This window comes from Acomys minous (genome assembly GCF_964271855.1).
Source record: "Acomys minous genome assembly, chromosome: 13".
Lineage (NCBI taxonomy): Eukaryota > Metazoa > Chordata > Mammalia > Rodentia > Muridae > Acomys > Acomys minous.
In genome coordinates this window covers 79,298,292-79,442,470 of record NC_140495.1, presented here as the reverse complement: position 1 = coordinate 79,442,470, position 144,179 = coordinate 79,298,292, and the positions used below count along the sequence as shown (strand labels likewise).

The 144,179-nt window shown below is 39.9% G+C and overlaps 1 protein-coding gene across 3 annotated transcripts; it reads left to right on the top strand.

Annotated features, from left to right (window-relative positions):
- The first annotated feature begins 47,897 nt into the window (after positions 1-47,897).
- LOC311581157 (uncharacterized protein) lies at positions 47,898-134,347 on the top strand. 3 transcript variants are annotated; one of them, XM_084753183.1, is made up of 6 exons: positions 47,898-48,053; positions 94,102-94,322; positions 98,953-99,283; positions 101,682-101,807; positions 127,903-128,013; positions 133,817-134,347. In XM_084753183.1, exons 1-3 carry the CDS (start codon positions 48,010-48,012, stop codon positions 99,027-99,029), a joined length of 342 nt encoding a protein of 113 aa, XP_084609309.1. In that variant the 5' UTR covers positions 47,898-48,009; the 3' UTR covers positions 99,030-99,283; positions 101,682-101,807; positions 127,903-128,013; positions 133,817-134,347. The 3 variants fall into 3 exon arrangements, 1 of the variants encoding a protein (XP_084609309.1); XR_014773672.1 differs by lacking the exons at positions 94,102-94,322; positions 98,953-99,283; positions 101,682-101,807; positions 127,903-128,013; positions 133,817-134,347 and adding exons at positions 78,275-78,464; positions 79,776-80,149; XR_014773671.1 differs by lacking the exons at positions 47,898-48,053; positions 101,682-101,807; positions 127,903-128,013; positions 133,817-134,347 and having other exon boundaries at positions 94,310-94,692; positions 98,953-99,341.
- The last annotated feature ends 9,832 nt before the right edge of the window (positions 134,348-144,179 follow it).

Here is a 144,179-nt window from a genome sequence, read left to right as displayed (position 1 = left end):
CCGTGCTTGCCAGTCATTTTAGTTTACTGTGTAATGCGACAGGAGGCAGACACAGGCTTTAGGAGTAAACAAATCAAGATTTGTGGTTTCTTGACACTTTCATGTACATTTTACTTCTGGCTTAGTCTCAGCTCTCTGGCCTCATGTACCTACTGGCTGTGCTGTAGTGCTTAGTTCCAAATGAGCACATCCTTTTGTTCACAGTCAATGGCAAGTGCCTTAAAGTAAGGACGTCTATTACAGTACATGAAATCTTCAATAGACTGAAACCTCCCCTTTTTTTTCTTTAACTTTTCTATACATTATGGCAATGAATGTCTTTTTTAAATTAAAAATGCATTTTATTATCCTTGTCACATTTAGACATAGACACCACTGAACTTCGAGTTCTCATTCTCTCTCTTAGCCCGTCCACTCCAATTGTGCTGCCCGCATATTCCTGTATATGTGGCCATCCACTGGGATGTGGCTGACCTTATCAGGGGCCACACCCTTAAAGAAAACTGACGGTCCTTTTCCCAGAGGCCATCAATTGCCAACAGCCCCTCACTACCCCCTTGAGCTTCTGAAGTCTTATGAGTGTTGTTGCAGTCACTGTGGGTTCATATATGTGACTTCTTCTGTTGTGTACAGAAAACATGGTTTCCTTGTAGTCATCCCCACCTCTGCTTCTTACAATCTTTCTGCCCTTTCTTCTGAAATGGCCTCGCAACATTGGGGAAAGAGTATGAAATGTTTGTCCTACTTAAGGCTGAGTACACCACAGTTTCTTATTCTCTTCATATTGATCAGTTGTGCATCTTTGTGTTCATTTTCATCTACTACAAGGTGAAGGTTATCCAGTGAGGGTTGAGAGATGCACTAAGATATGGGCATTAAAAACAGCTCACTAAAAAATGTTTAATATTGTGTCTGTTCAGCAGAATAGCAATACCATATTCTCCCCTAAGGCCCATGGTCTATCTACCCACAGATTCTTGGTCCCAGTAATTACACCAGGTTGAATCCCATCTCACAGGAGCCTTAAGCCCATTCATGATACTGAGGTTTTAAAAGAGTTTCTGAGAATCCAACCTTTTGACATTGTGACATGATTTACCATTTAAAAATATATTAGACCACATTCATAGTTATAATGGAATTTATGCAGCTCATGGGCCTCAGGTCAGGCCCATGTATTATAGAAAATACATTTTTTATGGTATAAATAGAGATGAACTTATTGGCAACTTACTGTCGGCTCAGAAGTAACACTTTACCATTGAACTTTTTTGTGTACTGTCCTGAATTTTGAAAGTTTAACAATGTATATGGGATATAATTTTTCATATTTTCCTTTCACTGAAAATAGATTCTTTTCTTGTATAATCTATCCTGATTATAGTTTCTCTTCCTTCTCAGTTCATACTCCCACCCCCTTCAGATCCACTCCTTTTCTGTTCCTCATTAGAAAAGACAGACTTTTTAATGAGATGACAACTAAACATGATAAAGTAAAATATAATAAGATGAAGCAAAAACTATGAATCAAAGCTGGGCACAGCAACCAAACAGGAGGAAAAGAGTCGCAAGAACAGGCACAAGAGTCAGAGGCCCACTAGTTCACATAGTCAGGAGTGCCATAAAAATACTAAGCAAATAGCTCTAATACATATGCAGAGGAGCTGACACAGACCCATGTATGGATGCCCTGTGCTTGCTGCTTCATTCCTTGTAAGCTCATATGTGTCTTGCTTAGTTGATTCAGAGGGTCTGGTTCTCCTGGTGCCCTTGATCTCCTCTGATCCTTATAATTTTTCTGTCTCCTCTTCCTTGGTCTATGCATCTGTTCCCATATGCTGCTGGAGGAAGGTTCTCTGATGATGACTAGATAAGGCACTGTTCTAGGAATATAGCAGAATATTATTACGAATCATTCTATTGGCTTTTTAAAGGCCAGTAGTGCTTGGCTTTACCCTACGCCTCTGGGCGATCTAGTCTTTGTTTCTTAGTTACCCAAGAAATGTTGATTATAGGATCCTTCTTGTGGAGTGGGCATAGTCAAATAAGATGTTGGTTGGTTACTCCCACAACTTCTGTGCCACCATAGCCTTAGCATATTTTTCAGGTGGGATAGATGGTAGTTCAAAGGTTTTATGAATTAGTTGATGTCCATGTTTCTCTTTCTGTAGACTGCAGAGTGCCCTCCCACCCCAAAGAGACTACTACATGGAAGGGCTCCATGTAAGCACCAGCTTGACTCCTCAGTGTTTAATGAGTTGTTTGGGGGTTGCCTTTGGTAATGAGGCTTGGTTGTAAGTTTGCAGATAGCAACCTTTTTTTTTTCTGTCTAAACAACAACCTGGGTTGTTTTGAGGATTCTCATGGGGTCCCCTTGGCTAACAACTCCCTTGAATGCAACCCAGACCTGCCACTGGAAGTCTTGCCTGGCTACAAGAGATGGCCAGGTAAGAGTTCATATTCCCCATTACTAGGAGTCCTCATTAGGATCGTCTTTATAGATTCCACGCAGTTTCTACTCTACTGGATTTCGATATTTTCCCCAAATGCCACCCATTTTCAACTTTCCTGCATTCTCCCCTCCCAAATTTCCTCCCAACTGTCTTGCACGCTCCTCTCCCCACCTGCCCCAAATCCACCCATAAAATCTACTTCCCCTCCCATGAGGGAGTCATGTGTCCCCACACCCCTCCTTTTTATGTAACCTCTCAGGGTCTACAGATTGTAGCTTGGTTATCATTTACTTATTGTCTAATACCCTCTTATAAGTATACACACACACACACACACACACACACACACACACACACACATACACGCATCTACATATATATGTAGATAAGTAGATCTTTCCTTTTGGTTTCACTCAGGATAATTTTTTTCCAGTTCCATCCATTTGTCTGCAAATTTCCTGATGTCATTTTTTTTAAACTGCTAAGCAATACTCCATTGCATAAATGTACCACACTTTCTTTATCTATTCTTCTGTTGAGGGACAGCTAGATTGTTTCCAGTTTCTGGATATTATGAACAATGCCACAATGAACATGGTTGATGAGTGTCCTTGTGATAAGATAGCATATCCCTTGGATATATGACCAAGAGTAGCACAGTTGGGTTTTGAGGTAGATCACTTTTGCACTTCCCGAGGAACTGCTATACTGATTTCCATAGTGTCTGTACAAGTTTGCAGTCCTATCAGCAATGGAGGCGTGTTCTCCTTGCTCCACGTCATTGCTAGCATGAGTATAGCAATTCTGACAGGTGGAAGATGGGATCTCAAAGTAGTTTTTTGATTTGTATTTTCCTAGTGGCTAAGGATGCTGAATATTTCCTTAAGTTTTTCTTAGCAATTTGCAATTCCTTTATTGATAATTCTCTGTTTATATCTGAATCTCATTTTTATTAAATTATTTGGTTTTTAAATATTTATTCTTGAGTTCTTTATATATTTTGGCTATCTATCGGATGTGGAGTTAGTAAAAATCTTTTCTCATTTTGTAGGTTAACAATTTGTCTGATTGGTCATGTCCTTTGCCTTAAGGAAGCTATTCAGTTTCATGAGGTCCCATTTATTAATTTTTGATTGTAGTGCCTATTAAGAAAGTTATCTCCTGTGCCAATGTATTCAAGGCTAATAAATTGAATCAAGACTATTCTCCACATTCTATTTTATCAGGTTTAGTGTATCTGGCTTTATGTTGAGGTATTTGATTCACTTGGACTTAAGTTTCTTGCAGGGTGATAAGTTTGAATCTATTTGCATTTGACTACATGCAGACATCCAGTTCGAACAGGACCATTTATTGAATATGATTTTTTTCCCCAGCCTGTGTTTCTGCCTTGGCTCTAGGCTTGCTATAAATTGTCTTTATTGTGTTTAGAAATGTCCCTTCTATCCATTATCTCCCCAAGACGTTTATCATAAATGGAGGTTGGATTTTGTCAAAGGCTTTATCTTCAGCTAATGAAATTATTGTGTACTTTTTTCTTTCAGTTTTTTATATGGTGAATTATATTTGCTGATTATAATATATTGAACCATCTCTGCATCTCTGGGATAAAGCCTACTTGATCATGGTGGATGATCTTTTTGATGTGTTCTTAGATTCAGTTTGCAAGTGCTTTATTGAGAATTTTTTGCATCAGTGTTTATAAGGGATCATAGTCTGCAATTTTCATTCATTTGATTCTTTATGTAGTTTAGGTAACAAGCTTTGAGGCGCACTGTTAAGTTGATTGTATAGATCTCTTCAATTTCTTTATGTAGGCCCTTAATGCTATGGACTTTCCTCTTAGCATAGCTTTCATTGTGTCCCATAATTTTGGGTATGTGATGTATTCATTTTCATTGCATTCTAGAAAGTCTTTAATTTCTGTCTTGACCTATTTTTATCCAGTAGAGAGTTGTTCTGTTTCCATGAGTTGTAAGCTTTCTGTTGTTTTTGTTGATATCCAGCTTTAATCCATGGTAGTGTAAGAAGTTGCAGGAAATTGTTTCAATTTTCTTATATCTGTTAAGATTTGTTTTCTGTCTGAGTATGTGGCCAATTTTGGAGAAAGTTCTATGAGGTGCAGACAAGAAGGCTTGTTCTTTTGTGTTTAGGTGAAATGTTTTCTACATATCTATTAGGTTCATTTGGTTTATGTCTATTAGGTCCAGTATTTCTCTGTTTAGTTTTTGTTTGGGTGATATGTCCAATGGTGATATGAGTTATTGAAGTGTCCCACTATCAGTGTGTGAAGATCAATATGTGATTTAAACTGTGGTAGTGTTTATATTATGAACTTGGAAACCCTGTGTTTGGGGCATAGATGTTAAAAATTGAAACATCATCTTAGTATGATGATGAGTATGTAGTATTATTCTCTAACTCTTGTGATTAGTTTTGGTTCAAAGTCTATTTTGTTAGATATTAAATGGCTATACCAGCTTGTTTCTTAAGTCTATTTGCTTAGAATATCTTTTCCCAACATTTTACCCTAAGGTAATGTCTATCCTTGATGTTGAGTTCTGTTTTATGGATGTATCAGAAGGATGGGTCCTGTTTTCATATCAGCTCTGTTGGGCTGTGTTTTTGTTTTTTTCTTAATTGAGAAATTGAGACCATTGGTATTAAAAGATATCAGTGACCAACAATTGTTGATTCCTGTGTTGTTGTTGTTGTTGTTGTTGTTGTTGTTGTTGTGTATGAGAGAGAGTGAGGGGAAAGGGAGAGAGAGAGAGAGAGAGAGAGAGAGAGAGAGAGAGAGAGAGAGAGAGAGAGAGAGAGAATATAAAGTTGGGTGGGCAGGGAAGTGTGCAGGATCTTGTAGGAGCTGAGAAATAAAAACTATGATAGATTTGAAGATAAACAAAAATTAGCTTTGTAATCTCTTTCATCACTATACTTCATCTTTTTCATCACCTGATATTACCTTCTTTTGGTATCCCCTTTCTAAATTTTAGACTATGATCCAAATATGTAGGTTAATGTACAGGATTTTGGGTTTTATTTTTGTCACTTAATAAAATACTTTTCAAGTATATATGTTTTCCTTAAAAATCATTTCATGATTTTTTTTCTTTTCTTTTTTTAATATTTTTTTTTACTTTATTAATTTATTCTTGTTACATCTCAATGGTTATCCCATCCCTTGTATCCTCCCATTCTTCCCTCCATCCCATTTTCCCCTTATTCCCCTCCCCTATGACTGTTCTTGAGGGGGATTACCTCCCCCTGTATACGTTCATAGGGTATCAAGTCTCTTCTTGGTAACCTGCTGTCCTTCCTCTGAGTGCCACCAGGTCTCCCCCTCCAGGGGACATGGTCAAAGGTGAGGCACCAGAGTATGTGAGAAAGTAATATCCCACTCTCCACTTTACTGTGGAGAGTGTTCTGTCCATTGTCTAGATCTGGGTAGGGGTTTAAGGTTTACCGCCTGTATTGTCCTTGGCTGGTGCCTTAGTTTGAGAGGGACCCCTATGCCCAAATCTGCCTATATTAATGTTCTACTTGTAGGCTTCTAGGACCCTCTGGATCCTTCTACTTTGCCATTCTCCCATGCTTCTCTCATCTAGAGTCCCACTAGAATGTCCTCCCCTCTGTCTCAGTTTCCTGGTAAGTGAAGGCTTTCGTGGGACATGCCCCTTGGGCTAATGTGCAGATATAAGTGAGTATATACCATTTGAGTCTTTCTGCTTCTGGGTTAACTCACTCATTATGATCATTTCTAGCTCAATCCATTTGTCCACAAATTTCGGGAATTCCTTGTTTTTAATAGCTGAGTAGTATTCCATAGTGTATATGTATCACAGTTTCTTTATCCATTCTTCTACTGATGGACACTTAGGCTGTTTCCATGTTCTGGCTATTATGAATAAGGCTGCTATGAACATGGTTGAGCAAATTTTCTTGTTGTGTGCTGGAGCATCTTCTGGGTATATTCCAAGGAGTGGAATAGCTGGGTCTTGAGGAAGCCCTATTCCCATTTTTCTGAGATAGCACCAGATAGATTTCCAAAGTGGTTGTACTAGTTTGCATTCCCACCAGCAATGAAGGAGTGTTCCTCTCTCCCCACATCCTCGCCAGCATGTGGTGTCGCTTGAATTTTTGATCTTAGCCATTCTGATGGGTGTAAGATGGAATCTCAGAGTTGTTTTGATTTGCATTTCACTGATGATTAAGGAGGTTGAGCATTTCTTTAAGTGTTTCTCAGCCATTTGATATTCCTCTGTTGAGAATTCTCTGTTTAGTTCCAAGCCCCATTTCTCAATTGGGTTATTTGGTTTGGTGGTGTTTAATTTCTTGAGCTCTTTATATATTTTGGATATTAGACCTTTGTCAGATGTAGGGTTGGTGAAGATCTTTTCCCAGTTTGTAGGCTGTCGCTTTGTTCTCTTGACAGTGTCTCCTGCCTTACAGAAGCTTCTCAGCCTCATGAGGTCCCATTTATTAATTGTTGACATTAATGTCTGGGCTGTTGGTGTTCTGTTCAGGAAGTTGTCTCCTGTGCCAATATGTTCCAGGCTCTTCCCCACTTTTTCTTCTAAGTGACTTAGTGTCTCTGGTTTTATGTTGAGGTCTTTAATCCACTTGGATTTGAGTTTTGTACAAGGTGACAAATATGGGTCCAGTTGCATTTTTTTACACATAGACATCCAGTTAGACCAGCACCATTTGTTGAAGATGCTATCCCTTTTCCATCGAATGGAATTGGCTTCTTTGTCGAAAATCAAGTGACCATATGTGTGTGGATTCATATCTGGGTCTTCGATTCGATTCCACTGATCAACCAGCCTGTTGCTGTGCCAGTACCATGCTGTTTTAATTACTATTGCTTTATAGTACAGTTTGAGATCAGGTATGGAGACTCCTCCAGAGCACCTTTTATTGTACAAGATTGTTTTAGCTATTCTGGGTTTTTTGTTTTTCCATATGAAGTTCAGAATTGAACTTTCAATGTCTTTAAAAAATTGTGTAGGTATTTTGATAGGGATTGCATTGAATCTGTAGATTGCTTTTGGTAGGATGGCCATTTTTATTATGTTAATTCTCCCAATCCATGAGCAAGGAAGATCATTCCATCTTCTCATGTCATCTTCAATCTCTTTCTTTAGAGTTTTGAAATTTTTTTCAAACAAGTCCTTCACTTGCTTAGTTAGAGTAACTCCTAAGTACTTTATATTGCTTGTGGCTAATGTGAAGGGTGTAGTTTTCCTAATTTCTTCCTCTGCAAGCTTGTCATTTGTGTATAGGAAGGCTACAGACTTTTTTGAGTTAATTTTGTATCCAGCCAATTTGCTGAAGGTGTTTATCAGCTGTAGGAGTTCTCTGGTGGAATTTTGAGGGTCACTTATGTAGACTATCATGTCATCTGCAAATAGGGATACTTTGACTTCCTCCTTTCCCATTTGAATACCCTTGATCTCCTTTTGTTGTCTTATTGCTCTGGCTAGAACTTCGAGTACTATATTGAAGAGATATGGAGAGAGTGGGCAGCCTTGCCTTGTTCCTGATTTTAAAGGAATTTCCTTGAGTATCTCACCATTTACTTTGATTTTGGCTATTGGTTTCCTATATATAGCCTTTATTATGTCGAGGAAAGTGCCTTGTATTCCCGATCTCTCTAAAACTTTAAACATGAATGGGTGTTGGATTTTATCAAATGCTTTCTCTGCATCCAAAGAGATGATCATGTGGTTTTTTATTTTCAGTTTGTTAATGTGGTGGATTACATTGATGGATTTCCGTATATTAAACCATCCCTGCATGCCTGGAATGAAGCCTACTTGGTCATGATGAATGATATCTTTGATGTGCTCTTGTATTTGTTTTGCAAGTATTTTATTTAGTATTTTTGCATCGATGTTCATCAGAGAAATTGGTCTGAAATTCTCTTTCTTTGTTGAGTCTTTGTTAGGTTTAGGTATCAATGAGACTATGGCCTCATAGAATGAGTTTGGTAATGTTCCATCCCTTTCTATCTTTTGGAGTAGCTTGAAGAGTATCGGTATTAGCTCACCCTTGAAGGTCTGGTAGAATTCTGCACTGAAGCCATCTGGCCCTGGGCCTTTTTTGGTTGGGAGACTATCAATGATTACTTCAATTTCTGTAGGGGAAATAGGGCTATTTAGCTTGTTTATCTGTTCTTCACTCAACTTTGGCAAGTGAAATTGATCAAGAAAATCGTCCATTTCCCTTAGATTTTCAAATTTTGTGGCATATATGCCTTCAAAGTAGGCTCTTATGATTCTTTGTATTTCTTCAGTGTCTGTTGTTATGTCTCCCTTTTCATTTCTGATTTTGTTGATTTCAATACTGTCTCTCTGCCTTTTAGTTAGTTTGGCTAATGGTCTGTCTATCTTGTTGACTTTCTCAAAGAACCAGCTCTTGGTTTTGTTGATTTTTTGGACTGTTTTCTTAGTTTCTAATTTGTTAATTTCACCCCTGAGTTTGTTTATTTCCAGACGTCTACTCCTTTTGGGTGTTTCTGCTTCTTTTTTTTCTAGGGCTTCTAGTTGTGTCGTTAAGGTGTTTATGTGCGATGCTTCCAATTTCTTTTTAAAGGCAATTAGTGCTATGAATTTTCCTCTTAGCACTGCTTTCAATGTATCCCACAAATTTGGGTATGTTGTTCCTTCATTTTCATTGAATTTCAGAAACTCCTTTATTTCTTTCTTTATTTCTTTCCTGACCCAGGTGTCATTTAGTAGAGAGTTGTTTAGTTTCCACATACGTGTAGGCTTTTTGTTATTTCTGTTGTTGTTGAATTGCAGCCTAAGCCCATGATGATCTGATAGGATACAAGGTATTATTTCAATCCTCTTGTATCTGTTGAGGCTTTCTTTGTGAACTACGATGTGATCAATTTTGGAGAAGGTTCCATGGGGTGCAGAGAAGAAGGTATATTCTTTCTTGTTTGGGTGAAAGATTCTATAGATATCTGTTAGATCCATTTGACCCATGGCATTGGTTAAAGATGTTATTTCTTGGCTTAGTTTCTGTTTCAATGACTTGTCCTTCAGAGAGAGTGGGGTGTTGAAGTCTCCCACTATTATTGTGTGGGGATCGATGTGTGGTCTAAGTCTTTTTAGCAGATCTTTTACAAATGTGGGTGCCCTTGTATTGGGGGCATAGATGTTCAGGATTGTGATGTCATCTTGATTGACTTTACCTTTGATGAGTATGAAGTGTCCATCCTCATCCCTTTTGATTAATCTTGGTTGAAAGTCTATTTTGTTCGATATTAAAATGGCTACGCCTGCTTGCTTCTTGTGACCATTTGCTTGGAATATTTTTTCCAACCTTTTATCCTGAGGTAATGCCTATCATTATGGGTGAGATGTGTTTCTTGAATGCAGAAGAATGTTGGATCCTGTTTATGCACCCATTCAGTTAGTCTGTGTCTTTTTATTGGAGAATTGAGACCATTGATGTTGAGAGATATTAATGACCAGTTACTATTAAGAGTCTTAATTTTGATGTTGGTTCCAGTCGACTGTTTGTGTAGTTGTGTTTTTGCCATGGTATAGTTATCTATTTCCTGAGTAGTTTTGGTTGTAGCTTGACCCTTTGGGATGGAGTTTTCCTTCTAGTACCTTCTGTAAAGCTGGATTTGTGGATAGGTACTGTTTGAATTTGGTTTTGTCATGAAATATTTTGTTTTCTCCATCAATGTTTATTGATAGTTTTGCTGGGTAAAGTAGTCTGGCCTGGCATCTGTGGTCTCTTAGGGTTTGCAGGATCTCTGTCCAGGCCCTTCTGGCTTTGATGGTCTCTGCTGACAAGTCGGGTGTGATTCTGATAGGTTTGCCATTAAATTGGCCCTTTTCCCTTGCAGCTTTTAATATTTTTTCTTTGTTCTGTATGTTTTGTGTTTTGATTATTATATGACGGGCAGTTTTTCTTTTCTGGTCAATTCAATTTGGTGTTCTGTATGCCTCTTGTATGTTTATAGGCATCTCTTTCTTTAGATTGGGGAAATTTTCTTCTATGATTTTGTTGAGAATAGTTTCTGGGCCTTGGAGTCTGATATCTTCTCTTTCTTCAATGCCTATTATCCTCAGATTTCTTCTTTTCATGGTGTCCTTAATTTCTTGGATGTTTTGTGTCAGGAGTTTTCCAGATTTGGCATTTTCTTTAATGGTTGCTTCAAGATCTGTGATTGTATCTTCTCGACTTGAGATTCTTTCTTCCATCTCTTGGATTCTGTTAGAAAAGCTCAGCACTGTGTCATTCGCCTTCTTCTCTGAGGCCTCACGTTCTCGTTTTTCTTCTGTCTGTGTGTTTATCATTGAATCCATTTTCATCTTCATATCTTGAACAGATTTTTTTATTTCTTTCATCTGGTTGTTTACATTTTCCTGAAAAATTTCCAGTTCCACTCTATGTGCTTCTTTTATGTCTCGCACTTGCTTCGCTGCATCTTCCTGCATCTGATTTCGAATTTTAATTGTTTCCTCCATTAACATCCTCATTACCAAGGATTTGTGGTCATGTTCTTGTGTTTACATTGTATTTGAGTTCTCCGGGTTGTTTTCTTTGGGATAGCTTGGAACTGGAGACGCCATGTTGTTTTGGGTTTTTTTTGCGTATGCTTTTATGCTGTCCCTTAGACATCTTGCCATCTCTGTTTTTGTTGGGTAACTTCCAGAGTTGAGTGGAGGGAGTCTGATGATAGATTCACTTGTTTTCTCACAATTTCCGTAGGCTGTAAGCCCTGCTACTTCACTGGTGTGGATGTTAGGAGGTTAGCCCTGTCGTTTTGGGCTCTCACAGCCAGAGTTCCTCAGCTCCTCTTTGCTGTGGGTCCTGCAATTGTTCTGGGTCTCTTAATGAGCATTGGATCAGGCCAAGGTATCCACAGCCTTTTGGGTCCCCTGCCAAGTCCAGCCAGGGATACTGGGCCCGAACCACGCGTCGAGCTCAGCTAGTTTCTCATGGCCTGAACCATCTGCCACAGCAGGCAAACTGCGACTGAGCTGAGCAAGCACCTAGGGTGGAACTGAGCTCTCCGCCCAGCCTGCACCACAGCAGGCAAACTGCGACTGAGCTGAGCAAGCACCTAGGGTGGAACTGAGCTCTCCGCCCAGCCTGCACCACAGCAGGAAAACTGTGACTGCGCTGAGCAAGCACCCAGGGTGGAAGTGAGCGCCCGCCCAGTCTGTGTCACAGCAGGAAAACTGCGGGGCCCACGCTGAGCTGGAGCCTAGCCTGTGTCACAGCAGGGGAGCTGTGCCTCGGGCAAAATTGCTTGCTGAGCTGAGCCTGCTTCTCCACGGCACCGCCCACTGAGCAAACCCAGGACTCTGGGGCCCAACCGTTCCCTGAGTTCAGCCTGGGTCTCACGGCACCACGCAACCCAAATCCCGTCCAGAGTCCCCTCTCCCGCAGCAACTCCCACCGTCCACCACACCAATCACCTCCACTGGAAGGCTCTGAGCTGCATACCTCAGCCACCGCCACTGGAGCCGCTGGAGCCGCTGGAGCCGCTGGTGGCACCGCCGTCTCTGCCGCTGCTGCTCTGATACGAGAAAGTCCACGCTCCTCCTGTGTGCAGGGGCAAGCAGGTCCTCCGCACCCTGGTCCCTCCGAACCGCGGAGCACCTCTGCTGCCGTGGTGTGGGGACCCTGGTGTTCCTGGCTCAGAAATCTGCGCAATTTCCTGAATTGTTCACTGGAGCTTTCAAACACGGTCCACACTGCTCGCCGCCATCTTGGATCGTCTCCGATTTCTTTTTTTCTTAACAGCTAAATAATATTCCATCTTGTATGTGTGCCACATTGTCATTATCTGCTCATCTCTTGATGAGCATTCAGTTTTTTTCCCATTCCATTGCTATCAAAAGTAGAACAATGATTAATACATAGGCATATGAGTATCTTTGTGGTAGGACAAGTAGCTCTTTGGATATATGCTCAAGAGTGGTAGAGAGGGTCACATGATAGTTCTATTTTAATCTTTAAAGGAAACTCTAAACTGATTGACATAATGGCTGTATTAATTTGCACTCCCAGTATCAATGGATAAAAGTCTTTCTCTCTCCACACCTTCTGCAACGTTTATTGCCAGATATACTGATGATAGCCATTTTGACTGTGGTGGTGTGGTATCTTAAAGTAGTTTTAATCTGCATTCCTTTTAAAATATGCATTTCATTAATTCTTTGGCAATTTCATAATGCAGACAATACATTTTGATTATATTCCCTTCTCACTCCTCCTTCTAATTTCTCACCGATCCACCCCATCCCCACCTCCTCCCAAGTTCATTTCCTCCATTTTTAAAACTAACTCACAAAGTCCAATTTGTGCTTCATTTGTACACATGGGTGTGGGTCATCCTCTAGGGAATGTGCCGCCATAACCTTGCATGGCTTGGGTCGCGGAGCCCTGACTAGAGGTAATGAGAGAATGAAGAAAGGAAAGACAAGCAGACAAGGGTTCAGACAAATTGGGATTGGATTGTCTCAGTTCTCAGATGAAGGAGCACCCAACAAGCTTAGTGTGTTATTATATACAGCTGAACAAGGAGGCTGGGCTTATAGCAGACAGCTGGACAAGGAAACAGGTTTAGCTAATCTCTGTAGGAGTGGACTATAGGAGAATAGTCTTCAAGCCATAAACCTCTGGTGGAGGGAGAAAGCTGACGTACATTTCCTGCGCTCACTATCAACACTTGCACTCATACCAGAGGAAGGCTTTGCCATCCTTCTGAGCCTCACTTGGAAAAGTCTTTGCTAGTCCCATGGATGTAAATCACTGGGGTCCTTGTCATGGCCATGCCCGTGTCAAAGAATACACGTTCACTCAGGACTTCATTTGTTCCCTACAGTGGGCAACCTGTAAGGGGAGACACCCTTAAAAATAACTCCCCTCTACCAAAAGCCATGAACTGTTGATAACTCCTCGGCTAGAAGTGAAAACTCATGAGCCCCTGTCTCCGTCACACTGGAACGTTGACTGATTTAACCTTGTGCAGGTCTTGTGCAGGCAACCACAGCTGGTGTGAGTCCAAGAGACAGTGCTTTGATCTGGTCCTCCCTGACCTATGGATCATATTCTGCCCTAGTCCCTGAGCTTTGTGGGGATGGAGTGGGTATAATATAAATGTCTCACTTGTAGCTGAGCACTCCACAGACACTTGGACTGGGCAGAGACTTCATGAAGGAATATAGGATTAAGATGCCATATCTTCCTAGGATACAAGATTATGAAATTAAATATTAAAGTATGTATGATAACCTGAAGGTACACAATTTATCATTTAAAAATATAAGTCAGAGGCCTGGAGAGATGGCTCAGAGGTTAAGAGCACTGACTAGTCTTCCAGAGGTCCTGAGTTTAATTCCTAGCAACCACATGGTGGCTCACAACCATCTATAATGTGATCTGATGCCCTCTTCTGGCCTTCAGGTGTATATTTGGGCAGAGCAATGTATCCATAATAAATAAGTAAGTAAGTAAGTAAGTAAATAAATAAATAAATAAATAAATAAATAAATCTTTAAAAAGTACAAGTCAGGTATGTTAAAAGAAATACAGTTCTTGCTGTTGGTTGTTTTAACTTGAAAATAATCAAGATGCACAGTCTGTTTTGGTAGCAATTTTCAAAGTTTATTATGCTGTGCCTTATTACTTATGATCCAGAGAAACAATGAGGTGTTCTGTGTCATGATTTGCAAGTCACTGATGTGTGCAATATTGAGAATCAATAGTGGTCTTTTAGTTTTTTATATACACCAAACCCAGTGCTTAGTACTATCCATGCTTACACCTCAAATTTATGTGACTCCAGCAAAGTGGTCAGGATTACATTGCATTCTCCATGGGTCACCTGCACCTTAAATGGATTACATAATTGGCTACATCGTCACAGGCAGAGAAGGCATCAACAACAGACCTGTTTGTCTCTATTCACTTGTGTTTAATCCCTAACATTGCGCCTACACAGTATTTCTTCAAACCCTGCAACTCACAGAGTTGGGGGGCATTGGTTGCAGGCGCAGACAAGACCTGATTTAGCTGAAGGATGGTTGAATTCTTCATTCCCAAGTAGTTTAAAATAGAAAGTTTCTCTCCATGTTGGATTTTTGATCTCCCTGGAGATAACCCATAATTGCTTCAGCGTGCATTTCTTAGCTCCTCCCTGATTGGTCAAGTTGTCTGCAGTGAGCTCTCATACCTATGTGTGCATCTGCTCAGCCATCTGCAGTGCAGAATCCTGTCAATCATTCTCACCTCAGGGAAACTATGAGACTTTAGCTTTGGAAAACTTCTACCCTATAGAAGGATTAAGTAGCATGCAACTGGTAAAAAGAACTTTAACACTGTGTCTTTTTTCAGATGAGTTTCTGGATGTATGCATTGCAGATTTTGGATTTTAAATTACATAAATAATCTCCCAAGTAGTTCATGTTATGACCTACTGGATTACATGCCTATGAACTTTTCTTCCTATTACAATTAGTGTGACCAGCTAGCTCTGATCATGAAGTTATCTCAGAGCAAATGAGCGCATAGCGTCAAGGGTTTGTGTTTAAGTCCGAAGTTTGGTTGCTCTGATTTTGTATTTGGTGGGAATTGGTGGTGGTAGAAAGGGGCCTGATGAACCATAATCTTGGCAGAAATTTGGCAGTTTCTTAAAAGCCACTGGATTAATAAGATAACAAGTCTATTATGTAGTTATCAATTCTTTTAGCAATCTTGAAAATTATACACACCTTTAGCTCCTATTACGTCTTCTGTTACCAAGGCAACACACTCTGAGTAGCTTCACCTGCCTTGTGCATGTAAGTAACAGATGGAGTGCAAAACCCTGTCAATCATTCTTACTTTAGAAAAACATTTTAGCTTTGGAAAAATTACTGTCCTTTATAAGATTAAATAAGATGTAGCTGCTAAAACTGCTTTAACGTTGTGTCCTACTTCCGAGGAGTTCCTGAAAATACAGGTCTTTTCAGATCTACCTAAGTCCAAACATTGTTTTCCTAAATGTTAAAGGATAGCATCCATAGTGCTATTTAATTCATTGTAAGTCTTGATGGTAACTCTCAAAGCTCCTGGGAGTGGATGGGGTCTACTTTTCATTACAGATTTGCAGTTTTGACTTATTTGGGTCTATTTTTATTATTTCATGCTAGCATTGTTGACAGATTGTCGTGATATAAATAGAAACCACTTTCATTGACATGATCTGACCTTCCTTCTCAAGCCTGGCTCTTTTCCCAGCGTCAATGGATGGGGCTGTCATCTGCTTCATGGCTTATGCCAGAAGCCTCAAAGCTGTTTCAGTACCTCCCATTCTCCCTGGCTATATGCAGTCCATCACTTAATCCTATTTAGTTCTGAAGTAGTCACTCACATGGCCTTGCTTGTATCCCCTTCCCGCCTCTTCCAATCAATACTGTCCATATTGCAGTGAGGGTGATATTCTTAAGAGTTGTGCAAGTATGGTGGGAGCACTCGGGGCTCCAACGTCAAACAGACCTATATCCAAAGCTCTTTCATGATAAAAAATTGCCCATAGATGAATTTCATGCCTTGGGCCACCTTATTGAACCTCTCTGAAACTATTTCCTCATCTTTGGAATGACCACAAGAATCACCACAATATTTATAGAACAGAAATTTATAACATAATTTCAGCACCCCCTGGGGTTTGGTGATGACTAGAGGCAGTTTTGGCATCACAACCGGGGGATTAATGCAATATTACTGGCATCTGGTGGACAGAGGTCAGGAATGTTGCTAAACACTCTGTCTTGCACAGGGCAGTCCCCACAAAATAAGTATCTGGCACAAACTGTCAGTGGTGGCAAGGTTCAGAAAACTGCATTAAGTGTTCTGTCATAGATGATGTAGAACCCAGGGAGAGAAACTAGCAAAGAAGAAAACTGTGTGGTTGAATTTCTTTGGGATGGCTAAAGACTGGATGGCTAAATGGAGCTGCAAAATGGATGTTTGGGGTGAGAGGGAAGGGAAGGAATATGGAAAGAGAGAGAGAAAAAGGGTGAAAGTGGCTGAGGGCTAAGGGAGACAAGAGTGGGGTTCCTGTAGACGAGAAGACATTGGGTTAGGAATTTCAGTGGTGAGCAGTTCTTGTCGCTGACCTCTGTTGCACATGGCATTGGCAGGCAGACTCTGAATGGGAGGCTAAGGTGGCTGTAGTTGAGGGCTTATCAGTATCAACTTTTCCCAGATAGGTGGGCCAGGGGTCCAGAAGGATAGGAATCCTTCTGTGTCCCACTCTTCTTTACACCTTGGGATTGCCTCATTGTGCAGTCTACTGTCCAAATACCTTAAAGAGAAGCATAATTGCTAATCTATCTAGATGTTAAGACTTCCAGTGAGCCGTGCTTGGATCAAATGTAGCCATTTCCCATGTCCTGTTTCAGGGGGACCATGGCGAAAGTGGCCTCTGATTCTTCTGTTTTGTGCCTGGCTAGTGAAGTCACAGGTGCTCTGGAATCAGGCCTAGTATAAGGTGCCTTTATTCTGATTGGTTTCTTTTCTTATATTTTATCCTCTAATTGCTCTATCAAATTTGATTCTCAGAAGAGCTTCATCCACATGGTCAACATCTGAGGACTTCAAATTCCATTCTCACTTTTCATCTTGATGCTCAGAAGAAGACATTTCTCCTTTTACTACCTCAAACTCATGCAAAAGCATGACAGGCAAGAATTCTTAAACTAATTAATCTTAACTATACACCATGCCCCTAGCCATTGATTCCTGTCATAGTTGCTCTCTTCTTTTCCTGGCTGACTTGCTGTGTGTATGTGTCTAGCACCTGTAGAGAGACTTTTATAGACTTTAGACAATTTCTGTCACCTGCGGAATAATTTATTGGCCACACACTTGCTGTGTTCTTAGGAACTAGTCTGACTTTAAATCAAAGAAGAAAGAGATGAAAGAATAAGCACGGAAGGCATATTAGGCTTCTGTAAGTACTAGTCAAATGCCTTCTTCTACTCCTGTAAGTTGCCATGCAAACAATTTCATTCCTCCTCTTCCCTCCCACTTAAAAAATGTCAAGAATAAGAAATATGTTTTAAGGATTTCATTCATGGAAAAGTACTGTTATATTTTAAAGATGTATTAGTTGTTTTCCATTTATTGAAGTCATAGCAGTGAACATTATTAGATAGTGAAATGAGTTGTTGCGATTTCAGTGAGTTGCAAATATGGGGGAAATCCTTAATATCTCTTTTACCTAATAAAAACAACTATGTCTGTATTTCTTTGAGGAGTTAAAGGAAAGAAAAAGGCCTTTGGAGAAAGCTTACTGAGCTTTTGCTTACTCATATTAGAAAAGATGTGTATAGATGTGAGGGATGAGTTGTTTGGCCATTGTGAAAGGACACAATCTCCACATAATGTTAATCATACAGAGATGATTGTCACTTCATAAATGCAGATTTAAATCAAAGCTCCCAGAAAACTGAATGACTCTCTGACAATTTCTCTAGGCACAGTGTACATACACACAAAAGCAGCATTTCACTTAGCTTTGGGAGCGTTTGTTTTAAGTGAACTTCTGGCCCTACTATAGGGACTTACTTTTAACCCAATATTCCAACTGGATTATTTGCTTTTCTAAAACTAAAAAAAAAATGTGAAGACATCTATCTACTCAATCATAATGATGACTGAAGCAAGCATAGCCACCTTTCTGGAGCTCAGTACCAAAGCCAAGATGCTCACTGTGGTCCTAAGCCCCTGGAAGTCTCCTTTAGGCAGAGTCAGGGAGCGGTAACGATGGCCAGCCATTGATGCTGGTACTACCAGACTGACAGTGCTTATGTGTAGTGGCAGAGCATGAGGCGTGGGAATCCATCCGAGAGATAGTTCAGAAGCAGATTGGAAGGTTGGGAGGACCTCTTCATTGTTTTCAAGCTGTGGCCCACATTTTAAAAGAGGAAGTTGATGGAGGCAGGCACGTGGATCTGACGGTGTCTGAATGTCTTTCCTATCTGCTGCTATAGGAAGGTATTCTTCCTCAAGGATGATGAAAGCAGTGTTCTCACCAGCAAGATAACATTTGTGGATTCCTGAGAGTCATGGAAGAACTGGTGTGTGGGGAATAGGGAAAGCCCTGGGTGTCTCCTACTTCAACCCCTTGTATGTTGAAAGTCTCTTAAGTAAGTCTGGACTGAACATGAATGATCCATCAGGTCGAGTCCAGGACAAACTGACCTAGTACTCAAACCCAAGGGCATCATCTTCAGGGCCTGCAGTCTCCTGGGCTTTTCAGATAGATCCTGGTCCAAGCCAGGGAGGACCCTTCACAACTGCAAAAAACTCAAGATTATATAGATCATTGCAAAGCACTGGAAAACCTCAGGCTAGGCTCTGATTCAGTTCTACATACAGGGGAATTTGTGACACCAGCACTCACATGTGAGATTTCAGGTCATTAACTTCAACTTGAACGCTGAGGAGACAGCAGCCATTCCCGGATTCAGCTGAAACTGGAGAGTCTGTGTCCAGCCTGAGATGCTGAATATGGAGCAATGTCCCTACAACATGGACTACTCAAACCCAGTGTCCTGATGAAATGGCCTGGTGGATCCCTCATTTCCAGTGTGGAACTCATTCCTCCTGAGTTTTGTTTTATCCAAACTTGTCAGACATCATGTGGTCATGGGCCAGAATCCAGACGCTGTTGTGTTTAAATCTTCTTATTCAACCAGAGGCAGAAATGAGACTCGGAGAAGCAATGGCCTATTTATTTCACCAATTTGATCTGATTAAATGTTTGTTAAACACCAGATATTCTGGTAACACTGGGAATACAAATTAAAACAACAAAGATACTAATTATTAACTAGAAAAAAGACTGAAATGCTGTCTGATTTGAGAATCAGTCTGATGTAGGTAGTTTTAGCAGCCTTTTGAGGTCATGGTTTCATTCTGAAAAGTCTTTAGTGTGATTGCCAAAGACTTTGTCACTGTCTTTCTACAAAATGGGGGTTTTTAATGAATGTCCATGAAATCTGAAGCGAAGTAATGATGTAGTGTGAAGAGAGGAACGGAATGAAGGTGCCCACTCACGTGCGCTCATGGTGAACGGATTCAGAAATACAGACCCACACACAAGTACAATCTGCTCAGCCTGTATAATGTTACGTGTGTATATTTTTTTTAGGGCTGACTGTTTGGTATTGGCTAGCCAATCAGTGTATTCTACTCAGAAAATTAATATGGAAGCATACTATTAAATATCTACCCCAAGTAACTATAGTATATGCAATTCTGTATCTAAACGTACATATAGTTTAAATGAAAATTTCTATCATCTATCTATCTATCTATCTATCTATCTATCTATCTATCTATCATCTGTCTATCTACTATCTATCTATTATCTGTCTGTCCATCTTTATCATCTATCTATATATCTACAAAAAGATTTATTTTCATTAATTTTAATTGTGTGGAGGTGTGTCCACATGTGGAAATATACATGTGAATGCAGTTGTCAGAGAATGTCAGAGGCTAGAGGCATTGGATTCCTTGGAGCTAGAGTTACAGATGGCTGTGAGCCACGTAATACAGGTTCAGGGAACTGAACCCAGGTCCTCCGGAAAAGCAGGAAGTGCTCCTAATAGCTGAGCCATCTCTCCTGCCCCTAAACTATATTTTAAATTAATTCTTTCAGCAAAAGAACTGCTTCAGATTTTTCTCAGTTTTAAAATTTGTGCTTCCTACTGAATGTTTGTTTTGAATAAAATACTTGACGGACAGTTATTGTTCCTGATATTTTGGTGTTGCTTCTCCATTGCCTTCCACTGTTCTCCGTTGCTTTTGTGAAATCGCCTGTCAAGCCAGCTTTATCACATTCAGTTAATAATCCACTATTTTGCCTTTAAGTGTGCAGTCTCAGCTTGCTTAACAGGCTCAAGGATATAATGAAGGATATAATTGTACTTGGGAAAAAAACTCACTATTTTTTTAATTGCCTCTCCATATCCTTTCATTTCTCTTACAGAAGCTCTCATTTAAAGAACACTGAATTTCTTAGTTGGTTTTCCAAGATTCTAGCTTTTTCTTTTCTTTTCTTTTCTTTTCTTTTCTTTTCTCTTCTCTTCTCTTCTTTTCTTTTTTGATGATTTCTGTCTTTGAGATCCAGCAACTTTCCTCCAGTTTTATCTTTTTCTTTTAAACTGTTAACTTCATTTCTCCAAGCATCTTAGGTCTCCAAGTTGCTGATCACTTATTTTTTATATTTTATTAATTTATTTATATTACATCTCAATGGTTATCCCATCCCTTGTATCCTCCCATTCCTCCCTCCCTCCCATTTTCCCCTTACTCCCCTATGGCTGTGACTGAGGGGGACTTCCTCTCCTTGTATATGCTTATAGGGTATCAAGTCTCTTCTTGGTGACCTGTTATCCTTCCTCTGAGTGCCACCAGGTCTCCCCATCCAGGGGATGTGGTCAAATATGGGGCACCAGAGTTCAGATCACTTTTTTTTTAATAGTGTTTTAATTCTTGGGTATGGTGGCTAAGTCTCCCAGCACTGTAGTAAGCAGGATGCTTCTGCCTTCTCCTTACATTATCCCAAAATGGCTTTTTGGCTGACACTCTAGATCACCTGAATGCCCGTGGCCTCTCCATGGTGGGCCTATTCCCAAGTGATTGACACACTTTTACAGTATATAACTTTTTAAAATTTATAACCTTTCTTTTGTTTATTTGATGGGAAGAAACTTGTGTTTTGGAGCCTGAGATGTGGAAGGATTCTCTAGATGAATTATTTATTTCCTTTGACTATGCCATGCAAAGGCACCACAGCTCCAAGAAGGAGTTTATTGTAGTACCTTTTCAGCTCAGAGGTCTTCAGACCACAGAGGAACATGCAATTAAGATTAATGATCTGCTAAATAAAATTACACTGTGTATATGCACTACATAGTCTCATTTGGTGATGGACAGCTTGCCGGGTAATAGGATCCATGCACTCTGAAACCAGGAGAACAGTTAGGCAGAGGAGGAAGGGGCCTGTCAGAAGGGAGAGTTGGGGGGGGGGTGAGGACTAACATGAACACAGCAATGAAAATGCTGTAATGAAACACATTACTTTGTATACTAATTTAACTGACTTTAAAAAGGATTGCCAGTTAGTAATCTAAATTTGTCATTAAAAATTTCCCCTTTGAACTTATCCAGAGTCAGACCCAATAGTCTCCCTTTTTCTTAGTGTAGATTTTAAAGTAAACAGATTTCTGGAATTTTAAAACTGTTACAATATACCACAAAAGAAACATTTGTTAACAAATATGGAAAGACTAGAATATACTGTAATGAAGGCAAATATGATCTATATCTTACCCCAGGCTGACAAACACTGTGACACCTTGATATTTTTAAAGTTGTATTGTTTTGTGTAAATAAGCACAGAAAAAACAAAATTAGACCATACAATACATTTTAATGTATAACCATTTTACTTAAGATAATATAAAATACTGTTAATAAAAACAGACTTTTAATTAAAATATTAACTTATTTATTTTAAAGAGTTAGTTAATATTTATTTCACTTTAGTATGTTTAATATTCAAATCATGGTTTAGAGTGTGGTAAGTGGTAGAGTACTAGCATTGCTTGTGCAAGGTCCCAGAAACACACACACACACACACACACACACACACACACACACACACACGCACACACATACATGCACATACACACTATACAATGTCTTCTGTCTTTCCTTTATTATTTCTTTCCTTCATCTCAGTTTTTTAATGAGGGAATTTCTGAGGTTTTGTTTGTTCACACATACACACACCCAGACACACACACACCCAGACACACACACACCCAGACACATAGACACACACACACCCAGACACACACACACACACACACACACACACACACACACACACACAGAGAGAGAGAGAAAGAGAGAGAGAGAGAGAGAGAGAGAGAGAGAGAGAGAGAGAGAGAGGGAGAACTTGATATTGTAATACTCCTGCTTTAGCCTCCCTAGTGCTTATGTTACTTATTTTCTCATTTTTAAAATTTAATTAATTTATTCAGATTACAACTCAATTGTTATCCCATCATTTGTATCCTCCCATTCCTCCCTCCCTCCCGTTTTCACCCTGTTCTCCTCCCCTAGGTCTATGACCGAGGAGGCAGTGCTTACAGTTTAAGTGTGGGCCACCATGCCTGTCTTCTAACATATCTTGAACAAGAGTTATTTTTGCACTGGGCAATATGTGGGAACATTTTTATTGCTGTTAGTAGAAAATAGTACAGATGTCTAATAAGCAGAGGCCAGGCAGGACACCAAGCATCCTACAGTCTAAAGGATGGTCTGGCAACAAACAATGAATCAACTCAAAATGTCAGTGGGGTCAAAGTTTGAACACTGTTCTATAATACCATTTTAGTGGGTATTAATAAAATTATTTCATTTTCCTCTATCATAATCCTTAGTGATCAAAACCCTTTAGTAACTTTACTTTAAAGTCTAGTAAGTTTATGTTACTTGTTTTACAAGGGTACGTGTGACCTTTAGTGGTGCTCATCTAGTCTATCTTTTCTCTAAAGATTGATTTCTCTGCTTTGTTGGCAAATGTAGAGCCTCGAGTCTCTGTGGTGGCACTGAATAATGAGAACAGTGAAAACTCTCGTGGAGCTGCATTGTAGTTTATTGGATATTCTTGAGTTCATGATTGAATTTAAGCTTTGTTCCTTAGGGATTTTGATAATTGAACTTTTGTTTTTTTTTAACCTTAATTTAGTATAGTGGCATAACAGTATTTTACTATTAGAGTTTTTGGTGGCATTTGAAAGCATGTGGGAAAAACGCTGAGTACTATTAGGTAATTTGCAGCTAGTGAAGCGTTGGAACATGTGTCTTGTTGGACAACCATATGTAGAATATTTTGACTAATATTAGGTCTCAGTGGATCAGAAAAAGGCAGGTGCTACTGAGAGTCTACCAGTGCTAAAAACAATTCCATAAGAATAAGTCAGGCTCTTTAGGGAATTGCAGTTTCTTTTTTAAACAAACATGGCACTGTTGAGGGTATTAAGACACTGATGACTAGTAGCCTAACTACACTAGTAAATGCGCATGCACTGAAATTTGAAAGGGTCCTAGACCCAGAAAGACAAAAGTCACATACTTTCTGTATATGTTAATTTTAAACTTTCAGAGATGTATACTTAAGTTGAAATAAACACAAAGGTCAGGGAATTAATAAGATGTTATTGGGAGAGGCTTTCAAGAAAGGGGAGACAATGCATTGATATAAAAGCTTACCCCATCCAAGTACTAAGCAGATTTGACCCTGCTTAGCTTCCGAGATTAGATGAGATCAGGTGCGTTCAGGGTAGTATGGGCAGCTTGACTTGAGACATGTCAGCTCGTGGCAACACCACAGCCTACCTCAATGAAGATGATGAACATCAGAAAATCTCCTTTTAGAGATGAATTCATTAGTATCAAGCTAGCTACTGAGCAAAAATGCCCCAGCTCTCTCTACAGACAATATGATGTTTAAAATGGACAAGACTTGGTCATAGGCTAAGTTGACTGTCAAGTTCTGTCATGACAGGGTAAGCAAGTCCTTCATGTTTCCTGCCTCACAATTATGTCTCCCAGATATACTGGGCCAGAAGGCTGACGATGATGCTCCAATGTAATAGAGAGAGAATGGGTGACTGACTAGGCAGCAAACTGTCTCTGTCATCTTAGTATTGGAAGCTGCTTCCGTCCTCTTCCTAGTTAAGTAATAATTTTATTCATTCTCAAGTCTCTGATGGGGTAGAAGACTAGAGATAGTTATAGTTTCACAGCTACGCTTAAGTTTTTAGGGTTTATTACAGGTTTTAAGGTCTAGAAAGATGGATAGTAAAGATAGGATAGATAGTATTTTCTTCAAGGTTGCCAAATGCAAGTGAGCTAAACATTTTGAGTGTAACTTTTACATATGGCTTTCATGATTGTTTCATAGATGTTCTTACTTTAAGTAGTTTATTATAAATAAATAAAGTCCATAGGCATAAGAGGTTCAAAGGAATACTGGAACAGGAAGAGTTAAACTGGGGTTGAGGAGTGGAGAAATAAGGTAAAGAAGGGAGTATGGGGGAATAAGTAATGAGAAGATCTTTTGAAAAATACATATAGATATTTACTACTGTAGAAGCAACCATATATGCAATCATACCCCCGACTAGATATCAGAAACTAACAGATAAAAACTCTGGTTTCAGGAATGGGTTTCTTGTTTTGGAATTGTTGGCCAGTGAATTCCTATCAAGCCCTAATCATTCCAAATTCTTTCCATTGCTCTTGGTTACCATCCAGAACTTGAATATAAGACCCTATTGCTAAACACACCATTTACTTAAGTCATAGAACATAACTAAATCAGACTGATACTCACACGGATGCTTCATACCTGCTGGCTAAGTTTCACAGTGCTGGAAGGTACTATGCAAGTGACTAGAGATGAAAAATAAGCATCAATAATATCTTCTTATGAATGCTGTGAGCTACAGTAATGCCCGGCCTGACAAGGCGTGCCTACTGGTGCAATAGTGGCATGAACGTCATGGGAATTACCAACAACTTTCTGATTGGATGTTAAGTCCTGCTCTACAAGATAAAACTCATACCTCAACCCATTATTGGGCAAAGAAACTCTTGCTAGGTAGGTCATAGGCCCCAGAGGAGAAGCTACTACTATTATTTTACTACACGTATGTAGTTGTAAGGTGACATCTAATGCATTATTATAATATTCATACATTGATGCATTCCTCAACCCTCAATTGAAAAGGGTTCTATGTTTAGTCGTGATGACTAACAGTGACCCACAACTATCCACGATACAGAGGAAAAAAATGACTGTAGAATGCTCAGCTGTAAGTCGAACATATACACTGCATGTACCCCACCCAAGGCTCAGGGATCATTGGAGAAGAGTAATGGGAAAGAGTGAAAGAGCAAGAAATAGTGGATGACTACATGGAAACATCATCTTCTGGACATAGTAGGTCAGGTTCATATATTAATTTACAGCAGATGTGACATCATGTATAAGCTTGCTTAGGCTTAAGACAGATGAATATCAAGGAGGGAGAAAAAAGATAGACATACAACCCCACTCTCTAGCTTTAGAGATTTATCAATTATTAGCTACTGGGGGAGAGAGAGAGATAGCTTTTAAAAAGAGTTTAGCCCCTACTAAATTGGCCATTCTCCAGTGGAAGACTGCACATCCAAGAATATTTGAGCAGCACAAATTTGTCTTTAATGACTTTTTAAAAGGATACAATTAGATGGGTAGAAAAGAGAGTATACATAAGAAGAATTGGGGGAGGCAGTATGAATATGATCCAAATGTTTCTAGAAACTCTCAGAGAAATCATTTTAGAAAGAAAGAAATTTGAAATCTGGGTTCGCAATCCCACCAGCATTGATATTTTTACTCAGGATTGCTTAGCTGAGGTTTTTTGTGGTTCAATATAAACTTTTTAGTTTTTTTTCTATTTCTATGAAGAATTTTAAAGATATTTTATTGGACTTGTGTTGAGTCTATAAATTGATTTTGGTAGAATGATTAGTTTCACAATACTAATTCCGCCATCCATTACCATAGGAAGTCTTCAAATTTTCCAAAAATCTTTCTCAATTTCTTTCTTCAGAGATTTACAATTTTCATTTTAGAGATCTTTAATCTACTTAGTTAATTTTATTCCTAGACATTTTCTTGAAGCTATTGTCAATAGGAGCATGGCCTTGATCTGTTTCTCAGCATGTTTCTTGTTGGAATATAGAAAGCTACTGAATTTTATAAGTAGATTTTGTATCTTTCCCTTTTGAGACGTCTAGAAGTTTTCTGGTAGAATTTTTGGGATCTCTAACATATAAAGTCATATTCTTGGAAAATATGAATAATTTGGCATTTTCTTTTTCTGTTTGTATCCCTTTAAACTCCTTTTTTCCCTCTTATTGTTTCAATTGTGCTTCAAACACAGTAATGAAGAGGGAGAGTTGGAAAGCCCTGTTTCATTCCTGATTTTAATTGGATTGCTTCTTGTTTTTCTCCATTTAGAATGACGTTGCTGTGGGTTCATCATAGATAGCTTTCATTATGCTGAGGTATGCTCCCTTCAGTCCTCATCTCTTAAAGACATTTATCATGAAGCCATGTTAGATTTTATCAAAGACTTTTTCTTCGTCTATTGTGTCTTTAAACCTATTTATATGATTTGTGACTTTTTTTGACTTATATGTGTTGAACCATGCTCGTCTCTCCTGGACAAGGCCAACTTGATCATCAAGGATGATATATTTTATATATGCTTATATTTGGTTTGTAAGTATTTTATTGAGGAGTTTTCAATATATGTTCATCAGGGATATTGGTACATAGTTTTGGTGTGTGTGTGTGTGTGTGTGTGTGTGTGTGTGTGTGTGTCTTTTGCTATTAGAGTTATGATGGATTCATAGAAGAGGTTTAAAAGTCCTTCAGTTTCTTCTTCTTCTTCTTCTTCTTCTTCTTCTTCTTCTTCTTCTTCTTCTTCTTCTTCTTCTTCTTTTTCTTCTATTTTACATCTTAATGAAGACACATTGCAGATCTATAATAATAAAAACAGTGTACTGGAGCAAAAACAGACCTGTAGAACAATGGAACAAAACAGAAGACCTAAAGATGAGTATATGAGAAATTGTAAGTACAGTCATCTGATATTTTCAAAGATGCCAACAATACATATATTGAAGAAAAGACAGGATCTTCAAGATATGGTCCAGGGGAATGACTAGTTATCCACATGTAGAAGAATGAAAAAAGGCTCCTATCTATCACCACCACCCCCACACAAAAACTCCAAAATGGATTCCTGACTTTAATGTGAACCCTGGAATAAATTGTTACTCTGTGGAGTCTAAAATATTTCCAAACTATATAGCCTATTGCTGTTGCCCTAGGCTGCCTCTCAGAAGCGGAAGCAAAGTTCTCACTGCTGAAGACACCATGCATTTTGAACATTGGTTTCAGAGGATTGAAGCTGGATCTGACCTGAAAGCTTCCTCACTTAGGACTAGCTGTCATAGCACTGGGTACTGTTATGTTAGCTGTCAGTGGAGGAAAGCAATTAATATTCCTACCCAGCTGTGATGGGGTGAGAGGGAAGAGCAGGTGGTATGAATGTACAGAGACGATAAGACATGAGTGGGATGTACAATGGGAAAAATGGCAGCCCTTTCACCAAATGGTGCTGGGAAAACAGGCTATTCACATGAAGAAAGGTGAAACTGGAGTCACATCTCTCACCCTGCACACATCTTCCTACCACCCATATGGTATGATTTACCAAGTATATTTTTCTGTTGGCTCTAAAAATGTCATTTTTGTGGTAGTTTGTTGTGAGTGATGTATTTAGAACTCTATTACTCTATTTATTATCTATCTATCTATCTATCTATCTATCTATCTATCTATTTTTATCTATCTATAAATCAATCATCTATCTATCGATCCATCTATCATCTATCATCTTTCTTCTTTTTCTTCCCATCCTTCCTTTCTTTCCTTTCTTTCACTTTTGGGAGACATGTTTCCTCTGTGAAGGACTGCCATTGAGTCCTTCTTGTTATTTATCTTCTTTAAGTCTCATGCTGTTACGTTGAAAGAGAGGCCACGTTTTGTAGACGTAGGACCACGTTCTATTCTTGCAACACACCAGCAATGTGACCTTTCATATCCTCCTTTGTAACCCAAGGCCTATGATGTCCCCAGCTCTGAAGTTATGGGAGTTGGAGACAATGTGCAGAAAGCACTTAAAATCACCCCTGGTAGATACTGAGGCTTTAAAAAGAAAAGCCATCGACTATTTATGTTGCCACCTGATAGTGAAATATTGTCTATAGAAGGCATCGGGCTGTGTCTTTGTTGCATTACTGCTCCACAATTACTTTTTGTGGTTAGATAAAAAAATTATTTGTCATTTATTTGCTATATATACCCACTGATGTCATCCAACAGACAGCTGTGGATGCGGGCCTTTAAACACAGGAAAGTCACAATGCTGCATCAAATAAGGCCACTGCTTCTAGAGCCCGTTGATGGCTCAATGCCACGAAAGTTTCTCCCTGAAAAAGTGTATGCGGTGTAACGTAGGAGAAAGCTGCGTTAGATATTCCAAGAGTCCTCACTGTTTTAAGAGGAACAGGATCCTGAGCACAGAGCCTAACTGGAATGTGAGGGGAATGACTTGCATTCTGCTTTTCACAGGGTCACTTTTGTAGCTCAGGGCCTATAAGATTGAATACAAAATATGGCTACAACACCCTAGAACTGCTGTCCTTAAACTATAAGTCTAAGGGCCGGAGAAGCAGGTCAGTGATCCCCAACATCTACATGATGGTTCATAGACATCTGTAACTCCAGGTCCAAAGGCTCTGATGCCCTCTTCGGGCTTTTGTGGGCACCAGACGTTCAAATGGTGCACATACATACAATGCAATCAAAACGATTCTACACATCATATAAAATTAAAACCTTAAATATATGGTTATACACAGAAATAGCAATGCTTAAGAATAATGGTATCCAAACAGGACTACCTGAAACTGTTTTCATGTGGTTTGTGGAGAGCAGGGAGGCCCAGATGGATAAGGGAACTTGGGAAACACATTATGCTGTCCTTTAGGGTGAAAGCATGCATATCTTTGACCTTTGTAGCAATCCCAAGCTGTTCTCTGCGCATTTAACAATGACAAACTACTGGGTGAGAGGAGGAACCCAGCACTGCTGGCCACATTGATGAAGGGCAGATTCAGGCCACATTAATTAGGGCTCTGCCATATGTCATTGTGAGTTCAGGGCAGACCAAACTTGCTCAGCTCTTTACTCCCTAAGAGGGCAGAGCTAATTGTGGCTAAGAAGTATGCCACTCTGGATTTAATTCAGTTCCTAAGAGGAAGGTATGTACATAATTTTTTCTTCTTTTCTTTTCTTTCACAAAACTGAGAGTACTATGTGTCTTGGAGTTTCTATTGCTGTGAAGATGCCATGGTCACAACACTTCTTTTTTTTCTGACTTTTAAAGTTTTTATTTATTATTTATTATTATTTAATTAATTTATTCAGATTACATCTCAATTGTTTTCCCCTCATTTGTATCCGCCCATTCCTCCTTCCCTCTTACTTTCACCCTATTCCCCTTCCCTAGGTCTATGACCGAGGGGGACCTCCTCCTTCACAATATGGCCATAGGCTATCTATCAAGTCTCATCTTGGTAGCCTGCTTAACCTTTCTCTGAGTGCCACCAGGCCTCCCCACCAAGGGGAAGTGGTCAAATATGGGGCACCAGAGTTTATGTCAGAGTTAGTTCCCACTCTCCACATAACTGTGGAGAATGGCCTGTCCATTGGCTAGATCTGACTAGGGATTCAATGTTTATTGCATGCATTTTCCTTGGTGGGTGCAGTAGTTTGAGCAGACCCCCCCCCCCGGGTCCAGATCCACCCATCATGATGTTCTTTTTATAGGTTTGTAGGACCATCTGGGTCCTTCTATTTTCCCATTCTCCCATACTTCTATCACCTAGGGTCCCAATAGGATGTCCTCACATCTATCCCAAACTCCTGGTAAGTGAAGACTTTCATGGGACATCTCTTTCGGGCTAGTGTCCAATTTTAAGTGCGTATATACCATGTGGGTCTTTCTGCTTCTGGGTTAACTCACTCAGTATGATCATTTCTAGTTCCATCCATTTGTCCACAGTCTCTTTATGCATTCTTTGACTGAGGGACATTTAGGTTGTTTCCAGGTTCAGTCACAGCAATGCTTACAAAGGAAAATATTTAATTGGAGCTGGCTTATAGGTTCAGAGTTTTAGTTCACTATCGGCACTCTGTGAAGCGTAGTGACATGCAGGCAGATTTAGTGTCATCGTTGTTATGGAAAGAAATGGTTTGTCTTTGATATTTTCATACAGATATGTCAAACTTTATCCCTATTCATTTTTCTACGCACACTGCCATATGCCATCCATTGATGTTTGTTTTTTAAACTCTATTTTATTTGGGGGTATTGCAGCCTCTACCTCCCTTCCACCAACCCTTTAACCCTGGGTAAGAGAGAAAGGCTGGTGGAGAGAGGGGGAGAAGACCCTTTACTGTTTAGGGTTGATTGGATTATTTGGGGGCAATGCCAATCTCCAACAACAACAAACACAGCACTCCTCCAAGCCACTGCACTGAAACATTTTTCTACATCCGTCTCTGGTTTCTCTAAACTGCTACATGCTGCACTTTCTCTCTCCAGGCTCTTCTAATTATCTTCCTCAGAGTTCTAGACCACTCCCCTCTCCGTGCTGCATGAGGCAGGCTGTTACCAGCTGGCAAAGACCATGCCCTGCAGGAGGCAATTATCAGCTGTGGACATACTAAAGCCCAAACTAAAATCCCACACTTTGGATTAAAACAAAAACATATTTACATAACATGTATGTGTGTGTATGTATATATACATACATGTGGGTATTATATATATATATATGTATATATATATATATATATATAAACACACACATATATGTGTGTGTGTTTTTAATCTCCTCCTCTCTCCTCATTTTAGTGATCTTTCTCCCCTGAAACTTTCATGTCACATGTACACACACACACACACACACACACACACACACACACACACACTCTTACATGCACATACACACAGAGAGACTTTGTCTTTCTGAGTCAGCCTTATTTTACTTAACATAATGATTTCTAACTCCTCCATTACTCCGAAACTGTCAATCTCATTTCGTTATGGATGAATAAAGTCTATGGTGTATTATGCACCATTTTTGGACACCTAGATTTGTTACTACACATGACAGTGGAGAAGATGAGGGATAAAGATGTTGAACACTTTTCAAGTATTTTTGGCCTTTTTTTCTTTGTTTGAGAAGGAAGAAATTCTTCAGTTCATTAGGCTACATTTGCTTAGATAATTGTTTTGAAGTTCTCTATAAATTCTGCACATTAATTTCCCATAAGATATGCAGTTGGCAAAGATTATCTACTATCTCTCAACTCTAGTGATCATTTCATTTTTTGGTGAAAACACTTTTATTTATTTTTTTAATGTACCAACAACATTTACTGATTTAATCTCAATCTCAATCACTTTAATAGAGGCATGAGATTTTGGGGGGTGATTAGATTTCAGGGGGACTCATAGAGCTTTAACAACAACAACAACAACAACAACAACAACAACCTTTTGTGATGGGAATACACAGTGAAAAGACATCCTACTGTGTAACTAAAAGCCAACCCTCACCAGACATGGAATATTCTAGCACCCTGACTCTATACTTCCCATTCTAGAACCTTGGGAAACTCATTTCTACTGTCCTTTCACAGCAGCCCGATTGGACTAAGATGTACATGGTTTCTCTCTCCAAATTCCTGTCAACAGCACACAAAGTAGGCATAATTGCAAAGAAAACTGTCAGACAAAATGTCAATCACAGAAAGTATGGAAATGTAACAAAAAAAGAAATAACCACTTCATCTGATGTATGATTGCAATTGTTCTCTTTCTTTCTCTCTTCTCTTCTCTTCTCTCTCTCTCTCTCTCTCTCTCTCTCTCTCTCTATCTCTCTCTCTCTCTCTCTCTGTGTGTGTGTGTGTGTAAAATCTTTTTATTTTCATGCAATACTATTTGTCAATTTTTGTGTGTGACTCCTTATGCTAATAGACTCCTTTTCAGAAAGTCTTTGCTTGAAGTGTTTTACCCATGTTTTCCTCTAGCAGTTTCAGAATGTCAATTACTTTAAGGTGTTTGATCCATTTTGAATTGGTCCCTGTGTGGAATGAATGATGAGAATCCATTTCATTCTTCTGCATGTGGATACCCATGTTTCCCAGCACCATTTCCTGAAAAAACTATCTTTTCCATAATGTATTTTTGACATGTTTGTCAAAGACTAGGTGGTAGTAGTTTTGTGGGTTCATTTCTCACTCCTTTATCATACTGTATTGGTCTTTTCCCCAAGGATTCTTCATAGAACAAAACCTAAGATTGTATAGTGAGCCTTATTATATTTTTAAAAGCCACCCTCCAATGGGTATAAAGTTTTCTAAACAATGGTATATATCAAATCTAATATTAGTAACATTAAATTAACCATTCATTTTCATTTTTACCTTTATTTTTAAACTGATTTATTTTTTCCAATATCATTTAAACATCAATTTTATTAATCCTGGCAATATACCATATGTTATTTCCAAAAAACCTTTGATGTTGATGTGGCTGACATTATCTTTATATTACAAATGATAGAAAGTGATATTTAGAATAGTTAAGTGCCATGCATAAGACTCAAACTTAGAGTGCAGCCATGATATTAGCTGAGGCCTTTTGACCTTGTGTTCTTTTCATTGTAACCACTGATGTCTTAGAAAGAGCCTCTGGCATAAAAAGTATTTTAAAAATCTTTTAAAGAATCTCAAGAATATTTTCCCCATGGGCTTTGTTTTTGTTTTTTTGAGACAGGGTTTCTCTGTGTAACCTTGGCTGTCCTGGACTCACTTTGTAGACCAGGTTGGCATTTTACTCACAGTGATCCTCCTGCCTCTGTCTCCTGAGTGCTGAGATTAAAGGCGTGCACCACCATGCTCAGCTTTCCCCATGGGCTTTAGTCTTTAAAAATATTTTAATGACACCCCAACTGCTGGGATTACAGCTATGCACCACCGCACCAATTCCATGTGATACTGGGGAATCATACTCAAGGCATTGGACAGGCGAGGCAAATGCTTGCCAACTGAGCTGCATCTTTGTCTCAAATTGGACTTAAAGATTGTCATATGAAGACAGACAAATTTAATGGAATTTTTGAGAAAAGTACATCTTGAGGTTCAAACTATGTATCATTAGGTGACGGAAATAGAATTTTCTCTAGCTTTTATGCAGACAGTAGATTAGAAGAGGATGACCAAATGAAACAAAACAGGAAAATAATTATTCTAGATGTTCTGTAAGTATTCCTGACTGTGTAATGACTAATATGTGAATTGATATCCTTAATGTCTTTCTGAAGACCAAAGGAGAACTAAAATAGCACCTGGATTCTTTGCCGAGACGTTCTTTAAAAGTATAGATATCCAATAGGTATTATAAATATTTCTTCAAATAAAGAAGCCTCTATGCCAATTGAACATGTCCTCTAGGATTGTCGTAACATGATAGCCCATGGCAAATGTGCTTCTAAGATGGCTGATGCATATTATTCATAGATATAAGACGTTACATGTATAGATTTTATAGTTCTTATTACAAAGCATAAAGACATATGCAAAAATCCCCCTACTATTTTTACCTCCAATTTATTATTGTGCTTATTGTAGCTAGTCATCTACCTATCTTATTTATTTTGAATAACTTATGTATAGAAGTCAGTATGTATCTGAGAATACTTTCCCAGAACCTAATTGACCTGTACCAGCTGTGATAGAAAACCCCAACATTTCATAAAATGACTGAAGATAGATATTAGGAGGAAGGGTTCAGTATGTTATCATTATCCTAAAATAGTGACTTCAGCAGTTTTGTAATATACAAAGTATCTCAAACTTTGGGAGCTCATAGTAACAGCTGATTGGATGAGAGTGGTGTGAAATGTGGGAGCTGATGTGTTTATATGTCTCTCGTCCCCCAGATTTGGATAGTAATGGTGGAGCCCAGTAAGACCATTCCTGTTGCAGTTAAGTTAGAAGTAGGAGCTAAGAAATGTTTATTATTAGCTCTGTAAGTACTACATTGGTATTTTCTAGCCCTCTTGCAATCAATGAAGACACAGACACCTCTTATATTTTAAAATAGCCTTGACTCACCTGGGGCAGGGAAGATATTAATGCCCTAAACTACCTCCCATATTGGGACAGGTATCCCATACCCTGCCTCAATCCCATGCCATCTAATAATGTCTACCCAGCTACCTCCCATCCATAATCCCAAATACTTGCTAATGCGCTTTCTCTGGGCTTAACCCTCCATCCATGCCAGTCATGTGCTTCTCTTCCACCTTACTCATGGCTCTGCCTTCTTCCTCCTGCTCTTCCTCCTCCAGACTCTGATCTCCTTTCCCAAGAATCTCTCTGTCAGACCAGCCTAGGAGCCTTAGCGCACCAATCCCATTTGCCCTGCCCAGGTGTGCTGGCTTTTTATTGGTCAAACAGGAATAAGTTCTTAGGCAAGGTTACAAACATTTTAGGGTACAGAAGTCTGCTCAATTGGGCAGGACCAGACCAAACCCCAACACAGTGCAATCTGGCAGCACATTCAAATCTCCATTTGTGTCAAATCTGGAATTAGAATGGCAGCTATTAACTAACGTGAGTCACATGACCCATCCTAATATAAATGAAGTAAAGATGAGTGGAACTATGGAAGTGAAGGGGAGGAAACTATTTCTAAAAAATAACTCAAGAAATACAGGAATTTAGGTTTGTCTCACTCGTAACAGCACAGAGAAGAGCGACAGCAGCAGTGACACGACATGGCGCACGGTACCATTTCTCACAGTACTTTGGCTTCAAGAGGGAGCCAAGGATGAAATAGAGAACAGCTGTCACATCCCAGAATCCTTTGCCCTCTCTGATGTCACTGGGGAAGAGCACTGTTGGTACAACGTGTTGCAAAGCGATTCACAGACTTGCAGGGAAAGAGCTTTGTCAAAGCCATTGGAGACGTATGGGCTGAGTTCCAGGTGACAGTTGCCACCTCTGAGATGACTTATGAACGTGAACGGAAAACATGCTTCTCAGAGGTCCATTCTTCAGAAGAAGCAGAACAAATGTCCTGAAGCACCTCAGATTCTACTTAGTGTGCACATTACATTCAACATGGCTCGGTTTCTATAATTTCGCTGATATATTTTAGGCACCAGGTCCTGGATGTTGGCATCTCACTTAGCATCAGGCAGTCTTGGTCTTCTGAGGCAATGGCATGAGGGTGAGACATCTGCCTTTGAAATGAAGATGTCTCTGTTCTCTGTGCCAGCCTCGAACCTGCTGCCTCAGGCCAATAATTTCTCCTCTGGGTCTTTTCTCCACCCTCTGGAACTGTACCTGACATAATCAATGCTTAATGAGAATGTTTTGGGCGAATGAATAAATTCGTATTTAAAATTTCATCTGTCCCTAAAATTCTCTAATAGAGCTGACTTGAGGAAGGGAACTAAATGACTAATTTTTAAAAAGTAAAATGAATTAAACATTAATATAACAGTGCATTATCGGATTTTATATTCCTCCTTCTAAGAAAAATATGAATTTGAAGCAAATGAAATCCCGAGGAAAACACTTGCTGAGCAAAAAGATAAATGCACATGTGTAACTCTTTAGGTAACTTGTAGTTCCTATATAACAGCAAAAAAGACTATACAGAGAACCCTCATTTACATTCATCACATTGACAAAGCCCTTGAATATCTTTCAGAACTTTTTAGGTGTTAGACTCTCCTGGTGAGTCACAGCATCACATGACCTCTCAATGGATCTGTTGAATGTGAATAGCTTCCATGGGTTCCTTATTTACTCTCAGGTCTGGTTATGAGCTGAGCCTTTAATAGCTGAGCCATCTCTCTAGCCCAGTTTATTTATTCTTAATGAAAAAAAAAACCATATCAATAAAGATATTTTTACTGCCAAAATATAAGCATTTTCATTTTCATAATTTCACCACGGACAAATGGTCTGGAAGTCAAGTTTTGCTATAGAAACTGGAAATACATCTTTGTATCTTAATTTGAGTGGGGAGAGGAACGGAGGAAACCAGACAATCATGGCACTTTCTTTGGGAATCCCTATTAGATAAACAGGGAGTGGTAAGCAGTGCTACTGTCTTTATCACTCCCTAGGCAATATGGTTCTTCACTGGGAGGATATGGGGGTGACTCTAGCTGAGACTCCTCGTCCTGGAACTGACAGGAGCTCCACAAGAAGACCAACAGAGCCATCCAACCAGGGCCCAGAGGGGCTCACAGAGACTGAGGCACCAACCAAAGATCATGCATAGACTGGACCTAGGCCCCCTGCACAGATGTAGCCAATGGGCAGCCCAGGCTTCATGTGGGTCCCCTAGTAAGGGGAACAGGGGCTGTCTCTGACATGGACTCTTTGCCTGCTTTTTGATCAGGTTCCCCTGACAGGGCTGCCTTGCCAGGCCACAGGAGAAGAGGATGAGCTCAGTTCTGATGCCTCTTGATGAGCTGGGGTGGGTTGGTGGGGGGGGAGGGGGCTCTCCTTCACTTGAGGAATAGCAGAGGGGGGTGGGGGAAGAGGGAGGGGGGGGACTGGGAAGAGAGGAGGAGGGGGCTAGGAACTGGATGTAAAATGAATTAGCACATACATAAATAAACACATAAATAAAATTTAAAAGGAACTTAAACTATAAGGACTTTTGAGGAGGGAAAGAAAGATGGAGGCTCACTCTCTCTTCCTCCCCCTCTCCCCCTCCCTCCCTCTTTTCCTCCCTCTTTCCCTTCCTTGTCCTCAAGAACATGAAAAACATAATTCTGTGATGTCCTTCAGCCCTATAGGACATTTAAGTTATCATAAGCTGTATTGTGACAGATGTATATGGTGGTAGGTCCTTGAAGTTTGGAGTTAGAGATGCCTGTGCTAGATCTCATCACCCCCTTTGGCCATTTGCTTAAGCTTTCCCTTGCTCAATTTTCTCATGGGTAAAATGGAATTTAGGATTACAACTGTTGTGGAGATTGGGTTATGTTAAAACTTTACATTAACACTTGGCATGGAGTATCATTATAATATGGCAAAAGGGTAGGGTGTGGAGAATGAAAGGCATGAAGGTTAACATATGTAAGAAGGTAGTTGGCAGAGAGACTACTGGAAACCCTTCCGGACCTGGTCTACAGTTGCAGAGCATGCATAAAAAGGGCCTGTATATGCAATCTGGAAGAAGGCTGGATCTATGTAAATTACTTATAAAGAATCAGTGGTACCATGGTATTTGAGCATGTCTTTTCCCATATCACTAGCCCACTTCCATCCTCTAGGTGACTTTTTTCCTTAATAAATTGTCTCTATTTTGACCACTATCCATATGATCCTGGTTAAAATTATTGTGTTGGGACACAGGAAATCTCACTAGCTATCCTTGGCCTCAAATCTGCAACTGCAATAATCATGCCAATAACATTTCTCTTGGCTTATTATTCTATGTCTGTTGTTTGAATCTACACAATGTTGTGGTCACAAGCTCATCAGCCTCTTTCTTTTTTTCTTTGCACCTGACTCATTTTAGTTTTAGAAACATCCATTTGGATTTGGGGTGAAAACAGTAAACTCTTTAATAAAAGCTATTCATCAGACAGGGAGAAATTTCTAAGCTATTTAAAGATGTTCTTGTCTTCTGGCTTTGGTTTGTTTTATGTTTTCCTCTGGGCAGCAAACTCAGTTTGAAATTGCAAAAAGACCTATGAAACTCTGGTCTTGCATTAGGAGGATTTTTGGATGCATCCAATTTGCATGTTAAAAGTCACTTTTCTGAAAACAAGGCCATCAGTTGGAAAAAAAAATCATTTCTACAATTCAGTGTCAATGAAGAATGTCCTGCAGCAGGCATGAAAGGCACGTTGAGAGGATGCATCCAATAAGAAACTAAACATGATCAGATTTCACTTAGAATTGAATTCACCATGGGGCGATGCTCCTTTAGGGCATCTTCATGTTGTTTTCATTAGTTTCTCCTGTGTTTGGGCATCCTTCATTAAGATGGCACATCTCTCTTTGGAGAATCAAAGCAGAAGTGTAAACTTTTGGGGCATCAATAATCTACTTGCTGTAAAATGTCTTCACTTTGCTTCAATAACTGCAGGTGAAGAGGGTGAAAAAGGGAAGAGTTGAGGGAGAAAAATGTTAACATAAAATTTTTTGAGGTGTTACAGGTTGGGTTGGGTATTTATCCTTAAAAATTTGCAATCACTTGTTTGAAGAGCATCCTTCGTGCTTGAAATGATTTACTAGCGGACAGTCAGTAGGATATGGATTTTGTTTGCCTGGATGTTTTGCTGAAGGGGTACATCTTGCTTCTGTTATCAGAAATGTTGGGGATCCTTGCAGAGTAACCACAAGTTAACAGAGAAATGGGGGTGTTCCTTTTTAATATTTTTTCAGTCTCATTTATAAAAGAAGTAAGAATGAATTTAAAGGGGAGTTTGAGGATAATTTTATTATAGTTTTTAAAAAAAACCTCACGTAGGCAAGCTGTAAGTCTCCACGACTGCCAGAGGAGGAGACTGGAGAAGAAAGTCTTCTGTGCTTAGGCATAACTGAAGTCAGCCACATGGTGGAGAGAGAAGAATTAGGAAGCCAAAAGCATATACTTAGATACCGGACAGCATTTGGGAGAAAAATACATAAGAGAAGAAAAAGGAAAAGTTACCTGGGGCACCAGAGTTCATGTGAAAGTCAGACCCCACTCTCCACTCAACTGTGAAGAATGTCCTGTCCGTTGGGTAGATCTGGGTAGAGGTTCAAAGTTTACTGCATGTATTGTCCTTGTCTGGTGCCATAGTTTGAGCAGGACCCCTGGGCCCAGATCAGCCCGTCATAATGATCTACTTGTAGGTTTCTAGGACCCTCTGGATCCTTCTATTTCCCCATTCTCCCTTGATTCTCTCACCTAGAATCCTAATATGAAGTCTTCCCCTCTGTCCCACTTTCCAGGTAAACGAAGACTTTCTTGGGGCATGCCCCTTGGGCTAGTGTCCAGATATAAGTGAGTATATACCTTTTGACTCTTTCTGCTTCTGGGTTAACTCACTCATGATCATTTCTAGTTTAATCCATTTGTCCACAAAATTTGGGAATTCCTTGTTTTTAATAGCTGAGTAGTATTTCATAGTGTAAATGTACCACAGTTTCTTTATCCATTCTTCTACTGAGGGACACTTAGGCTGTTTCCATGATCTGGCTATTATGAATAAGGCTGCTATGAACATGGTTGAGCAAATTTTCTTGTTGTGTGCTGGAGCATCTTCTGGGTATATTCCAAGGAGTGGGATAGCTAGGTCTTGAGGAAGCCCTATTCCCAGTTTTTTGATATAGCACCAGATAGATTTCCAAAGTGGCTGTACTAGTTTGCATTCCCACCAGCAATGAAGAAATGTTCCTCTCTCTCCACTTCCTCGCCAGCATGTGGTGTCACTTGAATTTTGATCTTAGCCATTCTGATAGGTGTAAGATGGAATCTCAGAGTTGTTTTGATTTGCATTTCCCTGATGACTAAGGAGGTTGAGCATTTCTTTAAGTGTTTCTCAGCCATTTGATATTCCTCTGTTGAGAATTGTCTGTTCAGTTCTGAGCCCCATTTCTCAATTGCGTCATTTGGTTTGGTGGTGTTTAATTTCTTGAGTTCTTTATATATTTTGGATATTAGACCTTTGTCAGATGTAGGGAAAATGTTAAATTAAATAAAAATACACATACATATATGAATAAATATTTAAATATGGATTTCAGAGTTACTGGGACAAAGTTTACTAGGAAACCAGCTGAGAAGGCCCCAGCTCATTACTAAAGTCACATAGCCTTGTTTCTGTAAATACCAGAGTGTGCCAATTGCCGCTTTTCCATAGCAACAGCCAATCAGCACTGGACAGGACATTCCAACCAAAACCTGAGACCCGATGTTTCCCCCAACCAGAGAGAACAAAGAAAACTGGAATTATTTGTGGTTTTGGCATCCTCTCACAAGCAATCATTTTGAAGCACAATATCCCTTTTTGTGTCTTAACCAATAGATGCTTGCCAGGCTGGAATTCCCCTGCTTTGGGCATGCTGGGAGAGTAAGGGACTTATAAATTACCCTTAACCCAGAGCTCCTGGCTTTCCTCCTGATACCACTGTGTTGGTGACAGTTGGGAACTTGGCTCGAGCCGAGAATAAAGATCCTCTTGTGCTTGCATTGGTTTCATCTTCTGGTGGTCTTTTGGGGGTCTTGAGAAGTGAGCACAACAGTAGGGGTTGTTTTATATAAGAAGGGAAGTGTGGTATCCATTACAGGGGCAATTATTCTTCCTATCTCCACTGGCTGGTATGGTGTGTCAACTTGACACAAGTTACAGTCATCAGAGAGGAAGGAACCTCAGTTGAGGAAATGTCTCCATGAGATCCAGCTATAGGACATTTTCTGAATTAGTCATCAATGGGGGAGGGTCCAGACCATTGTAGGTGGTGCCATCCCTGAGCTGTTAGTCCTGGGTTCTATAAGAAAGCAGGCTGAGCATGCCATGGTGATCAAGCCAGTAAGCAGCACCCCTCCATGACTTCTGCATTAGCTCCTGTTTCCAGATTCCAGCCCTGTTTGAGTTTCTGTCCTGACTATCTCCAATGATGGACTATGATCTGGAAGTATAAGCCAAATAAACCCTTTCCTCTCCAACTTGCTTTTTGGTCATGGTGTTCTGTTTCAGTAGTAGACGCCGTGACTAAGACACTACCTCTCTACCATGGCCTTAGGTACACCTGCTGTCCCAAGGGATAGCCTTGCCTTTCTGAGGGGTGGTTTTCCCTTTGTGAGAGGTGGTTCCTCAAGCATGGCCATTGACACTGGGCTGGTTGGTTCCAGTTGGTGGTGCTGAGGGAGGTCATGGAATTTTAGGGTGTGAAGCTTTGTTTGAGGAAGCATGTCAGTGCGTGTGTGTGTGTGTGTGTGTGTGTGTGTGTGTATGTGTGTGTATTGCAAAGGGGTCAAGAGTTTATGGTCTCATTCCATTTCCACTTTGCCCATTCTGCTTCCTGTGAATGGGGATGTGATCTCTCAGCATTCCTGCTCTGCTGCACGCCTTGCCCCCCCAGCCCCCAAGGCCATCCATGTCTCTCCTGCCATTATGGACTCCTTTAGGACTCCAAGCTAACACAAATGCTTTTGTCTACACGCTGCTTTTGGTCACTGTATCACAGCAACAACATTAACTAATACAACAAAACAAAACCATATACCCTGAGGAGGCAGAAGTCTAATAGAATGCAAAACTGTTTGTGTTCCTATATTCTTATATCCTCACTTACTCTGTTAATTTCTGATAGAAACTACAGAAGGAAATACTGTACATCTGTGTTGCTGTGGGGCATTACTCTTATGGCATTTTCACATCTGTGAACAAAATACAGGAGATGAAAGAAGTATTCCATCTAGTCTTGGCAACATCTAGACATAACCTGTCTTTCCAGGCTAGCCTGGGCTACATAGTGAGACTCTGTCTCAAAAAACAAATAAAATTAAAACTACACAAAAATTAAATAAAAATAAAAGTAATTCTTCTATTTTCCCCCAATTTCACAGTCAGAGCCCCAGCAGCTCTCCTCTGGGCTGGAAAAAGCTCCTGTGGGAGACTCCTTGCACGTCCCTTCTTTTGGAACAGCAAGAGTAACAGTTGATTCATAAGGGTTGTCTTCAGTATGCTGTTCCCTTTCATTTCAACATGAAGCTTTTCCAATTCACACAAAAATGTCCATTTTTTATTTTTAAATAAAGTTTAAGTATATTTAAATAAAAATAAATCCATCTATTTCTAAAAACAAAGCAATTATGAAATCAGTTATGAATTGCAAAGCAAGCAAAAGCTCCTATTTTAAATGATCTCCGACCTCTAACGTCTTCCGTGTGTGTGTGTGTGTGTGTGTGTGTGTGTGTGTGTTGTGTATATGAGTGGGTGTAAGCATGTGTGATTGTGGGAGTGCTTGTGTGTGAATGTGTGTATGTTAGTGTGTGTGTTTGGTGCAAACCTTCCAAACTTAGTGGTGTTAAGTGAATAACTACCTTATATGATGTTATGACTTTGTGAGTCAGTAATTCAGGCTGACTGGTGAGATGATTCCTTTGCTGTATTTGGTATCCGCTGAGATTACTTGGTAACCTCTCACAAATGGCCAGCCTGGGTTTAATGCAGTCCAAGACTGGCTCTTTTTTTTCCTTCTGTGTAGACTGTACTGCCTCGATTGAGCCTTTCCATCACTGGATCCTCTAAGAGTCTAGTCTCCAGCAGGCAGCTGGCAGGCATGATGCAGCACTCAGCCACTGTAAACACTTTGCTGGTCTTTCACTGGCTGGTTTCTGCTCCCTAGAGAGACTGACTATTCTGTGGCTCTTGCCCCTGTTTCCCAGGTGTCTTTCAGTGCGACCTGTCTGCCTTCTAATCAATGGAGGACTCAGGTGCAATGGCCTTACCTTTGGGATGATCTCCATCAGTCCAAGGTAATAAAATTCCTTTATAAGCTACTTGGGTCTCCTAAGTATCAGTTTGTAATGGTCTCCTCCACACAAAAGCCTCTGCAATATTTTTTCTTACTCCTTCTGGCTTTGACACATACGAAGCTGTCATTGGCTGATGAGTGTAGGATTCTGATAGTCTCTGTTGCCTGGTGAGAACTCCTGAGGAGGACAATTCTCCATCACACTTTGATGTGCTCCCGAATGACCTTGCAGCCACCATGTCTTCAGATCATGACCTTGACCTTCTAATTATATTATTCTAAATGTGATTCCCACCCCCGCTTCAAGCCATTTCTTTGAGACTACATTGCTGGAAAGAGCAGAGATGAGGAAGCTCCTTGCCATGGTCTGAATAAAAAATGTCCCTCATAGGCTCCTGTATTTGAACACCTGATCCTTGGTGGGTTTTGGGGGGCAGGTTATGGACCTTTAAGGATGCACAGCCTTGGTGGAGGAAGTTTGTGGCTAGGGGTGGGTTTTGAGGTGTTCTCTCTCACCTCCTGTGTGCAAATGGAATGGAATAACTTTGCTTCTGGTTCCTGCTGCCCTGCCAAATCTCCTCACTGTGCTGGACTCTGTCTGTCTAGAACCACAGCCAAAAAAACCCTTTTCCCCTTCAAGTTGCTTTTAATCATGGTATTTTATCACAGGGATGGAAAACTAACTAATCTATAGTTTTTATTTTCAAACCAAGCTGAGTCCTGACTTCATATTTTCTCTAAATTCTACTGGAAAATTGAACAATATTTTAGGTTGATCAATCTTTTCGAATGTGTTGCCACAGGCTTCCAGAAGCAAGCTGGCACCTTCTACACTCTGCCTGGTAAATTTCGCAGCTGGATCCATGAGTTCATTACTTGTCCTTTCCACATGACAGTCAATCAGTGTGGCTAGATGCTCTACTATGCATACTAAGAACCCTCGCCAACACTCTCCAAAGGCTACTGAACTTTTTTCACTGTTCAAACCCAGAGCCAATGGATCCCATTTTTTATTTGTTTCTCCTAGGACAGGATCCTATTTACAGAATTCTTACATATGTCACATATTTAATGCATAATTACCAACATCACTCCTGTCTTTTCCCATACCTTGACACATTCTCTCATATATATATTGCAGTTTATGGCTACTCTATGGATTTGTAATCACAAGAACTTTCTATTAAAGAGCTTTGTGCAAGTAGCTTCTGTCTCCTTGGCACCATTTTTAAGAATCTCTTCAGAGCCCCGAGAGTAATTCTGAGCCCCTAAAAGGCTTTCCTCATGAGGCTGAGAAGCTTCTGTAAGGCAGGAAACACTGTCAAGAGAACAAAGCGACAGCCTACAGACTGGGAAAAGATCTTCACCAACCCTACATCTGAAAAAAGTCTAATATCCAAAATATATAAAGAACTCAAGAAATTAAACACCACCAAACCAAATAACCCAATTGAGAAATGGGGCTTGGAACTAAACAGACAATTCTCAACAGAGGAATATCAAATGGCTGAGAAACACTTAAAGAAATGCTCAACCTCCTTAATCATCAGTGAAATGCAAATCAAAACAACGCTGAGATTCTATCTTACACCCATCAGAATGGCTAAGATCAAAATTCAAGTGACACCACATGCTGGCGAGGAAGTGGAGAGAGAGGAACATTTCTTCATTGCTGGTGGGAATGCAAACTAGTACAGCCACTTTGGAAATCTATCTGGTGCTATATCAAAAAACTGGGAATAGGGCTTCCTCAAGACCTAGCTATCACACTCCTTGGAATATACCCAGAAGATGCTCCAGCACACAACAAGAACATTTGCTCAACCATGTTCATAGCAGCCTTATTCATAATAGCCAGAACATGGAAACAGCCTAAGTGTCCCTCAGTAGAAGAATGGATAAAGAAACTGTGGTACATATACACTATGGAATACTACTCAGCTATAAAAAACAAGGAATTCCTGAAATTTGTGAATAAATGGATTGAGCTAGAAATGATCATAATGAGTGAGTTAACCCAGAAGCAGAAAGACTCAAATGGTATATACTCACTTATATCCTCATACTAGCCCAAGGGGCATGTCCCACGAAAGCCTTCACTTACCAGGAAGCTGGGACAAATGGGACTCTAGATGAGAGAAGCATGGGAGAATAGCAAAGTAGAAGGATCCAGAGGGTCCTAGAAACCTACAAGTAGAACATTATGATAGGCAGATTTGGGCCCAGGGGTCCCGCTCAAACTAAGGCCCCAGCCAAGGACAATACAGGTGGTAAACTTTAAACCCCTACCCAGATCTAGCCAATGGTCAGAACATTCTCCACAGTTGAGTGGAGAGTGGGATATGACTTTCTCTCGTACTCTGGGCCTCACATTTGACCATGTCCCCTGGGGGGAGGGGAGACCTGGTGGCACTCAGAGGAAGGACAGCAGGTTACCAAGAAGAGACTTGATACCCTATGAGCATATACAGGGGGAGGTAATCCCCCTCAGGAACAGTCATAGGGGTGGGGAATAAGGGGAAAATGGGAGGGAGGAAAGAATGGGAGGATACAAGGGATGGGATAACCATTGAGATGTAACAAGAATAAATTAATAATAATTTTTAAAAATGACTTTCCTATGGAAGAAGCATTATGCATTGCCTGTATGCCTGAACCTGTGTGCTACACCCCAAGTGTGGATGGCCTGCTAGATATTTTGTATTTAGTGAGGGCTATGCATTGTGAAAGGTTGCAAAAGAGACATTCAAAATTCAGATGGAAACTGTTCTCTCCTTTTCTGAATCAAAGATATGGAGAAGATGAGTTGGAGTTTTGAATATCACTATTTCCAAAGACCTGTCTGTGAGCGCTGAGTGTCCTTATCTTGCGGAGCATGTGTAATGTGGATGATTGTTTTTTTGAATTAGGAAAATGGCCCCTACAGGGAGCCACACTTCTTCTAAAGCTTTTGTGTGCCTTATTCCCGAAAAATATCTACATAGCTGAAGACAGTGGCCATCTGGCTGCGACTGTGGATAGAAGACAGCAGCAGAAACTGCTCTGTTTGAAGTTGAGATTTTTTGATGCTCTTTGATGAGGTATTGCAATTTGCTTATGCAGTTTCCAGCTAAGCACGCATGGGCACTTTCTCTGGGCTGGTGGGGGTTCCACAAGACTTATGTCCAGTTTAGAAGTTTCACAATACAGCTGGGTGTGGTGGCACACACCATTCTTTCTTTTTGTTTCTTTTTTAAAAATATATTTTATTAATTTATTCATATTACATCTCAATTGTTATCCCATCTCTTGTATCCTCCCATTCCTTCCTCTCTCCCATTTTCCCCTTACTCCCCTGCCCTATGACTGTGAATGAGGGAGACCTCCTCCCCCTTTATATGCTCATAGGGTATCAAGTCTCTTCTTGGTAGCCTGTTATCCTTCCTCTGAGTGCCACCAGGCCTCCCCATCCAGGGGACGTGGTCAAATATGGGACACCAGAGTTCGTGTGAAAGTCAGTCTCCACTTTCCATTCAACTGTGGAGTATGTCCTGTCCATTGGCTAGATCTGGGTAGGGGTTCCAAGTTTTCTGTATGTACTGTCCTTGGCTGGTGCCATAGTTTGAGCAGGACCCCTGGGCCCAGATCCACCTGTCATAATGTTCTTCTTGTAGGTTTCTAGGACCCTCTGGATCCTTCTATTTCCTCATTCTCTCTTGCTTCTCTCACTTAGTTAATCCCAGCACTCGAAGGGCAGAGGTAGGTGGATCGCTGTGAGTTCTAGGCCAGCCTGCTCTACAAAGGGACTCCAGGACAGCAAAGGCTACGTGGAGAAACCCTGTCTTGGAAAACCAAATCAAACCAAACCCAACCAAAGCAAAAAGTTTCACAATAGAAGCAGATGTGCTATCACAGGAACTCTTCATAATAAAGTCAAGCATGGGATTTAATAATGAGTTTCCAAGAGCCTACAAGTATGTTAAGAGAGGAAAGCCCAGCTTTGAACATGTGTCAAATTCAGGCAGCACAGAAAGTATATTAACATGGTAGTGCTTATAGGACTGAGGTCCCTCCTCCTTGCCTTCTGCATCTCTCCATTATCAAAAGGGGGTGGAAGGAACCTGGAGAATGGCCAGATGGGAAAAGACAATGGCCACACATTCCCCTTCCCCACATCTGCTCACTCAAAGCAGAGCAAATGTGGGTGAAGAGAAATGGGCAGAGAAGAAAAATTTTCAATTTTAAACTACATGTATGTATGCATGTATGTATGTGTGTGGGAATGTGTGCAGATGTGTTCAAGGGCATGTGCTCCACTGCTGCACTCAGATGACAGAACGGGCATCAGATCCTCTGGAAGTGGAGTTACAGGCAGTTGTGAGGTGCCTGCCGTGGATGCTGGGAATTCAGGTCCTTTGCCAGAGCAGCACACGCTCTTAACCACCAAGCCATGCTCCAGCCCCTAACATTTTTATACTTTTAATTAAGACGTGCTTTCAAAAGCTAATGTTATTTGGGAAAATTTGTCTATGTTTATGAAAATAAAGAGAAAGATCACAAGGACTTTCCAATGTTTTCTAGGGAAAATAAAAATGAAAGAACAGTAGTGGGGAAAAATGATGACTTGTTTTATTGTACCTAATGAGTCTTTCTTGTTTAATGCAATGACTGTAGATTTGGGACCTAAGGGTAGGAGATGCAGGGAAATACTTATTATTATAAAAGAAATTTTTGTAACCCCAACCAGAAATGCTTTTGGAGTAGAAGATCATTTCTTGACTTAATTACAAAAGCAACCACAGCTGTAAAATTGATGCTAAATAAATGCCCTGTGTAAGTTACTTCACTGTCAGTGCTTACTAGGTTTTTTTCCATCTTATTTTTCAAGATATTTTGGGTATGACTGATTTTTTTTTCTGGCCCTTCCTTCAGATGTAACATATGAGTTTAGGGACTACAATGCTTCTCTGTATTTAAAAATGTCACTTCGGAAAGGAGGGAGGCTCTGCAGACAATGAGAGCAGAAGCTTTTCTTCTGTGGACCTCACACTAACTTCTAGAGGCTGTGTCTGATTAAATTTCAACTAAAGTATTGGAGCAGTGGCTGGGGAGATGGCTCAAAGGTTAAGAGGGCTTGCTATTCTGCAAAGGATCTGGGTTCAGTTCCCAGTCTCAGGACATGTGACACCCTCTTCTGGCTTCTGTGTATACCTCGTCCCAGTTGCCCAGCGTCCACGTCAGAGCAGAAACATACACAAATAATGGAAACTGGTAGCTGGTGCACCTTGGAGCCCTTCAGAAACTGGTAAGTCTTGTGCTTTGTAAAGCTTTTCACTGGTGCCGTTTCCATTCACTGACTACTGCAGAAGATTTTTTTCTGGCTGAACTCAACTAATTACCAAACAGTTGAGAAGTAGAAAAATAGGTGCAGAGTTATTTTTATTCCTTTAAAAAATGTTCCTGAACTTGCTGGAATGGTCTTGGGCATTTCCTTTAATCACACACAGCTTTCCTCACATGAAAGAGAAGTCATGTAGATATAAAACAAATCAATATGTACATGCACTTTGCTCTGCTGTCTTTTTAGCCCCTGGTATTGCAGTTTATAATGTGGCCTCTTCTTAAAGGAAGCTGCAAGAATATTATTATTCCTTAGTTTTAATATAACTGTCTTATCGATTTTATTTGACATCCAACATCACAGTCATTTAGTACAAATTCTACATCCACAGATGTAGTTTTAAAGGGCCTGTCTCAGTACCTTCCTCCTCTGAGAGATGTGCCATCACAGTCTGTTTCTGTGGCCAGTGTTTGAGTACCACAACCCACTCCCAGGACCATGATGCTTGGACATGACTCTCCCTTAGGCCATAGCAGATTGGATTAGGGCCAAACTTTAAACTAAATCAAGTCAGTCTCATCTTTTTATCATCAGGTTGGAGGCAGGATTCAGAAATTTGAGTTTCTTCAGTTACTTTAGTGAGCTCATACAAGTTCTGGAACAGAGGTGGCTGCAGTAGGCTGGTCATTTTAAGTGACAGTTTTTAGAGAAAGAGAAAAATAATGAGACTGTGTAGGTATACAGAGAGCAAGGAAGTGTAGCAGAAGCCAACAGAGTTGTTTTGGTTCCCTGTAGGTTGGCTTTCTCAAAGGGTCCCAGTCTTTGGTGACATCAGTGACACCAATGGCAGGTCTTAGGTCTTACAATGTACCCCATATAATCATAATATTTTGTTTGCTTATTTTGTGTTCCCTTTAGACTAAAGGGTTTCTGTTATTTGAATCTCAAAGCAAGATATTCTGAGCTATTTATCTAGTCAGAAAACAGATGTTGACAGCTCAATAAATTCTTTGGCTTGCATGGCCAGCAGCTGATTCCCTAAAATGTTTACTATTGCCACCCACTCAGTAACCTTCAAGAACATTCTGATCATATACTCAGACTTCCCACTGCTGTTTGTATCTGTGACTTGGCTCCTCTGTAGAGCACACTCACCTAAAGTATATAATTACAAGAAGAAAGAATTTCTAAGGAATCTATCATTAGTCATATTAACATTCAGCACTGCAACCCAAGCTCTCTCAGTCCTTGTGTTCTGTTGTCACCGCAGCGCTCTATTACTTAATACCTCTAAAGACTCAGTTCCTGGGTAAACCATATGCGGTTCCTTTTTGTATATTTATTTTATTTTATGTATGTTATTAGCATTTTGTCTGGATGTATATATATGGACCAAGCGTCTGCTTGGTGCCTATAGAGGTCAGAAGAGGGAATCAGATTCCCTGGAACTGAAGTTAGAAATAATTGTGAACCACCGTGTGGGTACTGGCAGCCAAACTCAGATCCTCCACAAGGACAGTGAGTACTTTTAATGGCTGAGTCATCTCTCTAGCCCCTGGAAATCATGTGAGATTGACAGATTAATACTAAGTCTAGATTATTCAAACTTGGGAGGAAAATTTCTAGTCATAGAACAAACAACTCTGGATTATCTAGCTAAAAATACCTTCGCTCCTTTTTAAATACGAATCCTGTTTTATTAGTTGGCCCATGGTTATATAGCTGAGAACTACAGTTCACTCTTTTCTAATAATTCTGCTCTTCCACAGTCCCCACTATGAACTAGACACAGTTTTAAGAAGTTCATATCTATGATCTCTATGTGCAAAGTCAATACAAGATTAATTCTTCACAAAAATTTGTGATTATGAACTATAGTTTTTCTCATTTAAAATATTGAATTATTTTATTTTTCTAGTTACCTATTGCATTATTATAACCAGTAGAATGCTCATCACCAATGGTGGTAAGAGATAAGAAATAAACAAAATGAGAATAAGAAAGGCAACAGGAAATTGAGTTACTAAAGTGATCATGGAAGAGACCTCATCAGAGATGATACTTTAGCCATGTTTGGAAGGCTGAGAAAAGAAACACAAGGGGTCACTTTAGGCAAGGAAGTAGGAGTTTTAGGATTTGAGTTAGTTGTGTGGGGAATTTATGTTCACCTGTTTGGGAACACAAAGTTGAGAAAGAGCTTGGTGTTTAAGAACACCTCAAGTGAGGCTAAGGTGCATCACTTTTCTAACAAAATCTGTCCTGAAGTGAAATTCACATTCACTTCCATATGCCATTTGGTCAGTAAGCTTTTGAACTCTATCAGTCTAAAACCTTTGGGCATTCCTGTGAGTCATATCATTGATAGATAATTGATGTAGGAGGAATGCAGGACACTGTGGGCAGTGTCACCCACAAGGAGGGTGGTCCTGGATTGTATAAGAAAGCAAGCAGAGCAAGCAAGCAAGCAAACAAGCATCCCTCCATGGTCTCGGCTTCAATTCCTAATTCCAGGTTTCAGCCTTGACCTCCTGATTTAGCTCCTTTGATGATGGACTGTAACCCATAAGCCAGATAAACCTCTTTCTCCACAAACTGCTCTTGGTGAAAGTGTTTCACCACAGCAACAGAGAAGCAAACTAATATATCATTTAAATGTGTGTGATGGCTGTCATAACTAGAATACAAAAGGGGAAACAAGAGGACAGAAATATATCGTCAATTAGTAAGAATTTCAATATGTAAACTCTTGGTTAAATGTATTCTGGGAGATATAATGAAGGTTTTAGCTGCTGATACATCAGTGGTTCACAACCTGGGGTCATAACTCTCACGGGGATCACCTGACACCATAGGAAAACACAGATATTTACATTACAATTAATCACAGTAGCAAAATTATGGCTATGAGTAGAAATGAAAATAATTTTATCGCTGGGGTCACCACAACATGAGGAACTGAGTGGAAGGGTCACCACTTTGGGGAGGTTGAGAACCATGTTACAGCTGAACGTCAGATCATAATGAATGGTGCAGAGGCTGTTCTCACACGGCGAATGACTTTTAAAAACTTCTGAGCAAAAGAAAATGCCACTTTATAGATTGACCCAGAAGCTGTACATACTAGATATTGTGGCACACACCTGCAATCTCAGACTTCCAAAAAAGTGGAGGCAGGACAATCATGAATCTTGGCTACTGGAGCAAAACTTTCAAAAAAAAAATCCCCCAAACACCAAATGGCAAAAAAATCATACAAACTAATTTGGTTTTGTATATAGAATAGAATTAGTCATAAGTACTAGTGAACCTCAATAGAATGTCTGGTGTGGTATTCTAAAATCAGGTAGAGAAGTGTTCTTTACTGTGCTGGCTTCATATTAAATGCCAGCAGTAGCTTTTAACAACTGTGATGAAAAATTTATTTCCCAAGGAATGTTCTCCAAACCTGAGAACAGCTGGAGTTGAACACAGTAATACACTGGAAGACGTGTTGAAGGAGAAGACTGAGGAATGAGCAAGGCCATCCTGGGATGTTGTAGCCCAGGGATATTCAAAGACCCATAGGTTCTTTCCCCCAAGATCTCTTTAATCTTTATAACTCTTGGCTTTGTTTATATAGCCAATAGAAACAGACTTATCTTTCTAAACGGTCTCTAGGACCTAATGGGTCTCAAAATTGTGAAAACACTATTGCATTTGCTTGCTTTAGTTTAGGCTATTGAAAATGTGAAGGTTATTAAAGTTCAGTAAGAGCTTAAGGACTTTATGGAAAGACAAGGAGGAAAATTAATCATAGGAAAATGCCATATAACAGGATGTTTCGGCTGGATTAAACTGGTCGACACACATTCCTTGGAAAAGGCACGTCTTGACGCCATTCAGAAAGTTGAATAGTTAAATTCTGAACAACTGAATAGGGATGATATAAAACATGAGGCTAGAAGTAAAATTCTCTATTGTTATATAGGTTGTCAACACAGGATAATTGTTGGAGTCTTGTGCTTGGGTTTGCCTATGAGCCACTCAAAATTATTGGTTGGCTTAAGTTCAGTGTATAAATGAAAAATCATGGTTTGTCACTGGGTGTTTCTGAAGGGACAGATGCATAAGCACATGTTTTCTGAACTGGCTCTGTGGCTTTTCGAGCTGACTCTATAATCTCATTACATTTAGCAGTGCTAACGGTTAGTTGTTTTCTTTCTTTTTTAAAAAAAGATATATTTGTTTATTATTATGTATATAATGTTTTGCCTGCGTGTACACCTGCAGGTCAGAAAAGGGCATCATATCACATTATACATGGGTGGGCTGGTGTGATGGTGAATATTGACAATTTGCAGAATCTAGAATAAACAAGGAGACAGTCTCTGAAGCTGCCTGCGGGGATCGTCTGGATTATGTTAAATTATATGAGAAGACCCATCTTAATTGTGAGTGGGACCATTATTTGGGCAAAGGATTATGAGATATGTAAAAGAGAAAGTGAGCTAGGAGATATTTATACCCCTCTGTTTCTGGTTGTCGATGAGAAGCTCCAGGCTCCTGCTGTCTTGACTTCATCACATCCTGGCTTTTGCCTTGAACTGTGGGCATAAATAAACCCTTTCTTTCTTGGATGCTTCTGTCAGAGTATTCCACTGAGGTAACAGGAGAGAGAACTGAGGCAGCTGGTTTGCTTCAGTGGTCCCCTGGGCAAAGCAGGAAACGGGAAGGATACGTTTAGGGATCCAAATTCAACAAAGATTAGGGTTGCAGAGGATGAGCAGTGGTTGACGGATTGTCACAATCCAATAGCCCCACAACCTAAGAGGTACTTGTATCAGGTGTGGACAGAGTGGTGGAGAATTTGAGGGAATTGCTCCAGGGATTAGAATAATAAAGGCATAGGACCATATTGGGAAGTTTGAGGGCAGGAGCAAGCTTTGTTCTCCTTTGGAAATCTCACTGCTGCACGCCTGGCTACCTTTTTGCTGGTATATGCTTAATAAAAGTTGGTCAAATTGGGCCACATTCTTGATGACAGGGCATTTCTTTCCCTGCTAAGGCTATAACACCAATAGAACTGTCTAATAGCTGATGAGCGAGTGCTTTGGTACCGCATACTGGTGAACTAATAAGGTAAGTTTATTTATATCCGTTTGCTTACTCCACTTCTTATGTGGAAGGCTTATTTATTTATTTATTTATTTATTTATTTATTTAATTTTATAGCCGGCTTAGGACTGAGGACACAGATACTCTACTTTGCTGTTAACTTTTGGGATCTATCTGGTATCACTTCTGAGTTTTTTTCTTCTTCCCTTCAGTTAAGTGAGATAATATTGACCAAATCATCTAGCTATTATGAAAAATATTTTAATAGAAGTATTCCCACCCCCAAAGCACCCCTTTGGTGACAAGTGAGCGTTGCAGTAATGAGGAGGCAATCTCCAGCTCAGGAGGAGGGAGAGAACTGGGAACAACATCAAGAAGAAGAGAGACCTGCAACCTCCCGGGAACAGTACTGGTAATAATCACAATAGCAGCATTAAGAGTAAAAACCCAACAGTACGTTTCCGTCATGCCATGCCTATGGAAGGAGCCGAGGCTCAATAGTTTGTCTTGGGCATTGCACCGAGTGCCAGCTTACCTCTAGTTGGACAGATGACAGACAGCTGCAAGGATAACAGTGTAGGGTAGGCAAGTGAGAAGAGGCGAGGATGATGGTGAGGAATGCTGTGTCATGATGCTTCTCTCTCTGCCTTGAGGGTGATGCACAGTGCCTTGTCTTTGAGTAGGCTGTCCCTGCACAGTGTCTGCTGAAGGAAGTGTCTTTCGGTATACCAACACTGTGTACTCTATGTTGAAAGAGTCTATAAACTGTGCTTAAACTTCTGCTTTATGCCATTCTTTTGTTAGATGGAATCGACTAGGTGAAAAGGAAATCACAAAGGAAGGCCTTCTTGAAAGTTGTGAATGTGTGTCACATCTCATTTGATATCCTGTATCAAGTAACACAGTGACAAAGGGTGACGATGCTCCCATCTATATAAAAACTCCCGGTTTGATTATCTGTTGGTAATCAGGATGGACAAAGGACAACAGCCTTGATCAGGATAATGTATTCCCTTTGTCCCAACCATTACATCAAGCCTAGCCTTGTCCTAGAACCTCCTGAATGTTTTGGAATATGGCTAATTACATTCCTGAAGATGAAACGCTGTCAGTTACTTAAGGAAACTTCCATGGATCTAATCAAATATGCACAAAAGGAAAGAAACACTTTTATCTCAATTCACACACTGGCTTCTTTTATCAAGTTACAGCAGAGGATCTCCTGATTGCTGATTAGAAGTGAATTAAGAATTTAAATTTCTTCCTTCAGCGCTACCAGTAAGATACTTTGACAGTGTTTCAGCCACGCCTTACGGCACATGCTCCAAGTGGCAGAATCTACCCTTTAGAGGCCAAATTGAACTTTACATGTTGAACAGTGTATTTGTTTTTTGATTCTTGAGCTTTGCCTGGGGCAACCTCTATAATTAATCATCCCACAGGTTTAAAAGACTTCTGCCCAATCCTCTTGGGTTTGTTAAAGAAAAGAAAGTTTCTGTATGAAAAAGTCCTTATCTAGTGTCACTTTATATAGATTTTACTCTTTAAATCCACTTTCTTTTAAAATCCAGTGAGTGTCTCAAACTAGAAAGATGAAAAGCCTGCATATATCTGCCATCCATCAACACTGGCAGGTGGAGAAGACAACACAGGGAAGGAAAGGAAGAGCTATTTAATATTTTTCTGTTCTCCATTCTGATTACACACACTTCCACTGAATGAGGCCGCACAGCATGGAGTCTGATATCACAGCAGTGTTTTCAGGAAGCAATAATTGAATATTCCTCATTTAAAAGGTCCATAAAAGAATCATATTAAAGCCAATACAAACAATAAACCTTGCAAAAGCTACTTTTAGCTTAAAAGGGCGATGAAGATTTGCTTCCATAATGCTCTTCCTGCTCATAGGATGATTTTCAAAATCCTGTGGGCTTAATTTACCTAAGCCAGCTGTGTTCTCAACTTGCACGTAGGGACCCCTTTTGGGGGTTGAATGACCCTTTTACAGGCTTGCCTAAGACCATCGTACAACACTGATAGTTGCATTACAGTTAATAAGGGTAGCAAAGTTACAGTTATGAAGTAGCAACAACAATACTGTTATGATTGGGGCCACCACAATGTGAGCTCTGTATAAAATGGTCATGGCATTAGGAAGGCTGAGGACCACTGGAAGGCAAGCAGGCAGCTTACTACTCAAGTCTGTCACCTCTAGGCACTTACCCCTAATCCTGAGAGAATATTCAACAGACAAGCTGTTGGATTATATAATTATCTTGGGTCAGTTAATTAATAGGTAATTTTTAGGAAGAAGCTAAACACCCAAACCCACCAAGTCATCTCTTCCCAGGCAGATCCAACCCAATTCATATACTTATTTCACCAAATGAGGATTTGATCAAACTGTATGTTGCTACAAATAATTCTAATTAAATGAAATCTAATTCAATGAAAAAGACACCTTTTGATTCGTCTTTAATCACAAAGGCAGGTTTAGAAGGCTCTCAGGCCCAAGGCTTAGGGCTCCCTTTAGACCTGAAGACTGAGGTTTTGGCTCAGCCCCCTTGCCTCCCTCCCTCCCCAGACAGTCTGCCATTTTGTTCTGGTCTTTCCTGGCAAAGTCCTCTTTTTTGCTCTTAGCCGCTGAATGAGTTTTCATCTGTTTTTCCCTTGCTGCATTTCTTCTTCCTCCAAACACTGAGATCTATTTATGGTCTGGCCACTTAGACTGGCAGAGTTTCATCTTTTCTTTGGGTGACCCATTGAGCCCACTTAGGTTTTATGGGCTCTGGCTTGGTAGTTTCTCAAATTTTCCCACCTGAAAAATGCAAGGAGACCTGTTTTGGCTAAGTGTGGTTATCTTTTTTTTTTTTTAATACTCTTGTGTCAGGTGGTAAATATTCCTATGTGTATACTCGTTATCTAATAAAGAACCTGTATTTCTAGAACATTTCCTCCAGGGGTGTTGAGTGTGTGTGTGTGTGTGTGTGTGTTTGTGTGTGTGCACAAGTATGCACTCCCCTAGTCACCACTGACTCTAAATCAGTAGTACTCAAATTTCACTAGACAAAAAATCAATATAGTTTTTCCAGAGGATTGTTGGACCTATCTTCATTTTATGCACTGGGAGGCCTGGGAGGACCATGGAGTTCTTAGTTCTAAGTTCTTAGACCAAGGACACAGCTTGGGACTTGTTGACCCAGAGATAAGACAGGAGAGGTATTAGTGCATTGGACTGAGAGTCGTCTACTACTACTACTACTACTACTACTACTACTACTACTACTACTACTACTACTACTACTACTACTACTACTATTATTATTATATTTTATTATTTAAAACAATTATAGCTTTATTCTCTTATCATATTCTTTCCCTCCCCTAAGTCTTTCCAGATCCTCTCGAACTTCCTACTCACCTAACTTTAAGTTCTTTCGAAAAACCAAACAGAAACCACTCTAACTACAAAACCAATAAAAGAAAATAAAACAACCCAAGAAGAAAGAGGAAAACAAAACAAAACATCAAATTGTAACCAAACAAAAGCACACAGACAGACAGGCAGGCAGGCAGGCGCGCGCGCGCGCACACACACACACACACACACACACACACACACACTGTGGAATCCATTGTATATCAGTCAACTCTGGAATGTGAACTCTGACTGGGGTGGTTGATGTGTCCCTCTATTAGAGAAAACTGGTTTTCTGTTGAGTCAGTCATAATCCCTGCCTTCTTATTTTTGCTGCCGTGGCCTCTCATGTGCTACAGCTCTCTTCACTTTAGATCTGCATGTTAGGACAGCCTAGCAAGCATCCCTCACAGCTCCCTGAGATGAAGAAGAGAGAAGAGGTTTATTTAAGGATCTGAAAGGACCCTGATCGTGTGGCAGTTTTGTTGTTACTGCTTTTTATTTCTTCTCTAGAACTCAAATTTTAGTGCTTCTAATTTAATCATAAAGAGTCTGTTAAGCATCCATTTAAGGAAAATATGTGCCTGATTAGAAAATCAAATACTTGGGAATAATTTTGACAAAATGGCAGTTCTAAAGTTTGTCCAGACATGTATAACAGAAACCAAAAGAATTTTGAAAGCAAGCTCCTTTTAAAAAAAGATTATACATCTTTAAAATGTTTACTCACAAGATATAAAAATATAAAGTGGCAATAGTCAAAACAACATGCCATTCAGTTAGAAAAAGGTAAATGCCCTAAAAGAATAGACTGAAAAATCCCATCAGATATAGGCACACACACACACACGCATATATATATATGCGTGTGTGTGTGTGTGTGTGTGTATTGAATTTACCTATCCATTTGAAGAGGAGTACATATAAATGGATACACAGAGAATTTCAAGTTTGGGAAAAATCTAGACTATTAAACTCTGTTGGGAACATCAGCTATTGATTTAAAATAACTTCAATTCATGCTTTATATCCCACAAAAATAATTTCCAGGTGAGTTTTTAAAATATAAAATACATTAAAAGAAAAAGCCAGCTATACTTATTTGATTTTAGCAAATAAAAAGAAATAGCTATAGAAGTGCTGGATGAATGTATGAGAAATTTACATTAATAACACATATAAAAATCTATTCATTTTAAATAACAGTAAAAATCAAAATAGTTTGGCTAAAAATGTTTTAAAATTCAAATTATAAGGAAATAGTAGATAATAAAATAGCTTTTCAAAGCGCTAAGAGAACAAAATACACAGAAGACAATTTTAAAAAATTAAGATAAGCCTTACCGTATCCAGTGGAGAAGGAGAAAGAAGGAGAATTAGAAACAATAGAGGTGGATAAGACATGGCATCACTAAGGCTTTGGAAACCCAGTCGAAGTCAAAAATAAAAATTTATTAACTTTGGTGAAGTCCACTTCCAAAAATTCCTGTATTAGAAATATTTTCATGTAGGAGCAATAACATTCATAAGGGTGTTTATTGAAGCATGTTTTATATATTTTTACACTTTTCTAAAAAAATTTCATCTAATATATTTTGAACATATTTTTCTTCTGCCCCAATTCTTCTCAGATACTTTTCTTTTTTAAAATATATTTTATTAATTTATTCATATTACATCTTAATTGTTATCTCTTGTACCCTCCCATTCCTCCCTCCCTGCCATTTTCCCCTTACTCCCCTCCCCTATGACTGTGAATGAGGGGGACTTCCTCCCCCTGTATATGCTCATAGGGTATCAAGTCTCTTCTTGGTAGCCTACTATCCTTCCTCTGACTGCTGTGGAGAGCTGCGAGGAGCCGCGCCTTAACAAGGCACAGGTTTCCACCATCCCGACGGCGAGCGCTCTCTAAGATAAACAAGTCCTTATATGGCAAAAGGCTGTGCAAGGGCAACTGGTGATCTGATGACGAGCAGTCCTGCTCTGACGCAGACCTATGAGGAGGTGACACCTGGCATGAGCTGATTGGCCCTTGAGTTGTACTTAAGCTTGGCCCTTCCCTTTTCGGGGCCATTCCCACTGAGCTTAATCCTGAGTAAAGATCTCCAGAAGAAGTCTGGTTGTTGGTGTCTTATTTCCGCTAGACGGTGCGGCAATGACTGTGACTGAAGGGGACTTCCTCCCCCTGTATATGCTCATAGGGTATCAAGTCTCTTCTTGGTAGCCTACTATCCTTCCTCTGAGTGCCACCGGCCTCCTTGTCCAGGGGACGTGGTCACATATGGGGCACCAGAGTTCATGTGAAAGTCAGACCCCACTTGCCACTCAACTGTGGAGAATGTCCTGTCCATTGGCTAGATCTGGGTAGGGGTTCAAAGTTTACTGCATGTATTGTCCTTGGCTGGTGCTATAGTTTGAGTCAGATACTTTTCAGCATGCCCAATTTTGTGTTCTTTTGTCTTTCTCTTTAAATAAACAAAGGCAAACAAACAAAAGGAAACAAACAACAACCCCACCCCCACAAAAATATCCCACAAAACACAAAAATGGAAATTTAAACAAACAAGGAAAATGCCTATCCCCGAGGAAAATGAGGGAAAAAGTCTACAAAAGTACTATTGAGTTTGCTTTGTGTTGGCCAACTATTCCTTGGCATGATGCCTGCACCGAAGTGTGGTTAATACACCCAGTAGACACCATTGGAGAAAATTGATTTCTTTGCCAGTGGGTATCGGTTGCAGATAGCTTCTTGGTTAGGGGTGGAAACCCGTGTCCAATTTCCTCTCTTGTTGCTAGGACCCATCTGGGTTAAGCCTGTGCATGGTGTCTCTGTGAGTTTATATGTGCATTAGTCTTGCTCTGTTTGTGAGATGCTATTTCCTTGGAGTAATCCATCACCTCTGAATTTTACAATCTTTTTTCCTTCTCTTCTGCTTAGGTCCTTGAGCCTTGAGGGGAGAATGTTGATGAAAAAAAATTCCATTTAGGCCTGAGTATTCCAAAGTGTCTCACTCTCTACACGTTGTCTCGTTGTGGGTCTCTGTGTAATTACCATCTACAGGAAGAAGCTTCTCTGATGAAGGCTGGATGATGCACTGGTTTATGGGCATAGTAATCTGTCTTTAGGAATCATTGTATGTTTCTTTCTTATAGTGGTTCTCAATTTTCCTAATGCTGTGGCCCTTTAATACAGTTACTCATGTTATGGTGAAACTCTTCCCAACCCCCAGCCATAAAATTATTTTTGTTGCTACTTCATAACTGTAATCTTGCTACCGTTATTCAACCTCCAAAGGGTTCATGACCCACAAGTTGAAAACTGCTGCTTTAATATAATAAAAATAGCAAATTTCCCCTTGAGACCATCTTTTATCTAGTCTCAGGTTCTTGGCAGCTTCAGTAGTGTCAGGCATGGGTTCCTCTCATGGAGTGGGACTGAAATCCAATTAGAAAGTGGTTGGTTTCTCTTCAAACATTTGTGCCACTATTGCACCAGTGTATCATTCAGGAAGGTCATTGCTATAGGTTTCAGCAATTGTAGCAGGAAGACACTGATGATTGCTTTTCATTTCTACTAGCGTGAAGAGTGTCTTCAAGTATCATGAATATTAGTCAGTAGGGATTAAGCTTCTAATTAAGTACCAACTCAACTTCTCTATGTTTGATGACACATGTAAGTGTTGTCTTCAGCACTAGAGCTTTGCTGGCAGGTTATAGAGAGTAACCAATAGCTTCTGGGCTTCGGGGGTTTTCATGAGGCCCCATTGACCAAACACTTAAGAAGATGTTACCATTTTCTTGTGCTATAGGATTTACTTGGTGGCATAAAACAGTTGGAACATTGTTTCCCTATTATTTGGAGACTCCATTTAGATTCCTTTCATATATCTATATATTTGAGGAAGCTTATACATTAGGAGGTTTCCCCATGGTTTTTCAAATGGCATTTACTGTTAGTTATCCTTATTCTGTCTTTTATTCTCTTCTCTTTTATCATCTTTCCTATTTAATATTTCTATTCTGATTTCTCCATTGTCTAGCTGTAAAAAATTATTGCCTCACTCATAAGTGATCCTCTCCTCCACCTAGTTTCTCACTAAATACCTCTAGCATGAGAACTAAAAAAAAAAAAAAAAAAAAAACCAACTCTGGTGTCTTCTTCAATTTTTTTCTTCAATATCTTAAAGTTTTTGTCACATAAGTTTTTCACTTGCTTTGTTAGAGTTATCATAAAATGGGTGGTAGAGAGTGCTTCTATGGGTAGACAGACCGAGAAAGAAATGAAGATAGGATAGGAGGGAAGGCTGGAAGGGGCTCTGGGAAAGAGCTAGGGATTAAGTCTCTACACAGGAAATTGAGGCGTTTTGGGGGAGGGGGGACTCATATAAGCAAGCTGTTAGAGGACTAAGAGGAAGTCTGGATGAATTCCAATGAGTGATAGGAAGGACAGTGAAAACCATGTACCTGAGTCCTAGTCCTGTGTAGCCACCATGGATCTCTGGAGGAAAGTGTTTCTGCAGATTGGTGGTTGACACAGAGTAATGGAGATGACTGAGAGGATGGGGGAAAGAGCTAAGCTGGGTCTGCATCATGAGTGGATTTCCCATGGCTGAGGCAGTTCTCTTATGCTAATTCAAAACAATCAATGTGTGCGTCTGTGGGGACTGGTTAACTATATTGTGGCACTTAAATGTCCCAAAAGGAGTTCCCAGAAAGAAGCTCTGCCTATAGGGGCTGATGGACCAATTAGAACCTGAGTGATGTGGAGACAGTGGGATATTGTAATTCCAGAGCCAAGTTGTTTCAGGACATTTCTTAGCCCCCTTACTAACACTTTATCACCTCCTCTATGTATGTCTTAACATTTACACAAATTCTTTGGAATGTATGAAGAGACCCTTAGTTTCTAGCAACTGAAGAGTTAAGAATGCTGTCAGATAGTATCTAAGACTTACCTCAGGCTTTCCCCCACTTTGCCATGAATCATTTACTTCATATACCCACCAAAGTATTTTAAAAGTGTTATTTTTATGACCTTCTTTATTCTATTTCTATTAAAAGTTTATGAGGTTTCTGCCTCATTGGTATTTTGGGAAACTTGGAATCTGCAAGTCTATACTATGATCACTTACATTTGCCTCCAAAACTATGTATAGTATTTAGAAATCTGCTTTTAGGGGGTGTGATACACAATGCATAAAGCTATTGAGATATTTAAAAACTACTGGTCAACCAAGAATACAGACTTCTTGATTTTTGGTCTAGGAAATGACTATTTCCATAAACAATACCCCCCAAAATAATGAGACATACACCGGAAGGACTAGAATTCACTGATCAGAGAGACCTAAAATAGCCCAGTTAGTGGTCCTTAAATTTGACTGTATATCAAACCCAGGTAGAGGATTTGTTTAAGCACAGATTAGCTTTTCTTTCTTTGAGACAGGGTTTCTTTATGTAGCGTTGGCTGTCCTGGACTTGCTTTTTGTATACCAGGCTGGCCTCAGACTCACAGAGATCTGCCTACCTCTGCCTCCCGAGTGCTGGGATTAAAGGCATGCACCACCACACCTGGCTTCCAATTATGTTTTAAATTAAATTTAAATTAAAATTTATACAACGTATTTTATTATTATCATATTATTATTATATCATATTATTTTCCTGTCTTCAACTTCTCCCAGACCCTCCTCACCTTTCTACCCATCAAACTTCAGCTCTCTCTCTCAAAAAAATCATAAAAACCCCCCAAAAAACAAAAAACAAATTAAAACAAGCAAGCAATCAAGCAAACAAACAAAACACCGGTAAGACCAAAAGTACCAATCCAAAACAAAGACAAACAGAAGAAAAAAACCATTGAGTCTGTTTTGTGTTGACTGTGTTCTCTTGGGCCTGGGGCCTGCTCTGAAGTGTAGTTAATATATCAAGTGTCACTCATTGAGGAGTTTGGATTTCCCTCCTCCAGCAGGTATCAGTTGGTAATAGCTTATTGGTAAGGTGTGGGGCCCTGTGTCCACTTCTTTTCTATTCTGGAATTTTCTTTCAATGTTGCATGATGGCACAGTCTTTGTGAGTTCATATGTATATCAGTTCTGTAGTGTCAAGAGGATGCTATTTCCTTGGAGTCTTATTTCTTTCGTCCTCCTCTTCTGCATCCTTTCCTGAGCTCTTGAGGAGAGAGGTATGATAAAGGCATCCCATTTAGGGCTGAGTTCGACATTAACCAACGTCATGAATCAAATAGATCTAACAGATATCTACAGAACATTTCACCCAAACACAAAGGTTTATACCTTCTTCTCAGCACCCCACAGAACCTTCTCCAAAACTGATGACGTAGTAGGTCACAAAGTAAGCCTCAATATATATAAGAAGATTGAAATAATACCTTGTATCCTATCAGATCACCATGGTCTAATGCTGGACTTCAACAACAACAGAAATAACAAAAAGCCTACACACACATGGAAATTAAACAGCTCTCTACTTAGTGATACCTGGGTCAGGCAAGAAATAAAGAAAAAAATTAAGGACTTCCTGAAATTCAATAAAAATGAAGAAATAACATACCCGAATTTGTAGGGCTGAATGCTCCAAAGTTTCTCACTTTCTGCGCACTGTCCAGTTGTGGGTCACTGTAGTAATCACCATCTCTTGTAAGAAACAGTTTCTCTGATGAGAGCTAGATGGTGCACTGGTCTATAGATGTATCAGTCTGTCTTTATTTTTAATATATTTTATTAATTTATTCATATTACATCTCAATTGTTATCCCATCCCTTGTATCCTCCCATTCCTCCCTCCTTCCCATTTTCCCCTTACTCCCCTCCCCTATGACTGTGACTGAGGGGGACCTCCTCCCCCTGTATATGCTCATAGGGTATCAAGTCTCTTCTTGGTAGCCTGCTGTCCTTCCTCTGAGTGCCACCAGGTCTCCCCATCCAAGGGACGTGGTCAAATATGGGGCAACAGAGTTAGCACCCTTATTCATAATAGCCAGAACATGGAAACAGTCTAAGTGTCCCTCAGTAGAAGAATGGATAAAGAAACTGGTACATTTATGCTATGGAATACTACTCAGCTATTAAAAACAAAGAATTCCCGATATTTGTGGACAAATGGATTGAACTAGAAATGATCATAGTGAGTGAGTTAACCCAGAAGCAGAAAGAGTCAAATGGTACATCCTCACTTATATCTGGACGCTCTGTCTTTATAAGTCATTTTATTGCAATATTTCTTTAGAGTAATAATAGTAAAATTTTCCCCATAAACCATGATCTTTCTCTCCTCAGGTTCTTAGCCACTTTAGCAGTGTCAGCTGTTGGTTGTCTGTCTGTGTGTCTGTGTGTCTGTGTGTCTGTGTGTCTGTGTGTCTGTCGCTGTCTCTCTCTGTCTGTCTCTCTCTGTGTCTCTGTCTCTGTCTCTGTCTCTCTCTCTGTGTGTGTGTGTTTTCTGAGAGCCACTGACCTTATAGATCAGAAATATTAATTAAAAGCTTTTACACATTCAATATTGATGTTGGATTAAAAGCCCGTGGCAATTTAGAAAACATAGAATAGAGACTTTATTGTCATGTCTCATGTTAAATTTCAAGTTTATGACCTGTTTTAGTGAATGATTGTAAAGATTTAAAAAATCCTTTTTTCCTATGTTACATCCCAACCACAGCTTTCCCTTCCTCCCATCCCCACAGTCCTCCCTCCCTTCCTCTTTCTCATATTCATTTCCCACTGTACTTCTCCTTCGAAAAGATCAGGCCTTCCAGGGACATCAACCAAATACAGACAAACAAACTTCATATCATGCCAAGGTTGGTGAAGGCAACCCAGTAGGAGGAAAAGGGTCTCATAATTAGGCAAGAGTCAAGGGCAGCCCCCATTCCCACTGTTATAATTCCTGCAAGAACATCTAGCTACTCAGCCATAGCACATATGCAGAGGACCTAGGTCAGACCCCTACAGTCTCCCAGATCTCTGCAAGTTCCCATGAGCCCTGGTCAGTTGATCCTGTGGGCCTTGTTTTTATGGTGTCCCTGACCCCTCTGGTTCCTCCAGTCCGTTCTCTTCCTCCTCTATAGGACTCCCCAGCTCTGCCTAATGTTTGCCTGAAGTTCTCTATATCTGTTCCCATGGTTGCTGGAAGGCGTCTCTCTCTTGTCCCTTTGATGATGATTCTGCTGGACTAAGAAAGACAAACATGGCATGTATTCACTTATAAGTGGATATTAGCTGTAAAGTAAAATATAGTCCTGCTACAGTTCACAGATCCAGAGAGGCTAAATAACAAGAGGGGCTTAAAGTGAGATACAAAGATCTCTCTGGGAAGATGGAAAATTGATTTCATGAGTGGACTGGGAGGGGTGGGCTGGAAACAAGGGGGAACAGACAGAATGGAGGAAGAAAATACAGGAGAAACAGCCAGAATAATGTTAGCAAAGACTCCTAGTAGGGAAGGACATGCAGCCTGAATTAGCCATCTTTTGTAAAAGATTATAATAGATTCTCTTTGCTAAGTTTTCACTGAAAGAGACAAATGCCATGAGACCTTAGAAGCCAGATTGTGTTAGTTTGTAGTAGCCATTCCACAAAAAGGAGCCAAGATAAGATGACAAGAATTATCAATGATTTCAGGTCTTATATTAGACTAGTTTGGGATGTCCTGTGCTAGAAAGCAAGGGAATGCCAGAAAGAAGGAGCACATGGGAAAAATTCACAGAACAACCATTTGACTGGCCAGCAGAAATAATATAGATATCAAAAGTTACACTAGTGGGTTACATATAACGCCTTGCATACCAGAAAGTGACAAGGACATTTCGACTAATACAGATTTCAGAAAGTGCCCCATGGTGACTCATTGGAATCTTCAGATCACTAGTGTCATGAAATACAATGCAAAAAGGTGTTGTACGTAGTTAAAGATGACTGAATGTTTCACCCATGCTTAGGATATGGATTTGTAAACTAGGAAATCTGAGTCTGGATTCTCACGGAGACAATATAACTCCAAGAACAGTGAAGAGAAGAGGAGAGGTGGATTGAGCAGGTGTGAACAGCTCATTGGTTGAGCCCATTGGTTGAACAATTAGCTAGAGGAGCCAGTTGTTGAGGAGAGGTTGAGGAATGGAGGAAAAAGAAATACTTGGAGACTCAGGGATATGCGGTACAAGCTGAAGGTCTTAAAACCCAGGAGAACTTTGTTTTCTGTCTGTCTCTGTCTTGCTTGCTGTCTGGCTTACTCCTTGAAAATTGTTGCCCATCTTTCTATCTCTCTTCTTGCTTGCTGTTACCCACACCCCGTCTCTTGCTGTAGCCTATCTCTCTGTTAATTGCTAGCTGTCCTTCGTGGGCCAACTCCAGTATTTTATTAAAATGAAGTTCAATTTTTTTCATTACAGATTACATCATGATTTTTCTCATCTTTTATAATCAATAGGACATTCAAAAATTAAGAAAGTAAGAGAACAGTCTAGTAAAGAAACACAAAAAGTTCTGTATAACCTACAATAAATCATACAGCAAAAATCAATCAATTTCCAAGCAATGGTCAGCATAACCTGATTATTATTTCTTAAACAATATTTGGGAAAGTTTAATCATAAATTTCACTAGGCTAAAGCCATTGTGTTTACAAGATTATCATAGCAACATAGCTTGAGCTAAATGTTCTCTAATAAAGAAAAAACTTGACTTACTCCCAATCCCAAACCAACAGGTGTGCTATCCAAGCCTAGACTAACTACCCAGGGGTCCTTTATTGTAAAGTATCTATAAAGCATGATGTTCCAAGCCCACCTTCTATTGCTCTCGAAGCAGATTCTAAAGAAACTTTTCTACAGTTAACAGTATCTAACCATGTACTGTTATGTCTAGGTCTTAACTTCCTTTTTTCAGTTTCTGCTTGGGTGCTCACAGTCAGAGCAAAACAATAACAAAAACAACAAAAGCAAGCAAACAAACAAACAAAAAACTCTATCATCGTCTCAAGCCTTTGGCCAGATACCCTCTTTCAACAGTCTCTGTGGGAAAAAGTCTTCCCTGTATGAATTACCTTAGGGCTGAGAAATAAAGAGAGAAAAAAAACAGTTTTAGGAGAAGAAGGCAGATTTTTAGGCAAAATTACACCTGTACCATACATAATATTTAAGGGCAGTAGTGATCATCTGGAGATCTTTGAAACTTTGTCAAGAAAAGCTTCAACATCTGTTCTGGATGTCTAGAGATAATACTGGACAGTCAGAGGTCTCTAGAACTTTGTCAAGCAAAATCTCAATGATTTATCCTCATGTCTGTGACAATACTGCACCAGTGATAAATACCCTGGTTGTGATAATAATGTATCATTGCAAGATAATTTTTTCATTTTTAATAAACATGTAGTATATAATCGGCAATGAGGTGCATTGATATATTTCAGTAGCATTCGAAAGGCTTTATCATGAAGCAGACCTGTGCTAGTGTCTCATAGAAAGATAACGCAAATTTGGGGAGCTGTCCCTCTGATTTAGGTAAAGAGTATACACAGTTAAGAAAACTCTTGTTTTAGTATCCTACAGTTTGCAATATTATAAGTAGAGGAATAAAAGACAAATGAGGAAAACCCTGTCAAATAATTAAACCATCATTTTATGTGAACAGAATACATATAATCATGTGAGCATCACGAGGTGTAAATTGCCAAAGGAATGAGCGATGTACGTAGTGATCACCTGTCTTTGTCTGCTAGATGACACTGATCCACAAATGAATCAACTCCTCTAAGGCTGCATCTTGTATAAATTGAATTCATTTCTGTGTGCTTTATAGAGCAATTGAACATCACATTCAGCATTTGAATACTTGAAAAATTTCCCCAGGCTGATGGCTTGAGAGAAGCATCAGAAAGAAAAAGCCATAAGATTTTGTTTTTCTTTTCATTGTTCTCCCTCATCTCAGTAGGGATTGAAAATGACAGAACAGATGCTTTCTGTTTTTAACCCAGATCTTTGTAAGTTCATAAAGTGATTAGAAGTCATGGGGGTTGTTGAATAATGTCATCGAGATGATGAAGCGAACACTAAGGGAGGCATGTTTAACCGAGTCTATCCAAGGCTTATGTAAGTCTCTGCTTGGTATCATTATTACACATTTTAACTTTCTTAATAAATTAATGCATTTCTGATTATGAAAAATATAACATGACAGACATTTCTGGTCTTGAAAATGTCCCAAATTCAAGTGTAAATCTGTGTTTGTGGCAAATAGGACAGTAGTGGGGAAGAGATAGAGACAAGTCTTAGGAAGATCATGAGCACATATGGGTAAAATTTGGTTGTGTCTCAGTGGGCCAGAGATTCTCTATACTTTACTTTGACCTTCTGAAGTCCAATAATGCACCAGGCATACAGTCCCACTTTCCAGAGTTAAGGTTATACCTTTTATCAGAACATGGCAGGTGAACATTGTCCCACCAAGTCACACTTCTTGCACCTAAGGTTGGCCATTCTGAATCCAGCAACACATAGACTGAAGATTGGGCGAGATACTCATCTGTGAGCAGAAAAGACTAGGTGTTGTTTTTTAAAAATCCCAAAGGTTCAATTTTATCATCAAAGACACAGGATCCAGATGATTGGGTGAAAGCCTAGGAAGCAAGGAAAGTACCTAGCTGACCTTCCTACTCAGCAGATGTTCCAGGAGGGGAAAAACCCTTTCTGCTTCTCTATGCTGTCTTCAAAACTATTCAAACTAAATGTCCCTCCTTTCTACTTCCTGTGCCTCTCTCTATCTGCCCTTCAGTCTTCCCTTTACTTTCTATGCTTTTTTTTCCTATGTTAACTCCCTGACTCATTGCTTTGCCTCTTGACCTATGGTTGACTTTATTCAATCCTGTTTATAGTAAGCTCTTTAATTAAAGGTTCATACTAGGGCTGAGCCACATCACAGCTACCTGTCTACAATAAACAGAAAGTTCTTGGATAAAGCTGTGTGCTAGGGCTGAGATACACCACAATTAGAAACAAAAATTTCCAGTACACAGTGTTGGGGTTCACAATGTGATCAAATATCTTTCACCAAGGTGGGCTGAAGTCAGAAACAAGTAAGGGGGAGCCTACTTTGCTCATTTCACTAGGGAGCAAAGAATGGTTGTCTCTATTGGTTTGGTACCCAACTTGACCACCAGGATAGTCCAGTGATTTGTTCTATAACAGCATGGCAGCTGAAGTTTAATGAAGTTAGGATAAGACTTCTCTTTGGGCTCTTGGACAATTTCCAAATGAGAGTCACTGACATGCATCTCCAGTATTTGGGACCCAACATGAATATCTGAGCAGAAGGGCTACTCCCCTGCCTTGTCACTCTTCCTCACACTGGTCATCTTTTGAATGTTTCTTATCCTCTTGAGCAGCTGTATTAAGTCATAACCATGAATTTTCCCACCTGTGCCCCAGTTCCTGAAATAATGACTCTGATAGTTTATTATTTATGAATAAATGCATAGACCATAAGCTTTGGCTTGTTCCTGACTAGATCATAATGTATTTTACCTATTTATTCTATTCTATGTGCCACATGGATGGTTACCTCTTCTCAGTTTCATGCGTCCATTTTTCTCAGAGTCAAATTTCCTGCATCTCTCTATTCAAGGTCATCTCTTTCCCCCAGAACTCCCACCTCCTATTTCCTGTTTCAGCTAATAGGCCATCTGCTTTATACTGACAGGTTATACTTCCATACAGTACACAGGTGATTCACTCTACATTAAATTGCCAGGGGAAACATCAGAGTAAACCCTCGTCTTTCACTGTTTCTATTTAAATCTTAACTACCATTTTCTTGCCCTCACTTATGCTAGGTATTGTGCTACCATGCTTAGTGCTTTACATACTTTCTAAATTACTAGAGAATTAACAACACCTAGTGATTAGGAAGTTGGTGGTAGCTGGGTATGTTTACTTGCATTAAGCTACAGAAAGTAAAAATCTGAATGCTGATTTCTCTTGAAGTAGTCAACAGATGAACTTAGCTGCTAAAGCACAATATTCCAATGGATTTTAGACGTTCCATAAGCACCCTGCCACAGTGGTCTTGTCGAGAGAACTAAAGAGAACTTATATATTGGTGTTAAAGTCAAAATGATTTTTCTTTTGTTGATTCGTTTCCTGGCTTGAATAGTTGTCTCCATATAAATGTGTAAAGAAAACTATAGAACTGGAGTTAAAATTTATTTTCTCAGAATATGTGTTAATATAATGCCAATGAAACCCAAAAATGTCTGTCTGATTGCAAAGGTATCGCTGGAAACTTTCATCTGTAATCAATAATTATCAAAGTGTAGCTGTGTAAGAAGAACAGAAGCAAGTTATCCATGGAGTTTCCTAATTGTCCTCCAGTATGTACATATGCTTGCATTTAGATATTCTTTCCTCTTAAGATGGAAGATTGTATTTATCCTCAGAGAGGAGAGGTCGATGAAAGTAAGTGGGAACATTTATGTGTGGTTCAACTTGTTTATTGTGTTAATTATTTGCCGTTCTGCAGATGAGTATCAGAGAAAACATATTACAGGAATTTTAAAAGAGAGGGACAAAGTAAAATCAACAAATTTAGATGACTTGTAGGCAGCACATGGATAATTTAATTTTTGTTGTCTACAGAGGGATGGTATTTCATTCCCTGATCTTGCTGTCTTAGAAGGGGACTAATGCAGTGTGGAGCTTTGAGGAAGCAGCTGTAAAAGCCTTCATATCCCACTTCACTTGCCAAATATTTTATGACCAAACAGATGTGTATGCAAATCACACCTGCTCACCGTCCAGAAGCTGTGCTTCAGTCAAACACTGGGAAATAACTTCTGCCTTTAAGATAGAAAATGTCCTAAAGAATCTTGAAGGCTGGACAATGAAGGTGTTGGCAGCTCCAACCAAGGGCACAGCTGAGACATATGGCCACATTTTCATGCTTTCATGGGACTCCAGGGAGCACTGGATAACCAATCAATGAAAACCTATTAGATGGGAAAGTAAGGCCAAAGAATGTGCAGGGAACAATGAGGGGCAGCTTTCTCTGCAGACGCTTTTCTTTCACTGCTGTTCAGAAAAATTGAGCCTGGCAATAGCCTTGCTGATATACTAACAGCAGGCACACTGTATTTTGAAAGTCAAAGTTGCATTCAGAAAAGATGAAAGGTAATGTCCTTGGGCATTAACTGTTTTGATTACTTTTAAAGTATTCTTTGTTTGGTTTATGCCATATATCACAACTTACAAGAGGAGGCTGGTGCTCTTGTATAGTATAGTAATAAGGGGAGTATAGTAATAAGGGGAGACTTGCTTCGTTCTGGACCCCATCCCCCCAAAACCACTCAGTGTAAAGAAAATACATTTACTGAGTAATGGGCATGGTATCAGCTGTGCTGTGCCAGGCCCTGGTGCTTTTCTTCTCTCAAGAGCCCTCCTGCTATTTCTTCTTGGTGAAAAGAAGGCTCTTTGGTACTGACTAGAATTTACTGAGGCATGCTTGAAAGCAGCACAATTATTTTTCATTATGTTCTTTGCAGAAGTAATGATTTATTGTTGGTGATGGCAACCCAACTATCCCTGTTGCATGAGCTCTTTATAAACTGCAGATGCCAAACCACAGTCCTTCAGTCTCCAGCTTATTATCGCTTCATTGGTTCTAATTCTATGATGTTAAGCATTTCACATCTCCTATATCCAACTGTGTTTCCCTACTAAACTCTTTAACATGCAAATATGCTTTAATCTCGAAATTTTTATTAATATGTAAAAACATGTAAGGAAAATAAAACATATTATAAGTTTGGCTATTCCGAAAAAACATCATATAGATACATCCAGTAACTGCAATACGGACAGGAAATGCCATACGACTCTGATCCTACAACTTCTGTAAAAGCCACGGTCCGAATTTCCAAAAGATTAGCTTAACTTTATATATTTTGAAAACTTTGAAAGTTTCTCCCTAGTTTCATTTTAAAATTTTCTATGCTACAGAGTATTCCTTAGAACTGCTTCTTCTGCCTTAAGGGTTGGGATTTAATTCTTAAAAAGAACCCAAACCTTTTAATTGGCTCTTTGTGAATTTTATATCATGCATACCAATCCCACTCACCTCCCCCTCGTAGCTGCCCTTCGCCCTGGCAACCTCTCTTCCAACAGTGAAAAAAAAAATCTTCTGAGGAAGCGGCAGTGTATCACATGGTGTCCCACAGTGTACCCTTTTATCCACACTTCTTTGCCTGCAAATGTTCATTGCAATGACTCCTTGGTCTGAGACGAGGCCTCTGGCTTCTGCTGCTCTATCAGTATGGAACCTCACTGGGCCTCCTTGTAGATAATCCTGTTGTTGGCTATGTCATAGAGATTCTGCAGTTTGTGATCTGTAGGACTGGCCCCTTCATGCACTCCATCAGTTCGTTGGTGGGGTAGAAGCTGGATGACCATATCTAGCTGTTTTGAAGTTGTCTGGATTTTTAAGGGAACAGTTAAAGGTACTATACACTTCTGCATCAACATGTGTCTGGAATGTGCAGTGTATACAACTCAGGTAAAGGTGGTTCCTTGTTCTGTGTTCAAGCAGGTGAAAGGTGTCAAATTGTATAAGTTCGTTTAGACTGTATAACCAAACTGCAATATAAACCTCCATCCATGCCATATGAAAGGGCGGCATATAATAAGTCCCGAGGATGGCATATAATAAGTCCCAAGGACTCTATAGCCAGTACGAACTATTGGCTAAATAGAGACATGTCTCAGCCAGTCTCAGAGCTGTTCCCCTGTAGAGGGATCAGCAGTTCATGTTACCTATTTTGTTGATCGTCTTGGTTTCTTTCTTTATGTCAGTAGCCAAAATTTACAGTGGTCTCCCCTGAGCAACCTACTATTTATTAATTTTGAGGGAATCCATAGCTTTTCATCTTCTATTGTAACAAAGGCAAAACTTCTCCCCCAATGCAACACACTTCCTGCCTTCCATTCTGAAGTTACTACAGCCTTGAAATGAAAAGGCTGGTCTAATTCAGCAGTCCTTTCTAAAATTCAGTGTTTTTCAGTATCTGTGCCACCTCAATCATTGAATTTAAAACATTTAAAGTCAAAGCATTACTTACTTAATTTATTCCTGGGAGATCCCATATTCTCCTTATGTTTAATGAGCGTTTTCTTTAAAGTTCTACTAGATCTTTCTACAATTACTTATCCTGTAGGATTGTAAAATTTATTGGTAACATTTTCTATGTTATAATGTCTAAAAAATTATTGCATTTTACTGGATATATATGCCAGGAGATCATCAGCTTTGATCTGTAAAGGCATTTCCATGATATCCATCACCTTTAATAAGTGTGCAATTTCAGAATCAGCCTTTTTAGAACACAAGGCAAAAGCATATTGAAATGCTGAATATGAATCTATGGTTTGTGCAAACACTTTAATTCTTCTGTATGACATTACTCCAAGGTGGCATCATTAGGCAAAATCTGTAGTGGTAGCTCATCAATTATTCAGCCTTTATCAAGCATTTCTATGGGCTGCTATTCTGAAATTTCCTTAACCCTTTGTGGATGTCTCTCATCTGCAATTATCTTTTTTGTTGTTGCTATAGGGAATTTCTCTGAAGATTCTTTATTCTGAATAAAAGGATTTTCCAATGTCTTTTCTGTTGCCTCACTCTATCATTAAATTTATCAGTCTTTTCCTTCTCTAAGTCTGTTTTAGTCTTATCTTGGTTATTATGTAAAAAAAAATCAAGTGACATAGTGATGGTGAGTAAAGGGAAAACATTTTTCCTTGATTAAATTGATTTCTTTTTAGCAGACAGAAGCAGGCCTCTTTATTTCCCCTGTGGCTTCAGAAGCAGATTCTCCTTCCAGGGAAAAAGCAAATCCCTCTGTTTCTTCTTTTTTCCCTCCTTTATTAATTTATTCTTGTTACATCTCAATGGTTATCCCATCCCTTGTATCCTCCCATTCTTCCCTCCCTCCCATTTTCCCCTTATTCCCCTCCCCTATGACTGTTCCTGAGGGGGATGACCTCCCCCTGTATATGTTCATAGGGTATCAAGTCTCTTCTTGGTAACCTGCTGTCCTTCCTCTGAGTGCCAGATTAAATTGATTTTTAATCACACAATATATTTTGACTATGATGTTTTGCTCTCATCAGTTCATTCCAGATCACTCCTACTTCCCTACCCACTGAACATTATGCTCTTTCTGTATTTCTTAAAAAATAATACTAAAGCAAAACCCCAAACAAGGAAAAATTATAACAAAAAACAACCCTCCACAAAATGAAAATCAAAACAAACAAGGAAAAAACTAACAAAAATATGCCAAAAGAAAATTGAGAGAAAAACTCTACAAAAATATCATTGAGTTTGCTTGTGTTAGCCAACCTCTTCTGAGATTGGACCCTGGCCTCAAATGTGCTTAATATAGCTGGTGAGACACCATTGGAGAAAACTGATTTTTTTCCTTTGCTAGGCAGTACCAAATTCAGATAGCTTCTTGGTTAGTGGTGGGAATCCATGTCTGACTTCCTTGTCAGTTCTGGGACATGATCTGGCTTAAAGCTGTGCAGAACTTTCTTGTGCTCCTACAGTCTCTGTGCATTCATATGTATATTGTTCTGGTTGTGTCTAGAAAACACTGTTGCTTTGGGATCATGGATGCTGTACTAAAAAAAAAAACAACAAAGCAGAAATTGGAAAAAATTAGGATTCCCATCAACTGATGAATACATGGATAATTAGAATTTGGTACATTTACACAATGGAATATTATTCAGCTGTTTAGAATCATTAAATCTAAGATTTGAAGATAAATTGGGGCTGGAAAAAACAATCAAACTAAGGGAACCAGACCCCAAAATACAAATACTATATTTTTATTTTATATGTGGATACTAGCTTTCAAGCCTTTGATATGTGTGCTAAACTCAAAATAATCACAGAGGTCAGATAAATAGCAAAGGAGTAGATGGGAGGAGAGAACCTTCCAGGGATGGGGAAATAGAAGAGGAAGAACAAATGTCTCAATAGTAGGGTGTAGAGTCCTTTGGGCATTCATTTAAGAGTAGTATAGTTGGATCATGAAGTGTATTGATTCTCAGCCTCCTACAGAATTACTGCAGTAATTTCTATAGTGGCTGTATAAATTTGCATGCCCACCAGCAATAAATAGTATTTCTCTTTCCCCACATCATCGCCAGCCAGTGTGTGCTTTGATTTGTGTTTCTCAGCCATTACTGTTTCTTCTATTTAGAACTCTCTGCTTAGTTCTCTACCCCATATTTTAAATGGGTTGTTTGTTTTGTTGATTTTCAGGGGTTTTGCTTATTCTTTATGTATTTTAAATACTAATCCTCTATCAGATGTATAATTGATAAATATCTTTTTCTATTCTTTAGACTGTTGCTTGGCATTAATGACGGTGTCTTTCTGCCACACAGAAACTTTCAGCACCATGAGGTCCCATTTATTAATTGTTGATCTAGGCACATGTGCTACAGGTGTCCTGTTTAAAAGGGCTTCTTCTGTGCCAATGAGTTCAAACTTATTTTCCACTTTGTCTTCTATTATATTCAAGGTACCTTGTCTTATTTTGGAGTCCTTGATCCATTTGGACTTAAGTTGTGTGCATAAGGCTCTATTTTTCATTCTTCTACATGCAGACACTTACTTTGAACAGCATCATTTGTTGAAAACGATGCCTTTTCTCCAAAATATGGATCCTCAGTTTTTTCCCACTGATCAACATGTCTGTTTTTATGTCAGTACTGTGCTGTTTCTATTATTATAGCTCTGGTTCTGTAGTAAAACTTGAAATCTGGGATGGGGATGAACTACCTCCAGTACTTCTTTTATTATTCAGGATTGTTGTAGCTGTCCTGGATTTTCTATCTCCATATGAAGTTGAAGACTGATTTTTCAATTCTTGTGAAGAACTGTGTTCGAATTTTGAGGGGGAATTGCATTGAACCTGTAGGAGAAGTGGACATTTTTACAATATTAACTCATAATTTCCTCAAGTCCGTGAGCGGCAAAAAGGAATTAAAATGACCCAAGAGAAAAAAGCCCTTGGGAAAGAGCTAGATGGATCATGTCTACACCAAGAGGTGGCATCTCTAGGAAAGGGAGATGTGGCGGGAGGAAGGGTTCCTGTAAGTAGGCTGCAGTAGGACTAAGAATAAATCTGGAGATGTAGGGATGTCAGGGCTTGGGCATGGGTCTGCACCAAGAGGACAGTAAATGGAGGTTGGTAAGGTGAGGGGGCTCTTACCAGCAGGATGCTCCAGGACTGAGAGTACATCTGGAGAGAGAATAATGGAGGACAGGGTAGTTATGAAATTTGTCTACCTGATTCCCAGCTAGTGTGGTGACTGACGGTCTCTGGTGGAAAGCGTTTCTTGGAATCTGTGGCTGATACAAAGAAAGAGATAGAATAGAAAAGAAAGCTGAGAGTGTTGCTGGAAAGAAATAAGCTGAGTCTGTTCCAGGAGATGGAATTTGCAATCTTTGGAGGAGGGATGGGAGGAGGGATGGGAGAGGAGGAATGGGAGGAGGACCTTCTGATGAAACTGCCTGCTCCAGGAATGGCAATGAAATAGGAGATATTGTAATGGAGGACAAGAAGAGTAACAAAATTTGCCTACCTGACTCAGGCCATTGTGGCTACTGGGGTCCTAAAGGGGAACCTTTATTTATTGTTGGCAAAAGTGTAGATTAGTGAAGCCACTAATGAAATCAGTGGGGAGCTTAAGCTAACAATAGAATTTACAGGGGCTGGGGAGATCACTCAATTGTTAAGAGATGCTTTTAGGTCTAGATAGATGATTTTAGGTTGATAGAGATGAGATATGATAGATATTGATTTACATTCAGAATTTTAGGCTCACCAAGATAGGAAAGATGTTTTCTTCAAGGATGCCAAATACAAATAAGCAAAACCCTATGAATGTAACAGTTACATAATTCCTGATTGTTTCATGGCTTTTCTTGCTGTTTGTAATTTATTGTATATTTGTGTAATAATATAAATGTATATGTAAAAAAAAGAGAAATTTCTACTATTCCAGAGGACTTGGGTTTTATTCCTAGCCCCATTGTGGCTGCTTACAACCATCTTTAGATTTAGTTCCAGTGGATCTCAGACTTCTGGCCTCTGCAGGCACCAGACATGTGTATGGTACAAAGAAATACATGCAGACAAAGCACCCATACATATAAATTAAACTATAATTAAACTACCACATGATCCAGTGATACCACTCCTTGATATTTATCCAAAGGGTACTATATCCTCTGACAGAAATACTTGCACATCCATGTTCACTGGGGCTATGCCCAATATCTATGAAATGGAATCAACCTAGATGTCCATCAACTGTTGAATGTATCATGAAAGTTGAGTGGAGAGTGGGGTATGACTTTCACACGTACTCTGGTGCCTCATATTTGACCATGTCCCCTGGATGGGGAGACCTGGTGGCACTCAGAGGAAGGACAGCAGGTTACCAAGAAGAGACTTGATACCCTATGAGCATATACAGGGGGAGGAGGTCCCCTTAGTCACAGTCATAGGGGAGGGGAGTAAGGGGAAAATGGGAGGGAGGGAGGAATGGGAGGATACAAGGGATGGGATAACCATTGAGATGTAATATCAATAAATTAATAAAAAAGATGGAGAAAAAGAAAAAAAAAAAAGAAAATGCAGTATGTATACATAGTGGAATTTTATTCATCTGTGACACAGTGAAATTTGCAGGACAACTGGCAAAACTGGAAAACACACTGCGAGACAAATGATTTTATAATTTTTCATAAGTGGATCCTAGCTTCAAATATATAATTTTATATAAAACTTTCTATAGATTGAGTTGCATGCGAAAGCGAAGAAATAAGAAAGGAATATGGGAGCCACTGAGTGAGTGAAGGGAGACTAAAAAATTCGAGGGTATGAAGTTGCGTGAAGATAGTGGAGCTGAGTGCAAGGGTAGAGAAAACGTGGGAGTGGGTAAGGTTAACACAAACCAAGGAGGCATAAATCCATGTAGAAACCTACTTTATAAACCAAAAAAGAATACTGACTATTGCCATCCCTTTGGTTGCTCCTCAGAGCTGGATGGTTAAGATCCTATTGTTAGCCCTACCACACATGTTGGTTTCAGGACACAGAGAAATAAAGTTAGAACTAAGTTGGAAGTTCTCTCTTTATTGGCTAATCTTTATGTTTCTAGAAGGTTCTACATAAGCTGTAGAAAAAAAAAAAACCCCAACCAACCAACCAAACAGAAATCACATCAACAGCTTCATTTAGCTTATACACCATGCTTGCCGAAATAACAACTGACCTGCGGTATGTACTTGCTGATGCAATAGAATCACAACAATATTGTGGACAAATAGTAACTTTGTGACTTTACTGGAGGCCTGCTTCATGCGAGGGGATATACATTCAGTACTATAAACCCAGTTAAAAGCCTGCAGTTGTAGACATATTGGGCCCAAGGGCCAAACATAATATCATTGTTTCTCTAAATGCACATGTTGTCAAGCTTCCGTCTGCATATTCATGGTTAGATCCATGGAATACTGCTGCTCTCAGCCTGGACCATAACATCTCCCTTTTGCAGAGGAGATGGTTAATGCAGAGACTCATATCTTTTCAGAGTACTGAGAGGAAGGACTGTGAAGAGCTCAGCCATAAATGGCATACCTGCTCCCAGGGAACATCGAACAAAAGGGGACAGAAAGAATGTATGACCTGGAGGTTGGTGAGGAATGCAGTTATAAACACACCGCTGTGATGGGCATCTGCACAAAATTGGGCCATTACATTTTCCATCATGGATGGAGGAGGTACTCATGTGGCTCTGTCTCTTCCCAAGGGGCTATTGACTCTTAGTGTTTTCTGTGGGTGTGTGTCATTTTCTTTGACAGTGTAATCACCAAGGGGTGAGTTTGAGAAGAAGAGGTTCAGAGAGAAAGGTGTGGGGACAACAGAGATAAATGGCAGGGAAATATAAGCACAACGTGTTGTGTGCATGTATGAAACTGTCTAAAAAAAAAACAAACAAAAGCTAGAACTATTAAAACAGAAGAAAGATCTTTCCCATAACAATGAATGCCAAAATTAAAGATAATGAAATAATTTATGTGAGGACTGACAAGGCTTGAACTAATGATTTTGGTGAGCTAGAAATAAAAATATGAATGCGAAAGCTACTTATGAGAATAAGTAATTTGAACTTGATAGCTTAAGTAGACACTAGGGAATGGCCAGGGTGACTCATAGGCGTCTTAATGGTACGATGCATTAAGGCGGTGACTAGAGGAATTTCATGAAATGAGAACAAGTATGTTCCTAGGAAGATGCGTCTATTGATTTTGGTGGTCAGGAATAAAACAACAATGATAAAATAATAGAGAATACACTTACTTCTTCCATAATATTTTTACCAAGTCTTTAAGAAGCCAGAATAGGTCCTAGACTAATCAAATAATGTACATTGTAAGAATTAGATCCATTGACTCAGAAGGTTCAAAGAGACAAACTTGGTGAGATACCTCTTTGTTCTTTAGAATCAGTGTGACTTGGGCTTGCTGTGTGATGTTTAAGGTGTTTCTTCACCTGTGACAAAAGATAGTGATTTTGATTTTGAGGATTCAATGAGATTGAGTATATCAATCATCTATTAATAGCCAACACATAGCAGTTTTAGGTAATAGACCTAATAGGTTTTGTTATGTTTAATTAATTCTTGTTATATCTTGTTACAAAGATGCAATCCTGGGGGTTGGGGGGATGGCTTAGTGGTTAGATACATCTTGCTGTTGCAGAGAACGTGAGTTCAGGTGCAAGCAACATCAAGTGGTTCCAACTGCCTGACTTCAGCTCCAGGGGATCTGATAACATTTTCTAGCATCCATGGATACCTGCACTCACATGTACATATATACATAACTAATTGATATATGTGTATATGAAACTGGCATTACACACATCTTATTTAGCAGCGTTAACCTAGAGCTAGCCATTCCCCATACGCAGTTTTTGATTTAAAATAAAAATGTGAGTATGCTTAGCTCTCACCACAAGTACATTCCAATGTTACTCAACAAAGCTGTCCTAATCCCAATCTTTTATTGATATCCTGTGTTGGTTTTCAGGGCCTTGAAGTTCATGACAAGATGGAATCTCTGTTGATAGGACTCTGTTACATGTTCTTGACTTTTGAGATACAAACCTTCAGTTGCCGTGGAAGGAAAATTGTGCACAATGAAGTATGAAAAGCCACCGCTCCAGTTTTGCAGGGTGGAGATTCTTATGATTCACCATCTGTACCCACATCTGTACAGGAGACTAAAAGACCCAGCATCACAGCAGCTCCGAAACCCTGAAGTGCTTTTGGTACTCTGGAGAAGCCATGACTTGCCATCCTGCTAAGTGAACGTAGGCATGCACATGTAGTGTGTGCTGTACGTGCATGTGTGTGTGCATATTCAGAGAAAACAAGAATGATCAGGCTTCACTCTATCTTTGTCCCTTGTTTCAGGTATGCATATTGTGAAGTACAGTCTGGGGAAACTTTTGAGGATGAAAATGTTGAGCACAATGCAGACTTCTATGTAAGTGAGATCAGGATTGTAAGAGCCTTTTAGAGAGACTTTTCCATCTTCAGCTGTTTGCTTACAAGCAACCTATCACTGCCTGTCATTTCCCTCCCTTCTTCACATACAAGCCACATACTATTCTATTTTTTTTATGTGATAATACAATAAAAAGTAAGATGTGGTAGCAGATTCAGCTAACATTACTGTGAAATAGTATTCATTTTCCATACAAGTTGATAACAATACGCACATTGACTTACTGATTTTTTTTTCAGATACACAAAAATGATGAGATTAGATCTGTATTAAAATCCTGCACTCACTCAGCCAGATTCTCACTCCCTTGGCCACACTCTCTGTTTACAAGGTTGCAGAAAACAGTGTCATAGACTGGTACTTTGGGCTTTCAGACATAGACAGAAAGGATATCTTTTAAAAGCTACCTAGGAGTGATACAAGTATTTATTTTTTGCTGTTGTCATTTTTGTTGTTGTGCGTGAGAGGCCTGAGGGAGTGTTTCAGGACTCCAAGCTCTCTACGTGGAATATTTTTGCTGGTCATGTGGAGGCTCACGCGGACGTGGAGCAGCTAATGTGTCTCATTATCCTTTGAAGACTCAGTAGAAATGCTTTATTTACTAAAGCACAAACAAGGTGGACAGGCACACAGCCAGAATAGAAAATGGTAAAGCTGGGAGGTGCTTAACTTCCATTCAAATACTTGTCTCCTGATCCTCAACCTAATAGCATCAGTACAGGGCACAATGTTCAGATGGCAATAAAACTATGTTGGAAAGATGATTCTCAAACCATCACCCCTAGCTGCAATATCCTCTATGTATTTTTTACAATTCTTTACACGAGATGTGAAAATTATCATGGCAAATGAATGAAATCCCAGAAAGCCTATTCATTGAGGTTAAGTGCAGTCTCTTTGTGCTGGATTTACTGGCAGCGAAGGACGGGCCAGATATTGTTGAACTCAGGAGCTGGTTGACATCCAAGTCTATTGATGCATAGCCACAACTGCGGTCCAGTGGCTGTTGGCGCTTCCCTCAGAACTGGCCATACTGTCTTCCTCACACCTGAGCAGTTGGCAACAGCAGCTGGATACAGGATTGCAGGCTGAAGTGTGCTGGGTCAATAGGAGCAAGTCAATGGGAGCAAGCTTTGTCCGCTGCATATGTGCAGTGAGTCCTGCCAGTAACTAAATCTGTCTTCTAGTCTGTCCTTTCTCTGCCCCCACAAAACCCATGCTTTCATATATATATATATATATATATATATATATATATATATATATATATATAAAAGTTTCTGCAAAAGTCAAAGAAAAGGGATAAACACTGAATGCATGCTCAGAGTTTGTTTCATTTAGCACTGCTTTCCATGTAGGTTCTAGGTTCGGTTGATGTGTCTGTTTTGATTTGTTGGCTAGTCAGTTTTGCTCAAATTTGTTTCCAGCTTTAGGCCTTTGCTTATGACATTATACATTAAAACTTGGAAGGAAGAAATACATGGGATTGTTTTTTAAAAGAGAGTAGCAATATGAATTCTCAAGTACTTGACAAAATGCTTTAGACCTGTGAGAGCCGGTCTGTTTTAGCGACACAGATGATTATATGTCATTTGAATTGCTTTTTTCACAGGTACATTATTTTTTTCTGCTTAAGTCCTGTCTTTATTTGAAAGTGCAAAAACATTTTTACTGTATGCATGTGACATGTATTTATATATAATCTCCTGATGTGTTTTGCCAGAAAGCGCAGAAGCATTCTTACTGTGTACATACATGTGACATGCCTTGATCCATGGATTTCCTGAGGTGATTTGGGTTATAGAACATTATCCTTGAGGATTTCCACAAGTCTGAGAAATATTTAAAATAGGATCAGTACTTTAACCTCAGTTATATTTATTGATGTTAACCAGATCTGGTGGTATTTTTTTTAAAGATTTATTTATTATTATGTATACAGTGCTGAAGAGGGCATCAGATCACGTTATAGGTGGTTGTGAGCCACCATGTGGTTGCTGGGAATTGAACTCATGACCTCTGGAAGAGCAGTCAATGCCCTTAACCGCTGAGCTATCTCTCTACCTCCGATATTTTGTACATGAGGATGAGGGTGTGTCCGTGAAATGAAAAGCACCAAGAAGGTTCAGTGAGAGTCTACCAAGAAATCAGAACCAAACATGCCTCTAAAATCACCCATTCTCTTTTCTGCATGTATTGTATGCTATATCCATTTGCCTCTGTTGATGTAACCTTTTATAGCGATTAAGAAACCACCCTAGAGATGGTCTGCCAGAGGTCTGGAGTTCAAGTCCCAGCAACCACATGGTGGCTCACAACCATCTATAATGAGATCTGGTGCCCTCTTCTGGCCTGCAGGCACACATGCAGGCAGAACACTATATATAATAAATAAATAAGTTTAAAAGAAAACCACCCAAATACATAATGTGCACTCACCCACCTGTGCACCCATCCATTCAGCTACTACTAAGGGTTGAACCCAGGGTTTTGTATATGTTGCACAGTGCCTTATCATAACCTCTTAAAGTTTTGGTTTGAAGACAAGGCCTTAAGAACTTGCTCAGGCTGGCCTCAAACTCACAGCAGCCCTTCCTCAGCCTCAGGAGTGTCTGGGAGTGCAGGTATATGCCACCAGGTTGGGATGTATGTGAGTACTCTTCACACAGGTCTGTGTATCTTATTCCCTCAGGTCTCTGTTTAAATGTCACCTCCTCGCATAGCCTACATGGTCCAACCCTCTTCTCCTGTTCTTCCCTCCTCATCCTTGCCTTCTCTTCATAGCACTTGCCTCCAGTTGACAAATGTTTACTTTATTGCCTCAGACCTAACAAATACAATCTCAGGAGAGTGTACATTTGCTACTTGTGTCCTAGTTACAACAGCGACAGGCATGCAGTTGGTGACCACTAGATAGGCATTACATGAATATGTCATTTTGTGCATTTGAAGGCAGATTGGGTAGGAGAAATCTTAGAAGTGAAGTTGCCATGGTAAAGAGCATTTGTGATTTAAACATATATTACCGGATTGGTAAGTTGTAGATACTTACACCCACTTCCACCTCTAACTAAGAAACTTTCTAGTATTTTCCAACTTGATAGAAACCTATTCTTCATTTTACTTTAATCAAATTTCCATGTGGCTGCTGCACACACTTCCAAATCTTTAGCTGCTTACAATGACTGGTGATTAAAGTTTTTTTTTTTGAAATCTCAAATACCCACAGGTGTTTCTAGCACTCCATCTCCGGTACTGGGAGCTCTGTCCTGGTTGTGCTCATGGCTCTCTGTAGGTACGTAGAGCTTCCCGACTGTGTGAGTGGTATCTTTGCTATTTGCCATGAAATCTATCAGTTACCCATGTTGAGTGCCATTTTGCTCCCTAACGATAGTCCCCAAATGATCATGTTACAATTTCGGTTGTGAGCCAATCCTTTAACGAGTGAGCCATCTCTCCAGTCCCCCAAGTTATCATCTTCAGATAACCATTTTCAAGATACTTCCTGAGTCTGCCTTTCATTAATCAGTACAGAAATTTCTAGTATTTTGAAGGAAGCCTCTTCTATTCAAATAACCCTCGTATCTTTTTCTTATAAAAATTGTCCCCCCCTCACCCCACTGATGTAGAGCAGGCTGAGAAGCAAGTGTAGAGGTGCATTTTCATTGGTGTGTTTACCTTTAAGTCTCCTATGCAGCAACACTTACATAATAACTTCCCTTCTATCTAATGCTCTACATAAAGAATATGCTTCCCAGAATGCCAGAATCAAGCAGTGTATCTTACAACAATGAGGTAAAAAATCCACTAGGGTTTTAATATATAATTGGGCCTAATTTTAAAAGGCGGAATCAGTGTTTTCTACTGTTTATTTAATCATAGCCCTAGGGTGCTTCTGATGTCCTCTTATGAATGTTTATGCATTTCAGGCTCATCTGTTTGGATGGCCACACTTTTGCTGAAAACCGTAGTGGGACTTTCCTGTTATTATTTGCCAGGTTAGCTTGTCAGACGAACTGTAAATATGTAAAACACCGAATCCTCACAGCCAGAGAACATAGTTTCCCTGAGATGATCTGCAGCCCTGGGAGCTCCTGCCACTGTAAATCTTAGCACACTGACACTTCTGTAGAACCTCCTGACAGAAACAATAGGAGGTTGCAGGGAACCATGGGGTTGGCCTGGCCGCGCTGTCTTGAGAGGCATGTGTCGGTGGGTTTTCAGGTTAGAGTCCATGGCTCCTGGGGCACATTTCCTGAGAGATTGCTTTGGGGTGGGGGTGGGGGTGGGGGTGGGGGGCTGGTTCCCTCAGGCAGTGAAACATTCGAGCTGCTTTGTGTGTCTCTGTATGCTCCCTCAGTAGTCAAGGAAGCATGGAAGCCTGACAGGACAATTGACCTTGGGCATTAATCTTGTGTACCGTGTATAGTTTGCAAACTTCATTGTATGCTGGCAACGACAACTGTATTGATCCTGGCAATTGTCATTATATTCTGTTTCTGAGAAGGGAATGAATACTCTGATGTCTCTTAGTAAAATTGCCACAGCTTAGGTTTTTGCTGTGAATCCTCCAACCAGCCTGGTTCCTTATGGCCATGTCAGGTAGGTGGCCTTGGCCTAGTAAGTGGGGCAGGGGTTCGCAGGATGTGTGGGTTATTTACTCTTCTTTTAAATTACTGTTTTGGTTTTTGAGATTATAATATAATTACATCGTTTCCTCCTACTTTTCTTTCTTCTCTACTAATCTTTCAATATACTCGTTGTTGGTCTTTTTTCAAATTCATGTCTTCTTTTTTATTATTTGTTTGTAAAAAAATTTGTTTGTACATACATATATGGCTACAACTGTGTACATATTATATATTACATATATTATGTAAATCATGCATATATTATAATATATTCTTAAACATATAAATACAACCTGCTCAGTCTCTAGAATATTATTTATATGTATGCTTTTAGGGCTGACCATTTGCTATTTGTCCTTAGTTGCTTTTTTTGTGTAGGGTTGAGACTTCCTAGAGTACCTCTTGCCATGTTAGCATGTTTATTATTGTCCTTGTTCAGCTCCTGTCTAGACAGCCATGTTAGCAAGACTTTGAGTGTGTTTATGACATTTTTAAGGAACACAATCTCATAGAAAACTCCCTGATCCTCTGGCCCTTACACTTTTTCTGCCCCCTCTTATGTAAAACAATGGGCTCTAGGTACACGGTTACTTACTTTGTATAATGGTTTCAAACATTTAACATGTATTACTGTAAGACTACTGGACAAATATATCAAGATAATTGTTATATATCCTGTAAACTTATGCCATAGACCTTCTTAAAATTTATTTTTACATTTATTTATTTGTCTGTTTCCATACATGAATAGTGACCAAAGACCAACTTTCAGGAGTCAGTTTTTCCTTCCACCATGTGTGATCTGGGATTCAAATTCAGGTGGTCAGCCTTGGTAGCATTTACTTTTATCCACTGAGCCATCTTGCAGTCATCTTATTTCTAATAAATCCAATATATGATGTTTGGGCTTCTAACCATAGACCTTCTGAATTTGAGCATGAATTATAATCTGTGGTACTTTGTAGATATTATCTTTACTTCTTTTTCATCTAGTGGGAAATAATGAATGTCACAATTTAGCAGATAGAGGTGATACTCAACAGTATCTAAATATTAAACCAAATTAGAAACACGTTGATCAAAAAAGATCACAGGGACTTGTTCTCTCTCTCTCTCTCTCTCTCTCTCTCTCTCTCTCTCTCTCTCTCTCTCTCTCTCTCTCTCTCTAATTCACAAGCTAGAACCAGATTTAGCTTCTACAATCAAGGGCAAAGGAAGTAATGAAGATTTTTACCTGAAGCTGGATAGCATTAGAATGAGCTTTCGCTAATATTCTTATTGGGTAGTACAAAAGCTCCAATGGCTGCTGGAAGGACACACAGGGTCCCTGACATGCTGTGGATGGCTGTGTTGTGGGCATGCAATGTAGCAACCTCTCCGTGCTGAGACTTCATAAAACTCAGGGTGGCCAAGGCTCTAGTAAAGTTTGTAAAATAAACATATCATCTAAACAACTTTCATTATTATATCTGCAGGGAGTCTCAGTATGAGAGCTTTTCACATCAAGGATAATTTCAGTGTAGATCCCAAGAGCCTGAACACAGGAGAGCAACCATGCAATGACAAAGTTCTTAAAGGGAAATGTGAGCTTTGGGACCTATGAAGTTTTACATGTACTTTACTTAAACATGAATTATTAAATGATGTTTTCATTTCATAAAATAAATATTTTATGTGGAAAAGTTGGTCTGTATTCAGAAACTTCTGAATCTATCCTTTCTCCCGTCAATTATACTGCATTTTAAGTGCAATAAATGTACCTCACCACCTATGTCCTTATATCTGCCTCCACCTAGCAGACAATAGGTTTAAATTTATTTGAAGTTTTGTTCTTGCCTTCCTTCTGTCCTATTCTGATAACAAATTCAATTCTCTATATTCCAGGCAAACGAAAAAACACCACAAATCTTAAAGCTTGTGTGGGAAGTCACAAGTGTATCCAGTAGGTTGTGGAGATGACACAGTTGGGCAAAGGTGTTTGCCACCATGTCTGACAACTTAGGCTCAATTATTTGGATGCACAAGGTGAAAAGAGAGAACTTACTCTTGAAGGTTGCTCTCTGAACTCCACGTATTTGCCTATGGCCTTCATATTCTGCCCCAACAATAAAGTAAATGGCATTTCCCGCCCCCCCTTAAGACATCTCAGGGAAACAAGAACATTTCCTCACTGATGCTAAGCATGTAAAGCAATACTGCTCCTAGTTTGTCTTTATTGGTTGACTTACAGCTTCGCTTTTATGGCTTTTACATTTGCAAACACTAAAATTGCAAAAACAAAACATAAAAATTTGCACACACACACACACACACTTATGTTCATACACCCACATCATATTCATACATACCTATTCACATACATTCACACATACATAATACAGTTAAAGACACTCACATACTCACACTCACCTACACACTCTCATACCCACTCACATGCATAGTCATATACCCAGATTCATCTATACATGCCCAGACACACATACACATATAGTTAAACACACACACACATACACACACACACACACACACACACACACACACACACACACACGAGTATCTATGCATTACGTAGACCACACACATAGCTCTAAGTTGCAGGTAAGTAAAAGTGGAGCCACCAAAAATCAAAAGGAAAATATTCCAAGGAGAGAAAGAAAAGGCTCCAGAGATCTGGGGTCTGGCTCAGTGTTGCAGAGTGTGTTTACTATGTTTGTGGCTCTGAGTTTAATTTTCTGTACCACCCAAACCAACTAACTGAACAAGAAACAAATGAATAAGACCTCAACTGAAACCAAATAACAACAAACCCAACCAAAAGCGTGCACACGAGCATACACAGACACAAACACACAGACACACACACACACACACACACACACACAGAGAGAGAGAGAGAGAGAGAGAGAGAGAGAGAGAGAGAGAGACAGAGAGAGACAGAGAGAGAGACAGAGAGACAGAGAGAGAGAGAGAGAGAGAGAGAGAGAGAGAGAGAGAGAGAGAGAAAGACAGAGAGACAGAGACAGAGACAGTCCAAGAGTCTAATGGAATAACTAGGGTTTTGTGAAAACTCCAGCTGCATTCAGATGATGCTAGTATTGCCTGTCTGAATAAATTCATATCTCCTCTATTTACTAACATACACACAAGAAATATAGTTTAAATAGTCTGTGTACTATGTATGTGTATTTATATATTATGATGTATTTTTTGTAGATTTCAATGCAAACTTTTACAGTGAAAAAAAATGTTGCAGTTGGTTTCAAAAGAGGCAGTGATCTGCAGCCATGCCCAATGCATCAACACAGGAACAAGAACAGTAATTTAGTGAAAACAAAATTCTAGCACTTGGCTTCTAATAAGCATCTTGGGAAAGGTATCTAGGAGCCATAAACAAGTGTAAAGTGGCTGGAACTGTAAATATATTCTGGAAGGTTTATGATTTTGAAATTCCTCAGTATGTAACTGGTGGGCATGAGCACTCAGCAACTAGTATGCTAGAAAAATATTTAGTCAGCATTTTATAGAACCTTCAACTTTTAGCCAGTGCTTTTATTCGTAAATGTTGCATCAACAAAGCCTGACAATACATTACACATAACAAGGATGAGTTGCCTCAAATGAGTAGGTCTCTATCTTTCCTTTTAAAGTAACACTTAAAATAGATGAGTTTAACACATACATGCAAGCAGTATCACATATGTACCTACACAAAAAATATAGTGCCAGGTCATCCTTAGCTACAAGGTAACTTTGAGGCCACCGTGGGCTCCATAAGACCATGTTTAGTTAATATAAAATTCTTTTTTTTTTTTTTTGAGATAGGGTTTCTCTGTGTAGCCTTGGGTGTCCTGGAATACCATTGTAGACCAGGCTGGCCTCATACTCAAAGGGATCCACCCGCCTCTGCCTCGCTAGTGCTGGGATTAAAGGCATGTGCCACCACCACCTGGCCTCTGAAATTCTTTTGAGAGCCTTAACTTCTTAAGCCATTCTGTTGAATTTACCTGTTTTAAGTGTGACATTAAAAGGGAGTTGATGTCCTGTGTCTTCCTTGATTACAGTGTCCTTCATTTACTGAGAGAATGTCAGAACTCTAATTCAGCTAGTTTAGCTATTTAGCTTTCCTTGCAGATCACCTGTCTAGACTTATAGATATATGCCACCATTCCACCATCATATGATGCAGGAGATTGAACCCATGGCTTCATGTATGCTCTGCTAATACTCCCAACTGAGCTACATGCATTCCTAACCCATGCCTAAAGTTTATTTATCCTCTCTCTCTCTCTCTCTCTCTCTCTCTCTCTCTCTCTCTCTCTCTCCAGCCCCCCCTTCAACCCCCTCTCCCCATGTTGACATGTGTAACAGTCAGAGGACAACTCTTGAGAGTTGGTTCTCTCTTATCACCTTGTGAGATCTGGGGATTGAACACAGGTCATCAGGCCTGAGAACAACTACCTCTACTCAACAAGACATTTTGTTGGTCCTAAAATGATATTACAGACCAATATTAATGTGAGTATAACAATGTTCATGACATTGTCAAAAGCTTAAAATGAAACAAACAGCAAATCCATCTACTATTTTTCCCCACATTTCTTGCCAACCACTTCCTCTTCAAAGCAAACAGCAGTTTAAATTCTGGCATTGGTAAGGTGAAGCTAAGATCCCATCAATTAACACTGGCATGTTTCCACACCACACAAATGTGAAATGTCTGCACTGAGGATCTTTCCCTGATGACCGGCAGGTCCAAATGTCTTGGGCCATGAACTGCTACACTTGGACCAGCTCTCAGACTGGAGTGGCCACATGGGTGAGTCTCTTTTGCTTTTCTGCTCTACAGAAAGCATTGTTTTGGCTCCTCATGAGCATCCATACTGCTTCCTCCTCTTTCACTTTCTGTGTCTGCCTCTCTGCTTTTTGTTCTTTTGTCATAAGTCAATAACTGATGCTCATGTCAATGGGGAGATAAATGCCAGTGACAAGTCTAGCTAAGGCTCATGTCCACTGTGTGTACTTGTAATCACCATATGTATCATTTAGATGACCTAAAAGTGGTGACTTCAGAACAGGATAGACAGCATTCTGTGATGGTCACCAAACCCATCACACTGGAGAATTTCTGGGACCCAATGGAGTTCATCAATGTTCCCAATAATACAGAGCTGGGCCACACAAAGGCAAATGCAAAGAGCTATGCATTTGCACAGGTCTAGGTGCAGTAGCCAAAGAACGGTTATTCAGCATGCTTGCTTCATTTACAGTGAAGAAATACTGGCCTCCAGGTCTTATCCACCTTGTGTTGGCCTCCAATCCCGCCACAGATCTATCATGTCAACAAAGCCAAAATGTAAAGAAGGCCACATTCATTAGAATAATGTCACACTACTAAGAAAGACCAAACAAACAAACAAGCAAAAACAAGATTAGCCTTCAGAGGGAGATAGCATGAAACCAATGGGAAGCACGGAGAAGCAATGGCTTGTCAGCTGCTTAGAAGGCCCAAGCCTTATACCTAGGTTTTCTTCAGAAGATCTGTATTCGCACAGCCTTATCTTCTCTGGTTTCACATTATCCAGCTTTGTGCAGAGCATTTGTGAAATTAACTTTCCTCGCCTTAGCTGGTGTGGGCTCTTCTAAGTGGCATTATGCCTCCAGCAACATATAAGTTTAGTAGGCAGCCTCAATGAATAAAGAAACTTTCTTTTCATCTAAATAATCGAAAGAAGTCTGGTGTGGGGGTTAGGTGAGGGAGTGCCAGTTAGAAGATCACAGGGCTGCTTGCCTTGGCCAGTCCTCATGTTCTGAGCCAGATTCCAACTGAAGGTGAACTTGAGAACACCAGTAACTCTAACACAAAGGCAAGGTTACCCTTAAGCAAAGAAGCGGTAACCAAGCTTCAGTTGGCCAAACAGCCACTATGGCTGGTAGGACCTCTAGTATACAGAGCGGCCAACATGGTGGCCAACGTATCCACAACACTTTGCTGGTGGTGGCATTGAATGAGCTTTCTACTTCCTTTAAGCAGATGGTGTTGGGTCTGGGAAATGGATTAGAAAATAGAGAGAATCAAGGTTCAAGGACCTTAGTGCCCCAGCCTCTGGGGTTCAGACCCACTGGTCCTTCAATTTGCCACTAGGCTGTAGGAGTTTGCAAATAGTAATCTAGAACAATTGAGAGAATTGCTGCATTTGTTTCCTGTCTCTCGGGGATCTCTGTCTTTCATTTCTTCATGTTCAGTGTCATTGAAACCTTGTTTTACTGAGGGAGTGTTAACTATTTTTTATTTTTTAGCTGTTTCAGACAATGGATCACTTCATCCTAATATTATTTTCTAAACACTACATTCTTTATTTAAAGAAAAGAATAAGTGATATTGTAAAGATGTGAATGGAGAGAGGTGAATGCAATATTTATGTTTACACTGAGACTTTATCTTGTGGTACAACATTAATAATTTAAACCATCCTTTAATTTGTTCTTATATTGAAATGATTACTATTTAATATATGTTAAGCCTCCCAGATATGGATGCCATAACTCTACTGTGATTAATCAAATTCTTGCCTGGGGAGCTTGAGTTCTAATGGCATGGAAGATACATGGTGTTGGAGCTCAAATACAGAACTGAAGTAAAAGTGAACAGTGAAGGCTACTGTGGAAATGCACTAGGCTGAAAATTCAATTCCTTCTTTCAAGTGCTTTAAATGGGGAAGCCAAGCTACAGAGGCTTAATGAAAGCAGTAACCAGTGAGAGCAATAGGAAGAGATAAATTATGTAGTGCCCCATAATTAGAGTACTGTTGGATGACCACACAGACGTAGGAAAAGGAGCTCTATATAACAATCTCCTGAAGTATGTAGGCAGATTTTTCCTAAGTTTTAAGGATGGGAGTGAAAAAGTCAAGGGAGAAAAATAATGAACTCCTCAAAGACCTGCCCTGGCACCTTTAGGAAGCTGACTCACCAAATTGTCCATTTCCTTAAAGATTTTTATTAGTGCTTTGAGAGGTTCATGAAATGAGTTTCAAGCAATTATCCCACAAACACTTCCCAGATCCACCCTTTTTCTCATCTACACATTTTTTTGTACCTTTCCCCTTTATTAAGGCCAATTTGTGATGCCCAAACACTCTTAGATGTCTGGCCTTCCACTTGAACATAGTCAACATATGAATGGCTACTCATAAAGAAAAATGACTTTCCTCCCAGAAGCTATAAATTCCTAATAGCTCCTTGGCAGGAGGCAGAACTTGTGTTTAAGTTCCCTCTCCATGCTGGAATTTGGTCTGGTTTGAGTTTTTGCAGGTCTTGCTGTGAGTTCATCTCTGTAGCTGCCCTGCTGTGTCTGGAAGTTACAATTTCTTTTAGTTATCCATCACTTTTGGATTGCACATTCTTCTTGCCCCGCCCCTTTCCTCAATGTTCCTTGAGCCTTGGAAGGAGGAGGTGAGGTATAACATATGCTCCATTGGAGACAGAGAATCTTGCAGTCTCTTATTCTCTGTACCTTGCCCTGTTGTGGGTCTCTGTGCTAATTATCATCTATTTCAAATAGAAGATTCTCTGATGCAGTTTAAAAGATGTACTAATCTATGGGAGTAATGGTGAGTCACTAGGAGTTAGTTTAGCACTATGTCTATTTAGTAAAAACAGTAGTAGCAGATTCTCCCCTAGGGCCTATGATATGTCTTGCTATAGGTTCTTGGAATAATAATGGAGCTAGGTATGGCTTTCATCTCATGGAGCAGAACTTAAATATAGTAATGAAGTGATTGGTTACTCTGATGATGTTCATGACATTGTTGCTCCAGTGGGCATATCTTGCCAGGCCAGTTATTATTGTAACTCAAAGAGTTCAGAGCTGAGTGTAATTGATGATTCCTTTTTGTAAGGGCAAAGTTAAAGCCATATTCTATATGTAATATATATTCTACAATTAATGTGGTCTGTGAGAACTTGTCCTCCAGGTAACTTCACTTCTTCCTGCTTTCTGGGAAAGACCATGCACTGCCAAAAACTAGACCTAGCAGCAGTCTCTAGAAACTCCACTGGAGCAATTACATACAATTAACTCCCAATGTTCCTCTGAGATTAAAAAAAAAACCACAAAACCAAAACCAAAAACTTCCCCTCCATGAACTGTGAAGTTTCCCCAGCCTCACCTGCCCATCTCCTCCAGGAACTGTAGAAATAAAAATAGTTCCAAGAAAACCACAGCTGGGGCGAGAGGGTAGGAGGAATGGGAAGATTCGAGTGATGGGAGAACAATTGAGTTGTAATCTGAATGAATTAATTTTAAAAATCTTAAAAAAAAACAAAACCAAAACCTCAGCTGGACGTCTGCTATCTGCGTAGCTGAAAAAAATCCCCACCCTAAGGCAAGCAAGCCTACCTCACCCAATCTGAGCCCACTGATGAGTTGCTTTAGACTGCTGTTACCAAAATCTGCCCAGCCTAAGAATATAAAACCCTAAGTTCTTCTGTTCGGGGTTGCCTCACTCCTGTGTGCAGGTGGACCCCAGTACACTAGAACAGTAAGCTGCCTCTTGCTTTTGTATTGAGTCCCGTCTCTTTGTCTCTCATTTGGAGTCTCCCAGAAGTAGGGCTCTCTCTCTACAAGTCTTAACATTTTCTTCTCTCAGTATGCATAGCTCGGTTTAGCACCAGGAAAGCTAGTTAGTAGAGAAGGAACTTTCAGATGAATACAGCTTGATTTCAACATGTTTAATGACTTAAGTGTGATGTCTTCAGCAATAATGTTCTTACTGTTAATTCTGGACAAAAGCTAATAGTGTTGCTACTATCCAGTAATGTATGGAGGTCTATGTGCTCTCACTGGCCAGCTACTTCAGCAGAAGTAACCTATTCCTACCTCAAGGCCTTTCATTTGTTAATCTCCACTGTCTAGTAGAGACATGGTTACTTTCTTACAAGGTTCCTCCATCTTAAAGCTCTTCATTTCTTACACATGTATATATGGAGGCTTCTACAGCACTTGGTTTCCATATGACTTTGTGAAGGCCCGCCATGGTGGCGCACGCCTTTAATCCCAGCACTCGGGAGGCAGAGGCAGGTGGATTGCTGTGCGTTCAAGGCCAACCTGGTCTACAACGCGAGTCCAGGACAGCCAAGGCAACACAGAGAGACCCTGTCTCCAATACCCCTCCCCCCAAAAAAAAACCTTTAGTGTTATTTATTCCTTTCTGTAGGAGGAATGAGACCAGCCTTGAGCAGGAACATGGCCCATCTGGCAGCACGTATGTGCAGAAGTCAGCTTTCCTTTACAGTCAACCTGAGACCTACCTGGACACGCCTGGGCATGCCCAGAGACTGACTGCCAAGAGTCCAGTGACATCACAATGGGAATCAAAGGAGGAGGAGCCACGGCAGCAGCTCACAATTTGGGAGCCAATGGGACACTGGGAGGAAGGTATAAAGGCATGCCCTATTTCAGCAATGTATGAGTTTGCTTCTGCCTCTTGTACGACTCCCAGAGTCTGCGTCATTGACTCTGTGCCAACTCGTCCCTGCCACAAGGGTTCCGGGCCTGTGTCCCAGCAACACTTTTCTACTCTGTGATCCCCTCCCTTTTAGTTATTTCCCTTTATATTGGTGCATTCTGTCTTCCTTCTCCTGCAAGGCCTCTCTATGACCCTTCATCAATTTTCTGACCTCTCTGAGTATTCCAAATGAGCACACATACAGGAAGAATCCAAGCAAGTTACATACATCTTATACAACTATGAGAGCATACTAAGCCCGGATGATGACCTGCCATGGCTGCCTAGCTCTTTGCTGAAGTATGTGCAGATTTATCACCCAGGGATTATTTGGAGGGTTCAATTTGATGTGGAGGCGGTAGATGGCCTCTGTGGGGGTGGGGGTGGGGTGGCTTAAGAGTTTATGTATTTATATTTTGAGTTGTGTAAGAATTTGGTAGTTTTGACAGTATTGTAGGACCATCCTGGACCCCTTGAATTTTGATTTGCCCAGTAGGGCTTTTTTTCTGAGACATGGAAACATTTCTCTTCAATGGCAACCTGTCACTCTCCAGACCATCTTTATTTCCAACAGCTTGGCAATTAGAAATCACCACATCTAACACTTTTGCCAGCCTTGTAATTTAAATGTGTGTGGTTTTGCAGGGAAATCCATTGAGAGTTTCGTGTCTGCCCTACTAGGGACACCATAAAATGCGTCACTTTTGGATGGAATATGGCAACACATTCCAAGAAAAGTATTGACAAGCGCCAACAACCCAAGCAGAATTTTAAAACTTGGGCCACCTGGAAGCAAGGAGTTTCTTTCAGTTAAAAAAGAAACCATGCAAAAAATTTAACTAGAAGGTAATAAAAACACACTTTTAAGCTACTATGGACACTAGAGAATCAAAGGCCAAAGGGCAAGCATGGAAGCAGAGAGGTAAGCGATGGGTAAATGATTGCGGAAAAATTAAGGACACTCTGAGTGGTAGAAGAATCAGAGCTAAAATACACCAGAAACTTTAAGTTTAAAGCAGCACTGCTTTTCTTTCTTGTGACTTTGCATCTCTTTGAGATCTGTAAAGCAAGGCAGGGCCAGTCTCCTGATTTAATGTTTTCAACGTGTAAGGGATAATGAAGGGTTTACTGTGTTGCACACTTTTCTTCCAGGGGTACTTTCTCTTTTATTCATCTGCACATCCTTATCACAAGCTACCACCTCCGTCATTGTCCCACACTGGAAGCCCCATGACCTCACCTACCTCCTGGCAAGTGGCCTCTCTGCTTCACCATCGCCGTTTCCATGTCTCGGGCTGCCGTTTCCGTTGGAAACAAGAGCCTCCCGGGGGTCTGTGGTAGTACAATGAGCACATGCCATTCATTTGCTCTCCCTTCGCACGTTTTCCAGCTCGAATGAGCATCCTCAGGCCTGGAACACCTGACCTTCCCTCCAAGGTCAATCGCAGTTCAGTCGACGGGGATGAAGCTATTACACCTGTGTTGCACACTTTGTGTTCTGCACTGATTCATTTTGTGCCATTAATGTGGGCTTTGTTATTCTGTCAGACAAAGAGGCTACATTCAGGGAGACAGACATGAAAAATGACCCAGGGAGAAATGGGATTTTTTTTCCTAACAAAGAGATACATCAATGTGAGAACTTATTAAAAACATACCATTTATAATGCACAAATTGTACTCATTGCCACGGCCGTCATTGTTATTCTAAGCTCCTTTCCCCGGCTTTCAGAGCAGAGCAGTGTCCTCGGACAGCCTCTGTTGTAAGTGATGGATTTTTCCTTTTATGTTACACTACTGTAGTGTTTGTCCCTCTGGTAAGTTCAAAAGGCCGCACTTCTGTTCATTGCTGTTTGCACCAATTTCCCTCCTAGCTTATCTCTTCTGAGGTGGTTGTAGGAGTTATTTTTTCACCTTTTTCTTTTTTCTTTTCTTTTTTTTTCAAAATAAGAAACATAGAAATTACCTTTCTGCTTTGAGAAATTTAAGGTTTATACAAAAGTATGGTTTTTAAAAAATGATCTCATAAACCGTCTGTAACAATCGATTTTGCTTTAGATGAGGATGCATCGACAGCTTTTGTTGTCATGGCTAAGTGTACCATGCATTTGTATGGTGTTCAAGCGGAGGATAGATTCTTTCTCGATGGATGTTTATGGAACTATGCACAGTTGTTAAACACTGGCCTCTTTTTGTGGGTAGAGCTAGCCACTGAGATGCTTGAATCAGCTCAATTCACATGCTGATGGTTGTGAAGAAAGTGTGACAGAGACTGAACACACCAGTCTCTCAGAGGCAGACGTAGGGTGGTTGAAGGTGGCATTTGTGCTAGTGGCCATGTGCCAGACTGTAAGGAAGACAGTAGGGGAGAAATGAGCTGGTAAACTTAACATTTTTTGAAATATTTTTTAGTTTTTTTTTTTTTTTACTAGAACACAGCAATGTACACTATATACTAATAGCATCTTGAAATAAACTTTTATTTGGTTCCTCTGACCCACTTTCCTCTGACTTCCTGACCCTCCTTGCCTGCACTCTTCCAATCCCAATGTTTGCAAATTCCACAGTACCAGTTTTTCTTATGGGTGAATAAAACTCCATTGCATATATGTACCACATTTTCTTTATCAACTCACCTGATAATGCATATCTATCCATTCCCTTTCTTTTATGAAAGATTAGTACTAAACACAGATGTTTAACTACTTCTGTGGTAAGATACAGAGCCCTTTGGGTATATGCCCAGGAGTGGTATAGCTGGGTTATGAGATGGTTCTATTTTTAGTCTTCAGTAAGTGTATTTTAATGATTTCCATGATGGATACACTAGGGGACACTGACCCCAAAAGTAAAATTAAAAAAAAACTTGTATCTTTCCCGTGTCTCCGTCAGTATTTATTGTCATTTTTTTTCTTAGCTCTTATGGCTAAAGTGAGTTGAAATCTCAGGGCAGTTTTAAGTTTCATTTCCCTGATGGCTAAGGATGTCGACCACTTTCAAAAGTATTTATTGATCATTTGTTTCTTCTTTGGAACGGTTGTTTAGTTGTGGGTTTATGTTGTTCAATTTTTACAATTCATTACATATTACAGGTATTAACTCCATTCTAAAGTATAGCTGACAACATTTTTTTTTCAACAAAAAATTTCCTATTCTTTATGTGTCTATTTAGTCTGTTGATAGTAGTCCTTGGTATGCAGTTTTTTTTTAAAATTTATATAACCCTATTTATCCTATTTAGGGGCTGCTTTCTGTGCTATATTCAGAAGTTTTTTTCCTTCCCCCTATATTCTGAATCATTTTCCCTATGCTCTGCCTTAGCAGTTTCAGCATTTCCCACTTAGAATTAAGGGCTTTGATCCACTTTGAATTGACTTTTATGGAAAGCAAGAGGTTTGGACTAATTTCTTTATTCTATGGTATAAATTCAGTTTTGCAGGTACCATCTGTTGAACGGAATCATTTTTTTCCTGTGTATATTTTGATGCCTTTGTCAAGAATTATTTTGCCCTTGTGGTGTGAGTTTATTTCTGGACCTTCTATTATGTTCCATTGGTCCACATTCTGTTCTTATCAATATTGTGTTATAGTTGTGACTGTGGTCCTACAGTGCAGTTAGAGACCAAGCATGGTGATACTCTGGCAGACTTATTTCTGCTTAGAATTGCTTTTGAAAATCTATAGTCTTTTGTGTTTTTGTATGATTTTTAGGATTGTTTTTCTGGTTCTGTGAAAAGTATCATTGGAATTTTGATGGGGATTGCATGAAATCTATAGATTGGCTTTGGTATTATTATTATTATTATTATTATTATTATTATTATTATTATTAATTATGCCAACTTGACACAAACTGGGTCATCTGGGAAGAAGGAACATCAGTTATGGCATATCTCTGGGCATTTTCTTGTTTAATGATCGATGATTTGTCTCCGTAGGATTGGTACTGTGCTACATTGGGCAGGTGGACCTGGGTTGATTAAGAAAGCATGCTCAGCAAACTGTGAAAAAGCAAGCCACTGAGTAGCATTCTTCTTCGGTCTCTGCCTCAGTTCTTGTTTCTAAGTTTCCTGGATGATAGACTGGCACTGTAACCTGTAGGGTAAAACAAACCCTTTCCTGTATGCCTTGCTTTTGGTTATGGTATTTATCAAAGCAACGAAAGGCAGGCTAGGGCAGGGTATACCTCTGTGGTATTAATTCTGCAGTCTGGAAGCAGGAGAGGTCTTTCATCTAGAATATTCTCCAATTTACTTATTTATTTTTTTTCCAGTGTATTAACGTTTTCATTGTAGAAGTTTCTTACCTCCTTGGTTAGGTTTGTTTTTATTTTATTTTTTAAGCCATTGTTTGTGGGATGTGTTTCCGCTCTCCTCTGGGCATGCTGAGTTTAGCTCTGTCTTGCTAGCGCTGTGGACGGTCTCCTTTTGGCTCTCACAGAGCCTGGTGCTCCATCTTTCACTCTTCTCCATTTGTGGGAACCGACTCAGGCTAGCAGCCTGGCATGGTGGGGTTCCTTCCTGAGAAAGTCCCATCTGGTCTTCTTTCTGCTTTCCATAGTTCTTTATTTGATTGCGGCATCCTTTTCCGTGTGGACGCCTGGTACTGCAGATGCTGCTTCAAAGTCACCGTCTTAGCTGTCTTTGCTCCTTCTCAGAAAACAGCATCTCTAACCAGCAGCAGCAGCAGCAGCAGCAAGGTGGGTCAGCTCCATGCCTCCTTCCCTCTGCAGACTCTTCGTTCTTGCTCAAGTTTTAGTCTCGCATTAGGTCTGCATGCACAGAGGAAGACAATCTACCAACGACAGCTCTTCTCAGCAAACACCTGCTCCCCAGAGCTCAAGCATGGCATTAGATGCATTCTACAGAGCTGTAGTCATTATGAACTAAAGGTTTGTGTCCAGAAAACTTCACGTGTCAAAATCTTAACCACCAGGAAATGGGACTTGACAGCCACTGCGTTAAAGGTGAGACTCTCACAAATGGGTTTGTGGCCTTTGAGTGAAGCTGAAGGTTCTGGTGTGCCTTTGCTACGATGAGAAGATGTAGGTGGATGGTGCTGTTTAAGTACCAGGAAACCAGCACTGCAAATCTGCAGGCTCTATGATTAAGAACTTCCTGACATCCGTGACTGGGAGACATGCATTGCTATCTGTAAGTTACCAAGTCAAGATGTTTTATGGCAGCAGTTGAAACATAACAAAATAACATGTTTGAGTTAACCAAAGGTATGGTCCCAATAAACAGTAACTATACGTTGGCGAGCCCTCTCCTCACAAGCCTACTTTTAATATTCATTTTATTCTTCATACCCACCTGTATGTCAGTGTACCACATGTATGGAGTGGAGTGTGCAAGAAGGCCCGAAGAGGGTGATGAATGACCCAGAACACGAGTTAACAGTCTATCGTGAGCTGCCAAGTGGATGCCACAACGTGAACCTCAGTTTTCCAGAAGAGCAGCCAATGCTCTTAACCTCTGAGCATTCTTTCCTGTTCCCCCAAATCTACTATAGTTTATTCTATACATAGGCTCTGTTATAACTTAGCCACACACTTAAAGGAAAAATGTCACAAGCTCCTTCAAAGAATCATGTGTGTGAAATCCAAATTCTAACTTAAAAACAAAACAACAAAAACAAGTCTCCTTTTTTTCAGAGAACTCATGACTCAGTTTTGTTTGTTTGTTTCTTAGTGAATTTTTGAAGTCCACAGTTTTTCCTTGAGATACAAAAGCAAAGCTTTATAACCCCATTTTTTCCTTAGACTTAATTAAAACAACATCAAGTTCTACTTTACTGGTAGTTTAAGGCTCAGGCATTCCCTTCTGAGATAGCATTGTATTCCTTGCCAACTGCTTTAATTCACACATCTTAAAATAAAACAAAACACTAAAACCAACATATTTTAACATTGTGGCAGTCTTCTTAAAAAGCTATGTATTTTACTGGTTAATAAAGTCCTCACGGTAAAGAACTTACGTACCTAGACATCCATGTCTCTTACCCTCTTTCAAGTTTCCTCTTTAGTTCATTTATTGATGAACTATTATCAGTACTGTGTACCATGATGGTGTTACAGGTTATTTTCTCAACTTCCTACCTGTCAGCTTCTTTTCCTGTATTTGCCTCAGTTCCAATCTCATTTATACTTTGTTATATTTGATTGAAAGGCTGAGGATAAAAGTATGAATGACGATGATTTTTGTTTTCAAGGGTTTTATATGTTATATGTTTTACATATGTGCACATGTATTGTGATTTCTTCATGGGCATGTATTTATTACTTTAAAACTTGGATAGCCATTTAATGTAATTACAAAAGATATTGGATGTAAAAGTATGCTGAATTTCAGCCTATTAAGTTGGCAAAATTACATTCTATTTTTAGTGCCTAGTCAAGAAAGAAAATTCCCTTAATTATAAGTGAATTTCAGACTGATGAAAGTCAAGTTAAAATATTTCTTTAGATATGATTTTTGTATTCAAAATACTGTCAAAAGATTAGACTCTTAAGTATATTCTGTTAAAATACTTACAATAGGCAGGAATAGTCACAACAAGGTTCTTTGCATTAAATAGTGAACAACGAGATGCTGAATAAATCTAATGTGCACTTGTGATCACCAAATATTCTTTTACTCCTTCATCTTTTGCCCCCTGAGATCTTCTGTGCTGGTGCTGTAGACCACAGCTTCCTTAAAATGTTCCACTTTCCACTCCTTTGCATACAAGAAATTTTCACATGATTCTTGCTATAGTGGTACTCAAAAAAGGTATACCAGCCAAACATTTGCTAATTACATAAACATTTATTTTAAAACAATTCTTTAATATACATGTAATTTTACCAATTATTAAGTGTGAAGGCAAATTTGCATACTAAGGAGATGGTTATGCTCATCTATTTTTATATAAAGAATAAAATTTTGGTGATTATTTAACATGCCAAGACATGAAGCATCTTCAGTTTTTGAGTTATTTGGTGGTCTGATTATGTTAGTGCTGAGAACACTGCTTTGCATATATGGTATACATATACATCTGTATATAGTACAGAATGGCAGAAATGTGCTTTTGGCCATTTCAGAACTTTCTGCAAATTCTTTCCTAATCCCAAGCCCAAATGTACTTAACTTGAAAAAAAAATTAAACTTGTTATCAAGTGCATGACATGTGGTGCAACACAGGTGAGTTCTGTCTGAATCACCCCAGATTCATCATACACATGACTTTGAATTAATTCAGAAATCTTTTAATGTAGCCAACTTTTTCATGATCTCCATATTCAGGTTTACGGCTGGCATAGGGCTACAATACACAGATGAAGACCCTGGGCTCCAGACATGTTTCTTAGGTAGTGGATATATTCTTCAACACCCAGAAACTTACATTTTTATCAACTATGACCTCAAAAGGTAGGTGCCACACAGAGATACCTAGAAATATATGTAATAAAAATATCAAAGTATGTGCATTGGTACCTACCATGGCTCTGATAAACTACCACAAACTGTTATCTCTTAAGACAACACAGATAAGGCCTAGGCTCCTAGAGGACAAAACCACCAGATTATTAGCTGAGAGGCAAACTCCATGTGCATCCTAGTGCTACATCTAGCGCCAAAGCCATGAGGTTCCACATTCCCCTTTACCCCAACTATCCAGTGGCAAACCCAGGGAGGGATGAGGGAGGGGAGGGCTCCCTGAAGCCTGAAGACATAGCATAAAGACTGTGCAGTCAGATGTCAAATAGACCATTTGGAAGCTTAAGTAACATGTTGTCATGTTAACCATCTCAGAAGCAAGCTGGTTAGTTATACACAGATCAAGGCATTGCATTTTCTCCGTATGTCTAAATTGACTTGTAAACTAAAAAGAAAAATTGAGATTAAAACTGTACTAGAGTTCTTTGGAGGAACAAAAGGTAGATTTATTCTATTGACTTATGTGATATTGTCTTGAGTAGACCAACAATGGCTGTCTCATACTGGAGAGGCCAGAAGAGGGTAGCTGTCCAGTTCACAAGGCTGCATGCCTAGGCAGAGTTCTGTAAGAGTATTGAAGACCTCAAAGATTCCTGGAGATCTGCTAGCCTTCAGTCCAAGCTACAGGCTGCTTCTTAAGTCTGTGAAGGAACTAGCAACAACAGCAGCGTAGATTACTAGCCACAAGAGTGAAAGCAAACAGGCAAAGTAAACTTCCCTTTTCCTGTGTCCTTTTATTTGGGCTGCCACCAGAATGTGCCACAATATTTAGGGCATGTCTGACCACCTCAAAGAATCTTCCAAGAAGATACTTTGCTTTTTAGTTTATTTTAGATTCAATCAAGTTGACACCCAAGATTAACCATCATAAAACCCATGCAAAAGTATTCTTGGATTTCATAGTTAATTGGAATATGTTTGTATAATCCAAACATTTATTTGCATTTACTTATGCTAAAACAATCAATTATCCTAGGTTAAAAATCACATCCTCAGTATTTGGCAAAGACCAGAACTGTAAGGTTTAGAGTACTACTCTCTACCTCTTAAAGGGTGACTTCATCCATACAGGGTAGTTCAATTTGCTTCAAAGGGTACATACATCTTTAAAACTGTATTATTCTAGGCAAATTGCTTACTTTCTCATGCAGTTTACAGTGTCTCAGGGTAAGGCAAAAATCCTGAACATTTGCATGTGACTGCCACCGACCAAAGTCACAGGCCATTGTCCACCTTTGAGCTTCCTACCTACTTGGCATGCTAATGCTTTGCACCCAAGACGGAGATTTATCAGAAATGAATCCAATAAATATTAAAGAGACGAAGCAGCATTGTGAGGAGGGGCATTGTGTTTTTCTCTATGTTTATGAAGGAATATTTTATTCATTTCTTGCTCTTCCTCTCCAGAGTGGAGTGCAAACAGTCATTTCGCTGTTTCTCTGTCTCTGTCCTCACGAATAGGCTTGACTTGGACGAGTCTTTCTATTCCCTTAGGAATGCGCCAAGCAAGCCAGACCTCCCTAATTATAGTTGTTATTTCCTAGAGGCTCATTGCTAGACTGCTAGTAAGGGCTAGGGAGTTGCTGCGACCCTTGCAAAGGCTGCAGGCAGCTGTGCTATCAGACAACTAGCTCTCGGCACCCCCACCCCCACCCGTTCTTGCTTCCTGCTTGCTTCTTGCAGTAGACTGTAATTCAATAGAGTTCAAATCCTTGGGTGCTTGGATCAGCCAGGCAGCAGGCCCAGAGGCCCTTTCAAATCAGAGGTTTTACAGTTATTTTAATCCACAGGAGATGCCAGTGTGTCTCTTCTTTACAAGGACAGACAAAACTGTACAAACAGGCTGGAGAGACAGTCTGGCAGAGGAACTCAGGTCCTATTCTCGTATGAAAAAAAAAAAGCAAGCAAATTTCCCTCTACTGTTCATTGTGTTAATCTGATATTTTCACTGCTGGGACTGGATTTAGGAAGGGAATGATACAATACATGAGTGATGATGAAAGTCGGTCCAGGAACACACCAGTTTTGTGCCGCAAATATGTAGCCAGCACACAGTAGATCATGTGGCATTTTCTCAACAGAGTAAATATTAGCAGCCACCTTCTCCTGCTGTTGGATGAAGCTGAACATCAAATCCTTGGTGGTGACAGGGACATGGCTTTACCAGGTTATCCAGATACATCTTAGCTGTAGCTACCACATAAAGCTGAGGAGTAGTATGGGCCACGTAGCCAAAGAAACAGCTGTCTGACTCAATGCCTTGTTGGCTAAATTTCCTGGATGCAAATACTGCTCCATCATTTATTACATATGAGGATTTGAGCCCATTTTAAAAGTTTTCATATTCTAGGGTACAAAAGATGATGACAGTATCTCTAATGGGAACTGATTAATAAACCACTGGGAAGAAACCAAAGATACATTCAAAGGTCATCTGTAGACCTGCAGCAGCAGCAGCATGGCACAGGGGGCTGCTGGAGGTGCAGATTCATCAGTTGTGGCCGTGACTGACTATATCAGAATCAATTTCAGCAGCATGTCTGCCAGCATTAAATAATTGAGGCTTATGACTGCTACATAAACGGTGGTCCTAAGATTTCCAGATAGCTTGCTTCCCCAGTGAGAGGGACCAATAAGGTCCAGGCACCATGGCTGATTTTCCTCTGCTGCTCAAGCTGTATGCTTGTGGAAGAGACTTTGTTCTCTCTAACACTGGGTTCTGATTATTCATAATTTTTGGTGGCCACTGCATGATGGTTTCGGGAACCCATTTTCTACATCATCCTTGACCTTATTATCTTCAATGGTTACTTTGTCTTCTGATCTTGGTATTTCTGGCTAGGGCCACCTGGTTTCTCCCAGGTCTCTATCAGCATTAGTTTGACTCGATGGTTTGGATCCCACATCGTATCCTGACGCTTCTGTGCTGGCTGCCAAGGGAAGCAGGATCCTTAGGGAAACGCCCCTGTTATTAAACACGCCTTCAAGCATCCTTTTGTTTCAGTGTAAACTTTTTTACAGAAAACTGAGCATGCCCAGAGACATTCCTGTCTTTTATTTTAACCTTTTTGAACATGTGTTTCATAACATTGACCTAAGCATGCCCCCAATATGTACCTGGCATCTTTTCTTCTAGAACAAAACCCAGCATATATTAAATAATGCTTTGGGAGATAAGTCACATGCTCTTCTTTCTGCTCTAGGTAGTAAATTTCTATCCTTGCTTCTTGGTGGAGGTTGATTTTGGCTTTGTACCTATGAAAATGTGTACCTGTTACTGTGGTTAGTCTGGCAGTTCAGCTGAGAGATTTGACACTCAATCGCTCTTCCTGAACTTAACAAGAAGAGTATATGGAACATAGTTTTCAAAATGAAGAGATTATTTAATATCATTCTCTTAGGCTCTACATTGCCCCTAAACATTTGATTTTAACAGTTGTATCCAAGAGGCAATTTTTTTTCTTTTTTTTCTCTTTTTATTTTAATATATTTTTAAATACAGTTTATCAATTTATTCATATTACATCTAAATTGTTATACCATCCCTTGTATCCTCCCATTCCTCCCTCCATCCCCCAAGAGGCAATTTTCTAACAGAGATTTTATAGCAGAGAAGAGAGAGCTCAGCCTTTAAGGGATAAGAAAGTCAACAAAGCCACATTTATGTGTTTATTGCATGGGTGTGGCATTCAGACCTCTTAGCAGCCCACATTCTTTTGGATTTAGGAAAGAGCTCATCAGCACACCTGCTTGCTTTACTTCACATCAAATGGTCTTTAGTACAGTGGCGAAGAAACAGAGACTTCTGTAGGCTTTCATGTCAAGCTTCTCACAATCCCATGATGCTTGGCTAGGAGTGCAATCAGAACGGATGGCATCAGAATGCCAGAGCCTGTCATGTGTGGTGAAGTGAAGGGTCACAATTGTATGTAAAATAGACAGAAGAAAAGCTTCAAGGCCCTTAAAGTAGAGGGCAACTTGTCAGAGAGTGGAATTCGGAGAAAAAAGGCCTTGTGCCCAGAGCCAAACTGGAGAGGTTAGCTATTTGTAAACTGTGAGATTACTGTGACTCACAAGCTATTTCAGGCATGGATGCCCTAGCTGCTTGGATTGACTGCTCGGCCTTTCACAGTTACTGGTTGATCCCTTTAGATGGCATTATGTAGGCAGTATAAATCTATATGTAAAACCCTAGTTCTTCATTCCTAAGAACTGACAGTGTGGACATAGGTACATGAGAGCACAGGATCATTTAGCAGGGGAAAGCCAAAGGTCCTAAAAGTGTGACAGTCAAGGAACTGCTTGTGTTCCATCTAGTCATCATTAGCTATGCATAGTGGCATGCAGGTGATGTCATCATTAGCTGTGTGCAGCAGCATGCAGGTGATGTCATCATTAGCTGTGTGCAGCAGCATGCGGGTGATTTAGTCATTATTAGCTATGGGCAGCATCATTCAGGTGACATAGTCATCATTAGCTATGCAGAGCATCATGCAGGCCACACTATGTTGACATGTGCAGTTTGCTGTCTCATTACTATGGCCACAAGGCACAGTGCAGAGACTGGACCTGCCTGTACCACAGTGAACAGAACAAAGTACACTCTGCCTACAGGCACACTTCTAGGAAAGGAAGCCCAGAAGGCACTGCAGCATGTTAGCTTAGGCCTTCAAAGTCCCCCAGTGAGAAATCATCTATCCTTCTTGAACATAGGTTTCTCTCCATCTCTCCACTTCCCACAAAGTTTATTTTGTTGTTGTTGAAACTTTTTTCCATTTTATGTCTTAACATTTTTTAATTAATTAATTTTTCATAGACATGTGTATTATTACACATATATACAATAAACTGCCTATAGCAGGAAGAACCATGACACAATCAGGAATATACAAATGTTACTTTCTTAGTGTTTTGGCTATTTGTATTTGACAAGATGTGATGGAGATTGATTTACATTCAGAATTTTAGATAGGAAAGATGTTTTCTGCAAGGCTGTCAAACACAAAGTTTAGTTTTGATCTTCTGTGTAAGTTGATATTTCTGCAAGAAACCAAGTACCACTTCCACTATCATACAGTTTTCTTTTGATTTGGAACTTTGTGTGGTGTCAGTGTGTATACATACTTGTTATGTGTGTGTGTTATCCAGTGATTTTTCTTTCTGTTAATGTATTTATTTCCTGATATTGTTTTAAAGCTATATAAATTCAGAGTAAAGATTGTATAGCTTAGAAATTGTATACCCACCACCCCTCCTGACTAATAAATTTATTGCACTCTGGTACTTCCTTATGGTTACTTAGGAGGAGTTAGGAGCTGGAGAGTGCCTACTCTATCAACCTGGCTGAGTTCTATTAAATACACTTGTGTGGAAATACAACTGGAGGCTGAGAAGAAATGAGGAAACTGTTTGAACTCTCCTGTGGAGGGCAGATGAAACTTACCTCACGTGGCTTCATTATGCGTAACTAAGAGCCATAAGACTAGAAGTCACACAGGGATGCTTTATATCCACAGAAAGCAAAAAATTCCAGCAGTGTGCAACATTTTGGTACTAAGAAGATTGTTTGGGAAGATTGGGAATATCCTATCTCTAGAAATGACAGAGTTCTTTTTAAAGGTCGTTTAAAGCAGCTGATGAGTGGTTGGTTACTCCAGAAGCTCCTAAAAGCCTGTCTAAAACTAGTTGCTATACTAACATGTTAGATTAACCCAAAGGAGTGTGCAAATACAAAGATTACTAGATATAAAAGAGCTGACTTACTTCTCAGTAGGCGTGGTAGGCCATGGCAGGAGTGGTTTTGTGTTGGGGGTAGGACATGCTGCCCCCAAATACAGCATTTGAGAAAACAGTGGGCATCTCATAGTGTCCTTCATTGATACAGCATATAAAGCTTGGGAACTCAGTGACCGTGTCTTCTCACAGGATGATTGACATGTCAGCAGGGAGCAATGGAAACACAGAGGCTCAGAGTCTGAAAGTGAACCTGCCCAAGCTCCCAGAAGCATGTCATCCTTAGGTCATGTCCTCTGTGCACTGTCAGGCTCTACACAAACCTCTGCTATTAATGAGGCCTGCATAGGGAAGTAAAGAGTTTCTGTTTCTTTGGGTCTTTGTTTCTGAAGGTTTCTGTGACATGTAAAGTTGAGATAAGTAAATCACTGTACTTTTTCTCTTGTGAAGTTGTCTTTTAGTACAGGTGCTACTTATTTAAACTCAATGATAGGTGACACACACAGAGGTACTAGCTTTGTCTTCTGTGGATGTCAACACTTCTTCAGGCTTGAGAATTCATTAGAAGGGATCACAGGAAAAGTATTATGCTAGTAATTTATTATGAAAAGATATATATATTACATCAACAACAAAAAGGGATGTATAGGGAAAAGTTGGGCAACAGGCCACTGGGTGCAAGTGTCTAGACACTCCATCTTCATGGATTTAATCTCCCAGTCAGAAGACGAGAAAACAACACACCAGGTCTTGGCAGTCAGCCACATTCCCTCAAGTCTTGGCTGGGACTTTTTATTGTAGTCACCTGTTTAAGCATTTGACACCTGTGCTGCTGTTTTTTTTTTTAATTTTAACATCATATTGACATAAGCTATAGTCATCTCAGAGGAGAGAAACCTGATTGAGAAAAATGCCTCCATAAGATCGGGCTCTAGGCAAGCCTGTAGAACATTTTTTTAATGAATGGTTCATGTAGAAGGGTCCAGGCCACTGTGGGCAGTGCTGTCACTGAGCAGGTGGTGCTGGATTCTATAAGAAAGTAGGCTGAGGAAGCCATTAAGAACAAGTCCATAAGTTGCACTCCTCCATGTCCTCTGCCTCAGTTTCTGCCTCCAGGTTCCTGCCTTGTTTGAATTTCTGTACTTATTTCCTTTGATAAAGTACGGTCATGTGGAAGCATAAACCAAATAAACCCTTTCCTCTCCAAGCTGTTTTTTGGTCATAATGTTTCGTCAAAGCAATAAAAACCTAAGTAGGACAGCACACAAGTGATTGTACTGGTTGGTTTTGTGTGACAACTTGACACAAGTTAGAGTCATCAGAGAGGAAGGAGCCTCAGTTGACAAAATGTCTCCACAAGATCTAGTTACGGTCTCAGAGTTGTTTTGATTTGCATTTCTCTGATGACTAAGGAGGTTGATCATTTCTTTAGGTGTTTCTCAGCCATTTGATATTTCTCTATTGAGAATTCTGTTTAGTTCTGAGTCCCATTTCTTAATTGGGTTATTTGGTTTGGTGGTGTTTAATTTCTTGAGCTCTTTATATATTTTGGATATTAGCCCTTCGTCAGATGAAGGGTTGGTGAAGATCTTTTCTTAGTCTGTAGGCTGTTGCTTTGTTCTGTTGACAGTGTCTCCTGCCTTACAGAATCTTCTCAGCCTCATGAGGTCCCATTTATTAATTGTTGACCTTTAGGCCTGGGCTGTTGGTGTTCTGTTCAGGAAGTTGTCTCCTGTGCCAATGTGTTTCAGGCTCTTCTTCACTTTTTCTTCTAACAGATTTAGTGTCAACAACTCTGAGATTCCATCATACACCCATAAGAATGGCTAAGATGAAAAACTCAAGTGACAGCACATGCTGGCGAGATGTGGAGAAAGGAGAACACTTCTTCATTGCTGGGGGGATGCAAACTTGTACAGCCACTTTGGAAATCTATCTGGTGCTTTCTCAGAAAACTTGGAATAGAGCAACCTCAAGACCCAGCTATCCCACTCCTTGGAATATACCCAAAAGATTCTCCACCACACAACAAGGACATATGCTCCAGTGTGTTCATAGCAGCCTTATTCATAATAGCCATAATCTGGAAACAACCTAAATGTCCCTCAGTTCAAGAATGGATGAAGAAACAGTGGCACATTTACACTATGCAATACTACTTAGCTATTAAAAACAAGGAAATCCTGAAATTTCTGGGCAAATGGATGGAACTAGAAAGGGTCATACTGAGTGAGTTACCCCAGAAGCAGAAAGACTCACGTGGTATATACTCACTTATAATTGAACACTAGCCCCAAAGGGATGTTCCATGAAAGTCTTCACTTACCAGGAGATTAGGATGGATGTGGGGACTTCCTATTGGGAATCTAGATGAGAGAAGTATGAGAGAATGGGGAAATAGAAGGATCCAGAGGCTCCTAGAAACCTATAAAAAGAACATCATGACGGGTGGATCTGGACCCAGGGGGTCTGCTCAAACTACTGCACCAACCAAGAACAATACATGCTGTAAGCATTGAAATCCTATTCAGATCTAGCCAATGGACAGCACATTCTCCACAGTTGTGTGGAGAGCAGGGACTGACTCTGACATGAACTCCGGTGCCCTATATTTGACCACTTCGTCTTGGTTGGGAGGCCTGGTGGCACTCAGAGATGGGATAAACAGGCTACCAGGATGAGACTTGATAGGCTGTGACCATATGGTGGGGGAGGAGGTCCCTTTCTGTCACAGACCTGGTGGAGGGGAATAGGGTAAAAGACGGAGGGAGGGAGAAATGGGAGGATACAAGTGAAGGGATAACAATTGAGAAGTAATCTGAATAAACCAATTAAATAAAAAACTTAAAAAAGATCTAATTACAAGGTATTTTCATAGTGATCCGTGGGGGAGAGCCCAGTCCATTGTGGGTGGTGCCATCCCTGGCTTCTATAAGAGAGCAGGCTGAGCAAGCAGAGGGAAGCAAGCCAGCAAGCCGCACCCCTCCATGACCTCTGCATTAGATCTTGCCTCCAGGTTCCTGCCCTATTTGAGGTCCTGTCCAGAATTCCTTCAAGGATGGACTATGATCTGGAAGTTTAAGCTACATTAACCCTTTCCTCCCCAACTTGCTTTTTATTTATAGTGTTTTGTTGCAGTGATATCCAGCTTTGTTTGGCAGGGTATCTCAAAGGCTCAGAGGCTGATTTTTAGGATCTGGTCAAACTCCAGTCTTCACTTTAGGAAAACACAGTATTTGGGCATCCTGGCCCATTGAATTAAACATTACACTGCACAGAGCTTCAGGTATGGCTTGAAGTATGGCTTCCTTCAGCCCACTAGTAGCTAGATTTCTAGGTTAGGCACCTTAGTCATGAGAGGTCTCTTTGGGAGCGTCTCAGGGTGTGAAGTGAAGGGGTTAAGAAAATACCCAGAACATTTGTGGTTCTCCACAGGGCTAGATAAACAATGAGGCTAGACTCCTCAGGACTTGCCACTAAAAATAGTGTAATGAAGGAACGTGTTTAACAAAGTTATTTTTGTTGAACTTTGTGATTTGTTTGTGGGAAATCCAGCACAGCCTCTGTTTCTCTAGGTCCTATTGGTTCCATTAACCTACTCCAATCAGTTGGAGTTCTCTCTGCACGATGTTAGTGCTAAACATTAATAATATTTTTGAGATAGTTACAAATACCAATGTTAAATAATGACCACATCAAGATCTTGTAGCCCCAAATTTAGCTGTGGCAGATGATCACAGGATAAACAGAGTCTAGATGTGAACTGATTTGTACCTTGTTAGAAGTTTTCTTTGCAGCTTGTTGCCAGTTGGATCTCTTATTTTGTCCTCCACACATTTCTGTGTGCTTTTTCAGTTTTGAAGATGCTATTCTTTCCACTCTCTCTTTGTTATAGTACTATTTTTTTCAGTGTCTTATTTTGCCTGTCTCTTTTTTTCCAGCTTTTTTCTCCTTTATTAATTTATTCTTGTTACATCTCAATGGTTATCCCATCCCTTGTATCCTCCCATTCTTCCCTTCCTCCCATTTCCCCCTTATTCTCCTCCCCTATGACTGTTCCTGAGGGGAATTACCTCCCCCTGTATATGTTCATAGGGTATCAAGTCTCTTCTTGGTAACCTGCTGTCCTTCCTCTGAGTGCCACCAGGTCTCCCCCTCCAGGAGACATGGTCAAAGGTGAGGCACCAGAGTATGTGAGACATACAGTTGTGCCAAATTATACCTAACAGGACTTGGTATTTGTGCCTTGTCTATTTTTATGCTTATTCCTATGTGAAGATAATTAAATAACAGATGATTATTGAGTTCCTATAGTAAGACAGTGAAGCCCTAGGTAAAAGGGGGTACCAGATGAAGAAAGATCCTTGCTGCAAAGACTCAAAGATGTTAGCATCTTGTGAAAATGAACAGGTACTTACGTTCTGTCCTCTATAGTCACAATCTCCAATCATAAACTAAAATCTTTTGCTTAGACTTCCTGTCAGTACTGTATGGTCAGTGTAGAAAAGCACCAAAACCTTCTTTTCCTGGCAAATTTACTTATCCTTTCCCTCTGTTCCCTTTGCCTATTTAGTAGCACTATTACAGCTTTCCACATCAGCATCTAATTAGCTGCTAAGTGATGTTTGTTCTGCCTCTGCTAGATCTCTGCAGTCCATTTCTATTTCTTCTGTCTTAGTAAAGGCCCAATTGGCTCCCCTCCACACAGGTACAGTAGTTTCTCTTCTTCTTCTTCTTCTTCTTCTTCTTCTTCTTCTTCTTCTTCTTCTTCTTCTTCTTCTTCTTCTCTTCAAGACAGGGTTTCTTGGGTTTCTCTGTGCAGTCTTGGCTGTCCTGGTGTTGATTCGTAGACCAGGTTGGCCTGGAACTCACAGAGATCCTCCAGCTTCTGTCTCCCTGAGTGCTAGGGTCAACGGTGTGTGCCGTCACGCCTGGCTGTGTGTCTCTTTCTATTCATACCATTTGCTGTCTCACGCCCTGCTTCCTGCTGTCGTAGTACATGATCTTTCCCAGTGTGGTCCTAAAAAGTCTTTCATATCACCATTTTTTCCTGTGCACTCACTCCCCAGCTGGACAAAATCCTATGACCTGTGCATGCGTTTCCAAGTCTGTTGATCTCTGGGCTGGGGATTAGTTTTCTCCCTTCTTTTTCTTGATGAGCCTCAATCACCACATCTTAGCTCATGTTGTGCACTGGAGGAGCCTCTCTTAATTAAATGGTCAATGGAACATTGGGCATTTCCTTTATGGTGGTCGCTGCACAGTGGTTTATGTTTCAGGGCATGATCAATGGCTGCTATGCAGTAGACAGTGGATTCTTTTCCCTTTTTAGTTGCTGCTGAATAAACAAGTACAGCAACAATCACATCTAAGGTTCTTGTGAGAGTCCAACTTACTTTAGCCTCAGTAAAAGCCTGGGTTGGTGAATGTTAGTTTTATTTAATTGATGAAAATGTAATTGCAAAAAGTAAAATTTAACTTTCTTGGTTTTCAGTTAGCTGAGAGTTTTAGTACAAAAAGAAAATTCAATTTTTCATAGTTCTGGAATTTTTTCTTAAAATACACTCTAATGGATAACTTAATACCTGAAAAAGTATATTCCATTGTTGCGACCGAATATCTGAAAAAATGGCAATAGAATAATGTATTTTAGGTCAAAGCTTAAGAGGGTAGAGCCCATCACAATGTGTGGAGAAGGCCTGGTAGAGCCAACAATGGCAGAGCATGTGGCTGGAAATCCCTAGACTTGAGTAGGCTACGAAGCAAGAGCAAGAATTGCTGGCATTCGGCCAGCTCATTTTGGGACTGCAGTCTGTAAAGTGATGCTGCCTACAGTTAGAGTGACTCATTCTTGCTCAGTTAAAGTCTATGGAAAGACCCTCATAGACAAGCACAAAGGTGTTTCCTAGATAACTCCAAACCTAGACAAGTTGTCGGTGACGATTAACCATTGCAGTTGTTTGCCTCAAATGTCTCAGCAGATGAGCTGAAGGAATGGAGAGCATAGTGAGATTTTGCAAAGCATATTGCTTCAGGTCCTGTGCCTACACTGTTTCTAATACTGCACTTTAGACTTTAATGCAGAAGAGATTGGGTGGTAATTTGTTTTTCTCCCTCCGCCCAGCTTTTCAAGAATACAAATGATAGGAAAGCTTATATTTAATTCTATTTATGCATTCATCCATAAGCTGGTTATATATCTATTACCACAATTTCATGGTAGAGTTATTGATTTGCGCTATTATGTGAAGCTTTGGGAATTGGGTTAAGTTCAAAGTATTGTAGGGTGCTATGAAGTAAGTTTATTATAGTTGCAGAGTGCTTAGCTGTAATCCCCGATTATCTAATCATCTCCACAGGGTGTATTTGAAGATACTTCAACTCATTATAGCTTGGGATGGTGAGAGTGCTGGAGGACAGTATGTAGTAATGCTACAGAGATCAGCAGGCATCTAGACATCCTTCCACACCTGTCTTGGACCTAATTGTCCATTTAAAAGATTATTTTTTTGCAATGAGATTAATTTAAATTGTGAAAAGGAAGACCTGAGGTTTTCTCTGGAAAAAATATTTAAAGATAAAACTACTCAGAGTAGAGAAGAATGACAGTAAGATTTGTAGAAAATGGTAAAGTGAGTCCAAATGTTAAAACTTTTTTTTAGTAGCTTGGGTCAGTGGTGAGAGCGCAGAGAGACAGCTTTACAATGTCACCCCAGCAACCCAAGGAGTTCTCTTAATATTTCAGAGACCTTGATTTTGGCCATGCTGGTTATTTGTGGCTTTGATGCAGAAAAGAATTTCTGGACTATCAATGGTGAAAACTGAGTTGGAGATTTTATTGGCTGTATTTTAATGGGTAGAAAGAGAGGTGCTCAAGAAAAGAACCAAAGCCCACCCAAGAGCGTGGGTGTGAGCTTCTCACATAAGAGGAGGAGATACAAGGCACACCTAGCTGTGGCTGCTGGCTCCCTTAGTGGCTTAGCATTAGCCATCCTTCCATACCATTTGACTGTCTCTCAAGTTACATCTCTTTGCACCAAGGCCATGCTAGTCTTTTCTGTAATTGTTCCAATTTTATTATCTGTGAAGCTGAGCCAGTACTCAAATTACATCTCAGAGTGTTTCTAAGAAATCCCCGCTACCTTTCTCACCATATCTGAAAAGTGAGATTATAGGGTGGCTGCCAAGGTGCGTTAGATGTAATTATAATCTTATAAATGGAGACCAAGAGCCACTAGAGTTACGCATCGTGTTTAGTTCACCATTTCCTTGCAAATGGGGTTTGTGGTGAGATTCACAGGCAATTGCAGGCTTATGTTTGAGAAGGAAGAAAGCTCACAGGGAGTTTTTAATGATACTAGAATCCTGGCTTTCCTGAAGGCAAAAGGCTTCAATCACATCCTTGGGTGAGGGGCTTCTCTTTATTCTCATAGCTCCACAGTGTTCTCTGCCTTCCTGTCCCATTTCTACTATATGTAAAAAACAACTTCCTCTTCTTTCAGCACCTACAAATAGAGCAGATGCTCTGCAGATCACTTGTTTTTAACACGAGGCATCAAACTTAATGCTACGCACATAGGAGGCCAGGTCTCTAGGTCCTGGACCTTTTAAGAGTTTTAATGGTCTTGCTGAATTTATCAGATTATCTTAAAGTTGTTTTACATCCTAGACAGGACTTGAACCTTATATCTTTCTTCTTCAGTCCTCCCAGGGACATGGGCTTCCAAGCCCACACAACAATGCCTGGCCCAAATGCTGGGTCTCTGTAACTAGCAAGTAAGTTTTTAAAAAATCATATTTTATTTATTTATTTGCTTACTTATTTATTTAATTATGTTACTGCCTAATTATAGCCCCCTCCCTCCTCTCCTTCCAGTCCCACCCTCCTCCCATTCCCTCCTCTCCTTCTTAGAAAAGCATGGGCCCTCAAGGGGTACCAACCCACCCTATACCTCAAGCTATAGTAGGACTAAACACATCCTTTCTCATAGATGACAAGCAAGGCAGCCCAGCTAGCGGAAAGAGATCCAAAGGCAGGCAACAGAGTTAGAGACAGCCTATTCCTACCGCTAGGGGACCCACATGATGACCAAGTTGCACCCCTGTTACATATGTGAAGGCAATTTAGGTCCAGCCCATGTATGCTCTTTGGTTGGTGGTTTGGTCTTTATAAGTCTTCTTGTAGTGTCTTTGGCCCCTCTGGCTCCCTCAAGCCTTCTTCCCACTTTTCCACAAAACTCCCAAGCTTAGCCCATTGTTTGGCTGTTGGTCTCTGCATCTGATTCCAGCGCAGGATAATCATACTGAATTTCACAGACCCAAAGAAGCCAAGGAAGAATGCTTAAATATCACTTAGAACAGGAGATAAAATAGACATCTGACGTAGGTGGAGAGAGGAAACTTGGTGGGAGGGGGGGCAGGGAGGGTCATGAGGCTGGGGCTCAGATGTGGGGAGAGCAGGGGGAGGAAGGCAGGGAGAGAGAACAGAAATTGGTTGGAGGCATCTCTAGGACATGCGAGGCTCTTGAGAGTCTATGCAGGTGACCTTAGTTGAGACTCCTAGCAGTGGGGGATATTGAGCTTGAAGTTGCCACCCTTTGTAGACAGATGGGACTTCCAGTGGAGGGATGGGGACACTACTACACCTGCAAAGCCCTTGACCCCAAATTTGTCTTGCCTGTAGAAGTGTAGGGGTAAAGATGGAGCAGAGATTGAGGAAATGGCAAACCTAGCTCAACCTGAGACCTATCCCATAAGAGAGAGAGCCGACACCTGACACTATTAATGATACTCTGCTAGTCTTACAGTAGGAGCCTAGCATAACTGTCTTGTGAGAGGCTTCATGCAGCAGCTGATGGAAGCACTGTACAATGGCTTAAATGCAGCCAGCTATTTGGGACTCGGATTTTCATTTCAGTGAAGAAAACTGAAAGCTTCTATTTTGGAAGTCTAGATTAAGCATGATATTACTTAAAACTCCTAGACATATTTGCATCAGTGCCTTAAACTGCTATGTTTAATTTATCCAGAAATAAAAGCAGTATCTCCTGTCTTCTAGTGACCGAAAGGATATACTCTCAAAACAAGGAAGTGAGTTAAAAAGCACAGGGAAATTTGTAAATGTGAATTTCTTTCCAGGGTGATCTCTTAAGTTCATATTTAATAAAGATAAAGTTGTTCAATCAACAGTTGTTCCATGTGTGAGGGTATTTGTATATAAATCACTCAGCTTGCTTGGATCTAACATTGATAGGACATAATTGATCTTTAAAAGTTTTATGAAGAATCACAGACTGTGAAATTAAAGGCAGTTGAATTGTCTAACTTAGCTTTTCCATTGAGCAGACACCTGTATTTCTAGTACTAGAAGCCATGTTTTATATCTATTATTGACTAGTCCATTAATTACCTATGTCTGACAGTAATTAATGTCATGTTACCTTTTAGTTTATATCAGGAAGACCTACTAGACTTTCTTAATATGCTAAACTTCTAGCTAGAGTATTTTCCTTGCTTTTTGCCCAATTTTAATGTCACTATCAGAGTGGGATATTAGGACTTTTGGTTCAGGATTTTTTTTCCCTAAATAACGAGTGTATCGCATAACGTTTTCATGTATGATTCAACATGTAAAATAATCAGCAAGCTAGCTTTAATTTGCACTTTTCAATTTAGAACAAGCTGTCCTTTCAAATTCTAAGTCCTGCTTATTCATAAATATTGCTACCACCTTTGATAAACAGAAGAGTTGTCATTAACTGGATGATGCCAAGTAGTTAATGCGTGTAACTAAAATATCTGGGAAATACCACGTGTTTATATATTTATCTCATCCACCAAATTCACAGGTTTTTGGTACATCTATATGAGTTTCCTATTTTTGGTATGAAAATTACTGTGATGTTCTGTTGACAGTGTTCTTTGCCTTATAGAAGCTTTTCAGTTTCATGAGGTCTCATTTATTAATTGTTTATTTTAGAGCCTGAGCTATTGGTGTTCTGTTCAGGAAGGTGTCTTCTGTGCCAACGAGCCCCAGGCTCTTTCCCACTTTTTCTTCTAACAGCTTAGTGTGTCTGGTTTTATGTTGAGGTCTTTAATGCACTTGGACTTTAGTTTTGTGCAGGGTGATAAATATGGGCCTATTTGCATTTTTCTACACGTTGACATCCAGTTAAACCAGTATCATTTGTTGAAGAAGGAAAAGGTCCTCTCTAATCATATATCCAATAAAGGGCTAATATCCAAAAATGTATAAAGAATTCAATAAATTAAACACCACCAAACCAAATAACCCATTTAAAAATGGAGTACAGAGCTAAACAGAGAATTCTCAACAGAGGAATATCAAATGTCTGAGAAACACAGAAATGCTCAGTGTCCTTGGTCATCTGGGAAATGCACATCAAACTGACCCTGAGATTCCATCTTACACGTATCAGAATGGCTAAGATTAAAAACTCAAGTGACAGCACATGCTGGCAAGGTTGTGGAGAAAGAGGAATACTCCTTCATTTCTGGTGGGAGTGCAAACTTGTACAAACACTTTCCAAATCAATCTGCCACTTTCTCATATAATTGGGACTAGTGCTACATCAAGAATGACCTATACCACTTCTGGGTATATACCCAAAAGATGTTCTACCATACAACAAGGATGTTCACTTGGCTATGTTCACAGCAGCTTTATTTGTAATAGCCAGAATCTGGAAACAACCTAGATGTCCCTCAACTGAGAGTGGATAAATAAACTGTGGTACATTTACACAATGGACTACTACTCAGCTATTAAAAACAAAGACATCTTGAAATTTGCAGGCAAATGGATGAAACTAGAAATGACTGTCCTGAGTGAGGTAACCTAGACCCAGAAAGACATACATGGTGTATACTCACTTATAAATGGATATTAACCCATCATAGACGTTCTCTGAGAGAATCTACCTAGTGGGGGAATCAGGACAGATACTGGTACTCTCAGCAGGACTCTGGGTGGAGTGCTGAGAGTGGTATGAAAGACTGGGGGGGATGGAAGGACCCAGAGGGTTCAGGAGCCCCACAAGGAGTCCATCAAGGCCTGTGAATCTGGACTGAAGGAGGCCTGCGCAAACTGTTGTACCAGCCAAGGATAATACACGCAGAAAACCTAGACCCCCTGTTCAGACCTAGCTAATGGACAGCTCAGTCTCCATGGTTGTGGAGAGAGTGGGGACTGCCTCTGACATGAGCTCTGGTGCTCCTGATTTGATCACTTTCCCTTGGTGGGGAGACCTTGTGGTACACAGAGAAAAAGGAAGCAGGCTCTCTGGATGAGACCTGATAAGCTACGGGCATATGGTGGGGGAGGAGGGTCCCTTCTGACAGAGGTCTAGGGGAGTAGGGTGGAAGAGGGAGGGAGAGTGGGAATGGGAAGATACAAATGAGCACATAGCATTCAGGATGCAATCTGAATAAATTATAATAAATTTATTTGAAAAGAAAAGTACTGTAATAGGTAAGGTAGTAGAATGCTATCTTTGTATTTACAAAGGACCTTGGGTCAATCCTTAGTACCCTCTCCTTTACCAAGTCACAAATTTAATGGCTTTGAATCACATGAATTTGCTAATTTATGTCTGAATACTAGGAGTTTCAATGGGTTCCATAGGCTAAAATTAAGACATTGGGGGTGGGGTGGGGGGGTGGGCTTTGAAAATTTATATCCTCACGGTACTTCCAGTTCACCCTTTGCTTTCTGTTTGCTATTAAATATGTTTTAGCTTAGCTTCCTGTTTTTGCCTTCATGCCCGCCACCTGTACCTTTCCCACCAAAATGGATTCTTAGCCTTTTGTTAGCTGTCAGCCAAATTAAATATTTTCTTCCATAAATTGCTTTTGGTCATGATATTTTATCACAGCAAAAGAAAGGAAAATAATACATCTTCTTTTTCCTTGATCTTCACATGTCATCAGTCAGCAAGTGTAGATGATTTTATTCTCTAATTTTTGAAGCCATTGATTAACATGAGCGCTACAAATACTAGTGTGGTCCAGGCCACCGTTAACTTCTTGTTTGTCTTTGTCTATACCCTTTGGTTTTAAGTGTCTAGATTTGCTTTCTTCCAATTCATTGTCCAAACAGAAACAGGAACACAAGTAGACATAAAAACACAAATTTTGTTACTACCCTATTTAAAACCTTCAGGTATATTTCCACATTTGTATGTTTTACTCTTTCACCTCACCCTACAGTTTTCAGTTGTGTTCAGTCACTCTAGGTTCCTCAAACGGAAGTGTTTTTTATTATTGTCAGGCTTTCATATGAGTTTTTTTCCCTTTGTACTGAGTATTTTCTCTCTCTTTGTCAAGCTAATTCCAATGACAATTTCACTTTCCATTCACTATAAACAATCCCTCCCTGCTCCAGAAGGTTCTAGCAGGCATCCGAATAGGCTAAGTCTTTCTGATACCCAGTTCCATGTACCTGCCTCCCCCATCATTGTTTTTGCCATCCAAGCAAACTATTTTTTATAGTAGGTTTTCCCTAATTATGATAGAGACTATACCTTGTCTGTCCACTGGTGTATTATTAACCAATAAATGGACATGCAGATTTTTACTAATTATTTACTAAATGAGGGAATTAATGAATTCTGAAAATTTCAGAGTGGATGTATGGCTGCTTTGGAAATCATTTTTGGCACTTGCTTAATAAAAAGATCAGAGATCTAGTTTTCACATGATCTAACAATTAAGCTCCTGTGTATGTGCCCATAAGAAAATAAAAACATATTCTATACAAAAGTTTGCATGAGCAATTGCTAATAGTGTTATTAGTAACAGACTCTAATTAGAAGCAACCAAATGTCCACTACTTATGAATAAGTCAACAAAATGTCCTATATCTATGTAACAAAATATTATGGAAATAGGAAAGTAATGCTGATATAAATGAGCATCAAAAACATTGAGTGGAAAAAGTCACAGATCACAGTTATTATGTCACTTCCTTTACATGAAATGCTCTGAACAAATTTGTAGAAACAAACAAACAAAGCTCAGAGACAAGAAGGTTGAGAAGAAATGGAGACTGACAGGAGATGAGCACAGCGATTCCCAAGGGACAGCAGTGTTCTAATGTGGACGCTGGCTGTGACTGCACACTTCTATAAACACATTAAAAACTACCAAGTTACACAATTTGAGAACTGTGAATTATTATGGCGATAAAGTTCTTATTATAATAGAAAAGTGACTGGAAACCAGCCAGCATCTAACTTGGAAACAGAGCTGACGTTTAGCCAGAAAGAAATAGTGACGTCGAGAAATACTACTTAATGGATGGCCTGACTACGGCCTTACCTACTGCCTTCTGCATGGACCCATCTGCTCAGTTAGTGCACTTCACAACCTGAACAAACCCATGTGCTTTTCCTCAAAGGACCATTTCACTTTGGTATGGAACAGAAAATAATTTGATATATTTTGTCATATAAATAACCTTAAAAGAAGTGAACTTAAGTTGAATTTTGCAAAATTAATATTTATAACTGATTCACTGAGGGCACCCTTCAACGAAAATGACTCTCCCACTTTGCAATTTCCCAATCCACCTCCACGAACAGGCTAAGAGTTCAGAACTTTTGCTACTATTTTTCACAATCTGTCCAATATCAACCCAGTAAGGGAGGCAAATTCCTTATCACTTTATATTAGGATTGACTTGTTGGACTAAAGAAAGGTCCTATTTTGTCTGTTGATAACAGTTTGAGACCTAGGTGGCATAAAACTGCTGAAGCCTCAGTAGCAGGATGTGTTTGAACGTCTCTCTGGTATTAAGGTGTGCCCACGTGTTTCTGTCAGCCAGGTAGGAAATTATTTGGTCTAGTTTTTCCTAATTATGGTACAGAGTAGTTTGCTAATTAGTATCTCCTTCCTTGTCATGGCCAGAAGGTACATTAACAGCAATTGTGTCCACCTCATGCTTTCTCAAGTCTTATTATTGCATTGATCTTCTCTCTTAGCTGTAATGGTAGTATACTCAGAGTATCTCTTCTTTTCTTTTTTTTTTTAAATTTGCATCCTCTTTTATTGAAAATTTTCTCAGAATCCTTTCACATCTTGGAAAGGATTTGTTGTTGTTGTTGTTATCATTATTATTGCATCTGATTAGGAAGATACTTAATAAAATCAACCTTGGCTTACTCATCCCCAAATGGTGGAGGATTATTGCTGGTCTGCTCATCAGTTCAATAGGCCAGAGTTAGCTGGTTATTGAGATTGCCAGAAGACTATTTCTCCCAAACAATTAAACCAAATGCCTAGTCACTTCAAATGCCCAAACCAGAGTATCTTTTCTACAAAGCCTTCTGGATGATTTGTGGTTGTAGACTGACGGGCTTAAACTTCTTCTGTCTGCCCTACACCAGGGAACTGTGAGGCTAGCCACAAAGTTCTTGATTTGTGTTTAAAAGATGACATTTTTAGCTTAGTTATAGGCACAGCTAGCCTCAGCACATGAATAATTCTCTCCGCAATGATGTCAGGGAGAAACTGTTCTATAATTTGCAGTTAGGCGATAGAGCTACTGTAATTTGTGACAAGATTGAAGAATAATTTGCCAGTGGCAGGTCAGAGCTTTGCAATGTGCAAGTGCTAACATTGTCTCTGTTTAGCTGTTTTCTGTGGAGAACACGGAAATACTCCTTTGTTGTAGGAGATTTCTCAGCATGGCCATGTGGCAATTAAAGAGCCTAATGAGAAAAATGACTCATCTCCAAGTGTCAGAGTCAAAAGAATCATCGCAGCTGCTCTGTCTCAGAGGGTCTGGGGTGAAATCTACTTTCTCCATTCCTGCCCCTTGTTACTTCTGCCTCCTCAGCATCCAGAATATTCTGGAGGCATCCATGCCCTCTCTTCATCTGTCTGAGTGGGTACTCCGGCATGAAGGAAGCCGGGCTTTATCTCTCTAATGCATCTTGCTGTCTTTGGCACATTTGTTGTTTGTTGTTGATGGTGCCAGGGCTCAGCTGTTACATGACAGGCTTTGATGGAGTGAATCAATTGTTGTTTTTCCTTCATGAAATACCCATCAGACTCTGTGCCTCTCTCTTCAAAAGGAAAAAGGAAGCCTGCTTCATAATGGTTACAAGCAGGAATAAGAAAAACACAGTACAGGAAATGAATGTCATTTTGTTCATTTTGGATGAATTGTCAGAAGAAAAAATTCATTGTCTTCTTACAATGTTCATTTAGTTGAGAGCATATTCTAGATTCCTCAGATATCTAATTCTCTGAACACACAATATTATTAATACTAAATAGACCATAGTTTTAAAATTCCATAGAAAATGGTCACATGTGGGAAAAGGGAGAAAATGAGGGTAAGGAGGGGCGGAGGGAGGGGGAGGGATGGAGGGAGAGAGGGTTGGGAGTCTTTCCCAGCTGTTTCTGTTCTAGGGGAAGGAGTCCACTATGAGCTGTGGCACTGTGGAAATCCAGAGGGTTATTTGCACTTGAGCATTAACTAAATTTTTCTGTGGTCTATGGGTCTGCAAGCTTGGGTTCAGGGTTGAGGGTTTGTTATCTGAAGACTCTTGACTCTGCTTCTTTCAAAACTACAAGTTAGAGTTGATAGAACTGACCGCAGAGTAGTGACAATTTCTCTGACATCCTCGTAAGATGGAGTAACAAATTCAGGAAGTTGAATGCTCCTTGCTTCTGAGTTGTCTAGTGAAACCTTTTACATTTCACATTAGTATATGAAGTATACATCAACATCAAACTGAAAATGATCATAAGAAAAATTGATTTTATGAATGTTTAAAAATTATATTTATTATTATTTAATTTACTGTTTTTCTCATACAATACATTCTATTTCCTCTTCCTCCACTTCTGTCAGTACCCCACCTCTCCTCTCCCCCAGATCCACTTCTCCTACATTTCCCTTTGGAAAAGAGCAGGTCTCTCAGGAATATCAATGGAACATGGCATAACAAGTTACAGTAAGATTAGGCCTAAGCCTTCACATCAAGGCTGGATGAATGGGTTTTAAAAGGCTGAACCCTATCTATCTATCTATCTATCTATCTATCTATCTATCTATCATCTATTTATTATCTACCTATTATCTACTACTGAAAACCAAACCAAACAAAAATAAACAACCCTAAAAACAAGGTAGCAATTTCTGCCTTCATTCTTTCTGTATAAACTGAGGACATGATTGATCCAAGGTATGGCTGAAGGAAAGATTTTTTATCATAGATATGAGGGAGAGTCCAGCCAGAGGCATCTGGAAGAGTACAGAAAAAGGAGAGAAAGTAGACTAGACAAGGGCAGAAGATTGGATTGGGCCATGAGGAGAGGATTGGGGAGGGATGAGACAGAAAGACAAAGAGTGAACAAGCAAAGGAGGCCAAGGGAGATGGGCAAAAGAGGGAGACAAGAGAGGAAGAAAAAAGAGAGAACATAGCTGAAGTGAAATGGCAGGGTTATATGGGAATAAAAATCTGGAGAAAGAAGAACCTGTTAGCTGGAGAGGTTTAGGGCAGGGGCTGGGTGAAAAGAGCTGAAAAGATCCACAGGTATGCCTGATGTTGAGGAAGTGGAGGCTGGTATGCTAATTGGCAGCACAGATGCCATTTGTCCTGAGTTTCTTTTTGACCTGACACTTTCCTTATTATTTCTTAGGACTGACTAACAGTGGCATTGATATATGGCCACGTAAGCTTGTGGCCACCTGCTCTTATTATCATTACTAAAGTACAAAATCAGTGAAAGAGAAAGATGAAAGTTGAGAAAGGAGGCAGGATCTTCCCGACAATGATGAAGGAGAGAGGTTGAGTGGCCCGTGATGGGAGTTTCTCTGTACCCTTCCTTGCAAACCACTTTCGAGTAGGTGGAAAGTTTTCAAGGGTCAAAATGTGTTAGGTCAAGGGGAGGCTTCATGCATGGTAAGAGGGCATCAAAAATTCCATACCATAACCCTCAACTCCAACTTAGTGAATGCTAATCTGCTACCCATTGCTCTCTAGGTGTGCTTCATAGTCAGTGTGTTGGCACAGATGTGTGACCATATTCTGTAACTAACATCTTATTAAACTGTGACAGTGTTGTCATTGCTGTAGTAAATACTGTCACTCAGAACTCTGAGATGTGGTGTAAATAGCATATTTGATCAGTGTGATACAGTTCAGTTGTTTTATCACTGGCATTAATGAAAGAGAATATGCTTACGGCAACATATATGAAGTTTTACACTACGAGGATATAAAATTAGGTTGTAGTTAGGCCAGTACACATCTTTATTCTAACAACTACACATGTTGGGAACCTACAAGGGGTCACGAAGTTTTGACTTGCTGTTGTAATAATAACTACTTCAGTGTTATTGTTTGTGACTTTGATATGCGTTTGGTATTTCTTTCTTTCAAGTATGCTGTCAAATTTCTATAGCTTAAGAATTTGATAGATTCTGAAAGGCTGGAAAATTCTGTATTGGGGGGCCAATTATAAGATTTAAAAGAATAGTGTGAGGTACCTAGATGTTCAGCAGTTGATTCTTTCAATGTCATCTTGTCGATGGAAATGAGGCATCTCAGCTGAATCACATAAATACTTCCTGTCTATCATCAAGTGGTGAGGGCAGTAAGGTCAAGCCATATTTAAGTCACAGTGACTACTGCAAGTGGCAGCTTGACATGAAATGCTTCTACTGACTTCACCAACAAAGAGACATCAAACCTGCGTGTATTTTGAAAGTCCGTGCGCTGTTGAGAGTAATGTTATTGTCAGCCCCTTAGTCAACCCCACGGAGTTGGTATGGATATAGGCTTGTAGACCCTTGGCACCCAGGGCATTTATCTCAGATGAGGCCTCTGGAATGAAGGAAATAACCCAGGATATAGGCAGCTGCAGGGATCTTGTCCAGACTTTTCCCACGAAGGGAAATGTTATCTGTTACCCTGGAGTGTTAGCAGATCTCTGGTGTGGCAGAGAGACCTAGTTATCCTGGACAGAATAAATAAATCTTCTTTCTTAACAGGAGAGTGACACTCCCTAGGTTTCATGGGTGTTTGTAACACAAGTTTCCTTAGCAAAACTACAGTGGAGAGACCTACCTAAGGAATTGGTTTCAGTGTCATGAGGGAGCAGAGACTATGAAATATGAATCTGGCTTCGAGTTGAGCTGTGTACTTGGTTGAGTTATTAATTGTCACATTCCTCTGTTTTTCTTTTTTCTTTCTTTCTTTTTTCTCCTTTATTAATTTATTCTTGTTACATCTTAATGGTTAACCCATCCCTTGTATCCTCCCATTCTTCCCTCCCTCCCATTTTCCCCTTATTCCCCTCCCCTATGACTGTTCCTGAGGGGGATTACCTCCCCCTGTATATGTTCATAGGGTATCAAGTCTCTTCTTGGTAACCTGCTGTCCTTCCTCTGAGTGCCACCAGGTCTCCCCCTCCAGGGGACATGGTCAAAGGTGAGGCACCAGAGTATGTGAGAAAGTAATATCCCACTCTCCACTCTACTGTGGAGAGTGTTCTGTCCATTGTCTAGATCTGGGTAGGGGTTTAAGGTTTACCGCCTGTATTGTCCTCGGCTGGTGCCGTAGTTTGAGCGGGACCCCTGGGCCCAAATCTGCCTATGATAATGTTCTACTTGTAGGCTTCTAGGACCCTCTGGGTCCTTCTACTTTGCCATTCTCCCATGCTTCTCTCATCTAGAGTCCCAATAGAATGTCCTCCCCTCTGTCTCAGCCACATTCCTCTTTATGGACATATTGACAAAATTAAATGAGACAGTGCATCTGAAACACTTAGAGCTATACTTAAACAACAACAACAACAACAACAACAACAACAACAACAACAACAACGTTAAAAATCAGAACCACGGACAGCAGCAAAGATGCTCAGCAGTAGTTTTCAAATCAACGTGTCTTCGTGGACAATAGTGAGAAACTTTGGAGCACTCAGCCCTAGATAGGATGGTCCCCCCCCCCCTTAAATCAAACTCCTACACTCAAGTCTCAAGGATCTTTGCAGAAGAAGAATCTGAAAAACTGTTATAGCCTGAGCTGGTGCGTGACTTCAGGGAAATAGCATCTTCCAGACATAGCTGAATTGATGCACATATGAGCTCACAAAGACTGTGGCCGCCTGATCAACATCTGCACAGGTTTAAACCAGACAAAATCTCAGTACTGTGAAAGGGAAGAGGATGTGAAGTACCACATTTAACCAAGAAGCTGCCAGCAATTGATGTCTTCTAGGAAAGGGGAAATCAGGTTTTCCCAACAGAGTGAGTGTACATCATTGGGTATGTCAATCACACTCCAGAACAGGCCAATGAGAAGAGGTAGTTATCTGATCCTAAACAACCTCTATGCTTTTTGTTCCTTTGTATTATTTGTCTTAATATTTTTCTTTGTTTGTTTTTATTTTTTTAATGTTTTGTTCTTGTTTTTGTGAGAAAAAGAATACAAAATTGAGTGGTAGGGAGTTGGGGAGTGGAAAGACTATGATCAAAATACATTGTGTGGAAAATGGTTTGTTTTGTTTTGTTTTTTAATAATAAGACCTGAAGGCTTTCTTTTCTCATATAACAAAAAGGCAAGAAAATGCCAAGAACTGGTTCAGTTCCCCATAAGCTCTGCCAGAAACAGGCTGCTGCTGCTGCTGCTTGTTTTCACATTGGCTCTTGCTATAGTAACAAATGAGCACAGTTCCTCGAGGCCCAGATTTCCATCCTAGGAAGGAAGAGGGCAGTGAATCCAGGCCTGCTACTCACAGCTCTGCTCTTCTCCTGTAGAAGGAAAGTGCTTCTTAGGGACCTGGTCTACTTATGAAATCTCAGGTCTGGGTGACATGGCTACTCTGACCTGGGAGACTAAACTTTTAGCTACAATGTACAGTTTCCAAAGTCTCACTTCTGTTAAAAATTAAAAAGATGACACTAGCCAGTTGATGGGTGGTGTTGGCCACAGGTGCCATCTCAGTACTCAAGCTGTTCTGGCTTTAATGTAGGCCTTCAGTGAGCATTAAAACATGACTTTTCTGGCAGCCACAGACTTTATTCAGTGTATGCTTTTAAATAGGCATTCATATTCAAAATTTAAAAGGTTAATTTCACTTGATCTAGTGGTCAAAGGACAGATACATCCCCAGACACTGAATAGCTCATTTGGTGAACTTTAAAATATAAGAGAATTAACATATTGTGGTTAATCAGCCTTACTGAAAGGTTTATTACCCTGAACCATGGCAGTCTGAGTTCCTTACATTGTGGTTTCCTCTTCTACACTAACAGGTGCTGTGGGCATCTCCAGCTGCCTCTCTGCCTTTTAGCTCCAGCATTTGCTCCCATCTTCATTTTGCCAGTAGTTTGTCAGATGAGCATCACATCAGTATGCACAGATTAGTGAGTGTGAACCAACCTTTAATTAAATTCAAAGATACTTGTTTCAGCCATTTTCTCTGGTATACGTGATGTTGAAAGATATATATATATTTTAAAGTCCTTAATAATAAAAGCAAAAGTAGTTTATCCTGATTTTGGTGATTTGCAGTCACATGCCAAATGTAAGTCAAGGAATTTTATAGTCATAAGTATTGATATAAAATATTTCAGTGTGAAGGTCATGTCATTATGAGCCCCCATCATGATTAAAGGAATTGCCAGTCCTTTACTGTTGCTGCTTTTAAGACTTACCATCTTTACTAAAACATCTGCTTTGACCATAAGCACTAACCTATCTGTTTGAATTAATTATAAAATAGAATCCCTCTTCCTTTGCCTTTTCAAAGACATTGGAGATACTAAGAGTGAGAACGTTATAAAGCCAACACCTTCGGCACAAAGCAGCAGGTAAACAACTACTTTTTGTGTCCACTTACAGTCTGTCGCATCTTCCTTTTATTCCTTCTTCTATTCTGGGCCTTGGAGGACCACCCAGGGACCAAGAGTGACCTACAAATTACTGTCACTCAAGAAAACATGGAAAAACAAAACAAAACAAAACAAAAAAGAAAACATGGATCCTCATTATTAGAAGTCACTGATGTTTATTGAAAGTAGAACCACACTGTTTAAAATATTTTAATAATACACTACCTAGTAGGTATTTATTTATAACATATTAGCATATTTTTTACCACGATAATTACTGACATTATGAGATGTATGCAGAATAGATATTGAGGTGTGAGATGAAATAGGACTAGCAGATAATCAGAATAAACTTTCTGTGTCCCAGGATATCATCTGGCCTAAACTCAGGGACTGCATTTAGGAGAAAAAGAGGACATTTCCGTACATGAAAGACATCCACAATTTTTAAAGTCTTAATCTATTTTACTCTGAGTCTACTTAGACCCCAGGGAGCTTAATTCATTGCCTCCTGCCAACATACAGGTTAAAAAACATTGTAAGAATAGACTTTAAAATCAAATCAGTTTTCTAAAACTATGTAGAAAATAGACTGTGATCAAAGCCAAATTCCTCTTGACTATAACATTTCCCCTCAGGATCATGATTTATTAACCATATTTTGCTGATGAAATAGAGCTTTTTAATTTGAGGTCTTACTTGAAATGCCAAGGCTACCTTTAAGAAAACAGCACATAGCTGAGGTGTGGAGAGCAGTGGCCTGGAACCCAAGGCACTTCCAAAGTATTTTCTCAAAGTGGAGTGTCAGACTTGTTCAGGGGCCAGGCAAATTTTCTTTGTATCATTCCATTTTTTAAAAAGTATATATCCTGCCAAAGTGAGTACACATTATTTTCTAAGAATAATTTAAACAAACATCTTCCATCAGCTCCCAAGATTCTTAACCTTGGGGCTCACAGATTCTGTAAGTGGCTGTAGGCAGCTTATATCACTAAAATTTTCATATGGGACATTTGTCCTCACTTCTGGACACGACTATCATTTAGTGGACAGGAACTATGCCAGCTATTTTTCCAGACAGAATTTAATATAAGAACTTATTAGCAGCTTGGCCCAGAGGAGGCTTCCTTTAGAAGTCACAGTGCATCATCCAGGCAGGCCAGGCAGGCGCACAAGACAGCAACAGTAGCTGAGGAAGAGACCATGAAGGACTATACTTACCGGCTTGTTATCCATGGTTTTCATAGCCCACTTTCTTATACAACCCAGGACCACCTTCCAGAAATGGCATTGTCCACTGTAGGCTGAGGCCTTCCACATCAATCATTATTCAAGAAAATACCCCCATAGACCTGGCCACAGGCCAAGCTGATAGAGGCAACTCCTAAATTGAGGTTTTTGCTTTCTAGGTGACCCTAGGTTTATTGATGTGACAAAAGCTAACCAGTAGCACAAGCACAAGAACATGTACACACACACAGACACACACACAGACACACACACAGACACACACACAGACACACACACAGACACACACACACACACACACACACACACACACATCCTAATGTGAAGGTTGCTTGTTGATCCAAGAATAAGCCTAAGAGGAATCCTTGGATAGGATTCCTATCCCAGAAGCATGGTACAGCCAACACTGCTGCAAACTTGAAAAGATAAAAGTAATTAGTCAGCCAAAAATATCAAGGTGGAACGCTAACATTATGTAGTTGCTATGTAATTGCTTCTTGTTAAAAGGAATACTTCGAAAATATTTTATATCTCTGACCCACTGTCTCTACATATTGAATAAAAAGAAATGGAGATGTACTTGATTCCATAAAAAGGAATAAAACAAAAGGAGGTAAGGAATGTTTGGAAAATTTTCCTATAATAATCAATAACAAACTATTACTTTAGTGGCAGATAAAGTTATGCAAGCTCTACCCAATGTGGTCAGCTGCAGCAAAATCAATTTGATACTACATATACTGCTGATTTCAAAGAGGCTCAGGTTCACCTTCTTTGATGACTGAAGTCACTGTGGTGACTTTGCAGCTATGCAGATCACACAGGTACCGCCTGAGACACATTTCAAGTTGCATTAGTGCAGGAATACACTCAGATATCTACCCCAATAGTCTCTTTCCTTCTGTTCATGGTGCATCCATCCACCCTCAAGAATGGCTGATGTCAACATAACTAAAGCAGAATTTTGAGATTCTCGAAAAGTCTTCACTTTCTCTTATTTTCTTCTTTCATTGTCCAAAAATTTCTCAGGCTTGACTCTTGAGTTGTTCTTGACTTAATTATCTTTTTCTACACACTGCACTTTCACTCTGTCCCGTCTCAGTTTCATTCCCTGTTACTGAGATAAAATACCCTGACAAACACAATTTAGGGGAGAAAGGGATTATCTAGATAAACTATTGCTACTCACAGTCTGCTGCCACAGGCCAGTCAAGGAGGTAGGAACTTGAAGGAGCTGGTATCAGCAGTCCAGGACAGAGGGTGAATAGCTGTATGTACACTTGTGCTTAGCTCGTTTTCACTTTCTAATACAGTCTTAGATCCAAATCTAGAAAATGGTGCCATTCACCTTTAGGCTTGGTCTTCCTACATAAATTAACATCGTCAAATATGGTGGGAATAATGAGAACAGCCCCGTAGACTCATATGTTTTTGTGCTTGGTCTCTAGTTGGTGAACTGTTTGAGAGGGATAAGGAGGTGTGGCCTTGTGGGATTAGGAAACGTATCATCTCAGTTGGACTTTGACATTTCAAAAACACAGACTAGGCCCCTCCCCTTTCTTTCTCTTTCTCCCTCTCCTGCCTGTGGATCAGGATGTAAGGCTCTCAGATATTGTCCCACTGCCATACCTGTCTGCTTCCCACCATGAATAATGAACTAACTCTCTGAAATGGTAAGCAACCCTCCAATTAAATGATTTCTTTTATAAGAGTTGCCTTGGCCAACACACTCATTATGATCATTTCTAGATCAATCCATTTGTCCACAAATTTCGGGAATTCCTTGTTTATAATAGCTGAATAGTATTCCATAGTGTATATGTACCACAGTTTCTTTATCCATTCTTCTACTGAGGGACACTTAGGCTGTTTCCATGTTCTGGCTATTATGAATAAGGCTGCTATGAACATGATTGAGCATATGTCCCTGTTGTATGCTGGAGCATCTTCTGGGTATATTCCAAGGAGTGGAATAGCTGGGTCTTGAGGAAGCCTTATTCCCAGTTTTCTGAGATAGCACCAGATAGATTTCCAAAGTGGCTGTACTAGTTTGCATTCCCACCAGCAATGAAGGAGTGTTCCTCTCTCTCCACATCCTCACCAGCATGTGGTGTTGCTTGATTTTTTTTTACCTTAGCCATTCTGATGGGTGTAAGATGGAATCTCAGAGTTGTTTTGATTTGCATTTTCCTGATGACTAAGGAGGTTGAGCATTTCTTTAAGTGTTTCTCAGTCATTCGATATTCCTTTGTTGAGAATTCTCTGTTTAGTTCTGAGCCCAATTTCTCAGTTGGGTTATTTGGTTTGGTGGCATTTAATTTCTTGAGTTCTTTATATATTTTGGATCGAGTTAACCCAGAAGCAGAAAGAGTCAAATGGTATATACTCACTTATATCTGGACACTAGCCCAAGGGGCATGTCCCATGAAAGTCTTCACTTTCCAGGAAAGTGGGATAGAGGGGAGGATGTCCTATTGGGACTCTAGGTGAGAGAAGCATGGGAGAATGGGGAAATAGAAGGATCCCAGAGGGCCCTAGAAACCTACAAGAAGAACATTATGATGGGTGGATCTGGGCCGGGGAGTTCTGCCAAGGACAATATATGCAGTAAACATTGAACCCCTACTCAGATCTTGCCAATGGACAGGACATTATCCACAGTTGAGTGAAGAGTGGGGTCTGACTTTCACATGAACTCTGGTGCTTCATATTTGACCATGTCCCATGGATGCGGGGGCCTGGTGGCACTCAGAGGAAGGATAGCAGGCTACCAAGAAGAGAGTTGATACCCTATGAGCACATACAGGGGGAAAAGGTCCCCCTCCGTCACAGTCATAGGGGAGGAGAGTAGGGTGAAGGTGGAAGGGAGGCAGGAATGGGAGGATACAAGGGATGGGATAACAATTGAGATGTAATATTAATAAATTAATAAAATAAAAAAGAATAAAATCAACAAATGAAAGAGGGGACAGGAGGAAATAAAAAGAGTTTCCTTGGTCATGGTGTCTGTTCACAAATATAAAAAACTTACTAAGACAACAAGAAAGTATCTCATAGACCTGCCCACAGGGCAACTTTAGTTAGGTAGTCCAATATTGACATGCCTTTCCCAGGTGATTCTAGATTATATCCAGTTGACACTTAAAACTAACTGTTGCAGCCCAGATAATTTATTTTGTCCTTTTGCAGCTACTAGAAAAGTGTCTCTTGCTGGGTACACAGCTGATATGACAAGAGAACCAGTTACTATTTGTGTTTCTTCCCCATTTTCTGTCATGCATAATGGCACAATTGGAGTTTTGCACTTCAAAAAACCTGAAGGTGTCTATTATATTTCTTCTAAGGGATGTGTTTTGACTAACTGCATCACTGAAAGTAGTCAGGACACCTTTATATTATTGTTGAGGCAACCTCAATATGTTATGCTGCCTGTGAATACCACTGGGTCTTGGTTTAACAATCCTTGAATTGAGGCACTAAGTAGAGCTACTTTATCTTTAGAGTGAGGAAGAAGATTTGTGGCTTCTCTTATTTTAGTAATCTCAGCACTTCTAGCCACTATTTCCAGCTTTGCTGTTGCCACAACATCACTTATTGAGGACGTCCATACAGGTCATGATGTAGATCAGTTATATAACAGTGTCTCCCTGGCATTATTTTATCAAGAAAATATTGATAGAGGACTTCAGGATAGAGTCAGTGCTCTTGAGGAAGCAGCTTTATATATGGGAAATCAAATTCAGAACATCAAGGTTAGATTAGCAGTTCAATGCTGCTCAGTGTTTAGATGGATTCGCATAGCTCCATTGCAATATAACGAATCAGACTATGAATGGACATGTATACAGTGCCATATTAAAGGACTCTGGAATCATTCTGACTTGGGAGTTAATCTTGATCTACTTCATGGAAAGATAATTGATGCTGATAGCTCACATTTGGGTTCTGCCTTTCTTGAGAAAGTGGTTACTGAATTTTCCCCTGTGTTTGATAACCTTCTGTCAACTTCTTCAAACAATTTGATGTTAATGAATGGTACATTTGCACGTAGGATTTTCTTACTCTTGGTCATTCATTTGTCTTCTAGTCATCATCCGCCAGCTCTGAAAAGCCACAGATGGTTTAACAGCGGACTTAAAGACCATTGAATTAAAAAAAAGAAAAAAGAAAAAGAAAAAGGGGGAGATGTCACAGACATGAGGACAAATCACAGAGGCTTTGCTTGACAAAGCTCCAAAGATCTCCAGCTGATCACCACTGCCCTTAAATATCTTGTATTGTCCAGGTGTAATTTTGCCTTAAACCTCCCTTGAAATCTACCTTTTCCCCTAAAACTGTCTTTCTTTCTATTTCTCACTTTGACTATGGGCCCTCATGAAATTTACACTGGGAAAACTTTTTCCACAAAGAATGTTGGAAGAAGACATCTGGCAAAAGGCTTGAGCCAATAATAGAGTTCTTGGCTCTGACTGTGTGCAAACAGGCAGAAACTGCTTGAAAGAAAGTTAAGACTATTACATCACAGTACCGGGCTAGATGTTGACTGCTGTTGAAAAGTTTCTTTAGAATCTGCTTTGAGAGCAATAGAAGGTGGGCACCATGGTTTACAGATATTTTATAATAGAGGACCCCTTGTAGTTGCCTAGGCTCAGATAACATACCTGTTGGTTTGAGACTAGGAGTAAGTCAAGTTTTTTCTTTATTAGAGAACATTTAGCTCAAGCTATGTTTCCATGACAATCATGTAAATACAATGGCTTTAGATCAGAGAAATTTAGGATTAAACTTTCCTGAGTATTGTTTAAGAAATAATAATCAGGTCATGCTGAAAATTTGCTTGGAAATTGATTGATTTTTTTTTTTTGCTGTATACTTTATTGTAGGTTATATAGAGCTATTTGTATTTCCTTGTTAGACTATTCTCTTGCTTTGCTGATTTTTAAATGCCCTATTGATTGTAAAAGACGAGAAAAACCATTGTGTAATCTGTAATGGAATAAATTGAACTTCACTTTAAATAAAGTTCTGTGGTTGGCCCAAAGAGTAACTGAGACAGAAAAGTAAGAGTAATAGTAAGCAAACAACACATAGAGACATAAAAATAAAGTTCTCTTGGGCTTTAAGACCTTCCTTTCAGTTTGTACCGCACATGCCTGGGTCTAGCAATTCTTTTTTCTTCCGTTCTTCAACCTCTCCTCAATAGCTAGTTTCTATACCTAGCTGTTTTCCAAAGGTTGTTTCCCCTTAGCTAGCTGTTAACCATCTGCTCACTTCTCACTGCTGCAGATCCACCGAGACTTTCTTTCATCTCCTCTTCACTGTTTCCTGGAGCTAACCTGCAGGACCCCAGTTTGGACATTGTAACTGAGGGCCTATTGTACTCTTACTTGCTCCGAAGGCTCTTTCATCACTCAGAGCTACAGTTAGCCCCCTAACTGGTTGTTCTCTGTCATTCAGGCCTTCAGATCTTCACCACAGAGCAGTCATAGGCATAAGTTAAAGCGTAAACCATTCTTTATCTTTTACACAATCAAAATGTGCAATAAATATTCAATATCTGGCACATCCATATCTAGTGTGAGCAGCAAAAGTCATAAATCAAGCACAACTGCTTGACAAAGATCCAACAAAGCTGAGCCAAATGGTGCAATCACTGTAGTGTAGTCTTCTACTCTTGGTCTGGATCTCCAGGTGCTGCATGCTTGGGGGACTTTTACTATTTGCACAACTTGAGATGTTAGGTTGTCGGGAAATCGCTTATGAATAATTTATGCCTTCTCCCAGGATTACTGCGTCTAAGCTTCCCCCAAGAAAATCCTGAGCATACTATCCTACACACTTTTAGGGGAATATTCTTTTGTAGCCTAGTTGAAGGTCTTCTTTATGCCCTGGAGGTTGTGATTCAAATAAAGATGCTAGAGACATTTTTACGAGGCTCTGACTCCAAGATATTCTTAGAACACCTGCCCTGTACTTATGCAGGAGCAAGATAACCAGAAAAAAAGTAAACTTAAAAAGGTAAATAAGGCCGGGCGTGGTGGCGCATGCCTTTAATCCCAGTACTCGGGAGGCAGAGGCAGGCGGATCGCTGTGAGTTCGAGGCCAGCCTGGTCTACAAAGTGAGTCCAGGACAGCCAAGATTATACAGAGAAACCCTGTTTCAAAAAAACAATACAAAACAACAACAACAACAACAAAACAACAACAAAAAAAAAAAACAAAAAAAAAAGGTAAATAAGATTTGGTTGGCTAGAGGCTCTCGAGCAGATCAGGATAAAAGCCTCTTCCTACTATATTCTCAGGTGATTATGTGGCATATAAGATTGGGGACCACATGCTGTCGAGGAAAAGATACAGCAACAAAGTTAGGTTGGATGGAGTTATCTCTGCCCTACATAGGGGTCTATACTGAAGGAAAAAGAATGAAGTATTAAGACCCTTGTTTCCTAGAAAAGTTAGCTCGTACAGGGCCACTGTGGTGTCATATGATCAAGAAACAAAAAATACCAATATTAGACATAGAAATGAACTCTATAAATATATAAAATATAAATATTGTATTATGGAAGAAATTTAATAATAATTTTAGCAGCTTTGGCCTGAAGACTTTTCCTGGCCCTAATGACATTTAGCACTATGACTATTTATTTTATTTTATTAATTTATTCATATTACATCTCAGTGGTTATCCCCTCCCTTGTATCCTCCCATTCCTCCCTCCCTCCCATTTTCCCCTTACTCCCCTCCCCTATGATTGTGACTGAGGGGGACCTCCTCCCCCTGTATATGCTCATAGGGTATCAAGTCTCTTCTTGGTAGCCTGCTATCCTTCCTCTGAGTGCCACCTATTAAAAGTTGAAAATACAATGTTTGTGACACGGCAATCTGCCCAGGCTGGTTTGGAGATGTTCTTTCTTCCTAGTGCCCTTGAAACCACAAGATTCTTAAAAGTTGAGTTATGCGGGTTGATGAGGAAAACGGATTATAAAATATACCTCTATTCTGTCACAGTTTATCAATGATGCCTAGACTTAGGACCAAGAGGAAGTAAAACACATGTGTGGAGATACAAATGCTATGACCTATGTTTTGGAACAACATGCATTTATCCCTGCCTATTGAGTTCTGGATAAATAAAGAAGCACTCTGACTGACAGTCAGGCTGCAGAGTCCCCAGACACCTGTGCCTCCCTGGCTCCTGCCTTACTGACTCCTCATCTCCTCTGTGAGACCTTTGCCATCGCTGGGGCTTGCTCCTGGCAAATACCATCTTTAATTACACTTCATGTATCTAATGTGCAATTTTTATAGCCTACACAACAATTGGATTTTGAAGTTTTGCTTTTATATGAAATGTAGTATTTTAAATACAAATTAAAGGAAATGTTTCTTGGTAAAGCGTTGTTTCTTTTAATCACCCAGTTCGATACACAAACCCTGATGCTGTTTGACTATCTCTATTGCAAGTTCAATAGCAGACAATACTCAGTGACACTGGGAGACATTATAATAGAGTGGGAAAGACAGTGTTTTAAACCACAAGACATAGGATCGAGTTTAATTGACAATGAATTAGCTAGCAGCTTCAGCTGGCTGGCATAACGTTTCTGCCTGCTCCTTAAAAACCTGAAAATAATAATACTTGGCTTACTATCTACACAGATTTTTTTTCATGAAAATCAAATACATATTGGAAAATATTTTTTGAAGGGGAGGCACTCCATGAATAATTGTTAAAAGCAACAGAATTACACAACAGACAAATGATGGATCATAAAACCTGTAGATAAATATATAATTAACTTTGAAACACTTACTGAAGTAATGTAAAGGTTCAGCCGAGTATTGCCTTTGTCATGTGCTGTAGTAAGTAAATACCTATGTGGATAGAAGATAATTAGTGGATATCAGCTGTCAACTGAACAGAAATTAAAGCAAGGGGTGTGGAGTTGGAGCAACCAGGCTCATCAGTGGAGACAGCTGTATATTCCTTAGAGCAAAACTTCCTGTTTCAGCAGACAGGCTTTCACACATACGGAGGGCTGTTGGGAGAACAGGTTGGAGTGTGGATAGTGGCTGTGCTCATCAGGAGTTAGGAGAGAAATTATGCCTGGCGGCACTTTTAGAAATCCACAGAATGATCTGGGTAGGGGTTTAAGGTTTACCGCCTGTATTGTCCTTGGCTGGTGCCTTAGTTTGAGCGGGACCCCTGTGCCCAAATCTGCCTATCATAATGTTCTACTTGTAGGCTTCTAGGACCCTCTGGATCCTTCTACTTTGCCATTCTCCCATGATTCTCTCACCTAGAGTCCCACTAGAATGTCCTCCCCTCTGTCTCAGTTAGGAAACTGAGTAAGTGAAGGCTTTCGTGGGACATGCCCCTTGGGCTAATATGCAGTTATAAGTGAGTATATATCATTTGAGTCTTTCTGCTTCTGGGTTAACTCACTCATTATGATCAGTGATTTTCAACCTTCCCAATGCTGTGACTCTTTAGTATAGCCCCTCACCAACCATAATATTATTTTTGGTTGCCACTTCATAAGTGTGTTTTTGCTACTGTTATGAATCATAATGTAAATATCTGAGTTTTCTAATGATCTTCTGGGGGAGGTGGCAACCCACAAATTGAGAACTACTGACCTAGAGGAAGACAAGTTCCTCAGCAGGAACCAGGCCTTTGTTTTTCTAGTCCTGGAAGCACCACAGCAACTAGAGACATGGCGTCCATGGAACAGTTGTCTTCCCAGTGGGAAAGTGTGGAGCTGGAGCCTCAGAAAGACGGAGAAAAGCTTAGACATAATTACTCTGTTTAAGAGGCCCACAGAGAGCATGGCACATCGCTAGACCCGTCTTTTACACTTTTGGGTTTATCCTCAGTACATAATTCTAGGTGGTACCTTAGCCATCTTCGTTACTATAACAAATACCTAAGACATTCAACTTATGAAGAGAAAACAGTATTTTGGCTCACAGTTCTGGATGTTCTAGTTAATACTTGGTTGCCCTATTTCTTTTGTGGAAAGGGAACAGTGTGAAACAAAGGAGGAGGTGGCTTCAAGGCCCCCCCTACCCTTTAAGGAAATGTTCCCATTGACAAGTCCTCCCATGGGACTTTCTTACAGGTTTCACCACACCCTAATAGCGTCTCCCTGGATACCTGGCTGCAACGTTGACAGATTGGACATAGGAGTCAGAATTGTTCAAGATCTCTCCACCCGTAAGGAATGACCTCGACCTCAGATTCTGATTCATTGGATTCTTTGTACTAGATCCTGTTCAGCTGCTGCCTACCAGATATTTTGAGTTTGCTCATATTAAAGATTGTCAGAGAGCTACACGTGGAAATGTTCATGGGTGTTGATAGAGGCTTTGATGCCAGTGTACAATGTTATCAGGAGTACCAAATCTCAGGGCTGTGTGAAACCACTTTTTTTAACAGAAGAGGAAAATTGGATTCGTGGCTGGGCCTATCTGATTATCACAATTTCTTTCCAGTTGGATATTTTCTTCGTAAAGAAGTATTTTGCTACTTTGAATATGGCCCTTACAATATCCCAAAGAACCTTACTGTATCACTGCACACTAATTTAGAAAAATCAAGGTTTTCTGACAGTCTAGGCAAATGGCAGAACTGCCTATAATTCCCGACCTGCTTCAGGAAGTCAGCGACAGCATTTGACAAGGACACTACTTCATTAACATTTTTCTTGGCTTCAAGTCACAAAACAGAACATGTGATTTCAACAAGGTCTTTTGTGTCATGTGTGACTTCTTCTAAAACACTTCAGTACTGATATGTATTAGGGAAAATCCCAGATTTGGTCCAATCTCAGTCTTTTAAATTCCACTTTTTTTTCTGACAGAATCACATTTTCTAAAGCAAGTTTTGTGCCTTTTTATTAGAAAAAAAATCTTTTGCTACTTAAAGAACTCAGACTTTGGCCTTCAGTTTATACTCAGTTATGGGAATAAAATCTAAGCTCATGTATAGAAACTTGAAATGTTTTATACATAGCCTGTGACATATATAACAAGTTGGTAAAACCCATTGTCCACATGATTATTATGTTATTTTAAAAGGAAACTATTCTATATGTCTTAGCATGGAAACAGTTATATATATATGCATATATACACATATATGATATATATATGTATATATATATATATACTATGTATACAGATATGGTATGTGTATACACACATATATGCCATGTATATACATGTATAAGTATTAATGCATATATGCATACATATGTTTATTCATGCATATATGTATTCATGTATCTACAAGTGCTATGTATATATATATGTATATATATGTATATATGTAGAACACTTAGCTACTTCTCCAGAACCATATCTCCCTGTGTACTGCCATGCTTCCTGCCATGACAATAATGGATTAAACCTTTGAAATGTAAGCCAGTCTCAGTGAAATGTTTTCCTTTATAAGAGATGCTGTGGTCATGGCATCTATTCACGGCAATAAAACACTCACTAAGACAGAGGGCAGGCATGGTTGCCATCCTCGAGAATAAGGAAAATGTCCTCTTCCAGGACAGATGTTCAGCAATGTTGATCCAAGTCCTTTTAAAAAACCACTAAGGCCTTCCAGGCTTAGAGGGCCTTGCCTAAGACGTAAACCTCAAGGGGAATTGGGGAATAAATTGAACAGTGTAAACACGAAGCCCATTGTTTCCAAGTGGGTAAGTTTAGCTTTCTGCCAAGCATCCTTGAAATAGTGGCAGGCTCAGTTCTTAGCTTCCAAGCCAGCTCATGTCTTAAACTTTCTTGTCTTGCCACCATTTACCTCTCAGAACTCACTGCTATTATTGGCATTATTTTTTTTTAAAGTAATATTTACTAAGTGCTATTGGCTAAAGTTTTTTTGAGGGGGAATATTAAAACTTAAAAATTTTTTTCTTATTATTATATGCGTTTGATGTATGTGAGTATACATCATATACATACATATATGCATGTGTGTGTGTGTGTGCTCGCACACATGTGTGCATGCGCTTATGCACATGTGTACCACAGCATGCACTGATAGAGGTCAGAGAACAACTTTTCAGGAGCTGGTTCTTTCCTTCTACTGTATGGGCTTCATCGGGCTTGCATAGCTGCTGAGCCATCTTTGGGCCATCTGGTTTAAATCTTGTATAATTTGTCTTAGTTGCATAAGACTTGCGTAATCTTGAGTAGATCTCTGTTCCCCAAGTTTATGGATGGCATGTACTAACTTTGAGTGAATACATTGCTAAGGCTGCATCATCAGGAATGAGTGGATTTGCATGGTGGTCAAACCCAAGTCTGGAACTCCCAGTTACCTTGCACCTCCCTGCATTAGTCAATGTACAGCCTTTCCCAGAAACCATATTGTGACAGATGGACCTATTCTTTAGTGAAAATGAACACATTCTCACTTGGGGATAGGGGATATTTTGGAATAAGGAAGCCTTCCATACCCTCTGCAAACATGAAGACAGGAGAGATGCTCTGTGTGTACATCCAGCCTGGCGGAGGGGAGTAGGGAGTCTGTATCAGACACAATTCCGGCTCTAGAGGACCTGATAGTCTTGTTCGGGAGATGATATTTACCCATAGGAAGCAATTAGGTGTGATAGCAATTAAATTCCACATCAAGTGGTTGAAGCCACAAGTAGAATAACTTGCTAGCCGAGGGAGGCATGTCAGCAAGACTTGTAGTTACTGGAAGAGCTCTGTGGGCAGGGCTGGCTGGAGCAGAGCTCAGGGAATAGGAGAGTGAAGTAAAAACCCCAAGGAAAAGCCCTAGGAGAAAGTAATGTTTTTGACTCCTGTCTCCAGAAACAAAAGAATATTCTCTTCCTTTGTTTTTCTCCATGTAGGGAAAGAAGATTTTTTTTAATCTTAAAAAACACACCAAACACACACACACCACACACACACACACACACACACACACACACACACACACACACACACACACACACACAGACACACACTATCTCATTTGCACTTGACTCAGAGAGCCTGTGCCCCTTCATCCTGGCATGGATGCTGCTACCGGCTCCTGGCATTCCTAACTTGACGGGATCCCTGCAGCGCAGTCTACTTCAGCCTATCTTTTTTTTAGACCACTTGAAAGTTTTTCAATTTATTCAGCAGAATATATCTGCCTGTCAGCTCTGGAGAGCTGATGCCTGCAGAAGATATATCTTTCCTCTGCAGGTGGCACTGGCTGCCAATTTTTCTTTTGGCGTGTGCTCTTGTTCGGAAGCAGCCCTCTGCGGTTTGGACACCAGTTACATTAGAGTGAAGCTCCCTTCTCATCTCCTGCTCTATCCTGGTAATGGCTAACCCGCTGTGTGCGAGAGGAGAGAGGTTCCTATTGTGCTATTTCTTTGCTTTGTGATTAGCAAATTACTTTTTGCTTAAACTGGGTCATCCCATTGACTTTTTCTCCCCCTTTGCCTCAGCAATTTATCTGCCTCTATCATTTCCTGGATGTTGATATCAATGTCACTTTGCTTCAGATGCTGTGTCCCTCGAGTCCTTGGAGTCCCTGCTATCAGTCTTTCCTTTGATTATCTGCCATCCACTGTGCAGAATGCCTTCAGGCTCCTCCTGCTGTCTGCCCTCATCAAGTGGAGTAATCCAGCTCCACTGAAGGCCTTCCTGGCTGGGCTTCAGGGAGCAGGCAGAACAGTTTCCCCTGGGGTTGCCTGAGCCCTCTGGAAGGCTCGCCACTACTCCTGGTAACATAGGACCAAGCTTAAAGGCAAAATATATCCATTGCTGTCTGTTTCATTATGTGGGCACTAGTGGCATTGACTTCAAAAGTAGTAACAACAGAGGAAAGACCTCTTGTGTGTCTTGGGTTTCCTTTATTTTTCTATTTTCCACTCTTTCAAATGTGAATTTCTTGTTTATTTCTCCTGTTCAGCATATTACTTGGAGAGAATTCTTTTAACTTCAACCACATGAATTATAATTCTAGATGGGGGTCCTTTTCCTTTTATACAATGTTTAATGTTATTTTTACTTATGTGTCTATGGATGCCTATGACTATGGCTATGGGTACTCATAGAGGCCAGAAGTAGATGTCGAGTGTGCTGGAGCTGGGATATAGGAGGTTGTGAGCAGTCTCTCTTGGATGCCGGAAGCTGAACCGAGTCCTCTGAAAGAACAATACATGCTTTTTAGCCACTGAGCAATCTCTCTTGATGCTCAAACTGAGTCTTGAAGTATACTAAATTCTAGTAATGGAGAGGTTAGAAAATCCACCAAGTTTGAGGGAGGACCCTTGGACATCAGAGACAGATGGGTTTTCATGCTATTTATAGGTGTCTTATAAAATAGGCAGTGGGAAAATCTGCCTTCTGGTGGCCCAGTCTGTTTTTTTTAAATAAATAACAGTATTAATGAGGGTTGTACACTATTAATAAAACAGCTTAGGAAAGGACTGGAGAATTATGGTGGCTAATGGTCTGAAGAGCATTTACCATAAACCTGATTTTATGACACATTTTGGAAGAGTGCTCTGAGCATAAATATTCACTCTCTGCTGACACACTGCTCATAAAGTCTGTTCCCAGTAACATCTTTAGTCCACCTTCTAAAATTACAGAAGACAGGAAAGGATAGCTTTCGCGTGGAGGGCAGTTCCTTTTGGATTTTGCTATACTTTTAATAGGAACCCTCAATCAAATTATTTCTGCTAAAGGTTTACCCTTAGGATAACTCATAATAAAATGTTAAGGTCAACTCTCTGAGAATACTTAAACTTTATGAAAGAATGAGACAGTCAATCAGTTGGTAAATGTTGTGTTTCTGGATTTCATTTGCTACTTCTAGAATTATACTGTTCAGTCTTTTAGTGACATCATGCTTAACTTAACCATGCTTAACCACTGCAGATTTTTTTCTTTTTTTTTTTTTTCTTCAAAGACATCAGCTGACTCTTCCCCTGAGATATTGTTATTGGTAAGATCTCCTTTGCTCATCTCAGGAACTATGGACCGGGTTGTCATTTCAGACAGAGCTGGTAACACTGCCACAGAAACATTTTCCTCCAAATAATTCCACAGGAAAATTTTAATTTCAATGATAATTTTTGACTATTTTGGGAATCAACCATGGCATGCTAGGTAAGCATTCTACCATGTGGTTTTGTCCCTCTGGATTGTCCTGGCTGTCCTTAAACCAGGCATGGGTAGGAAAAGCTCTGTGTATTGCAGCTCACAGTGCTGTTTCTCATAGCTCTGAGGAGTAAATGTTATTAGTTTGATAGACAATGAGAAAATATTATGATGATTTTTGAAGATAATAAAGACATTTAAAGATTTTTAACCTTCCTCAAACTCAAATCTTCAGAGAGGGATTTTTAAAATGTTATTGTTTGCTTTGTGTGTGTCAACAAAACAAAGCACGCTCATTCAGAAGAATAAAAACAGGAAAA

What these genes read in the sequence shown, in the direction of transcription:
- LOC311581157 (XM_084753183.1), top strand. Translation starts at nt 48,010, where the DNA reads ATGGAAACTGGTAGCTGGTGCACCTTGGAGCCCTTCAGAAACTG. An exon ending in TTGGAGCCCTTCAGAAACTG is followed by an intron (nt 48,054 to 94,101) that starts GTAAGTCTTGTG and finishes TCCTTTCTGTAG; the next exon opens with GAGGAATGAGACCAGCCTTG. An exon ending in AATGGGACACTGGGAGGAAG is followed by an intron (nt 94,323 to 98,952) that starts GTATAAAGGCAT and finishes TGCTTTCCATAG; the next exon opens with TTCTTTATTTGATTGCGGCA.